This window comes from Rhyacophila brunnea, unplaced genomic scaffold, assembly GCF_057557595.1.
Source record: "Rhyacophila brunnea isolate RB1 unplaced genomic scaffold, BYU_Rbru_1.0 scaffold_6, whole genome shotgun sequence".
NCBI lineage: Eukaryota > Metazoa > Arthropoda > Insecta > Trichoptera > Rhyacophilidae > Rhyacophila > Rhyacophila brunnea.
The window spans coordinates 33,438,317-33,582,495 of NW_028233276.1; the positions used below are offsets into that span (position 1 = coordinate 33,438,317).

General features: G+C 32.9%; 1 long non-coding RNA gene across 1 annotated transcript; it reads right to left on the reverse strand.

The window, feature by feature from the left end:
* Window positions 1–8,455: 8,455 nt before the first annotated feature.
* Window positions 8,456–10,565, reverse strand: LOC147065581 (uncharacterized). Its single transcript, XR_015071776.1, has 3 exons — window positions 10,290–10,565; window positions 9,811–10,036; window positions 8,456–9,696 (listed from the first exon to the last, which is right to left on the reverse strand). It is a non-coding gene; the product is annotated as an uncharacterized LOC147065581 (long non-coding RNA).
* Window positions 10,566–144,179: the final 133,614 nt, after the last annotated feature.

A 144,179-nucleotide genomic window follows, 5' to 3' on the forward strand; every position in this document is an offset into this window, starting at 1 on the left:
GTTTCTGTCGTGTATAATGGGACCTGCTTTCAAATATGGTGAAATATCACTGACTTCTGGTGTATTTTGGTGCAAAGCAATAATTTTGTTCACCCAATTGGCAGCAGCAGTTTACTGGCTAATCCTGTGGTGTAAACTGTTTTATCTAAATTAAATCTCCACTAAATTAGTTAATGTTACACAGAAAGTGCTGCACACGGTGCCTTAAAGTCGACTGACTCACAAAACTGACAGGATCTAAAGACTTTATGTCGCGACACAGTTTGGTGTAACTGCATGATTACATGAGTAATAAAACTTTGAATAGGGGTTTGGGACATTAATGGAAAATAGTTAAAAACAGGAAAATAGCAAAAGTAGCTAGGTATATTCTTACTAAATAAAGCTTAGTTAGGTGTCAGTATAAAAACGGTTCTCTCATGTGTATTACAGAACTATCTTACTGACAATTAATTTGATTGTCCGTCTGTTCGGTAAAACCCAAATTACATTGGCAGATTATCACGCCGATCATCTGCCCCGACAGACATTTTACCACGATCGCCACCGATCGTGAAATGTCACTTTGGATAGTTACCTGAAGCCGTGGTTAAAATAGAAGAAATTGTACTCTTCTGCAACATCTTCTTGGCTACGCTTCTAAGCGCTGTTGTCTACTAAATAGGAGGAGCTTGTTAGTTTATAATGGAAGTGCGGTTAAAAATGGGCGGAGCATGTTAGTTCACAGTTTTAAGACGTAGCCAAGAAGATGTTGCTGATGAGTAGAGTCTGTATTCTATAAACTGGCGTACACGTCACACGGTAAGCATTCAGCCATCGCGTTCGGCTGTTGCAAATTTTCAATGGGAGGGAACGAGAGGGAATGCAGTGCTGAATCTGAAGCGGGGGGGAAACCGCACGCCAGCATATAGAAGACAAACTCAAATTCCTATTTTTTGCTCATGACTCTAACAAAAATAGGCAACAGTTGAGTCGACGACTATCATATGATCTCAGAATGAGGGGTGGTAAATTAAGCAGCCTGTCATCACACTGAGAGAGAAGAGGTAACGTTAGACCTGGCTCGGAAACGTGCTGCGGCTAACAGAAGATAACTCCAACCTGATTTGTCTGTTCTTCAACCAGAAGACCAAGCCGCTAAATACTCTATCTATAGAGTGTATACGCCGGAGGTACTGACTGGATTATAATCTGGAATGACGCAAGAAGACTGGCGATCGATAGGGATTCTTAGAGGAGCTCTGTGGTGTCCATTTGCTACAGCCAAGTGGCTGACATGGAGTCGAAGAAAGAAGAATTTAAATACTGCTGTAAAATATATTTTACTTAAAACAGATGTGACAATTGTGTATCAGAATTTCAGTGTCATTTATGAACATAAAATTAATATCAGTAGGGACAGTATCGGCTATCGCATCGATATAATACGTTCCTACGCAAATTAGTGGAACGCAGGTCTAACGTCGATGTTCCGTCCGCGCCCCCGATGATATAATAAATTTACCATTCGGGCAAGAAACCAAAAATAAATTAGCAATATAACCACAAAACAATCTGAAACAAGTTTCTTGCCATTTATCCATGTAGGGATATTTTGTGAGTATCGAAAAGTAAACGAGTTTTCGTCGATGCCTGGAAACACGTCCTTAGGAAAGGTGTTAAATTGTGATCGCCTTACAAAAGATTATTTCATAGTTTGCAGTATAAGAAGTGATTCGTGACTGATTTTATTGTTTTTATACTACATAATATGATTCTCGAGGATGCAATCTTAAATTGAAATAACCTTATTCGTCCAAAAAATGTTGATCATGAATATATTAGCTTCGTTGTATTGGTGAAACTTACTATGTACTATAATATCAGATATATTATGGAAAGGATAACTTTAACAGCGATGAGCAGCCTTTCTCCACGATGGCTATATTAAGACGGTACATCAGTGAAACGGCAAATAATTTTCGAATATAGGTGCGACGAAATTTTGGACTCGCTGGCAATCGGAGAGAGAACGTCGAGCTGTGAACACGTCAATTTGTTTCGTGATGGCGACGGGGTATTAATTCTTAAATCGTGTAAAGATAACTATAAAAAGTTACCCATTTACTTGAAAAAGAAAACATTATTATTGTTACTAATAGAACAATAAACAGAACATTAAATGGACGCATTTTGGATTTATATGACAAATTATATTTCGTTCGGCACGTGTCATTTGCACAATCCGCGCATCGCTTAGCCATGATCTTTTTAGACCATGCCTCAACTGAGGTATAGCCTTAAATACCTACCTACGTTACATTTTCTGGGGGTCGCATTTATCTACTTCTAAATTTTTCACTTAGAAATATTTTTCGAAACAATTAAAGTTTATTCATTATCCAACATATTATTTTATACAAAATCAAAATCGTTTAATAATTTTTGGTGTACCTACTTGCAAATTGAAAGTTCTTATAAGAAATGAAGGCGTCCCCCGAAAAGGGGTCTATATGCAAAAACAAAATTGTTCAGGAGAGGAAAAAACGTTTTTTTCGATCATGCGGATTTTTGGAGTATATCTGTGATAATAATTATGTTCATGAGAGCACTCTTTATCATTGACATTGTTTTTTTTTTTTTTAAATATTTTGGATAATAAAAAAAAATCATATATAAGTACCCCTCTTCTACGGTAAGCATTTTAGTATTGCTAATATCTCAAAAACTGTGGCAGATAAAATAATAAAACTTTTCAATAACGTGAGAAACTCTATATAGACCCGTGTCAATAAAATCACTTTTTGACATGATGTATTGTATAGACCCCTCTGATCTCATTCGTAAAGTTAATAATGTTTTAATTGCGCATCAATCGATTAATAATAATTGTCAATCCTTCGAGTCATAATGTACGCACACCGCGGTGTAGCGACGCTTTTTGTTATGATTAAAGCCTTTGCTGAGTTGCAAAAACCATTATGTAAGCTGCTTGTGGCCAGCACAGTCGTACATTGAAAATCGTTTTGACTGGGATATAGACAAACATTAAAACTGTGTGCAACATTGTAACTTTCTTCCGTGACAATGACGTCATGCGGCTAGCCAAAATGAATGACAAAGTGCAACATTTTAGAATTAAATCAATTATTTCATAATAATATAAAGTTATGAGCACTTTGAATGTGACACTTTTTTGTACGTACATCAACAACGAGCGATTTGCGAGTCACTTACCTGGCCGAATTAAAAGAATTTACGTCAAAAATCTTGAGCAGCTGATTTTTCTGCGTTTACTAGCCATCGGTCTGTTTATGTCAATCGAATCTCAATATCTTTTGGCTTGCGCGTCGTAATTTAGTTCGCAGTATTTTATTATCTTGCCAGCTTAACTGACTCCTTGCAAAGATCTGTCATTACCCAACGAGTATCACCTAGTGACATCACCAGAATCGTCCGCCCTTTTATCATCGGGCAATAATACAATGTTATCAGTGAGATTCTGAGATATTCTCTTTTATTGTATTGGTTTTTCTGAGGATTGATTGTTTTTATTTGACTTAAAACATTTTTTTAGGTCATCGTGAATGAATGCAGCACAATCGTTTTCAAGACCTCTGCTCATCCAAAAACTTTTCACATCATGAACTTTCCAATTGCTTTGGTCGAGCATTGTTTAATCTACCGTAGAACCATCCAATCATCTAGGTTTCGGCCGTCCTGGTCATCTCTTTCCCCCTCAGGAGATGAGTAGGCTTTATCCAGTGCAGTTTCTGCGTTTTCATATATTTCAGATCCCATAAAAAGCGGCTATTTCTTATTTTGTAAAACTACACGTTCCTTCGTTCAATTAATCATCTAACATCTCACAATATGTTTAAGTGCATTTTACAACTACAGCCAGTTCCTGACCGGCCATGGTGACTTCGCAGCCAAGCTGCATGGTTTTTGCTTGATAGGACATGGGCCGGAATGCACATGTAGGCACGACCACCAAGACGCTGAACACGTTCTCTGGGACTGCCCGTTGATGGGATCCGACCGAGCGGAGCTGTTTGCCAGGGTCCGTCCACACACGGGCTCGATTGCCCACGCCGACTTGATATCAACCAAGGCCAACTTTGAGGCATTCGAAAAATTTGCTGCGTCGTATGGAGGACGGAATAATTCCGATCCCTTCTTAGATTCATCACTTTCAACTCCTGACTCCTCTGTTTCGGCAGAGTTTCAGTACACTGGTACAGAGGACACTTCATGTCATTAAAGATAAATGACAACAGAGCAAGTCAAGATTATTTTTATTTTCTAAAACTCTTTCTTTAAGCACTAAGGTGCATGGTTGCCACATCAGTCCCGTGAAGCATCTAGAAGTGTGGCACTAAATTTTTTTCATTCTGACACGTTTAAAGCGTCATGGAAGGTGGCCGTGCACAAGCCGCAGCTGCATATACATGGCGGATGGAGATGGGGAAACTCAAATCATTGTTACCCTGATGTATCGCTTTGTATCGACTAGATAATCTGGAGAAACGCTTTTGGATAGCCTTTAAGGACGAAACATCAGAGAAAGAGTGTCGACATAGTTGATTAACCGAATGAAGAAAGTTACTGGGAGATAACCATCACTCTGCCTTAATTAAGATAGAGGAACTTAAGGGCTGAAGTACCTACTTAATGGACATTATTCTCAACCCTGAGAGAATGACCGAAAAGGTAGGAAGTAACAACCCAAAACGATTGTGATTTTATGACATTGAAAAATACAATATATTGCACCTTACACTTCTACTAGACTAGACCACCCACTTTTTCCATGGGTCATAATCTAAAGTCTCGTGGCTATCCATATTAAATTCCAGCTATGACCTATTCTGGGTCAGAACTTATTCATCATGCCAAGCTTATCAGGCACTATGAGCGATGGGATGCAAGACGAGTCAATGCGCTACCTAAAGACATTTTCAGTAATGTGCTGTGTATTTCGTTTTTTGATTATTTTTAAAAAAATTTTCCGCTTCATTCTTTTGATGGTAATATTTGCAATACACATTTTTATTTAACTTTGTTTAATTAGAACCAGATTTTTTTCAATTTAAATCTCATGTTGTGAACGTCCTGAATTTTAATTTGTTTTGTCCACAATGTTTTGTTTTTTTAAATAAATAAATTCACATCTTTTTCAATTAAGTACATTGTGTGTTTAAATTTTAAGTTCATCGCATATTCGCATGTATCTAATATCTTTTCTCCAAAAGTTTGATGCCAACATTAATGCATTTGCAACAATTTATTCTTCACGAGAACACCGTTGTCTCTCATTGATGTGAAAAAAGACAATTTTGTTTATTTATCTATTCTTTATTTCCGTATTTCATAGGGGTGATATCGCGGGTTATCTCTAATAATTAATAAAAATACATTAAAAACATTGATACGATAATAATTATAAATCCTACTTAATGCATGTATTTCGTCCCTAGAAACACATCCTGAAACTAAAATTAAATATTATTACAGAAATGAATAATTTTTTGTATGCAGGAAAGTATCCGTTTAAGTAAGTGGATATATTGTAATAATCCCCTTTGATGTTAGTTGCAAGGATTTTTTAAATTCTAATTATTGCTAGAAATACGCAGCTTTTTAAGATTGTGGTATAATTCAATAACTGTAATGAACTTATCCGAAGCTTCTTTTTAAATTTTCTGGCAAAACGATTGCATTATCTGCGTTAAAAAACCGCCGCTGTTAATTTGTTTACAAACCGATGTATCCTGCTCTACACTAGACATAGGCAGTATTGTTTATAATGATTTTAAGTAAGAGAATTTTATACATAGTTTTATCTTATACGCAGATACATAGGTAATATTATGTTTGTCTATTATGTTCATGATTTACATAGCGACGCAATGCAATCGTTAAAATATGCAACCAAATACGTGAACAGATATCAAACTCTACCAGACTTCAACGCTCGTAAAGTCTAAATGGTTACCTACCTGAAACGTTTAAATTTAAATTTAAGACATGATGCCAAATACTAAATTTAAACGTTATTTAAACATTAAATTGTTATCATTCACCACAGTATTTCAACACCAAATATAAGCAAGCGTTAACAAAACTATTTTTGTATTATTATTATAATGATTATATTTACTACATTGCGAACAAAGGGTATTTTTCTCACTTCGTAATGGCCAAATTATACTAACAGATTTGTATGCCGATCAAACGATCGTGGCAGAACCAAAAACGTCATGTGTTCCGACTCTTTCAGAAAAATCTAATGTCCGATCTGGCATCTCTAGTAAAAATTAATAGCTTCATACCTAATCAATATTTTTACTCTGGCTAACGTTCAGGTAAACTGGAAAAACTTAACATTTTCCTATACGATACTTTTTACCTCGTTTCAAAGTTCAGTCGGTAGTTATAAAACCCTAAGTAAATATTATAATATAGTATATTTACCCGACCATGTCCGATCCTAATAAGATCATATGGGCCTCCACAGAGTGGAGGTTTGTAAACAGATTTTATTTTTACCAGAAATGGATATCATTCACTTGTTCAACCTATCGTCAGTGACGTCCCGTGGGGGTAGGCAGATTGAGCGTCGCTTGGAGGCGGCAGTTACTTGAAGGGCGACAAATCAAGGAGAATCATTTGGAATATAATATATAAATAGCTATTATTATTTTTAAAAACTTCAGCTCCCTGGTTTTGTCGGGTTCGCGATGTCTAGCTTAGTTCCGTTGCCCTTCGACGTCCTTGGTGACCAGAAACGACACGTGGAAATTTGCGAATAATTACAGTCTGAGTTATTAACCAGTACGCACGGAAGTTGCGTTTGTCGTAGAAATTAAAGATGCACCCTCTTCTTACAGAGCGTCCCACCTACCACTCCGGGTCCACGATTTTAGTCTGATCACGCCGTCATCGATTATCGATTTAATAATGCCTAAACCTTTACGATCTCAAACTAAACATATCATTACAGATATTAGAAAATATTTCTTAGATATTGGAGTCATGAAGGGATGATAAAAAATACTGTATGAAAATGGTGCGGCATTTTGGCGCTGCCTAGAGGCGGCATTTTGTCTAGGGACGTCACTGCCTACGGTCCATACTCCAAGTCATTCACAAATTGAAAAACAATATGTCAAACCCAGGGCTCGAGCCTGGGACTCACGACGCTTAAGCCGCGCGGCCATCGTACATAATATATAATATATACAGTTAAATCGTGCGAAATCTCGTAGCAAATACACATTACCGAAAGGAATAGGATCAGTTTGTTGAGATATCTATACGTCCAATATATTGATACAGATTATAGGCTGAATATTGTATTATAATATTATATTGCGTTTCTTATAGAATAGCAGTAAAATAGTTTGACAAAAACAATCCTATAAAACATATTATTAAATTTACTCGTGCTAATTAACGGTATTATGGCCTAACCCGCTTAACAATGATGAGATGTAAAACATGGTCTACCGTAAAAGGTTAAATAAATCAGATAAGGGTTGATAATAAAGTAGGGGGTAAGGAGTAAACGTTTTAGCGTCGCTCACCCTTAATCCGCATTTAAACTTTAGGGTGACGACTACTGACGAGGTGGCGTTCATTTTATCACTCAATAAAACACAACCGAGGTAAACTTTAAGATAAGTCAAGTTAGCAGTGATACTACTGACTACTAACATGGATATCTAGTTAACCTGTATAGATCAAACCGTCAATATTGGAGAAAAAATAATATACTTACTACCCATATTAATTGAAGATCTTGGCATAAAAACAGCAAATGTCACAAAGGTCATTTTTTTCAGGAGAGGGTAAAAACATAATATCTTGGTTGTCAAACACATTTTTAATAATTTGACAATGAAGATTCATGGAGGAGCCTTATATGCACTGCATGTATGTAAATAAAATATCAAATTGATGTTTGTTAAATAGATATTTAAAAAGAAATGAATGTGACATTTGCTGTTTTTACACAATTTTTGGACCTTTGTCGTTTTTATAACAAAATTGAAAACATGGAAAAGCAAATAGTATGAATAAAATTATAATTTTATTAAATAAAACAAAAAATATATATTTCTGTTATTTTTTAATCATAATACTACATTTAAGAAGGTTTTGACACATCATAACCAATTATTAAGCTACGTACTTACATGTTTTAAAAAAATCTTCAATTAAATATTTAAAATAAATCAATCATGTGCATATTACTACTGATTAGTCTTGATCACTCACACCTTCACTGTCTTCTTCAACGTTATCATTTGTATCATTGTCACACGGCAAATTTTCATAAAATAATGCATTTATTGGATTTTGTAAATACTTAGTTAATTTTAAAATATCTTTTTTCTTTGCGCCTTTCAATGGAATTAAGCCATCATATGCTGGCTTAAACGAAATCGTGACTGGCATTTGATGTCTTTTCACTATATTGAATCTATTCCACAGTCCAGAGAAACTGAGATGTTTGCAAAGCACTTCTCCCTTACAATCCTTGTCTATTTTGTACATTCTAACTTGCCTAAGATGAAAATCTCTGCCGAAGGATGACTTAAAGTAAGGCTTTAACGTATCTTTAATATTTAAAAAATCTTTTTGCTCCGGTTTCTCCAGAATAAAGGGCCCAGGAGTTTTTCTGGCATCCAATACAACTTTATCCCAATCCTCTGGCACGTCTGCAAGGATTGTTTTCCTTGCACTGCTGAACAAATGAAAGTCAGCGTCATTTGGTAAAAATGTGTGCCCTCTGATAGGAAATATATGGATGACTCGTTCAATTTTTTTTAATACATGTACCACCATATACCAAAACCAAATCATAACAAAATTTTTGTTTTGTCCAGCACATCCGTCACTCAAAATATACAATGTTTTCGTGCCTGCTGGCAGATGGTGGTTTATGTAATGTAGTAACAAAGATGTTACATCATTTTGACCTCGTTTGGCGAATCCTTCATGATACGTGTACATATATACATCATTTCTGGCCAAGTCATGTATCCCAAAAATGTAATACCATAGCTGTCTGGAATAAAATACCGCATTTGTTACCATATTCGGTAAAGGCAAATTTTGCATAAAATCAAACGATATGACTGTGGTATCACTTGAACCACTTGCGAGTTCTTTTAATCTTCGCTTCGTTGTAGTAAACTGTTGTGCTTTAGCCAGGTGAAGTTGATAATCTATCTCAATCTTACGTTTTTCATCTTCAGAGAGATCGGGTAATTTCAGTTTGGTTGTAACTGAATCACAGTATGAACACGTATCGCTTCGAGGAGCTCCAAATGACAAATTATATCTAGTTGTAAATACTCTGTAGTATGTGTCATAGTTTAGTTGAAGCCTGTATTTACTTAAAAACATCTCGTGCATTTTCATAATAGTCAAATTTTCCGGAAGATACCTAACATTCTTATTTTTCGCGAAAGAATAATGACTTTGACGTGCCTTAAATGATTGTATATGAATGTGAATCAACTGAATCACTGATTCAGGCACTGCTCTTGGGCGATTTGGATGCTTTCCTCGTTTGTCCATAGGAGCCGAACCCGAAAATGTGATGTTGTCTTGAATACGTCGCAGCCGGGAATGCGTAATACCATGTATTGCCACAAATGCCTTCATACAGACTTCTTCGTTAATACCATCAGATGTAGATCGTATCTAAAGTAAATAAAGAGAAAAAATAATTAATTTTTCAAACACATTATCATTAGGTATAATAGGTGTAATGCCTAATTTGAATGTACATTTTTTATTAATTCAATGAATACTCACTTTATATTTATATGATGCTGAATGCTTGAATATACCATGATCATTGACATCATTTATTATTATCGGAGTATTTTTTCTGGGACGTCTTCTCTTGATCGGTACTACTTCTATACATCCAGATATATAGCCATCTTGTTGATTTTTAGAATCCATTTCATAAAAATTCTCAAATATTTCTTTCCGTAAATCTTCATTTATTTTTGTAAAACAATGAAACCTCTTGCACCTGGAAACATAATAATCAATTAAATACAATCCTACATAATATACTTTATTACAATCATACATACATTTACATAAAACAACATAGTAAATACAATGCTTTGCATTCGAAAGAAGTCATAACTTCAAAGTAATCACAGCCATTGTGAACTAAATTTAATCACACAAACTATTCAGCATAGTAAATATTTTAGTACGTATTAATAATGTATAAGTTTTTAATTGAATATATGTTATGAATACATAATTATTCCTACCTGCAATCTTCACCGATAACTTTTTTTGAGAGTCGTTTCCCAACATGATTGACATGATCACTTCCCTTTATTTTGGCGGTTTTTATTAATGTTTGCTTGGTTTTATTAACTTTTCTCTTACGAGGCGTTTCGGATGTCTGTATCCTATTACATTCCATGATAAAATATACAAACAATCGTTAAGGAACTTCATAAAATGGCAATGCCAATGACTGAACGAATGAAAGATAATTTTGACAGGTCAGGCACTAACAAGTATGGAATGTATACTAACGCCTAACGCCCCCTGGTGATAAAAGTGTGGAACTACTGGACCTTTGTTGTTTTCAAACAAAATTCCTTGGACTATTGCTGTTTTTAGAAAAGTGGCATATTTTTGAGAGCGGATTTGAGGGACTTATGATTTTTTTAAAAAATATATCTTTGCACAGTTGTATGTAACCATACATAGGGAATATAGAAATGCAATAAAATGAAAATGGAAAAAAGTGGACATTTGATGTTTTTATGCCAAGATCTTCAATTGTAAATAGATGCCTGTTTTTTTTTAAAACTATAACACCATAGATTCTTCCGATTAAAAAATACTTGGTAGAAAACATTTGTTGCAATCTATGCGAATGCATTATGGCCGAAAACATTTGTACATATTGCAGATGGCAGAAAAGTATCGAGACCAAACGACATTTTACTCGAATAACATTACGCCTGCAGTACCTAATTTGTACCTACGGATTAAAAAAAATGCGTTCGTTTATAGAAATGGATATTTCAATTAAATTGAATTACATACATCATATTTTGACATTGATTTTAAATACATATTTAATAATAATAATAGATTGGTACTTACTCATTACTTACTTACACACATTTAAATCATTCAAAATTCTTCAGGTAGTTACCTACCTACATTATGTTTATTTGATTTTTGAAGATTGAATATTGAAAAAATATAAATACTGTGGCATATTTTGTCAATTAATCACTTACGTACCCACCTACTGTTTGATTCGCCTATAAAGTCTGTATGCATGGATAGGTAAAAAAAATTAAACATAAAATTATAATATTTACTTTTAAGCTAAAATAAATTACATTTTTATTTATTAATATTTAAGTTGTGTATAATATTAATATGATCTATCACAGGGGTAGTCAACATTTTTTATACCTACCGCCCACTTTGTATCTATGTAAGTAGTAAAATTTTCTAACCGCCACCGGTTCCACAGTAATGGTAATTTATAAAGAAAATAATCATTATGAAAATCTTTTTAAAACCCATGCCGCCCACCATGAAAGCTGGAACGCCCACCAGTGGGCGGTAGGGGCCAGTTTGACTACCCCTGATCTATCATGATTTACATGGGTAAGTAATCAATATGGTTCACTTAAAAGGTGCTAACTGTCAAGTCTTGATGGAAATAAATTTTATTAATTAAATAAACGGTACGTATTAATTATAATATTAATTTTAGTATTAAATTCTGCATATTGGTTCAATCCACGGCCACTTTAAGGCATCTCGACATATAGGATGATTATAGGTGGGCATTGTTTTATATTATACGATCGGTGTACATCCTTGTACCTACTTACACGTATTTACACTTTTCTAGTGTTTAATAAATTTTATATACTTAATACTGTTTTAGTAATATTTCTTTGTTTCTAAATGTCATGTTGTGAACATCTTAAATTAATAATTTGTAGTATTTGCTAAAAAAAAGAATTTGAATTTGAATACTTAAATAAATAAATAATAATCTCCTAACTGTTTTCATTTCTCTTAGTCCTGTGTATTGCGTTGCCGTAGGAAAGCAGTCATGTGACTTTATTCGTTAGCCATTTTCAAAATGGTGCCTCTAAATCAGATTTCACTCTAGATTTTCAGATGCCTTAAACCGCCACTGTAGTCACCCCAACCCCAGTATATTTAAAAAAAATGTTAAAATTCATTTCAAATTAGTCAAAAAGTTTTATTAAATTAAATGCATCGGAACATTAGGTAACCGACGTTTTAATTAAAGGAAATGGCCCGTGTCCAGGGGTCAATAAACACCATGAACGGAAAAGCGCGCGGAGAAATGAATGGGTTCAGGACCGCAAAAGTGCACCAAAAGTGCCACGGCGGACATTAATCAGACGTCGAGCTGCGCCTGCGCGGACCGGACGCTATAAATCTAATTACCGTGTGAATCAAAAGTCCACCAAACTACATTTATCCAAAAAGTACAATAATTTTATTGTTCTTCTTGTACCTGAACGGAGAAGTATTCTATGGGTGCAAAAAATTCATAATCGTTATTAGTTTAGATATCTTACCCTTATATAATCGAATCACTCAGTTCTCAATAAAAACTTACTTCAAAGACTGTAGACCAGTGATCGCCAAACTAGTAGTAGTAGTAGTGGTAGCTCGCGTAGGATATTTCATCATATTTATAAATTCGCCTCTCAAATTTTATTGCTCAAAATGAAGGCATTGTTTTGTTCTACCTACTTATGTGAATCAAGGTTTTCCACTATTACTAACCGAGAATTTTTTTAAATGTGGAGGAAAGTTAATGTCATTCTTTTCTGGTTGGGCCATTTATATTCCCATTCCACTCCTTATCTCCTTACCCACCTCCTAATCCCCAGTGTTATTGTCACCAGACAATCAATAAGCAATTATGGGTGATGAGAGACGGTGTTACAAAGAACATTCAGTTGCATCTCGATAGCGGACGCGTGCGGCTTTCTAATAGCTTTCCGTCGCTTAAGTGATTGACTCAATAGAAACAGACTTATTCATAATCTATCATCATCATTCATACACCCTCACATATAATCCATAAAACTGTGTCACAAAGTGCGTGAGAGTACGAACCGGGTGACCCAAAACAACGATACCGCCCGAGTGACAGTTGAAATCAGACCACGGAGCCATCTCACATCATCATGAAGGTCAGTGTCTGGCGTTCTATTCCATCGCCCCCACCACTAAATCCGACCTCCTCATCTTCCCTAAAAATAATTACAGTCCACTTAAAAAGCTCAACCATAAAATGGTCCTTCGAGCCGGATTAATTATTTTTGCTTTTACTCACTTATTTTAAGATATTTTTCAATTATTATTTTGTTTATACTCGTAAATAAATAATTAAATAATGCATTTCATGTTTTATTAGAAGTCTGATGTCCTAATTAACTTTCAGTAATATAATACATAATATTATGTATGGTACGGTACGAGAAAGGACGATAATAAAAAAGGAATATATTGTATAAGTAGCTCACCAGACAAACATGAAAGATTGGTACTGGAAATGATGTATCGAAAGAGTTTTGTAATTATTTTACCACACGGTCAGAAAGAAACACGCTAAATTTGGAAAAGCTCTTCATCAGCTCGTACATTCTAGCTTCAACATAAAATACTAAATCTTAAAAATATGCATATTTTTCAAAATCTAGTAGTAAAAAATAATCAAAAGATAATAAAAACCTGATAACAACAGTATTGGTATATCCTTAAAAACTAATGGCAGTTTATCACATAGATAGACAAACAAAGTTTCATAAGCGGATCACCACATCTGTCAGCGCCTCAGGCCTCCAAGTATGTAAAACTACTACTGATTACCAACAATTATCGCTGAGTCAATTGAAAAAATAATTATAAAATAAGAAAATTCGTAAGCCCACATTTTACAGAGTCGAACAACAGTTTTCTTTGTTCCAGTTATCATTTTGTGGATGATTTTATTTAATGTTTGTAATATAGTAAATAATATTTGGGGGTAAATAACCCTGAATCCAGGGTATTTGACACTCACTTAACAATACGTGCTAACGTCAAAAAAACACAAAAGATTTACCCACCCCACACCATGTAATTTTAAAAAATATACGTAACCTAGTATTAACTTTTTGTCATCGTCATTATCAATGCATTCCATTTTAAGCCCGGGGTTGATTCATGCAAAGAGCACACACAAGTAGATTTTAATCGAACTTTTCAATATAGTATAATATTATGTAGCGACATAGGTAGACACTCATAATGCATTTATCACAGTTTTAATAATATAATATATGTAGGTACATATTATTGAACTAAAAGCACTCTTTACAAGACACTTGTAAAGCCAGTGCTCACCTACGCATCGGAAACCTGGATATTAACTCTGCGAAATGAACGAGCCCTGAACATCTTTGAAAGAAAAATTCTCCGCCATATATATGGACCGATCAGGGATGGCACCAATTGGATGAGAAGATATAATGCTGAGCTCTACGGGCTGTACGAAGATTGCAGCGCAGTTCAATCAATTAAGATTGGGAGACTGCGATGGCTAGGTCATGTGCATCGTATGAATGACAATGAACCGGCAAAGAGAGTGATGTCCAGCAATCCAATAGGACGTAGAAAAAGAGGGAGGCCAAAGATTCGCTGGTTAGATGGAGCTGCCAGTGACTGCCGTATTCTGCGGGTACCAAATTGGAAAGCGGCCACACTGGATAGGGACAGGTGGAGGGAGCTGTTGGAGGAGGCCAGGATCCACACCGGGTTGTCGCGCCCCTGATGATGATGATGATGAGGTACATATTATTATTAACATTTTTATTTTCTTTCTTCAGAAGCTGAAGAAAATGAAGAAAATTATTCATGAACTGTCCAAGATGTTTTATGGGTTCGAGCAAAAGAAATTAGTCTGATAATATTAGCGGCGAGCTTAGCGACGTAAGCCTCTGATGCACTAACTAATTTTGAAGGCCATTACGATAAAAAAAAATGACAATAAATCACATCCTTTAACTGAAACAATTGTTTTTGAGGATAACAGTGATGATTGAATGACGCACCTATATTATTATCAGTGGTTTGTTATGTAGTAAGTAATAAATATGCATCTGTTTGAGTGGTTATGTTATGTTAGTTTTAAGGATTTTGTTTATTGTATGACTAGTTGAGGCCTCTTATTAAATTTATTCACTTGCGTAAAAGAAAATCGTATCTGTTGTGATCCATGCATAAAATACCATGTGAATTTAACAATAACACCATTTCACATTAATCGGTTTGCCAGTGTATGTCCGAACATAGCGTTACTCAGTGTAGCTTTTCCTGTAAACTGATGTTTTTTATCTTGTTCTGGTATGTAAAAAAAAGTAATTCGCAAGAACATGGGCTCAATTAACGAATCCGTCTGGTGTGTAGGAAGAATATGAATGATTGTTATATTTCCTGGTTTCACATCCTGATTTTATTATTGTGTTTACAATATTAATAGTCGACAAAACGACATTAATTAGTTTCATAAAATTTTAGCCACATGAAATATCAGACTGACACGTGGAAAGTCTTGGATGCTATCAGTCGAAAATACAATGAAAGTGTACCTAGTTATTTATTTCAATGAACAGTCTGTGATGTAAATGCAATTCTTGCGAAAATAATTGGATGCCTGGGTATAATACATTGAGAAGAGTTATTGAAGAATATTAACTATAACCATAACATTAAATAATTACAAGATAAAAAGAACTTTTCATACACCACGTTTTTAAATTTTCTGTTGAATCACATAAACTTGACAATTCTATGTATTGATAAATACTTTTTTTTTTACTTGATAGAAATACTGAATAAATATAGAATACTGAAATGTCATTTTGACATTTTATATTGATTTCCATAGTAACGCGCGTATAATATTAATAATTTAGTTGCTAGGACCCCTTAGCAACTAACAATAATAACTTTCCATACAAAACAGAATTAACTGAAAATGAATATAAACTTGACAATTACATGTATTAATAAATACTTTTTTTTGTACTTGATAGAAATACTGAAATGTCATTTTGACATTTCATATTGATTTCCATAGTAACGCACGTATATATTAAAAATTTAGTTGCTAGGACCGCCTTAGTAACCAATAATAGTGTTTTACTTTTTAAGAATTTTTTCCGAACTAACTTTCCATACAAAACAGAATTAACTGAACATGAATTCAATTTTGCTTAAAGAGCTAATAAAAACGTAGTAAAAACAATAATTGTATAAGCTTTACATAAAACATACAGTGACCCGGCGATGCAAACTCACGCTGTATAAAAATACTTACACGATATTATGTGATTTCGATTTTTTTGTCGACGAAATAGATTCATATTGTGGTTGTGACAGAGAAATACTGGATGCACACCACGTCATCTGGGAATGTTTTAAAATGTAATGCGTAAACCTGGTCGCCACAAAGGCCAATTTTGTTGCATTTCGAAAAATTACGGAGTCATACTGTCAACATGAATATCTTTATGTACTTAGATTTTTCGGCAATTTTGTATTAGTTTTTGTTATTTTTTTAATTCTGACTACGTGTGTTCCTCTCTCTCACGGACACAATAAACTCAAATTCATTTAAATTCAGTCAAACCACACTTGAGTGCATGGTGACATATTAAGTCTTGGGTAACTGTTCCTGAGAGATTTCTTCTTTCAACCAAGTCCGATCCTAATAGGATCATTAGGGCCTCCACAGTGTAGAGGTTTGTATTAACAGATTTTTGTTTTTAATTAGAAATGGATTTTAGCCACTTGCTTAACCTATTAGGTCCATACTCTGACTCCAACATAAATTGGAAAACAATGTGTGTGTATTTGCTAGACTCAGGATTCGAACCTCGCATTCACGACATTGTAAGCATACACGTTACAATAATTATTGTAAATGGCACGATGGCCGAGCGGCTTACGCGTACGCTTACAATGTCATGGATCCGAGGTTCGAATCAGTTAATAATTATTATTAAAAATACTGATGCTTCACATTAAACATAGGATCGCGTAATACGCCCGATTAAGACCAGGTTTGGTACGGGGCGGCTGACGATTGGTGAGCCATTGGTGGCTCTACCATTGGTGACCAACTTTGGTGTGGTTTTTTGTTACTTTATTTGTGCTAGGATAATTTTAATGTTCACCGCGGAATCAACGTAGTGCTACTTTTAAATAATATAATATAATATAAATCTATATCTAATCTAAATCTGACGCGCGATTGGATAAACGTCTCACAGAGCAATATTTTAATTGTAAATAGTCCCAGCTTATGTAATAATTTATTTTAAGCTAACGACTTTCAAACTAAATAAAAAAATATACTTTATAAAAACTTAAATAAGTAGTAGGTATCGTGATATAGTAAGCATAACAACCAGACGATTACCGCTTTTATTTCTTCGGTATTATTTCGACACGCAATTTTAAATGTGTAATTTTTTATACCGGCACCATTTTTACGAATTATATCTGTATGCATGAATAGATAACTAATAATCTGATTCAAAAGAATATATTAAGCAAGCACATAATTATCTGAAAGAATAAAAATATTATATACATTTCTTATTAATGGAAAAGCTAAGTAAGCCAAAATCTCTAGTTCAAGTAGCTGTAGAATGGAATACATATCGTGAAAAAGGACATACTAATCCAAGTATTGGGTACAATATATTATACTAATATAGGTCCTTGCATATTTTTTTGATTCAATTTCTTATCAACAAGGTTCTTTTTATATATTAATTATTCTATTTGATATCAATTCCTTTGTGTCCTTAAGAGTAAAGTTATGTAATAACAATAACTATAAATTCCAAACAAGTGGGCACGCTGTAAATTTATTCAAATTATAATTATTTTATATAAATTTCTCTGCGGTTATTGCAAGGATGTTAATATAATTTAGAGACAATTAATGAATTCTTTTGTCGGTGATAAATTTAATTTTTGTAATCCTCCACCATTCATTTATCATTTACAAGTTTACAGTGTTGCCATTATTTGTTCTTTTTTATATTTCGTAATAGAATTTCAAATAATCTAAAAATCGTACCTGAAAGCAACACTGGGATAAGTCGTAAATATTCACGTAATGTACTCATTGATTGTTATGATATACTTCTAATAAAATTAATAGTATGATGCAATGAATCAGTCTAAGTATATTCTATTTATATTTTTAGTTTTCTATTATTGAATAGGTATACAAAACTGAAATAAATAATACAGTTATTATTTATTATCCATATATTTTTATGATTCGCTACCTGAAAGCAACAATGAGGTAAAGTGAAAAACGTCGATTTTGAAATACGTAGGTAGGTATCCCAATCGATTGCTGAAAGCTATACCTACATAATAAATTATTGAGATTTAAAAAATGCAATTCCCCGTTATAAAGGGAAAATGTCACTGACGCAATTATTAAAATTGTACTGTATCTCATCTTATAATATCATTGTATTATCATATTGTATTATAAAATTTGTAAACCGCAGAAAAAAACAAAATAAACATATCTACGGTTACTAATTCATTTGAATGACATAAATATTAAAGTTTAACGTAATATTGCCATATTGAAAAAAATAATTCTAATGATTTGCCAAAACCCAATGATCGTAATTAGATTCATATTCGAATGACAATTCACTGCGCTGCTAACTATATTATCTTCACACTGTATTATTGAGAAAAAATCCTTACCATTACAAATTACAATACAACGTTATTGTATACAGACCACTACCAACCAACGTGTGATAAAATTTTATTAATTTCCAAATAATGCAGCCACTATAAAATAAACGAGGAAATGGTTTAATTAAAATTGGTAGAATTTAGTTATTCGTATGCTGTAAATTTTTCTTTAAACACGTCATATTATGACATATTTGAATTACTATAGTTTCATATGGCAACACTCGCATGTAATTCTTGCCACTTTTATTGGTACTTAGCATACGTGATATGAGGTAGGTACCTGCCATATAAAATTATTATATTGTGTTATCTGGTTGTACTGATTTTGAAAAATTGCACTGTGTAATTTCACGGTGACTTAACAAGTCAGAAATGTTTATAAATCGCTTAAATTCTCAGGAATGAAAAATTGCATTCAATTTGTACTATACTTAAAATATTATAATATATTTTCGAGAATTTAAAACAATCATTAACGAAATATGAGTCACTTTAAAATACGTTAGTTTTGAGTAAACTTAATCACACATAAAAATGTTACATACCTATTAATACTAATTGTTTGTAAATAGAAAATCATGAAGCTTCATAGTCGAATAAGTATTATTGAATTAGCCAACCCAGAACATTTGTATTAACGACCCTACTTCAAGATATTCTACTAAACTTTATTTCAAAGGCTTATCTACTGCACTGGCTATCGATATTCCATTTTAAGAATGTTCAAAATACACATTAGGTACTCTTAATCAATCAATCAATCACCCATTATTTTTTATGGGGGTGCGAAGGGATCGTTTTACTTTCAATATTCGAGAATGTCTAAATGAAATAAATTATTATATCATAATAATATCATAATCAGTAATCATCACACTTGGCTACTAGAAGTATTAACATATTTAAATAATATATATCAGCTTCCATGTTCGTTTATTTATTAGCTGTCAGCACTTTTATCACTTATCAGATACCTAATACAGTAGTTGGAAATATAAACAAACATATTGTACCTATGCGTTAATTTATTTATTTAATAGATTTCATCTCAAATAGATTTATGAACCCAAACCCTTTCTGAAGATGACGTTTAATTTTATGGTTCTGGTACACAATTCGATATAAATTTAATTTAAAGCATTACGGTATGGTTTATATTATAATATTGATCGATTGATTAAATTTAATTCGGGTACTTAGCGTTTAAATATTTATTGTTTTAGTTCATTACACTCACTATAAAATGATATATTAGATACGGTTAATGAATCCGAGGCTAATTAAATGTTTGGGTAAATAACTATTAATTTATTGTTATTTTCCATGCTTTTGAGTGGTAACAGACATGGTGAAAACTAGAATAAATTTAATATGGAATAAACTACTTACTTAATTAAAAGCTTCCTGGTTGATGTATATAGACATGCCCAACACGTCGATCGCAGGATATATTTTGGTCGATAAGTAGGTCATGCGTTGCATAGGGGCGGCGAATGAAAGAATGAATACAAATAATATTACAACTTTTGAGAACAGTGGCGGTTTTACATGAAGCAAACGATGCGGTCGCTAATTATAACGTAATAATAGAATTATTGTTGTATTGTAATACATATTTTAATCGCGGTTTATCGCTTAAACAAAATTTTCACAGGGATGCCTCCAAACCAATTAGCGGCACAGACATCCGCGTACCTAAAAACATCACTGTTTAAGAGTAGGTTTCGTGGAAATTCTCTAATTCTTATTAGATGGTGTGTATGTAAATTTAAAGATTTTTGGTTTAGTTGTCTGTTCCATTACCCCCCCCCCACACAAGACTCTTGCCTGGGGGTCCAGCATTGTGGCTAGACCAGCTAGGTGAGATAATCACACATCACAAATTTGGTCCAATAGCAAAAAAAAGTTCAATTCACACGTAGAATCTTATTTTATATTTTATTTGTTTGTGTGTTTCCTGACTAATAAAAATTGCTATTTATCCAATATGGCGAGGGGTTGTAGGTTATTTGACTACTACAAAAAGTGCCCTACTAAGTGCCGACAACTCAATAATTCAAATAGAGTTATTTAAATAATATATAAAAAAATCACTAAAAAATACACGTAATAGGTACTACCCTTAATTTTACTACGTGAAACTATCGGGTTCCGCAGAATACGCTATGCCCTTAAGCTAAGCGAATAGCGATAGATAGGGAAAGCCCGCTTCAGGATGTGGGGGCCATAGTCTGTTCCCTAAATATTTAGTTAAAAAAAAAAGACAAAACTTCATTACCAGTCACCTCAGTTACGTCACATTGTCAATAAGATTGTACTTATAATATCGTGGGTTACTGCCAAAAGTTGGTAAGTCTCAAAATCATGTTATGGTGTAATAATTGCAGTTTTGAAGTTTGACATGGTCTCTAACATCAGGCATAATGCTAATTACTTTGTGCTTTATGTGCACGTTCTATATATCAGATAACTTTGAATTTTTCCTAGTTTATACACATAATCCGTTGCTAACTCTAAATACCTAAATTATCCACTTACCAACTTTTGACAGCAACTCCACGTCGTGGGGCTACTGCCAAAACTTGGTAAGTTTCACGTTATGGAGTAATTATTGCAATTTGATGTTTGGCATGCCCTCTAAAATCAGACATAATGCTAATATATTTGTGCTTTTTGTGCATTTTCTATTTATATATTGGATGACCTTTAAGTATATTTTTTCTAGCACACATTTATATTATTATATACAGATAATCCGTTATTAACTCTAAATACACACCTAAATAATCAACATACCAACTTTTGGCAGCAACCCACGATATATAGTACGTCCATGGCCCCCACAAGGGGGGGCTGACAGGGCTCTAGCCTGGGGGCCCGGGTTAAGGAGGGGCCCGGCGTGGCGAGTCGACCAGATAAGTGAGATAAACACACATCACAAATTTGCTTTAATAGCAAAAAAAAGTCGCCTGCGCTATTTTCCTTCGACGTACTTGCACGATATAATTTTTAATTGTCTATTGATACTCGACTACTCCATAATTCAAATGGATATATTAAAATATACAAAAAACCACAAAATACACACATTAATTTTAACGCATACACCATTTAGAAAACACTACTGTAGAGCGTAACACTGCCTTTATCTTTAGCGATAGGTAGGGGGCCCGCCAAAGATCCTAGCTTGGGGGCCCACTTCAGGATGTGGTGCCCATGAGTACGTCATATACTCAACAAATAATTCTAATTTGATTATATCACGCTCCGTATTATCTTTCTAAATGGTAATTAAAATCAGTAAATATTACCCCTTAGTGCCGATTCATATCACAAGGTGGAGCAAATTATGCAATACGTTGCCTAATAAACGGTCATACCTGAGTGCCTCCATGTCAAGCGTACAATTATGATCTAACAAGTCATCTAATATGATCCAATATGTTCATATTCTGGGCGATAAAATAAATCCAAAAACCGTAAACAACATCTGTTGCAATTTCGCTACTGGGTATAAAACTTATTACCGGGATAACACGTGAAAAAGAATGAAAATTTATTCAGATTATTCATGTTGTATCATATCAGATCACGCGATCGGGCGAGCTAAGCGGGGACGCGTTTTAAAGTTTAAACCGCGTATTTATTTTAATCCGATTATGTTGTTTATGAATATGGATTTTGAAAAAATAAGAACGCTATTTAGAGCCCCCTGTACAAATGTTAGCAATTTAACCCCAAGCAAATAATGGGATAATCCGCAAAAAAAAAACGAATTTAATCAAAATTGAAATGGTTACCAATTTTTTGGATCACTATTCGTCGAGGGCCACAAAGCCTTGGTAGAATAATAGTGCTGGTCCATATACCAGATTAACAAAGAAGAGGAAATTATCTAATGAGGTACCTAGTGAGATTATTCAAAATAAGTCACTGAATAACCTCCGTTTCATAGATTTATCGCGATTCTCATATTGGAAGTTTACGAAGAGGGTTGTTAGATATATTTTTTCTTGGTAATGAGAGACTCCAAAAATACTTTTGGAGCGTAGGTACTTATATGACAATAAAATAGCTAGGTACCTATAGGTAAGTATAAAAAATGTAATATTAAGCAAGCACAAGGTTAGGTCACCTCAAAACATATAAAATGATTCATTGATATATAAATTGATATTTAGTTTTTATATTTTGCCCCTTTTGAGCAGCCTTTAGGTGCCTCCTAGCATATTCAACCCCCCCCCCCCTTGCCATCCAGCACATCTTAAGGGGATGATAGAAGTAGGACCACTTTAGTAATCACCCATTACATTTTATGTATTGAAAATTCATTAATTTATTGAATTGATTGCTTATTCCAACCTACCTCGGTTTTCGTCTCTTCACTTCGCATATCTATTTTAATTTTTAATTTTTTCTGAACTAAACAATCATTATTTTGAAATCAGTGTAGTATAAATAATTACATTTTCAAAAATCAAAGTTCAACAACATAGGTAGGTATAGTTTTAAATATTAATAATTTTATACACATAGATAATAATATGTTCTTAGAGCAAAATAGCATTGCATCCATATTATCAGAAGGTTCCTATATAGCCATCACCTGATTGTTATGTATTGTTCTCATATTTAAGAAGAAAATTATATTTATATTTTGTTAACTAAATTAAGGCAAAACATTACAATAGATTCTCCTTTATAAACAGTCAATGACATTATCCATTTGAGGTACAATACAACAAAAAATATTATCACTTGCGTTTAAATATTTGTATAAATACAATCCCTTATCTATAATGGAAATAAATAGACCTAAGTCATTATAATATCAAGCTTAAATAAAACAAAACCTGCCACTTGACGCGTTTTTTAGACACCCTTCACGTTATTTAAAAATACTCCCTTCGTGAGGTCTCTGACACCCCAAAAACTTAGCCACAATCTGTAGAATCTTTGGAGGGGCTATAACACACAATTTTTATTCACCTTGTTCAATATGCTTACTATAATTAACAGAATATTGATTTATTTAAATCAACTACTTTACGAGTATCGCAAGTAATTAAACATTCTTTGAAATGTGTGGATGGTTAAGCTGATCTGCTGACCAGCATCTTAGCACCATTAATCTTCAACAAAATACGACAAAATTTTAGGTAAGTTAATAATTAATAGTGAATATATTTTGTGCCTGTCTTGTTGGAGACTTATATATTTATGAATGTATACCCGTTGGCCATTACCATTAATCACACTTATTAATTATACCATTTAATATAACATATAAGCTTTTCTTATTTTTCCATATATCTACACGTAAAAAAATCACACTTGTTTTCGAATTTTACCAGAATTCTCTCACTTTTTAAAACAGCACACAACCTGGCAATATTATAACGAATTAAAAAATATTTTTAAGCCGGGAGACTGCATAAAAATTGATATATTTATTAAGAGTGATTTTCCCTACAACATTGACAAAATAAATCATTTTACTAACGATATAATATATTAAATAATATTGATAACTTGATTTTTGACTTCAAACGAACGTCAAACTCTTAGTTGTCATACTGGACACATCAAACATTATTATGATGCCATCTTTGGGTGTTGGCATACATTTATGTATTTGTAATAGATTCCTATCGACGGCAGTAATTATATTCATTGCAGTAAAAAGTTATTTAACCTATATGCTCTTCCCCCGTAGACGCACTTACCCTAACTCACCTTATTATGTTGTTGATAATCCACTTAATATTTTATTAAGATAATTAATGTAATATAAAGAATACCTCGTGTCTGGATGTATAATTTATTATTATAATAACTTTTTCAGTCCCTGAATATAGAAAGTACCGAACAGTTTGATTATAATATTATATCCGAAGTGTTAGAAAGAAACATTGCCCAGAGATGAAAACAGACAACCTATTTCATAATATGACGTAATAACAATACAAAAATATGAATATTGTTTAACGAACATCGAAATTTCCTAATTTCATTATTGTATGGCTATCGTAGCAAAGATTATAGGCCCTCTACTAAGCGGTGAGTAACCGCACAGGTGTCCATTTATTGTCTCGGACTGGCCATATGGCCACGGGGTTAAAATCATACATATTCAGCAGCTACTGCGCACTCGTTTATCTTTCGGACGTCCTGGGGTTATGTCGTTATCTCGTTCGAATTTAATCAGGTTTGAATTTTTTAAAATCGAACGTGAATCATTCGAAATTTAAAACAGAGCACCTTATAACTTGTCGTATGGAAAAATCGCATGTGTTGAAGTATAGTTCTAGTCTTTGTAAAAAAGAGATACCTACATTGATAAGTGCAAACCGTAGTGCAAAAAACGCGTCTACAGCTAACTTTCATTATCACAAATATTATATTATAATAATACTAGCTGACCCGGCGAACGTTGTTCTGCCATATAAATTATTTCTAGTGAATATTTTGGTTGTTAAATAAAAAATAACGAATGTATCGTAAGTGTGTGGGGATGGGATCTATGACAGAAAGAGGAATAGAGCGCTGTAGACGATGACCGCTGATAAAAACAAAAAACATCAACCATTCATTTTCTCAATTCAAAATGAGTAATGATGTTCATAATGAATTAATTACCTGTGACAGGATCGCGTTGTTTAATGTTTATGCAATATCCGTCTTGTCCCTTCCAGAAAATTAGCGGATATTGGAGAGCGTCCTATGAACGGTGTGTGTCAGCGATGAACTCCAGATTATTGTTTCTTCTTCGAATCACGATTTCTCGCGTCGATGTGCGGTCGCCAACCATGATTCCAGCAATGTCGTCAACAACAGTCGCATTAAATCGACGTACGTGCTCTCCAGCTGGTGTTTTATCAGGATTGATGACAATAGCGTGATTGTCACTTTGCGATTCGTGCATGTGTGCTTTGAAGAATTTCAATAATTCATTGTGCTCATTCAACAGGGCGTCCAGTTCGCCGACGATGCGCCTGGAATTGAGGCTATTGTAGCCCCAACGTGCATCCACATGATTGATGTCCTCACCGCCGCGCCCATGAAGTAGATTTGTAAAAATGTATGTGGTTCGTTTGGCATTGACAGCAATGAGCCTACTTTGTGGTATACTTGGCCTTTGATTTTGAACGTAGAATGGAATTGTTTACCATTTGCCGCAGTATTGTGAACTATATCTGTTGCTCCGGACGAAGTCATTTGGAAGCATGAATTGAATGTACGAATGGACTTCAGGAACAGGTTTGAATCTGGAACCATGCCGATGAGCAAGCCGTTCAATGGTTCTGGTGGTATCTCAATTTCTGGTAGTTGCACTTTTCCTGATGCGCAACACATCCCGGCTGACTCATGTTTGAATTTGAGCGCATGACAATGGGGACATTCTTTGTCCATAGCACCAATCAGCACTTTCGGATGAGCGGAATATTCAATATCTGGCTCGTACTCGAATGCGAGATGAAGGAACGAAGCGGATATAAATGTTCGATGTACTTGTTGTTGTTGTCGGTCATTTGCTCTGCGTGTGTTAACTACGAACCGGCGCGCTTGGCTCCGTTCCAATTGTCGTTGTTGATTTTGTTCAGCTCGTGCCTCTTGTGATTGAGATGCACGCAATTGCGACATGCTTACACGCACGTTTTTGTTATCTTGTTGGATTTGTTCGTCTGTTCTTTCTGCTCTACTATTTCGCATGTTTGTTGCTTTATTCGTTATACGGCCCAAATGGCCCCCCTTGCGTCTTGCTGGCATTGTGCACTGTAATACACGCACATAAAAATAGATAAATAAAATAAATCGTACAAAATTTTGCACGCACTGCGTTGTGGTATGCCGAATGAAATGTCAAAATGGCGCGACGCTTCTCTTGAATTCTTCTCGGACGTAGCGCCATCTGTCATTCAACAACATAAATAATTTCGTTCTGTTTGAAATACGAACGACGGTTAAATTTGTTCATACAAAAATAATAAAATCGCGATTAAAAAATGGGAGGGTGGGGGTAGGAGGGTGAAAATTTGGGGTTATAGGTATTTTTTTATACCAAATAATAAAAAAAATACAAAAAAAAATTGTCAAAAAAATAAAAGAAAATTTTTCTGGATAGAGATACCCTAATCACCTAGCGGTATGAAATATACTTGTTGACCTATTCTCATACCTAACAAATATACATAAAAAAATTCATAAAAATCGGTCGAGCCATTTCGGAGGAGTTCGACCACAAACATCGTGACACGAGATTTTTATATATATAGAGATAACCACTATCCTCGGCCGGGGACTGTACCTATCATTACGGTTGTCTTCAAGAAACAGGGAAAACCTTGTTATGGATTAATTATAGGTATATGGTCACGTGATAACAAGCTCGTATAACAACACGATTGTTTTATTTTCCCTGAACATTTAAAAAAACAGGCCATTTACACCAACTTTTAGTTACACCAACCATGGCCCCCACATTCTGAAGCGGGTCCCCAGGCTCTGATCTTTGGCGGGCCCCCCTACCTATCGCTATGGATAAAGGCTGTGTAATGCTCCACAGTAGCGTTTTCCAAATGGTGTACGCGGTAGAATTAATGTGTATATATTTTAGTGTTTTTTTTTTAAATATTTTAATACATAATTTTATTAGTGAAGGAAAATAACGCCGCAGGCGACTTTTTTACTGTTAGAGAGAATTTTTGATGTGTATTTATATCACTTATTTGGTCGACTCGCCATGCCGGGCCCTTCCTGAGCCCGGGCCCCCAGGCTAGTGCCCTGTCAGCCCCCCTTTGTGGGGGGCCACGACACCAACTACAGGTATAAATTAGTTAACTACAAAGATATTATATAGAAAAAATCCGAGTGATTCCCAACTGGATTCGCAAAAGTTTCCGAAAAACTTGAAACCTTATTAGAACATAATGAGATATAAAACTGTTTAAGTGGTGAGACTTTTTAAAAATATTAAAAGTGGGCAAGCATGTTACGCTTTGTTTAGAGACGGCATATTATTATACTTAACACAATTTTTGAGAAAAAATTCTATAAACATGAAAAAAAAATCTCCATGGGCACCAACATACATAATAAAATTATTATGAATGTAAATTTAATATTAATTTATTTGCATGTAGGTACCTATCCGTTTAATAGTCATGTATAAATAATAATATGTGCTAGATCAGTGGTTCCCAAAGTTGACTGGGCCCCGACCCATCTAACAAAAATTTCTAATCTTGGGACCCACCTCTTAGCTGTCTTAGAGAAAAGAGGGTATAAATATTGGTAATGCTCAGATTCCCTAGTGGCGAGTCGTGGAACTACTTAATGCTGTCTTATTTGTTCTAATTGAAATAAAAAAAATATTTTTACATGTGTTACCAATATGAATGAAAGACTGTTGAAATAAGAAACACAACTTAAATAAAAAAAAAATATTACTTAAATATTTTTTTACAAAGTTATTTCAATGGGAATGATGTATTTGTTTCTTATTTTTCTTCATTACAGTTTTAGCATCAACTTCAACTTTAGTAACTTTTAATTGCAGTGAGTTTGATATATCCAATTTATTTCGGTATTTAGTTTTAATGTTAACCATAGCCGAAAATCCGACCTCACATAGATATGAGGTAATAAAGAGGAGGAAGATTTTCATAGCTTCATCGAACAGGCAAGAATAATAAATTATCAGCAACTGAGAGCCAGAATTTCGTTAACTGTTTATGATTGAAATTATTTTTCAGTGATGTATCTTCTGATAAATCAATGAGTTCTTCACTTGCTTTTGTTGACATATTAGTTGGTAAGTCGTCTTGAAATGGGTTACAAATCCAACGCAACGAATCAAGCCATCTGTAGTGGCATTGGCAATTCAAATTATTATTATTGTATCACAATATTTTCCGTAACTTAAGTTTATTTCAATTTTTAAGAATTATAAATAGCTGAATGAAATATCAAATTTATCACTTTCTATTTTTTTAAAAATCATGTATACAGTGGCGAGGGCCCACTCAATATTCGCTCGCGACCCATAGTTTGGGAAACCATGTGCTAGATACCAACTTAAATAAATTGGTAACAGATTTAAATAAAAATTTCCAATAAAAATAGTAAGGTACGGTATTTTGTGTCCACAGAACAGATAATAAATAGAATACCGAGAGGCTATATTCAATACGCCGCATCTTGATGCAGGGTTTTGAATGTGTGAGTGTCCTACGAAAATGAAGCACGCATTATGCACCTCCAATAGTGTGTGTAATACACCAACATTAACTGAGCGTAAATGCATTAACCGAGAGCAGTTTTCAGTATTAGACGTAAAACGTATTTTGACACCTGTGTAAGTTTAACCCGGAGTCTTGCTTACTCGAGTCGGTTACCTGCTATCGCCTTACCCGTTATGTATTTCAGTTCCCATTATTTCCGAGTTCCCTGGTTGTGTCTGTTTGTGAGCGGTACTCTTCCTATGTACATTATACAACTTTTTTTGTAATTTACCCCTCCAGATTTGTTAGCCAGGTGGGAGTTCGCCGAGTTTTCACAAAATGCCTCAAGAGTTCCGCCAATTAAAAAAGGTTAGGAATAACTCTTATATAGAGATAGAGCTTAAATGTAAAAATGAAGTAATAAAGAATCTCAGATTATTGTCATACAAATTCTGAAAAATTAATATGAGAGTACCTACGATGTTTTTGATACAACAGTTGAACTTACAGACGTTAAACTGGGATGCATGCAAGGCTCAACTTGAAAGAAGATTCAACATCATTGGTAATTGTTTCTTATTAGTCTTGATGTTATCATCGGTCATGTGAATCGTAATACAACTTTCCTTTTGCGTGTTTGAGACACAAATTTACTGCCAGAACTGATTTGACCATGCAAAGAGGAAGAAGAGCATCTTTCTGAAACAATAGACAATAAATTATATAATAAACTTTTTTATTTATTTAAGAATAAAACATTATTTTAATTGAACATACATAATTTGAAAACACCTCAGAAAATATATAACCACTAGAGAAAATCTTTTTGGAAAAATATGAATTAGTTAATAATTAGCACATCGCAATTAGATAGGACGAGGCATCTGATAGGCATCAGGATTTGAAAACGCTCGGTCAAGGCAATTGGAGATTGTCAGGAGGGAGGCCAAGACCCGCCAAGGGTTGTAGGTTGCAGTGCCATAAATAATGATATGGTAGGAGTACAAAGGCGCGAATCCCAAGATCGTATTCCGCTGGGCATCGTATTTTTTCAAAACTATTTTTTCTAGTGGTTATATAATATTTTCTGATGTGTTTTTAAATTATGTATGTTGAACAAATTCTTTGATTAGTTTGGAGTAAATACTATTATCAAACTAAGCATAATAAAATTAGTAGTAAGCAGTGCGCTATTATCTTGTTACTTTTTTTTCTTCTGATATAAAATTATCAATATTTTTCAAGTGTGAACATTAAAATATATTGTAACAAAACAGTTATCAGACCGACTACTGTACCGTACTGTAGCTTAGTCATTACATAAAAACTGGGTTGAAGATAGTGACAGAAAATAGATTTTAAGAAAAAAGTCTAATGCCCGTTTCAGACGGGACACCGGTGTCGCACTCGATATAATATAGGAGGCCTTTTTATTCGAATAAAGGGGCTTTTGTATTATGTTTATGAACCCCCCAGAGCTAATGAGTCAACGCATAATTTCGCGCTATAAATTAGAATATAAAACTGGCTGCGGTAATAAAAACAAGTGTATCGCCGGCTTGAGAATGTAGCGGCGTTGACTCATTAGCTCTGGGGCATTCGTAAACATAATACAAAGGCCTCCTTATTATATACGAGCGCGACACCGATGTCCCGTCTGAAACGGCCCTATTTTCTTTAAAATGAGATCAATTTGACCAGAGTCAAATTTTATTTTCAATATCTTTTTATTTTGGAAAAGTAGGTACAAGATATTGTAAATGTCTCTAGTCTAAGGCATATGCGTCGTTTATAATAATTAATACATAAATGGTAACTCAGGATCAAGAAAAAAATATATAATATGATAAGGTCCTCGTCTAACAGTGAGTTCTTTTATTTCGGATGACAATGATAATACTTGGTTCATGCTATAAAGTATAAAATATAAATCGTGTCCAAAACTGCATCACAACGTCACAAACTAAACAAAATTTGTGTATTATGGTTTCCGCTACACCTGCAATGATTCGTGTAATGTTTTGATTAATTATGATTCAGTCTCGTTAAAAAATGCAGCCTCTGCACCCTTAATGGTTGCATCAAGTGCACTTAATTCAGCTCATAAGTGGCAGTGCCATATGGCCACTGCGTAATATTGGCTCGAATCCAGTGGTTGTCAAAAACACAAGATTATTTTTTTGCGATATAGTGTTTTCTCTACTCGGTAGATATTGTGAAATATCCCGAATGATTCGTTAGTCTTTTTGTAAATTAAATTACATATAATCAATGACATTATTATTGGACCACTCAGTACAGTAGCTAGCAAGTAAATTCGCGCATATCGACATTCGCACATGAATAGGTAGACGTCACGTGACAAAATTTCGCAACTTCCATTATGCGATATCACGCATCGGGAATTTATAGCAATATCACCTTTGTTGTAATGGCGTTAGAACAGTGTTTCTAGTGTCAATGTTCATTTGAGCGAACGATATCATTGAAATTTAATTATCAATAATGCCATTTGGCAGACCCGACAAAAAGCATCGGAAATGTATCTAGCAATATCACCTTTATTGTAATGGCGTTAGAACAGACTATGCCATTCGGCAGACCCAACAAGAAGGTGTCATTTTTTTCCAGATGCTTCGTCCATATTAATGTCATTGCATATAATGGACGGACAGTAAAGATAATATCACCAAAATAAATAAAGATGAAATTAAATGTTATTGTAGTTCTCCTAGCCACATTTTAGTAATGGAATTATGAAACATTAAATGTAATACAATTTACTGAAAATGTATAGGTTAATACAAAATATTAATTACCTTATCAAACATTGTTATTAATTCTATAGTTAATTATAATTATTTTTTTTTGTACAAGTCTGTTTACTGGAAGCCAGGCGGGAACAGCGCTAATTTTCATAGTCGATTTCGGCAAAATTCATGAATGATAACATAACCTAACCTAACCTGACCTGACCTAACAATTAATCTAATATATCGGATATTTTCAAAATTTGTTTGCCACTGGCTTCCACCAAACAGACAAGAACCATTTTTTTTTATAAAATTTATAAAAATTTGTAGTTTAACTTAAAACCCTTTTTTAATTAAGTATATAAAAAACAGTGTCTATATTAGCTAGATACATATATTATTAAAATGGTAAGTATATTGTATCTAGGTCTGTATGTAGATATAATTCTAAATTGTTACTCGACCAATACCTAAAAATAAACTGCTCGTTGAAAAAACGTTTCAGAAACACTGTAATTGTTTTGGTTTCTGAAAATCATAGCGGCAACTGCACCCAGATCGGCAGGTGTTTCAGCAGAGGGAGTTCCCCGATTCCCCACATATCCTACTTGTCTCACCGTGCATAATCCTCCATCCACCACACCATTGTGTCAAAACGAAAACTGGAGTATGATTTTACTTATGTTATTTTTGGGGGGTTTTGTCGTATTGTTCATTCTTAGTCGAAATGTTTTTTTTTTGTATTTATTTACGGAGGTTTTTGTAAGCTCTATTCTCGATAAAAAATTAAAAAATAGTATTTTCACAAACATCAAAGGACAGCAATAAATAATCTCTCTAACGATACCTTACTAGTTTTTTGTCGTGTATCAAAGTATAACAATAATACGAATATGGGGTAATCTTGTAAAGTTATCATTATATGAACGCATGACCTTTTCAATAAAAATCCGATGAAGATATCAGCTTAAGTAAGTGAAAAAATAACACTAATTCTATACAAAAATCTTTGAAATTTACAAATGCATTCTAAAAACTTTTACTTTCTAGCAGGGGCATATAAAGGTATTTTAGCGCCTGGGCAGTAACGAAAAATGCGCCTTTTATATTGCACACTTACTACCAACTAGGAATTGCAATACCGAATGAAAATATCAATACCCGTATTCGTAAAATAATTAATAAAATAAAAAGAAGTATCTACCAAAAAATATAATATATGTAAACATCTCTTTAAAATATTAATTTTGTATAGCATTTATCACTGATGGTCACCAAGGACGATGAAGGGCTACGGAAGTAAACCAGACATCACGTAACCTGGCAAAAAAAAATTCAGTCCTGTTAAGTATTTTATGTTAATTAATACATTTTATTTAAACTGTAAATACTTAATATTACATCGGTATTGTCTGATTATTAAAACCGGTATTTCGGTATCGAAAAGTACTGGGATACCGGTATTGCAAATTGTAAGAATTTTAAGTTTTGTGAATTTGAGACCTTGGTATCTTGATAATATGGCACGGTTGCGAATGGTACAGATTACACAACATTAATGAGAGCTGACTTACAGATCAGATGCAGGATACAGATCCTGGTGTAGAAACAAATGGGAGAAGTTAATTTGTTGTAATATGCATTAAAGTTTGTCGTGTAAACATAGCGAGCATTCAATATTGTTTTGCCTCCTTCTTATAGATCCTAGAGTTATTATACAATTCTGAAAAAACATCAAAAAGATGGAACGAATGGGATTTGAGCCTCACATATTTCAGTGACATGGCGAGTTCTCATCCCTTATCCGATAAATTCACATTGAAGAATAAAAATTTTATATTAATTATCAGAACGTTTTCGCGATCTGACTTCAATAAATAATTAAGAATAAAAATATGTTACTATTTCTAAGGTACCTACCTAGTTAGTTATCCGATTACAATATTTTAATTTACATAAATAACAGAACAGGTGTGTTCATTTCATTTTCACTCTCGATGCAAATGATAACTCTACTTAAAATTCATACGTAGCATATTGCATGGTAATTGTGGTAATATAAGGTGAAATACACACAACTAATAATTGCTAACATAAACTATATACCTACATAAAATATTTGGTACCTGCTAATATAAACATTAAATAATTATTAAGAAAAAAATCAATCGAAATTAATGATCTATAAAATTCGTCAATCCCACGATAAACAGCATCGGGTCCATACTGCGTTTATCGTGTAATCGGGTATTTTGAAGACTGTAGACATAGTCCAGTCATTACGTGTAAAAAATGTGGTTTACCTTTAAAGTTTCGCGGAAAATTTTAAACTTGGCATTTTTATGTATTTCTAGGTGCTCTTTTCGAATAAAATTTTTCGGAAAATAAATACTTACTTTTAAACTGGTTTCTTATTATAACTCTGATCTACCTACATTATTAACTTTATGATAAAATTAGTAATGTAGTGAAATAAGCTAGATGAAAAATCTATAATTTATATCTTAATATGTTGTTATCTTCATGAGTGGTTTAGGTGCAAAGGCATTACAAACGTTATTATTATAACATATATATTATTATTGTCAATCTTATTATTTTATATACCTACCACTTATTCTCTTCTTCTCTCTTGTGAGGGTAATATTTTTGTTACAATGTAAATCTTATGTTGTGCACGTCTTGAATTTAGATTTGTTATGTCCACGATGATTTGTTTTTTTTAAATAAATAAATATTCGATGCAACCAGTAGTAGTAATTTAAATTTTATAAAAAAACAAATATTAATTGAATACTTCCTAATTACCAATGTCCGTCAGGATGAAATCAGTTGTTTAGTTGTTTAAAGGACCACCCACAAGATATATTGAAATTCGAAATATAAAAACTCCCGCGAAACTTTATAGGTAACTGGACCCAATTACGACTGACATTTTCTGGGAAAATGAAAATTTTTACTTGCTAGTAGATACAAGAGGGTTGAACATGAACAAATTTAAGAAAAAAATTAATAAAATGTCACCTAGAGGTAAGTCACTATGTTACCATTATCCAAAGGACTTAAATTATTATTGTAATGTTCAAAGCGTGAAGTTCATACACATATAACTATTATAAGATGATGTATAAAGCGTATTCCATGATCGATGAATTAGTGTTACTGGTTGGATAGCATAGAGGTATTAAATAAATTGGATAGCTTTTTCGAAGCTACAGTGAACAAGATAGAGATTAAAACAATGAATTGTGATTATATTAGATAGCGACACAAAAAAAAAACATTTTTTAAGCGAAATATTACAACCTTTAATAATCAAGCTTCAGAGGTTTTAATATTAAAGCATAGAGTTAGGTACATTGCAAAAATGTAAAACAATACGATTTGTAGAAATGCATTCATTGACGACATATTGCATTATTTAATTTATTCAAACTATCCATTTGAGCAACCCTAAACAAAACATATTGTAGGTGATTCACCAATTAGCATAATGATAATATTACCTTTATTTAAATAAGTGTCCACACGTGTTGTTTCGCATAATATAAAAGCGGGGAAAACGACCAATTTACGATCATGACACTAATGTCGGTTTTTTTAAAAATCGTAAATAGGCAACCATGGCTATATTTTTAGATCTATTTTAAGGCTGTTGTGTAATAGTAAAAAATCTGCATTATACTTTTAATGTTTACATGTTATTCGTATAAAATCATTTGTACGAAGAACAATTAGCCGAAATAATCAGGTCGATTCACAATAATAGGTAAAAAAATCATTTAAACCAAATAAAATTTTAATTGACAAGCACTTTTTCTAAGCGGAAATTTGTGTGTGGTTTTTTTTAAATAGTATCAATTTGAAATGATAAAAATAAAAAAAAGATTTGTTTTATAAAATGAGTTTATCAATTGGTATGTTAAGTACCACATAATATAAAGATTGCTTTTCAAGACATATATTGCTCACATGGTGCTAAATCAAGTATGAGTTGAAAGCGAAACAAAATAAGATACTATAAGAATTATTATTGATTACTTATCATTCAACTTTGTGCTTAAATATTTTAATTTCTGGTGCAATTAAAATATAGTCAATTTCAGAGTGCATAGATACATTAAATTACAAGTGTTTTGTGAATAACAACAAAATCACATCGTCATAGTCGACGTGTTGCAGTCGAGACGGGTATATATTATGTGCGACCCGGCTAACACTTAAATTAATAATTATTATGGAACGTGCTCGTCAAGAGCCAAATATATTACATTTTATTAGAAATAATTGCATCTGGGTTTTGTATGTGGAATACCCAAATATTTTAATGTATGAGTGATAGGTGCCGTGACGCGTGAAATGTTGGTAAGCACTGTACTAAAGAGTTTCTGAAACCACAGATGGCGCTTCAATATCATTATTTGTATAATAGAAAAAAACTTTTCTTTATATCAAAGATACAAACAAATCTTAGTTCATAGATATCCATGATTTTACAGAGCCGACAATATGCAGAATGAATGCATAATATTATTGAACAGCCGTGACTAGAAAAAAAATTGCGAAATTCCCACGGCACCTTACATTATTGATATTTGCATAGTGCACCTGCCAGAGATCTTCGCCCTTTCGGAGGACTTGCAAATTAAATGTAAAGTTTATTTATTTATTTATTTGCATTATTTAGTGAGTACAGTTGAACCATTATGTGCAGTCAATTAGAGCCGAATTCACACCGCATTTAGATGAGCATCGTTTTGCAATAGTTTTGAGTAATGGCTGTTCAATAAAATTTGCATGTCTATATGTGGGAATGTCACTACCATTTCACAACTATAATTTTGCATTTTTTTTTAAATGTAGGTTTGGTGTTTAATTAAATTCTTCACTATATTCTCGATCCCCACGTCATGATTCTCAGTCATAAATACGATAAATAAGTTAAATGATGCTAACTATAGCCGACTCAAGTAGAAAGCCGATACATTCACAACAACTGGTCTTACTTTTTCCGCCCCTCTCGTTGTTGTCTATGGATGACCTGTCATTGTTCTATAGAGTGTAGGCCCCCACGCCTTGCAGGCATCGCACGGCTTCTTGAAGTATGCCCCACCACCATGAATATGTGCCCTAATTTTTCAAAAATAAAACCAAAATACCAACACGCTGTAGTTTTTACTTTACGGTTCATGCTCCTTATGATATGAAGGTATAAAGGACAATGCGAAACCAATGAATATCGTAACCAAGAACGCGTAGAGTGGTGGTGTTGAGGGTACGCAGCACTTGGGTAGCAGGTTTCAGGGGGCGACAAAATCCAAACTTTGTGAGTGTCATAATAATATGTATGACATGTATTCTTTATCACGTTTTTAAGTTTATGTTATATTTCTTTACATCAAAGAATTATTGTACCTTCTTACAATCATTATTTTTTTTATTATTTTATGTTCCCTGATTGTGCCTTTCTACAAAGGAAAAAGTTGTTGACAACCCTGCATTGAAACGTCAACTGTATAATACATAAAGCAAATAGGAAGCACAAACTAAGTGCACTGTTTAAGACAATTTATGTAATTATTTTTCGCGATAATTAATACCTACATATTATGTTATTAAACAATTAGAAATTTTGCAAATGAACTCAAATTATTGCACGTAAGGATTAAATGAAATGACCTCGAAAAACAATATAATAAATGTATAATGTTATTTATTGTATGTCTCGTGAAATTCTTTAATCTAGAAAAAGTATGCTTCAAGCTTGGAAATTAAATCAAAAATTGTCATTGTTCTAATTTGATTTCCATGGTCACATGCAAATTGTACGTATTACATTTCACAATATCACAGTTAATCGTGATCTGTCGTTCCGGATAGAGATGGCTGTATAGCATTGCGATCAAAAAAATAAGAATTGTTCGTGGATCATTGCAGACAGTAACGTTCCAATTTTATTAAATTCAATAAGAATATGAACCTTATATTGAATTATTCTTAAATATATATACCTACTTACCTAAATTTAAACGATTTAATTAAATTTGTAATTTACTTACGTAGGTAGGAAACAATTTTCTTTTGTTTTCTCTGACCTATATTCTGGTGGTTTTATTTCGTATTTTGTTAAGTGTTTTATTAAGCTGAAGAGTAAAATTGATCTAAATGCTATATGCCCGTCGGTTTACAATGCAACAACTCACAGTGAACTATGCTACGACAAACTTCATATATATATACGTATGATTTTCTGGACACGGTCTTATATAGTATCTTATAAAATTTCGATTTTTTTTATTAAGTAGGCATTTAAAAATTCTCAAAGAAGGAAACCAGAAAAAATATATACCTACAAAATAAGAAGTCAATTATTACAAAATAGATATTCGGTCTTTTCGTGACAAAAAAATACTATTGTCGCTTGTAACAATTTGACCCAAAAGGTTAACTCGAAAAAATAATCACTGTAATCATATCACAGAGGTATAATAAATTTTTATCATTTTTCGATATAATAGGGGAATTTTCCCAATTCTATTCATCCCTTATTTCTAAATCACCGAACGTGCAATAGATATTGTGTTATATTATATAGGTACTATTTTATTACATTAGGTCCGTGCCTTACATAACTACGTAATACATAACTTAGGAGAACAAATACATAAATTATTTAATAAACTATTTTTTTTATTCAACGAATAAGACACAAGATTTGAGAATGTAACATTCTATAATATATATTGAATAGGTATACATAATTTGAAAACATCTCATGCATATTGGAAAAGCATACTGGCGCGAATCCAGCAGATACGGTTTCAAGTCCCGTCGGGTGTCGTATTTTTTTCTACAAAATGATTTTTTATAGTGTGTAAACCTATGCATGAGGTGTTTTCAAATTATGTATACATAAATTATTAATAAAAATTGTACGGGACTTTGCGTTCATACATGGGCAATTTTCTTTGATACAAACGACGCAATCAATTGGTCAGAAAATTTAAAAAAAGGGCCCGGAAACAGTTCAAACTAGTCATAAAATTATTAAATTATATCTACTAATTATATAATATAAATAATGCGAATTTCTCACAAATTGAGTACCTAGGTTTAAATTATTTTTTACCCAAGACATGACATCAAAGGGGCTCATAACATTACCACCCAATCAGATACGTACCTACCTGTACTCGTGTGTCATCACATCACTCTCATATTAAATAATAATTATTATTGTTAGTTACAGGGGCCTTATGTTCTAACTTGTGACATTAAGTCACCCGACGACATGACGTAATTGTGACGTAAGCCAATACACGGTCGAGGCAAGCCGCCCAACGCACACGGCTCAAACATGCTGAAACACCTATTTGTGTATGGGGACAATGGATAACGCCAGTGTTTGAGCAGCGTTAATTTCTCGAATGCTATTATCACTCCGGTAGTACGTCACAATGATTTCATATGACGTCATGTCGACCGGGCGACTGGGACTCGCAAGTTCTGATTTTAGGAAAGAGATACATTATATTTTTACAAGGTACGACCGATGGTAGATGGAATGTGTGGTTTTTATTTTGGGGAACTCAAAATCAGTCCCCATTTCGGCCCTCCAAGTTCCTAAAACCACCATTGTGTCCAATGCATATGACGATAATATCATACCTTTATGCGAACAGTATAATATTATGTACAATTACCGCTTTCCTTACTCGGACCAAATCATGGTTTCTCATCAGCTTTATTTGCTATAAAAAACGTTTTATTTGTATGATAAAAGTATTATAAAAACATAAATTTATTAAATATAATATTCGAATAAAATGTAGTAGGTATCTATCTATACATCCTGTGCTTCACGTATTTTTATCGGTGTCTTTTTTTCAATTTATTGATTTCAATAATATTCTATTTTTAAAAAGATAGGTAGGTACCTACCTACTTTGCTAAACTTAGTGCGGAAGTGACTGCTTCCTCTGTTTGAAGATTTTGTGTGGATTTTTAAATTAATTTTCAGGCTCTGGTGCCTCAAATCTGGCCCTAACAAGTAAATAGGTGCTTATATTATTATTATAGTTTGTCCGCAATAAATTTACTACGTACCTACCTACCATATTATTTTCTTTATTTAATGCTTTATCAATTTTTCTTTTTACTTTGACTGTGACTTATCATGCATAAGTAATGACGTGGTGTTTTAGACAGTAACTTTTATGCGATATTTTTTCTGATTAAGATTAAATATATTAATAATGTTATAATCCAAACAACTTAATTATTTCACAATCGTAAATTATTATCTTATTTTTTTATTTTATCAGCTACATACCTACACAGTATAATTTATAATAATATTAAAAAATATTATGCAGTAAAATCATTGTTGCTAATCATAAACAAACACAATACGTATTTCCGAATATTCCCATGATTAGCGGTCACACAATGTGCATTTTTAAATTAATTCATCCGCAGGAGGTCTCGATGAATTGATTCCAAGTCGACAGGTGCCAGTCGCTGGGTGACTTACCCCTCCTCAAAAGATTACGTGACAAATAATGACAGTAGACTGCGCTAGACGCACTTTTCATTGTCAGCGTAAATACTATCACAATGTAACACAGAGCACGATGAAGGGACGGATTATGCACCGCGAAGCGTATCACCAAAGTAAACCACAGGTATAAATTTATTCAGGGAATTATTTATTTTGAAAATAGGGAAGATACACCTATAATGTAAAATATACTACTCGCACAAAAAAACGTTACCCATTTACTTGAAAAAGAAAACATGTCAATGAATATATTATTATTGTTACTAATAGAACATACGTTAAAATTCCCACCACCACCCGTCATATATGCACAGCCGCTTTCTATGACGCTTTAAACGTGTCTGAAAGAAGTGATTTTAAGTGCTCATTCCGTCCCGAGACGGAGCCGCACGGGACTGATGCTGCAACCATGCACCGTAGTGCTTAAAGAAGAAAGTTAAGAAAGAAAATGTTTGTTTTTGGACTGGCTCTGCTGTCCGCTGACGTTAAGAATAAACAGAACATAAAATGGACGTATGTTGGATTTATATAACAAATAATATTTCGTTTGACAGGCGTCATTTTCACCCGCCACCCGCAATCCGCGCATCGCCTAGCAACGATCTTTTTAGACCGTGCCTCAACTAATGCATGGCCTTAACAATAAATTAGTCATAATTATTATTTAATTACGTGTAAATAATAACTCCCAGTACCTAAGTTCACAAAACGGTAAGTGAGCGAGTGCATGTTAATTTTGCATTGGATTTGCACTTTTTCATTGTAGTTTTTTATTCTCATGCAGGTAGTTCATAATCAGTAAGTATACTATTGTAGTTATTTTATATTGAATGAGTAATAATTCCATACACTTCAAAATGCATTATTTTCATGACGCATCTGCATCCGAGTGCATCCCATTTTTGAATTAATATGCATAAAATTACACACGGGATAGATGGGCACAGAGCTACTAGTACCTAAATGACGTCACACGTGCAACTACTGAAATGACTGTACGTCAATCATTTAATACAGTGCTCTTCAACATTTTTTATAGGACGCTATACATAAATTAATTATTAAAAGGAAGTAAATTTATTTGATCGCTCTTAAGCTTATCGTGGCGAATGTTATATTAACAAATAATGTTTTACAATAGTTACTAGCCATTTGCACAAACTACTGGGTCTTTGCACTGGTACAAATACATATTGGAAAAATAACGAGCATTCTTTCCAGTTTCGGGATCAAACCCATGACCTACGCCTTCAGTGACAGTGACAAACGCTCTACAAATCAGGCTAGATTTGCTTCTTCATAACTTCGCACTTCGGCTCTAGAATGAAAATGATGTAATACCTATATTCTAAAAATATTTTTTGACATTTATTTCCTTATTAGTATATTTATTAATACAAGTGAATATCATTTGATCTAATTTTATGCGAGGTAATTAGGCAAAGAGGCGAATCAGTGTAGTAAAAAATTCAAAAAAAGCTATAAAACTTTTACTCTATGTAGGTACCTACCATGATTGCTAAAATAATATATTTTATTGTGAAGAATTTTGTTATCAAACTTTTCGAAATGCAATATAGTCATTATTACGTCTTTCAGACATAGTATTTATTATGGGAAAGTTTAGACTTAGTATTAGGAAAGCGTCTGTTATTGTTACCAAATCCCCGTTCAGTTAACCTCTGTACTCCTTGGAGAGCTATGAATGAGACTAATAGCCCAGCGGAACCTGTGTAGCGAAGAGTAAGAGTCGCGAAGCGTTTATCGAGACAATTCCCTCAGTTTGCTGCTCGCAACCATCAAAACCCGCCACACCGCTTCCAATAGCCTTTGCGCCTTATGAACGAAAACGGTTATTTGCAGTTTAGTATAAATAGTATTATAATGATAACGATGACATTTAAAGGCTGCATTTTAATAATTCAGTAACTTCATTGCATTTTCTAATTTTTCTACTTATAAGTTTTATAGTTGCACGTAACTTTTTTCAAAAAAAAAAAAGGGATTCAGTGCTTAAATAAATTCATGATAATTTATTTTACAAAATGTATCTAACACTAATATAATATTGTTATTCACCACGTCATTATAAAGATTGTTTTCTTAGTTTATGCAAGAATCAGCGGCGATTTTCTTTGACGCAGATGGCGCAATCGATTCGTCAGAAGATTTAAAAAGGGGGTCTTGAAACTGTTCGCACCGGCTATTAAATTATGCCAAAATCTTAAAATTTCACAATTTTTAAATAAAATGTTAACTGAAGCGTAACAAAATCCCAGCAATTATTATCAAAAGGGCCTACAGTATAGCCACACAAATAGATACTAACGTACCTACTTATACACAAAGAAATACACCACCAATATTATTATGTGTCATAACTATCATCTTCAACAATTCCTAATTATTTTTACTTGGTTCGTTGGGGCTTCAAACCAGTCAGTGCCTCAGGCCACCATGTGCCAAAATCCGCCACAGGCAAGAATATTTTTTTATTGTTGCCAATCCTATGGGAAGGGGATGGGGGATTATATGTGTGGCGAATACCGAATGAAAGATAAATTCTATACGTATCAAAGGTAAATATAATATCTGTAGTATTAAAATATGTATGCAATCAATATAATACAACGGTTTTTAATTTTATTCATAGCAGCCTCACACTAACTTAACTGAAATTACGGCCGTTGTATCGAAATAAAAACTATCGCTACCTAACTACTAAGTATGGAAGTGTCTTTCAAAAGTAATAATACTTTTGTGACAGCCTTATCTGTAGAATGGCCAAAAATGGAGCTACAAACTACCATAGGACGCAATTTTGAAAATTTCATTTGAATGTCAGATTTTGTTCAGTTACGAGTCTTAATTGGGTAGTTTTCGACAGTGGCTCCCCCATCCCATTCTTCAAATAAGTTTGTAGGTCTGTAGGTATATCATTGACCGCGTTCTTTCTTTGAATTTAAAATTTTATTAGGAATAAACAACTCTATTTTTACCCTATATTATACTTCTATCTATAAACGCCTTCAATTGCATTGCATCACAAAAATCTATATTCATAATATTCGAATAATATTATTATAATAATATTACACTACCTGTCCTTCTATAATCTCAAATACATTGAAAACGGTAGGTGTCTACCGTAATATTGTATCAGATCAGGTATCCCTACAACAAGATAATAACACAACAAAAAAACAACGATAAAAATTAACATTGGATGTGCTTGCTACACAGTAGCCAAGCCAAACTAGTTTATTTTTTCAAGCATTATCATTCTAAAGATCTTTATATTTTGTATCTCTCTCATATTTCCAATACATTATGAAAGAGATGATACTATAAAAAAAATCATCACAAAATCTATAAGTACCTAAAATGGGTCTCACAACACAAATTTAAGATTGTGATTTTATTGTTTAATGGCTTTTTTATTTATTTTTACGTAGACATAAATACAGCGACAGTAAACTTTTAAGATTATAGGTTTTAAAAGAAAAAAATACACTTTACACAGGTAGGTATACTTTGCCGGATAAAACGCATAATCTTATTGATAAATAATATACTAATATCTGTGAGAAAACGTCTTGGGTTGATAGAAATAAATACGGATTCCATGTACGGCAGAAAGGCCGATTATTTCGTTTTCAAGAAATAAAGCGACTGTCAGATTATCAACAACCCTAGCCCAACCCTAGCCTCCTCCAATAACTTCTTCCATTTCCCCCTATCCTGGGCCATTGAAGTTAATGTCCCTCCACCAAACCCGCCCCGTACCACCCTCGGTCTTAATCGAGAGTATCACGGGACCCGTCAATTGGTGATATGAAGCATCTAAGAATTGGCCTGGGAGTGTCCTGGGAGAAGATGCCCAAGACTTAGATTGCTACGCTCAAAGTAAGCTCTGACTGAGTTTACTGAGTTTACTCTAATGCAAAGTGCCAGGGAGAGAAAAAGCACATGGTAATTACTAAAAAGAAAATGAAGCTACTTGTTTATTAAATTCAAGAACGAAGCTAATCATACAGGCAGCAAAATTTATGTGAAGAGATCTTCACGCCCGTAGTAAGACGCCGCAAATTTTTTGAAAGCAAGATAATCCAGTGCCCTACAGGTGTCTGCGCCGGCCGCCATAGTACTTTTGTTGACACCGTCCAACCACCGGAGTCTTACATTTTATGGCCTAACCGTTATTAAGTAATAAACCAAAGCTGTCTTAACAGTCTTGGTGAGACTGGCTTTCGCATTTTTATCTTATTAATATGTTCTGTGGCCACGATAATAGTGTTAATAAATACACTGTAGGTCAATGGCGAAGGGTGACTTTTGGAACGAGGTAGGCTGTGGAGATCAGAGAAAAAGAACACACCTGTCAGATATATTTATGGGAAATAAGAAGATAATACGATATTACTACTGGTGAATAGGTACACACTAATTCGAAGATATTTCAATAACTCAATGACGACATAAAATTGAGCGATGAGTTTAAATTATGTATTTTCCTAAACATTTATACAGATCAAAAACATTAGATTATATAATCATAACTATTTTTATTTTTAAAAACAATCTAAGTACCTAAGTATATTTATTTATATGTGTATGAAATTATTTTTTGAAATTATCTAATTATTAATTATTTTAATAATTTATTATACACAAAGATTCTAGACTTACGCATTAGGGACTATCGTTTTGTATAGATTGCTTCAGACATCCCGAGGTCACGTGTCCAGTGACGTCCCGTGGGGGTAGGCAGATTGAGCGTCGCTTGGGGGCGGCAGTTACTTGAACGGCTACAAATCGAGGAGAATTATTTGGAATATATATAAATAGCTATTATTATTTTAAAAAATCAGCTCCCTGGTTTTGTTGGGTTCACGATGTCTAGTTTACTTCCGTTGCTCTTTGGCCTCCTTGGTGACCAGAAACGACACGAGCAAATTTGCGAATAATTATAGTCTGAGTTATTAACCGGTACGTACGGAAGTTGCGTTTGTCATCGAAATTAAAGATGCACCCTCCTCTTACAGAGAGTCCCACCTACCACTCCGAGTCCACGGTTTTAGTCTGTATTGAAGCATCACGCCGTCATCGATTATCGATTTAATAATGCCTAAGCCTTTGCAATCTCAAACTAAACATATTATTACAGATATATTCTTAGATATTGGAGTCATGAAAGGATGATAAAAAATACTGTATGAAAATGGGATGGCATTTTGGCGCTGCCTGGGGGCGGAATTTTGTTTAGGGACGTCACTGCACGTGACATAAAGTTCATCCAAAAAAACATCACTATTCACTGCAAATAACTAGACAAATTAATTAAAGATAGATGTCGCGTCGCGTTGTTGCATATTTTTAAACCTATCTTTATAATACATTCCTGCTTTCCTACATATACGACAGATATCATTTGAAAATAAAATTATTTTTATAAAATAAAGTGATTTTATAGGTAGGTACGTCAATAATATGCAAATAAAAATTATTTTTCTTAAAAAGGTAGGCTTTAAAAATAATCGCCTAGTATGGAGCCTTCGTCATTGCTATAGGTAAATGCCAGATCAATTAATACATTGTTAGGTAAGATGTCGAGACATGTAGTAATTCAGCCAAAGATGCATGTTCACCAAATCATTTGTTAATCCACTGTTGGATGACAACTACCTTTTAACTACCATACAAAGTGGGTCATAGCCCTTGGCGTCTTCAAGACAACTACGGTACATAAGTAGGTAACTTGTATCGCAATCGCAAGTGGCCAAAATGGCGTAGGCGGACTTGATCCTCGGATCACGGCTTGCGAAGTTTTCGTAAACAAACCAGCTATATTATTATGCATATGTATAACTAAATTTATTATTTTTTAATGAACCAGCTATATTTATTTACCTACCTACATACATATTGTAAGGGTTGGTTCAGATTTTAAGTTAGGTATAACATCATGGCACCCACATCCTGAAGCGGGTGCCCAGGCTAGTATCTTTGGCGGGGCCCCCTACCTATCGCTAAGGATAAAGGCAGTGTGACGCTCTTCCAAATGGTGTATGCGGTAAAATTAATGTGTATATTTAGTGTTTTTTGTATATATGTACATCCATTTGAATTATGAAGTTACTATACACAAATAAAATTTGTATTTTTAATAATAATATTATTGGAAGGAAAATAGCGCGGCAGGCGACTTTTTTACTATTAAAGCAAATTGGTGATGTGTGTTTATCTCACTTATCTGGTCGACTCGCCTCGCTGGGCCCCCAAGCTAGAGCCCCTTGTGGGGGCCATGTATAACATCAATGGGATCCTATATTTCATACTGTCATAATATAACATAGGAAGAAAAAAGATAGATGTCCGTGAGCTGTGATGTAAAAATAAATAGCCATATTCGTTCCTATGCAGAGCATATGGACCTACGCAATGTGAATTTTTAATACAAGGAATGATTGTTAGCCTTTCGCCCAAATCATTAGGTCGTTGTACAGTATCATTTTGAAAAATCAACAAGATTTTTTTTCCCAGCCGAGAGATCGAAACCGCAACCTACAGAGTTCAGAGACGGCCGCTCTGCCGACCGGGCCAAAGTATGTGTAGTTATGATGCAACGGTGTTATTTATTATTAAGGATACCCGTGGATGGCGAAAATAAGTTATAATACCACAGAGCCTTCGAAAGAGTGCTAGGGTGTAGGGTACGAGTCGTTCAGTAATACTCCGTTAGATGCCTTTTGTCCCTAACGATTCTTTGTGATCGATTTCAAGATATATAATTGTAAAACATTATGTTGATCTACTTTTCGAGATATCGAAAGGCAAACGTTTCACTATTCCGGCAACATGGCCATTGCGGGAGTTTTTGATTTTTGTATAAGTACCTACTTTGAGCAATATAGCAATTATCCTTAGTAGATCTTACTAGGTATATGTACTGTATTCACAATAGGTAAATTAATTAAGTTAAGGACGATAGCAATGATTGGATCATTTAAACTATTTAAAGTTTATCTTTACTATTTATTTACAATTATTCGATTTATATTGTGCCGTTGGCACAAATATCCCATTGTAATTTTTTTTTTTTTTAAATAATTATCGGAAACCTAAAATTGAAATAATTACAAGATAAAAAGAACTTTTTATATACCACGTTTTTAAATTTTCTGTTGAATCATATAAACTTGATAATACTATATATATACTTAATAAATACTTTTTTTTGTACTTGATAGAAATACTGAATAAATATGAAATGTCATTTTGACATTTCATATTGATTTCCATAGTAACACACGTATATATTAATAATTTAGTTGCTAGGACCCCCTTAGCAATTAATAATAGTGTATTACTTTCTACGAATTTCCTCCGAAATAACTTTTCATACAAAACAGAATTAACTGAAAATGAATTCAATTCTACTTAAAGATGGCTAAAAGTAGTAAAAGAATGCATTGGCATCGTGTTCTGATATATTCTTAAATAGTATCAAATGTCTAGCTAGTCGGGAAGTTAGTTAAAAATCGATTGCAAGATTTGTACTGGTTAAACAATCACCGGACAAATAAGAATACGAGCTAATAAAAACGTTGTAAAATGGAAATAACTATTATGACTTCGTATGCGGCGTTGCCTGAATATTTCGGGACTTTTGTAGCTGTCTGTGCATGATGCATATTGCAATTTTGATGTTGTTTAATTATATTCTATTCATTTCGGGCTAAGCTTATATAAATCCATAGTTGCCACAATTATTTAATTGGATTGGTCTTCATTCTGATGTGTTATTCGTCATAAAATTAATGGAATGTCACTAAAATTGAACAAATAAATGTAGATATTATATAGGTTACATTTATATTTAGATTTTTTTAGTGGTTACTTAATAAATTATGTTACATGTCATCCAACAGCTTTTCCTATTAACAACTCTTTCATTTATAAAATAATATTATTGTCGTCAGCAGTGTTGTAAAAGAATAGTGATATAATTATTTCCCTGTTTCATAATAAACACAAAGGAAGAGAACATCGGTTACGAAACCGGTTTTGCTAAAAAGTTTATACATATTAGTAAAATATATACTTATATGATGCAAACCTCATTCAAATGTTGTTAAAAAAATAAATAAAAATAAAACAACGAAGATGCGATACGAAAAGTTGTTTTTCCTTATACGAAAAACGCCTCCGCGTAAAAGCACTAAAGCTGTTCAAATCAGTCTACAATTTTATTTTTTAAACTTACGGATATTTCTCAGTTACGATATTCGAAAAAGGCAAATCTATTGTTAAAAAATATAATATATTGACGTCTAAATTGATTGCATAATTTATACTTACACGTATGAAGCGGAAAATATTAATAAAATAATGAGAATAATATGCTTTTAAAAATAATATGATCATCACATTGTCTATTGTATCAATCATTGTTTAAAACTCTTGAGACCGCTTTCAAAAATATTATTATTTATATGACATCATTACCAGCATTGCTGTGAGCTATGGATAAGCTTTGATGACTGTGTATATAATAATATTATATACACAGTCATCAAAGCTTATCCATAACTTATATTATGTAAAATACATTTTTTGATTCATGTAGGAAGTCTAAAACCACTAATTCTATTATTAGAAATACCATATGATTTACTTTCTAGTACATATTATTATATTATTCTTGGAACTAAATAACTTATTTAGGTAAAACAAATCGTAATCTATATGTTTATTTTTTTGATGTGATTTATAATAGTTGATAATGGTTTTTATAACATTATTAACAGTGGGTTATTTCAATTATCCCACTGTTTGAAGTTACATGAAATAGTTTTAATATATTATGCAACATTGGTATGTTTCTTTTAAATGGGGTATTATAACTTTAAAATAAACTGAGTGATTCACTATGTAGGTATAGCTTTCAAAAATCGATGTGCAAACTTATCTCAAAATCGACCCTTTTCACTTTACTGCTTTCAGATAGTGATAGTTAAATTCAAATGTCATCTGACTGGACGGTATATTTTTCTTTGATTTAAGGGCATGGATTTTTACGATAGATATTGTATATAGGTACATGGTTTACTTTAAAAATACTTCCAATATATTATAATAATTGGTTACACATAAATCGTATGCCATAGACAGTTTAAATAACATTACATTTCACCGTACGACAGTCAAGTTCTCCTTGGGCTATCTATCTTACCGGAAAGAGTATAGATTTGAAAAATTCGCATAGTTTGTGGAACATGGCAGACATAATTGTTCCAATTTAATTTCATAAAAACCCAATAATATGACTCCTTCTGTGATACCAAATGTGTAATAATAGTTCTTAATATTTTTGTTTCAGGATGACGATAAACAACAAAAGAGTAGCTGGACAACAATTTTTCGAACCATCTTCCGCATGTTCTTCTACGTGGCTCCAAAGTTCTTCACTCCATCCATCACAGACATCACAGATGCACCACAAGAGAATCCTCTTCATCAGTCGTATCCTCAAATAATGGATCGTAAATACAGCTCACCAAGTAACAGCAGAACAATTTCAATTTCCAGCCTTAGCGAAATATCTGACGGAGTCGTTTCCGATGTCGAAAGAAGCGCATTTTCTGAAGGATGCGATTCACCAAGAAGACAAAGAAGGCCAGAACGACTTATGGAAGATCATAGAAGGAAATATCTCAATAAGAGACGTCATTCTTTGGGCGGAACTCAAGTATACGGAAGTTATCCTGGAAACCGTCCAAGCAGCAGAAGATTTTCGGGATCCCAAAAAGATTTGAATGGGGTATTTGAAGATCCAAGACAAAGATCGTTTTCGTTATCTATTGATTCTGATGAATCTTCATGTGACGAAGAGATCAACCTCGATGTCCACATGTCTACACCGTATAGCGAGCAATGGAATCCGAAGCATTATAAGCTTGACAAAATTCAGCTGCCCACAATCATACAAAGTCATCCTGACGATGAAATGAATATATCTCCTAGCGGATCCCGCGATCCTGATACTCCGATAAATTTTGTCACCAGCAATGGTAGTGAAATGCAGAGATTACATATTCCACAAGTAAAGCCTTCTTCGTCGTCTGACGATGATGTCACACCTGAAGTAAAATTTGCTGATACTCTCACGAATGACATCATTTTTCAAAATGTCGATGTTAATGATAACGTTTTGATAAGACCAATCAGTACTTATTTAGTTGAACGACCACGCAAACGAAGGAAGTCTTGTACAATCCCTATTAACTCATAATTTTGTTTTATAATGGCATGCTGTTTTTATACTATTTATTTAAACTTATATTTAGTATTATAATAATATCTAATTAGAAAATTTTATCGATGTGTGTTTGTTTAATTGATAAGCAACTTTCGGAGCATGTATTTTTATTTAAATTAAAGGGCATGCCAATATTATATTATAAGTTTTTTTTTAATATTTTAGTGTTTTTATGTTCATAAAATATTAGTAACGTCCATACTTACATAAAGTTTTTACTGTGTACCTACGTCCTACAGAGATATTCCAAAATAATAGCTACGTTTTGTATATTAATTAATTAATATATCACGTATTAAAGTATTCATAAAAATAAATATTACTAGAATGTACCAAAATATATGATACTGTTATCCATGAATAGATATTATTTAAATCATACAATTATATAAGAATATAATAATAATTATTTTAACAAAAAATACCAATATTTCAAATAAACACATTTTAACTGGGATGTTAATAGTTCTAAAAATCTGATGATTCAATATTTTATTAAGTATATAAAAAGTTTATTTTAAATTGTGTAATTGTAAGTATTTACTTATAATGTAATATAGCACTCTATAGCTGTAAAACTGATATTTTGTGAAATGTTTTTTTAACATTTTTTACCGAATACCAAAATTTAATTGTAGAAACCTACGATGTAACATTTGTCTCATGTTTACAAAACCGCAATAATTCCAGTGTGCGTAGTCATCAATCACATCGGAGCTATTACAAACGCTCGATAATAACGAGCTCCCATGAATTATTGGAACTTACAACAAAATTAAAGTCAACTTTAATTTTTGTGCTTATAAATAAGTTTTATGTCTCTATTTAAAGCTTAGATTTCTTTACATCGTAGGTTTAAACAACACGACAATGATGTGTATAATTTCTTAAAGAACAATGTCTTTATTAATTTATGTAAATTTGCAGAATATATAGTATGCTTTTCGTGTACTGTAGTACCTATTTAATTGATCACTAATTGATTAATATAATAATCTTAAGAACTAATTAGGTGCATAATTTATATAGTAAACCATTTTTAATACTTGCCTACTTCAGTGGCGTGCGTTGCATAGATGCTGGGAATATGGCGCATGCATCCATAAAAACAATAATTATTAATACATTTAATAGCGTACTAGTCTATCATAAAAAGAGGGTGATATTTTTAATTATTAATCGTGGTTTTAAGACCGTCGTCAACGCATAATTCAATTAGAAACTAATGACAGAAACACGACATTCATTTGTTTTGAAAATCTATCATGGAGTATTCAGTAGAAAATAAATAATGAATTGGAACATCCGGAATGTCTGAAAAATGTTAAAATTATCTGAAAATACCCGTTTATAGGAATATACTTTAAAAGCGCATGACCGATCTTAAAAGACACCACACGACATTTGTACCTACGTACGTATGCTGACAATATTTCTTACAATGGTAATAAGTATTTTGATTTTTTGCATATATATAAATTTAAAATATATTATAAATACAGCAGCTATAATACTATTTGTATTGATATAATTCGAATGTAAGTATATATATAATAAAAGAAATATATACCTAATGTTTTATCAATGTATAAAAATATTAACCTGGTGAATCATCAACCCGCATGGTTCTATGATAAATATGACAAAGAGATGTAATAGAAGTGTTATTAATTATTGTTTCCATATAAATTATTATACTTGCGAAATAGTATTATACTTCTAAAACGGCAGATGTTCCATTTTTTCAAATGAATGTAAGTAGATTTTTTAGTAGTTCTCAAACTGTGTAATAATGAATATTGATAATTTTATTTATAGTTGCTTACTGAAGCTATATCACTTAAATACAATTCCTTATTGAATTGTAGTTGGAAATAAGTGAATTGGCTGATCATTAAAAAATATTTTATATATTGTATGTGAATAATTATTTTATCGATATTACTATTAAGTACACATTAGATTACCTTAACATGAGTTAGTAGAAATCAGGGAATAGAACAAATTCTACTTTCTCTGCTAATAAATTCAAAATGTGGTCAAATATTCGAATTACCTTAATATTAATTATCCGAAGTAGATGTTAAAAAAAATCGCCTATTTTAAAATAGCGTAATAATATTCAATTTTATTTTATTAATAATGTTATCTTTAAAAGTTTTTTATTATATTATAAGATTATTATTATATAAATCCACTATTAAGCTATGATCATCTTTTCCGTTTTTCAATTAGTATAGGATAGTATAAGTAATATCATGATTCAGTATACGATACTAAGTTGGCCATAGACTTTAAGATGTTTAATTTAAATGCAAAAAAAATGTAATGCTTTGAGACACTTTATCGCATAATAAAGTCTAAAGAATACCTACAACGAAATGTGAATATTTTGAATGATAGATTTATTTCTTTATAAAAACTAAATTTATTTTTAATTTTCGTTTTTTTATCAAAGGCTTCACCGTTTGAGAATATCAACATGTTGACCCTTTTGTCTAGTTTACATCCAGGTGGACACGCGCTCATTTACACATTCGCCACAATATTATATAAGTTGGTATTATCCATAAATTTAATTTAATATTTTCAGCCATCTATGTCACCACTATTAGTAATTCTAATTATAGTACCCAATCATATTATTATTTCATTTTTACAATAATAACCCAAGAGTCGAACTACTGAAAAAGTTAAAAAAAAAATAGCACTTTCGGGAAAATGCAATTTAAGATTCACTGATAGTTGATGTTTTTATTGTTTAAAAAAATCAGATTTCTGTTATGGGTACACTTAATGTCATGTGTATAAATCACTGATTTCTCAACAAAGGGCTCCTGATTCGATGTCCAGCGACGTTACAGTACATTAATTAATTTATCTAGGAGGCCATCCATAGGCTGGAACCGTATGCGGCTTAGTACCGTGTTCCATACTAACTTATGATTCTGTTCATGGAAATATATTTTCACAAAGTATATTATAAGAATCTGATCGTATCCGTTCATACCGTATACTTACAAACTTAGTTAAATTATATTTTCATGAACAGAAATCATAAGTTTAGTGGCACGCGGTTCTAAACCGTATACGGCTTCAGTCTATGGATGGCCTCTAAAACTGGGTATTTATGTTATTATTTTACGTGTACTAATATGTACACTACTATCATTGGGCCTCGTGACCTGTTTTAAAATATTATAAGAATATGTTTTTTTAAGTGTAAAATGGGCGTGCCAAAATATGATAATTTCCGTACAAAATCTGTAAATAACTCATTTTTGACAAAATTTAACCTAAAATACGCTATTTCTCATGTACAGAATAACTGATAATATTCTTAATCGTATTATAATATATTTTTTTAACTTGTTTAGTTTCAAAGCCTTGTTCTGCATCAACGATTTAGTTTTCTATGTGGATGACAGACATCATCTATCTTAGGCTACCTTTTATTGACACGTTCAAAAATTAACCGAATAATAATTTAAAAAATTACCTAGACATACAATTTTAACTAATGAATATTTTCATTCGTTTGACACCAAATCATTACAAATTTAAAACCATCACCGACAATAGATCTTGAAACATACAAAATGCTAGGTGTTATGACAAACATTTTTAATTATCTACCCAATTATTTATTATCAACTTTAATAATACAAAAATATCACTTTACCAGAATATATTAAACTATAATTTTACAATTTTTTTTCTATCTAATATTGCGGTTACTTATATAATATTTGTGATATTTTTTATAAATCATGTTTTTAATATACCTACGTGTATATATGGTAGATTATATTGATGTAATATTATTAAGATTACAATACATTATAACATGGATAACATATAAACTGTACATATTATACTTATCGAACATTATGAATCACCGATAGAGTAATAATCCAGGTTGACAAAATCAAAACAGTATGAACTCAACACACCTTACCTGTGGATAATTAAGAGCGTACTTCAGTGAAACGGCAAATAATTTTCAATAGTAGGTGCGACGAAATTTTTCACTAGTCGCCAATCGGAGACCGACAGTCGACGTGTCTGCACGTCGATTTGTTTTGTCATGGCGTCGGATGAAAATATTATTCTTAAATCGTGTAAAGATGACTAAAAAACTTTACGTATGTACTTAAAAAAGAAAACATTCTAATGAATATACTATTATTATTAGTAATCTAACAATAAACATAACATTAAATGGGTCCATGTTGGATTATTATGACAAATTATATTTCGTTCAGCACGCGTCATTTGCACCATCCGCGCATCGCCTAGCCACGATCTTTTTAGTTAGACCATTCCTCAACTGAAGTATAGCCTTAATGCAGAGTTGTCACTGTTCTAATTACTTAGATATTACAATAATTCTACTAACCCGACATCTTCATTTTACTTTCGGCATTATTTTGACATAATATTATTAAGCTAACATTTAAATTAAATTATTCCCATTAGAGACAGAGTAGATTTTACAAGATCATTTAAAAAGGCACACTGATTACTAAAATTGATATATTATCTAACTCATGTATTATTTGTTTTAAATAAATCCTTTAAATATTTGTAGGTATTGAATTCTTCTATTATTTGTTCATATTTTAAGTCACGAAAACATGTCAAATATAGTTTTTTTTGTATTTTTTTAGCCTTTTTTTACAAAATTACAAAGGTAAAAAGTCTATGATATAACTAAATGGGTGACATGTAAATTGTACGTAAAACATTTCACCGTAGCACAGTTCGCCGTAAGCTTTCTATCGGTATTCTGACCGTATATTACACGGTCTCCAATTTTATTAGATTCAATATGAACATTAATTCAATTTTTATAGCCGATTTTGGCAAAATTCATGAAATCAAGAATGAAAACCTAACCTAACAAATAATCTGGTATATCGGCTATTTTCATTTTTTTTTGCTGCTGGCCTTTTGACTGTGAATATGACTTGTGCAGTCTCGTAAACTTAAGTGATTAAACTTCGTTGGAATATTCATCCAAACCATAAACTACATTGTATTATTTTGCAATACTACTTGTTACCGTTCCTGATTCATAATATATTATATGGGTATATTATAAAATACTCTTATCTATATACGTAAATATTATTAATATCCCACTATATTCAGGCCGTGGTATGAAACTCTGTGAAAGTCATATTAATAATATGAACGAACTATGAAAAATCTTCAATTACTACAGACAGGTTACTGCGTTCCATTCAAAGTTAATCAATAATTAACGCTACAGTGTGACTCTATATCAAGTCTTTTGCGTCACCACGGTCGTTCCTGGAACTAAACCCGGTCACCCGTAATTACTTTCCCCGCGCCAATAATTCAGTGAATATTCGATATCGCGTGAAGCGTTTTATTAACATTAAAGGCTCTCTAAACCTTTGCAGAAGCAGACTACGAGCATTATTTCGAATGTAGAAGTATTGTGAGGAGGAGAAATAAGTAAGAGAGCTTTTAATTACTCTCAATAGCGCCAGAGATAGAGTATCTGCTATGACAAGTCAACACGCAGAGCACGTGACGTAACAGTGTCAGCGCATTCAGCGTTGTGACGTAGAATACTTGATATATAAGTCGCACTGTACCAAGCTTATGATTTGTTGTTTGTTGGTTTGGATTTAGTCCGCGGCCTGCTTATAGACGGCCTTACGATGTATCTATAGTCTATGGGCCTTACTCATATCCCAAACGTTTTCATTTACAAAAGTAGGTACCTAGTAATAGGATTAGTCCATATATTTAAATTTTTATTCTAATATTTTTGGTATTTTATGAAAATGCTAGTAGAAATTATTATAAATATTTAAGTTTCATACGAAATGTATGATTTTTATTATTAATATGTACCGATGTTTTTTTAACCTTAATTTTTAATGTTATATGTTAATACAATCTAATGATATAATATGTCAAAGAATTTTAATAACAAATAAATATTAGATCAATATTAACATGTATTTTTATTTGGATGCAGAATGGATAGGACCAAACACAATGAAGATAAATGGGAAAAGCACAAAACAGATTAATAAATAGAATTCCAATAGGCTGTACCCCAATACATTACAACAACACTTTGAAGCAGGGTTTTGAATATATGAGTGTCCTACAAAAATGAAACACACATTATAGAAGAACAATAGTGTGTGTTGCAACTTTCAAAATACACCAATATTGAATGAGAGTCAGTGCGTAAACCGAGAGCAGTTGTCAGAACGTAGGAAAGCTTAGAATGGCGTATTCTTGACACGTGGATCTAGTAGTGGATTGTAGACTGCAGAAGAAAAGGCAATAATATCCAGTGTTGCCATCTTTTCAAAGTGGAATTATAATACAGAGGCTCCAAAATTATAGTAATTGGGAAAAAAGTATAGTACGCGTTGTCATCTGTTGAAAATGTAGATATAGGGTTTTTGTTTCTCAGAAAAAAATAACTGAAAATTTGAGCAACTCCGAGACCCCTTTTTATTAAGATACCTCTTCCAACCAAAAATGCTTGGCGAAGAATTCAAGAAATTACATTTTAAACCAAAGTCGAGGATTTTTTTTACGGTTTTCGAGCAATTTTCATTCCACGTTCTCCAAATCTTCTTATATTGCGTTATATTATAGTACTTTGCACCAATTTGTTGAACGGAAATATCGAAATTTTAGTACTTTTTACATATCTTTTCCGATATTCAAAATTATAGTATTTTGAGCGTACTATACCTGTTTTATATAGTACATAGTACGCGGACCAAAATTGTAGTACAAATACTATAATTATAGTACAGTTGGCAACACTGAATATCTCAACATATAGTTGGTATTATTCTGTTCTTTTAAATCAATTAACATCGTAAGTACGTAACATCCTGTTATTATTATTATTTCAGTATACAGATATTATGTGGCTACAATAAAACATTAAAATAAACACAATTATTTTACCAGATTAAAATTTATCTGACGAAACACGCGTCATATTTATTCATCAGACGACGTCACTGATTGGATTTTATATCTCATTACGGATGTCATCACATCTCTAGGTCCTAGCTAGGGAATTGAATTCGATCGTTCAAATCGTAATCTATAAAACGGTTGCTTATAATAATAATATGTAACGTTATGGGATTGAATTATGGGTGCCTAAATAATATTTAGTTACTGGACATAGTACGGGAAAACATGTCACAAACTAAGCATATAATATACTATACCTATTAATCAGTAGCGAATGGTGGAGGTAGGCTCTTAAGATCCGACATAAAAAGTGCACATTCAACTTTGTTAGTCATACGTATTTGTTTTTATTGAACTAAGACTACAATTTACAAATGGTGTTTGTTAGTTTTTAAAAATCAATTAATCCCTGCCTAAACCAAACCATAATAGTTTTGGTATTCTTTGGGCTATATGACAAGTTTATGCACACTTTTTTATTCATACTTATTGGTTTTCATTGGATTAAGAATACATATTACTTACACACAGGGCTTTTTTTTCCATTTAACGCGGTGGAACGGCGTTCCGGCACCTTTTTTCACGGTTTTATTTCAAAATCAATTAAACGAAAAAATATTTGCGCTTAAGTAATTACAATAATAATTCGTTAAAATGATAAAATAAGGTACATGTGGAAGCCATTTTGAATGTTGGCGTGTTAGTGTTAGTGAAGTAACCGTATAGTTTAAATAGCAAACATGCGTATGTAACTAGCTTCATACGTATGCTGCGTATTATGATTTTGACAGTTTGACGTTTATCGCATGGCAGCATCTGCGTATATTGTTATTTACGTTTGTTTAGTCAGTTTGTGTTACGATTACGTGTTGTGCAACTATTTTATATATTATTTAGTGCAACCCCAAGTTTAAATATGAAAAAAATTTCCTGTTACTTCTCAACCACCGGCAGCGGCGCCGATTCCGCAAATAAAAAGCTCAAAACAGAAACGATGACAGAAGATATGGAAATATCGGTACATGTAGATGTTCCTGAATCATCTCTAGCTGATCTCGGGGATCAAGGTCGAACTCAAAACGATTGGCCAGACTGCTGGTCATTAGATCAAAAAAACGATTTTTGCTCAAAAAACGAATGGTTGAACGTACACAAAATGAAACTTGGCTGCACAATTTGCAGAAACGTTGGAAATCTTGGAACTGAAACGACAATGGGAATGAAAATATCCAAAGAATGGGCCAATAATGAAATCACGTATTCTGGGAAAGAGAGGAAGCTACAATTGGGGTCACTTCGAAAAAAAATTTTCGATCACAGAGGATCTATTGCACACAAAGCAGCGTTAAAAATCATTTCTGAAGCCAAAAAAAAGCAGATTGAAAATACTTTTTTAAAATCGTTATCTCGCGAAAAAGTAATAACAGCAAACATTTTTCGAACTGCATATAAAGTAGCTAAGGAAAATCAATCATTCAATATGTTTGAAAGTGAAATTAATCTCCAAGAACTAAATGGGATCGAAATGGGTCATATTATCCATTCCACTAACGCATGTGTTAACATTGTAAATCATATATGTGATGAAATGAGAAAAAATGTTTTCAAAGAAATTGTTCAATCGAAAAATATAATTTCTTTGATAATTGATGAGTCTACCACCATAAGCCAAAAAACCACCCTCATTGTGTATGTTCGATGCTGTGTCGAAAGTGTTGGAATGAATTCACCAATTAATTTGTTTTTGGATTTGATTGAACTTAAAGACGTAACGGCAAAAGGAATATTTGAATCATTACTCCAATCTCTTGATTTATATGGGATGACAGAAGAATATTTAAAAAAATATTTAGTTTCGGTTGCATGCGACGGCGCTGCTGTGATGTTAGGTTCTAAAAATGGAGTGAAAAAATTGCTGACAGAAAAATTTCCTTCAATTATAGTTTGGCATTGTACTAATCACAGATTAGAATTATCAGTAAGTGATGTTGTAAAAAAAATTTCAGGGATCAATAGATTCAAATCATTTATTGATAAACTTTATGTTTTATACCACGCGTCGCCGAAAAATAATAGAGAGTTGCATTTATGTGCAGAATCACTAGGCGTTGAGGTACTGAAAATCGGAAGAGTTTTAAGTACCCGATGGGTGGCATCTAGTTTTCGTTCAGTTTCGGCTGTGTGGAATAATTATGAATCCCTTGTGCGTCATTTTGAAGAAGCGATGAATGACCCTACAAGAGATAAAAATGACAAGTGTACTTACAGTGGCTTAAAGAACAAAATAACATCAACAGCATTTTTATTGGATCTAGCATTGATGTGCGACGCTCTCCAAGAATTGTCGGAACTTAGTTTGGACCTACAAAATCGCAATGTGAACCTTTACATTGCAAATCGAAAAATAAATGAACTCGTTCAAGTTTTTGAAGAAAGAAAACAGAATTTTGGACCCTATTATAAATGTGCTGCAGCTGCTATAAGCAATCTGCATTTTCGTGGAGTTTTACTTCACGAAAAAGTTTCTAAAAATGATCCTCCTATTGATCCGAAAATATTTTATTCCACGTTGAAAACGTCAATTGAAAAAAGGCTGCTAGATAATAAAGAGGTTGAGTTTGCACTTTGGGCTCGCGTACTTGACCAAAAATATTGGCCTGAAGACATTGATAATCGGTTGACATTTGGAGAGATGGAAATTAGAAACATTTCGATCAGGCTACAACTAGATGAACGAGAAATGATTCGTGGATTTCGCGAATACATTCTCGAAAAGACATATTCTGAAAAACTCTTGCGTTTGGTATATGCTCTGAATTCTATTCCCATTTCTTCAAGTGAATGTGAACGGGGGTTTTCGCAAATGAATCTTATTATTACCCCAACAAGAGCTTCGTTAAACACTAAAACAGTTTCGGCACTCTTGTTCATCAAACTCGTGGGACCACCCTTGATACTTTTCGATCCTTCAAAATATGTTGATAGGTGGTTACTTAAAGGAAGACATTCGGCCTTAGACTCTAACACTAAGAAAAGGAATCGAGATGATGTATCAGACGAGAATTGGAAAAAACTTTGGAAATCACTCTAAACTTTTATTCAAGTTCATAAATAAATACATTACATATGTATTTACAATTATATTTTAAAGTTAGTCTTATTTAGTCTTATTTGTACAATATATTTCAAATATAATGTATGTATTTTATTGTTTCTGTAGCTTTGTTTTGACTAAAATAAAAAATTATCGTAAAAATCAACGTTTTTTTGTTCGCTTCGTGGCATAGCTCCTTTAAATTTCATTTAAGTGACATTTGAATATAATTTTATTTAGTAAAAAGCTTGACATGAAGTGAGTTCCGGCACCTTTTTTTTTTAAAAAAAAGCCCTGCTTACACATATTGTTCGTCATTTTTTTTAATTCAATAAGCCTAACCAAACTATGGTAGATTAAAAATATTATTCTATCTATGAAATATCCAAAGGTATGCATGATTGAATTGCATAATTTTAGATATTTTATAGATAAACGAGTATTTTTTGAGTATTATTTATTATGGCTTAGTTTTCTCAGGGTTTCATTGAATTTTAAAAACTAACCAACACCATCTGTAAATCGTTGTTTTATTTCAAAGAAAACAAATAGGTATGACTGACAAAGTTTAGTGTGCACTATTTATGGCGGATATTAACAGCCTACCTCCACCCTTCGCCACTGCTATTAATATATATAATACTATATATATATATCAAGAAGAAACATAATAATATGACCGACAAAGTATAACATTCGATTATAATGTACATGAGGAACCAAAATCAAACGTCTTTTTACCGTCGTCATGTAAAATAATATCACTAATTTATTGACGAACAGCTCACAGGGTCCATTAAAACATCCATAATTCATAATTTATTATTAAATTTTAAGGGGGCGGAGCTATTAAAAGATGCCACTATTATTTTACCGCGCCTACTACTTATCGCTTTAACCGCGGATCCCCTTACTTTTACGGATACATTCCCCCATACCCAGACACTCCTTGCCTTAAGCCTAACAATAAACACTTGGCTTGCAGGTATAACTAAGGGCACTCATCTACGAAATATTGCGAATATTGGATGTGACTACGAGAGGCTGTCGAATACGTACGTTGCTTAACGGTCATTCGTAGGTATTAGGATTGTTTTGTTAGTGTCCATTTGTGTCGCCCACGCTGGGGTCTAGGACGACTTGGCACCGGGGCAACTGGACGTTAGGTACTTATAGGTACTTTAAAAAAAATATTAAATATTATTATTGATATTTAAATGATTATATATTATGATTTAATAGTTTGTGAGAATGTAAATATGCAGGCGTAAATAATGATTTAATCGTGCATATGTTTAAGTTCCAACGAAAAAAGATTTTTTTATTTTATATAAAGCCTTAGGCGTGGTAATTCTCAATCCGCAATAAAGAATACATTATATTAAGAGTAAAATGAAACTACTAAGTAGTAGATAGAAACTGATTAAAATACCTCGTCTACGTTCTGTATACGTGTCTAAGACAGTGCGGCGTCCAATTGTCCGGAGTCCAGTTGTCCCATTCCCCCCACGCTGTTTGCAAAAAATGAATGCCCCAGATAGTTGTACCAATTATTCATGAGTGCCACGGGTCTTCCATTGGTCACAAGCCTCAGTCATGAGGTCGTGACGAAGAGGTACAAGAAGTAATAGTCGTTTGACTTAAATAATTAGTATTTTTTATATTCCTGGAGGCCCTACCGGGCCCGAAACAACAAACACCCCCCCCCCCCCCAAACTTGGGTGCATGCCTGGCTCTAGCCATTGAGTTATCGACCCAAGTACCTCGTACGATTTCTCGAAATGTCTGTCAACATACTGCCACCATCGTCGTTATTTTCAATCAAGGTTTAAACATTAAATTTAATAGACTGCGTCAGGAAAAATTTTATACATGACAAATAAAGTGGTGGAAAAACTTTTCGTGAACTTCTATAATTTACACACATAATTATTATTTAAATGTTCTTATGAAGATAGTCAAAATGAGTCAATACGGAAAATTATGATGCAAATAAAAATCACATTTGGCCCTGCAGAGGTCACTCACCATAGCCCAAAGTAACCTCCTCCTCATCTTGTGCATAAAATTTTATGATAATTTCTCTAATGAAGTTTTACAGCGAAGAGGAAGTAATTTTGTTCAATGACAGCACGTGACTTGTGGACCCTTTCAACGGAAACTTCATTCCACGTCACTGCCTTGGCCCTAGTGAGAATAATAATTATAAGTATTAATCATCATAATTTCGAGAAAAAAAATGTGTGTTATTGTTTTTATTATTTTTGTTTAAAGCTGTAATTATTATATTCAGTCCCTGTTACAAGCTATACTCCAATATTAAGGAAAAAGGAAACAGGTCTAAATCACACCATTAATGTAAGTATTATTATTAGGTATATAGATAGATCCATCACCATTTAAAAATAAATAAATAATAAGAAAAATGTTACCTACGCATTACTATGTTTATTTAGAAAAAAATAAACGGTTGTTTTCATATTATTTCAATATCGCGTTATTTTAAATTTACCTCTCTTTTTATATACTAAATTAGATCATTGATTCCCAACAGGTGTTGCAAGAGTCAGTGGCGCGTTTCTTTAGCGCAAATGACGCAATTGATTCGTTAGACAATTTAATAGGGGGACTTCGAAGAATTAAAATCAGTCAAGAAATTATTAAATTTTGTTGATTTTTTTAATAAAATGATTGTAAAATATTACACAAAACATAACAAAATTCCTGCATTCATAGTTTGATTTTACATATTATACTAAATTGGTAGGTATACTGACTGCTGTTTGTACTTATGTATTGTGATTTATATAAGCAAGATAGTTTGTTTAAATTAAACCATATTATACAAAACGTGACTTATATAAAACAATGTTAACAAATTAATTAGTATTGGTACAGATATCGTATGTCCAGTTTTTACCGAAATTAAGTAATTAATAGACATATTATTATTACATGTACATTTCGACGAATTTTTTTAACTAATGTGGCTTATCTATTATAAACCTTGAGAGTTTCTGGTTATCTTTATATGAATGGTAAAGGGTCTAACGGGAGTGTACGTTTAGAATGCTTAAGTTATGTTAGGTTACGTGTATATCAAAACTGAATTTACTATGTGGTCATAAGGCTTTAAGGTTGTTAATTTTTTATCATATTAAGTTTCAAAATCAGTCATTGCGTAGAGTCCACAGAACAGATTAATAAATAGAATTCAGATAGACTAGACACTACATTTTGAAGAAGGGTTTTGAATGTGTAACTGTCCTATAAAAATGAAACACACATTACAGACGTGCAATAGTGTATGTGTTGCAACCTTCAAATACACCAATATTGAATGAGCGTCAGTGCATAAAAAATGCATAAAGTGAGAGCAGTTGTCAGAATGAACGACAAGTTTAGAATGGAGTATTCTTGGCACTTGTTAAGTTTATCCCATATTCTTCCACACTCGATATCGGTTGCCTGTTACTCCACATCCGTTAGGTATTTCAGTTTCCATTAATTCTGTATTTACCTGGTTGGGCCTTTACGTCACTAAACGCGCCAGTGCTGAAAATGATTGTGTGGAAGTGTGCTGCCAGAATTTATTACATTTCAATATTTTGAGTCTCTGTTTATATTAAGTACCTATACAAACCTACTAGGTGTAGTATAATATGTGCATATAACAATTCTTAATCCCTATTTTAAATTTATAAGGGAAATAAAGATGAGAAAAATAAAAGATATCTTCTGTTTTGTAGTTTAAACAAATTATGTATAACAGTCGACATCTTCAAAGTAATGGGTTTATTGTTGCGGTTAGGTGCTTAAACCAATATATTTTTTTAAATATAATTTCTTAAATTACTTTTTCACCTTCAAGAATAAGTCAACCGTATCGGTGATTCATTTTTTGTACAAATAAAACAAAATAGCAATGATTCCCATAAGTAAATATTAATTTATATTATATCTGTATACCTACTAGAAAGATTATCATAACAATGGGTAGTTTAAATTTAGGCACCTATGTATGTTATTTATTTTAGGTTATGATTTGTTTCATCAAAATAGACATAAATAAGTTCTTACTAAATAAAACTACGATCAAAAACGTCGCAATATTTTTTTTTCTGCAAGTGGCAGTTTTATGTTGGATTTATGTTATATACCTACCTGCATCTTTTAATAGTAGATTCTCTGGATGTGATTTTTTTCAAATGCCGCGCCAACGTCTCATCGTGTCTCATCGACAAAAGTTTCATAAATACCTGAGCTACTGCCAAAAGTTGGTAAGTCTCGAAATCATGTTATGGGGTACCTAATAATTATATTTTGAAGTTTCACATGCCCTCCAAAATCAGGCATAATGCTAATTTCTTTGTTCATTATATGCATGCGGATAACCTTGATTTTTGTTTAGCATACGTCATAATATTTTTATAATATGGACACACAATCCGTTGTTAACTCTAAATTCCTAAATTATTGACTGAACAACTTTTGGCAGCAACCCACGGTAATATAAAAAAAATATCTGTTCAATGTACTTATTGTAATTCGCATATTTTATTAGTCCTCTAATATGAATTTATTAAAATTATTCACCTATGTACCTACTAAATTTGTAAGTGATGTATTGATAGATGACGTCTTGTAATTTCTGTGGTTTCGGGGTAAAAGTGATTAAGTCAGTTTAGTTGCAGCTGAGATTTTTTAACACGGAGGCCGCGCGGCTTAAGCGTTGGACTATCATGCCGTGGTCTAGCAAGTACAAATATTGTTTTTTTAATTTGTGTGTGAGTCAGGGTATGGACCTAGTAGGTTGAGCAAATGGCCTCTACTCTGTGGAGGCCCATATTATGATCCTATTAGGATCGGACATGGTCGGAGATAATCTGTTTTCAAATAAATCACAGTTTTCAAAATACTTTTCTTATAAGTTAATTGGTGTACCTACAATTCTTTACACACATTTCCATTAAAATCTTAATTTCGTAAAAACGCGACTTAATAAGTTTTACCCTGCAACACAGATTTGTAAAAAAGTGAGTCTATTTAAGAGCGAATAAATTGAAACGATTAAACAATATTTTGTATTATGACGTAGGTATACAAAATAAAAATAATAAATCAGTCAAATGCGTCTATTTAATCCGATTTTTCTATTGTATTGGGCTTCAAAAACAATCATATGCATCGGGCCTCTACGTTACTAAACACGCCACTTACAATATCAGTGAATACTTACGCAGGTATACGTATATGTATTTTATTTACATACGCTTTGGTTATAAATTTTATTGTGTTCAGGTTAGATATAAAAAAAATATCCTTTGTTTCCGAAAGGATATTGATAATAGGCAGGCATTAATAAAAATAATAATTGAGACCACAAACAATATAGATTTCGCAGAACTTATCTCTGACCACAATGCGCAGTGGGTACCTACCAACTTAATAATAATAATATTACAGCGCATCCACAGGAATAAAAACGAAAAATATTTGGGGCTATAACAATTATTATTTATGTCATTTTATTTTCAGTAAAATATTAATTCAGCGAAAAACAATGAGTCCTTTATAGTCATCGATTATTGAAGATAATTGGCATCTCTTTACTAATATCAAACCTATCTTTATTGGCATCATAAAATAATCATATATTAGTCTTCTTGAGTTTATAGGTAATAAGACTAATAAGTAATCAGGCGCGTACAAAGAAAAATGGTATGGGCGATCGATTTCGAAAAATATTATTAAATCTAGTAAGTGACTGCCGAATTTACCGCGCATTCTACTTATAGCTTCTCGTCGCTTTAACCATGGACTCCCTTCCCCACACATTTCCTGGTACATTCCCCATACCCAGACGTTGTTGAACAACTCGTCTGCAGCTATAATTACGAGTGCTCACATGCGAGATAGTACGACCGGTTGCATCCGGTGGTTATCGAATACACGTGGCCTGACGGTCACAATTATTAAGATCGTTAGTGTCCGTTTATATCGATCGCGCTGTCATGTCTAATTCAGCATCTAAATATTAGAACAAACATTGAATGCTTCAGATAGTTGCACCAATTCATGCATTCACAGGTATTGCGTGTCGTAAAATTCCGAAAAGAGAGCGGTCAATCCGTTGTGAAGGCTGTTGGGAAGTCAAATCATCCAGGTCACGATCCTCAATCATGAGGTCATGGCAAAGAAGTATAAGTAATATTGCATTCGCTTAAATATTCTGTAATTGTTTCGTTCCAGGGGAAGGGTTCGGACTCGAAACCCACCCCCCCCCCCTGCTTAAAATAATTAAAAATGTTATTACTATAAATGGAGAATTTAATAGGTACCTACCTACCTACTTAACTATTCATTTATTTGCTACAATAAATAGGTAGGTAGGTACTCTACAATTAATTATTTGCAGTAGGTAGGTATATAGATATTTTTAATAAAGTAAATAATAACAATTTAATAAGTAAATTTAATTTTAGCAAGTTCAAGTTGACGTTATGACTAAAATATTGGCGAGAGCCGGACGTCGGTTATTAATTAATATATTTTGATTTAATACACAAAAACCGATAGTTAATAATACGCAATTTGATAATCAATTCATGTATAACCTACTAGTTCAAATTATCGTTATTAGATAAGAGTCTCGTAGCATAATTGGATAATGCACAGATTGGCACGACACCAGTGGTTCTTCTTTCGACCATGTCCGATCCTAATATCCACAGAGTAATCCACACAATGGAGGTATGTATTGAAAGATTTTATTTTTACCAGAAATGGATGTCAGCCATCTGCTCAACCTATTAGGTCCATAATCTGACTCATACACAAAATTGAAAAACAATATGTGTACTTGTCAGACCCAGGATTCAAACCTGGGACCCACGACGCAATAGGCCAACGCTTAAGCCGCGCGGCCATCGTGGAGTCAAATCCCGTCCAATGGTTATACGAGCTCAAATCCCGTCGAGGTTCGTATTTTTTTCAAATATGATTTTTTCTAGTGTTTTCAAGTTATGTAATATGTTCAATATAGATATTTAATGTATTACATTTGAGAGTTGTTTTCCTTCTATTATATCTAGGTATTAACAAAAACTATTTTAATATAACTAGGGCCATTCACATAATATAATATGTTACCTACCTGTCCTACATTTTCCTTTGTCCCTCTTTAATTCGATTGGTACGGAACTTCTTGACAGTAAGACGTTCTAGTTAATCGTCTGCCGAGTCTCGAGTTCAATTAGGTGCCATGTTGATTTTTCTTCCAGACCATCTGGAAAATGTCGAAGTATCTTCAGATACGCTTTGTTGGAGTTTCAACAGGAAAATTCTTTACCGTAGATAGAAAAGAATGTACTATATATAGAAAACTTTTCAATGTAACTTAGTTGAGAACACTTGGAAATTTTATCATCACATAAAATAACGTTCGAATTAAAAGCCGAATTACGTCATGCTCCTACACTTAAGTATAAACTCAGATTCATAGTAGACAATCATATATAACGTTGCTAGTTTTCCTGCATTCAATTGTGAATAACGTCGGACATAGTTATGCAGAAAGTAGCCAGTCCACAAAAAATAAAAATGAGATATAATATAGATCAGATGCAAGAAGTTTTTCTCTACGTTCTGCTGAAAATAGCCAAGCCGCAAAAAAAATCTTGAAATAAAATATTATTTACAATTTTACATACATTTTTAATATCATGTTGTTGCTAAAGTGCCATTATTTCAGCTCGACATAATTGTGGACTGGCTACATTCTGCATAACTACGTTCTAATAAAGCTCAATATTACAAATGTATATTTTTTTATTGGTGACATGACAATTCTTCGAAATCAGTAACATTGTTGGGTTATAATAGGGTTTCGAACCGTTATTTTTTTTCGTTTCGATTTACGTTCCCGTTCAAATAAAACAAAACTATGTAAGTATCGGTTCGGTTACGGTTTTGGTTCCGAAAAAATAACAGTTTTCCAGTTTTCGGTTAAGCTCCGAGTGATTAACTTTTAAATGTTTTTATTCGTATTAAAAATGTATTTTCTACCATAATTATTAAGAACATTAAATTAAATGGTACTTGTATGATAGCCGAACGCCACATTCTGAAATCAATGGTTATGTTGTACTGCACGGCCGTTGCCATAAATTTAAAAAATAAAATAATATAAATCTTGCGAATTACGTCACGCAACCCTGAAAGATTTCTTTGCGCTTTGAATTTGACACACATATTTCAAATAAAAATAACAGCATATTTATTTCATATACATATGTATTATACTTGTTGAATTGGTGTTTCTGTCAATGTTGACTAGCGTCCCAATTGTAATTCGCATGTTGAATATTTACCGAACCAAAAAACCGATTTATACGGTTCCGTTTTTTGTTCAAACAAAAATAACGGTTTTCCGGTTTTTGGTTCAGTTCCTGTCCGAAGCTGTGGTTTATAATTCCGAAATATCGATTATTGACCGATGTCTTAATCGCTCAAGAATCAAAAACGATAGAATCCTAAATTTTTCTGAATAGTTTTGACATGATTATTAAGAAAAAAACATGTGTTCATCAAAGTAAAAAGACGTGTCATGTAATGAAAAACTATGGTAATTATGTATTCTAACCTATCTTGTGTGTGATGTGAGGAAAAAACCTACGAATAAATAATATAAAAGAACATAAACACATACTATATTATGTGAAATTTCTTGTAGATATCTTTTTGTGTTACTTACTTACTTATTTTATTTCACCTTGTTATGCTACAGTATCGGATCAGAATGAAAGCACAAGGCCTTGCCAATTACTTCGGTCCATCGCCACGTTTTGCATCCCCCGACACGTGAAATCTATAACGCGTATGTAAGTATAGTATATCTATTTAAAAGTTGCAGTTGATATCAGAGGATACAAAAATTCCACTTCTTTTTGTCTAATAGGAATAAGTACTGGAATTAAACAAATATTTCTAATCTACTAATACCGGTAAATAAAAATTTGACCGATTGCAATCCCGAATAATCATCACGACAGCGCGTTACACAATAAATCCAATCCACCCAAGTGTACTCGGTTTCTTCATTAAGTTTAATAATATGTATTGCAAAAAATATAACGCAAATTACCAAGTACAATAATTATTTCATTGAATTGTATGTATTAATAGTTCTTGGAAAATAATGTTGATATTATTATGTTATATGATATTCGAACAGTTCGTCCGCAATTTCACAATAATTGTTCTCGACAAACAGTTTTCCTCACATCGTGATGAAAAGGTATTAAATCCATACACATAAAATATAGTCAGTGACGTAGATTACCACCAAGGAGGGCAGCAAACTGAAATAAGATATTTTCAAATTCACGGCGTATGAATAGAGATTAAACCCACATACAAACTTGTGTTTTTAATGTGTCTGGAATTATGTGACTTCTCCATTTATTATTATTCTCTACTCCTTTACGATGAGTCCGGAATCAGATTATCACTTCTCTACTCTAGTACTTGTGTCTTTTCTTCTATGTAATGTTTGTTTCGGTGATGAAGGGATAATATGCCGGCCATTGTGTCGTCCTTTCCGTAGGGCGCTTGGTTGCAATTATCGTGGATATTAATGGATGACGTAGGTAAATACTTAACGCTATTTATTTATTTACAACTTGAAAGAGATTCCAGAACGTTTTTATTATGACTGAAATGTCAACTATTAAAAAACTGATACACTTTGGTAGCATTTGAATGCAATGTGTGTATATAAAAAAAAGAATATGAAACCTTGTCATTAACATCTTTTTTCATTAACATTAACAAGTTGCATTTTGAGTTGTCTCGAGGCTCAAGTCTCAGTTGTTACTAGTCGAGGACATTTCAGAGTCTAAGGTACTCGGTTGGTTTTATAGCCTGGCCGTTATAAAGTTATAAATCAAATCTTGCTTTAAATAGTGACGACTACATTTCTATTTATTGATCAGTTCTGTGTCAAGTACGTATTTGTGCGAAGGTCCACTTTTTAAATCAGCTGGAAATTAGAAATAGTAAACCGAGTAGTCTTTAAATATTAGTTTTTTTTAATTTCATTTCTACGTCACTGCATAAACCCCGAAAAGACAAAAGAATATCCAGTGCATTCGGGCAGTAGTAGTAAATTACGTTTTTATAGTTCCTTTATCTCATAAATATCGTTCAGGAAGCACGTAAAGTTGTATTATTATTGTGGGAGAAGGAAGAAAATTGTTTATGGAGAGATATGGCACAGGACAAGTAGTGTACTTTTGGATTCGTCTCAGATGAACGATTGACAGGAAAATTCTATAAGGCAGGGCTGAATTGTAATTCAAAAGGCATACGTGAGTATTAATTCAATTGATTTATGTTATCATAATGTAAATGTAAGTACTATAATCAAATACACGCGCGTCCAGTTTTCCATCGGAGTACCTGCCTACACTGCAAAAATATGTGTATTTTAATGTAGGTATGTATTGATATGAAAACCACATTTCATATCAAATTTAGTACGTTCCAAAAATTGTTATATTTGTCTGGTTTTGATTAGTCACTAAAGTTTATTATATATTTAGATAATAATAACCGAATTGAAACAACACACTATATACTGTCAATGGTTCTATAATCAAAAACTGTTTTCACTATTAAAAAAAGTCACCATACACTCGTCATAATAATAATACATACCTACTCGTTATTATCTTCTATAGATGACGAAAATCTATAATATTGTTAAATATAAATAATAATATGATGAATCTTTAATAATATTTAACAAGTTTACTTTTTCTACTTTTAAGTCAACCTAACCTCACAATGGATTTCTAGGATCTATTTGAATCTTTTTTTAAGTTAAAGAATCTTTAGTTTATTAATAGAATATGACGTGTACAGCGAATGGGAAAAGTGTTTTGTATTTTCTACAATCACACCGCTTACAGTTTTAGACTGTTTTAGATTAGAGGTTATAACCATCATTTATGGACGATCCTGTATTATACCTACGAATTGTTATATTCTCTAAAAAATATGACTTTATATTTGATTGGTTTTATGACGTCACATTTTCGAAACCACCCCTTCTATACCCTTCGTCATAAGTCACCACATTATAAATATATGACGCCCCTCCATATATGGACGATCCCTAAGCCCGAACAACAAGTTTATTTTTACTACAAATCTTATCCCGTCAAATAATACTTAGGTACACATAGTAAAGATTATACAAAATTATAATAATTTGAAATAGCACCATACTTCGATAAATTCAACCATTGTAAATGACAAGTAGGTTTTAACCTAAGCGGAACATAATATAGGCTTACTTACACTTAGGTGGTTATATTGACATATTTTTTACGAGGAATACCTAGTTTTTAGGCAGAACACACACTCAAATCAGATTTTTGCTAGACACAAAATTTCAACCGGTGCCCATGGACTTTAAATTGGGCATTAAAATTTATAAATTTACTTGGCAATTTTAATTATTTAATCCTATCCTGTAATATACCTATCCCCGCACAAGTGTGAGTAAGTGATCGGCAATAAACTGGCTACTTCACATACATTCATAGGGGTGTTGCGAATCCAGTACTTTCATTCGGGGCAATATAACCGTGCATTAGGCCACCGGTCGACATCTTTATATCGTGGGTTCGGTTCCGCTATTATCGCACTACTCGTAAAAATATACGACTTGATTCCCCCCTTAGAAGTACTACTATCTAAGATGGACCTTTTGTATTTGAGATGGTCTTTGGCATGTAGTGCATATATACTTATTATAACGATTTGATGAAACAAGGAGATACGGTGACACATCACACATTTATTGATTCGCCGATTGGACAGCGTCATGCATTCATAGTTCGAGTGACGACTTTTCGAGACAGAGATATGATTTTTTTTACCATGTTCGATCCTAATAAAATCATAATATGGGTCTACACAGGGTGGAACAATTTTGTTTTCCGATAAATGGATGTTAGCCACTTGCTCAACCTGTTGGGTTCATACTCTGTGTGAAAACCACAGAACAGATTAATAAATAGAATTCCGATGGGCTATATCTCAATACACTACATTTAAACGCAGGGTTTTGAATGTGTGTGTGTCCTATGAAAATGAACCACACATTATATACGTGCAATAGTGTACTACAACCTTCAAATACACCAATATTGCATGAGCGTCAGTGTATAAAACGAGAGCAGTGTCAGAACGAAATATAAGCGTATTCTTTACACGTGTATAAGTTTATCCCATATTATTCTTCCACATTCGAGATCGGTTGCCTGTTTCTCCACACCCGTTAGGTACTCCAGTTCCCATTATTTCTGAGTTCACTGGTCAAAACACATATCGTAAGAATTTTTCAAGCCCGGGATTCAAACCCGGAACATAATAAATTTGACGCGTAACCGCTCGACCATCATTAATTATAAACCCAATTTAATTATTTGTGTGTCAACATCATCATCAGCCGGGGTCGATATAGGTACTACTAGATGAAGGTTACATATATATCGTACGTATTACATTCCGTCGTGTAACAGTTCACTTAGTAAACTGTCATACCGGAAAGAGATGGCCGTATAGCAAGCTGAGATTTAAAAAAAGGGATCTTTCGTGGAGCATTGCTTACAGTAATGTTCCAATTTTATTAGATTCAGTAATAAAATTTATTTTACTTATATTAATTTGTATCAAATATCTGATAATAACGGTGTCATTATTATCAGATATTTCATTGGTGCGACTTGATACTTACGAACATACGACCACCTACTCGTACCATAATTTTATATGCATATGTATACTTATATCTATACTTATATTTTCTTCTGCCTTTCTCTTGAATTACGTTTCCTGTTTTATTTAGAGATGAATTACTTAAGAGTCTTAAGACCATCTATTTCCGATACAACAAACTTTGTCTAACGTCTAACGTGTCGGCCAAGAGTGAACTCAACGCCATTAACTATGTAGGTACCTGATTTTGTCCCAGCTAAACCACCGGTTAAATAAACAATACAGTTTCAATATTTTAAATAACTATTTCTTTATTTAATCATATTTTTTTTAAATTAAACTTTGCAGTTTTCCCTTCCCGTTCCTATGGACTGAGTTTCACTGGTAAACAGGAACAGACCTCAGAGTAATGATATATAGAGAGCGCCTATTTTTCGGCAAAATGAAGCCGTGTTTCCTGCGTACGGCTACCAAATTTAAACACAACATAATATGTAGTTAACAATATGTTCTACTAAAATAACTAAAAATAGTTATCACTTACTTTATATTTAACACAAAAACAATAAATTTCAGCAACACGTGCTCGTAGTTTTTAAATGAATGTAATCAGTCTAGTCCATTTTAACAGGCGACGTTTTGAACAAATATTTAATTTAATAAAAATTGTATCGTACTCTTACGCATAGTGGGAAGATATAAGCGCGACGAATGCTTACTTACTCGCACTTATGATTCGTTTTGTTCAGGCCTTGGAACATACCATAATTTTGGGAAAATATTGATGGCGAGTGAATAATGAGCATTCCCATTCTCCAAACCGTACTGCTGAATTGAAAATACAACTTTTGGCAAGTAAGTTCAGCTTTTCACTCATCCAACATAATATGGTTTAAATTGAATATGAAATCTGAAAACGTTCTTATTCACCCCGTTTTACCGTATACAATACTAATTATCATTAATATCAATAGCAAAGATGACTAAGAAAAAATGGTATTTCAAGGTTACTGAGTAAACAATATTGTACGAGTACATTATAATGGTTTTTAATTATAAGGAAATTCTATTTTAACTCAGGAAGTATATTTTTCAATCAATCAAAATTTAGAGAGCACATTCAATGTCACCAATGTATGAGTATGATATGACATTTTATATAAGTACGTATTTACAAGTTGCTTGAAGTAATGGATTACAATAATTATTGTTATTAAATGCTGTAGTCGCTTTTACCTAACAATACTAATTATGACTTCACCGTGAAATAATACGATTATCTTTACTGATAATGGGCTGGCAATAACTACCGACTTGGATATTGTATTGTCAATGACCTGGCAAGGTTATTTTTATTTGTTAGACGTAGGAACTTAAACGAAGTATGTATTATTATTAGTATTACAAATACATATCGATGTGTAAATCTATTCGAGTTTTTTGACCCAACACTCATACCGTATCGCAGTCATCAATTAATTTCACTCAAACCTTTTCATTTTGTCGAAATATATTAATTAATATGAGTCATGGCATCATTAACATCAGTTTTTTGACGAAATAACATCAAAATAATTTGATTACATTTAACCCACATACGTTCACATTTATATTTTTATTAGTGGATGATCCGTTCATGTATTAAGCGTCAATTTTACATTGTGCTTCTTTACGAGCTGTTTGTTGGCGAATTTAAAAGCGGGCGATTCAGCTATTGCGATTTGATGATTACACACAAAACTTTCCATTCGCTGAGAAGCCACAAGCCAGCGACTATTTTGACAGAACGTAGTTCGTTTTTTTACCGGGATGTTGCTACTGCGCTCTACTGCGCAGACGCAGTAGACCCACACGCCGGCGTGTAGCGTGTAAAGTTGACCGGCTTTCAACTTTTCTCGGTAGAGTGTTTACAACCTGCTTATTATCTTGTTCGATGATTACACTGGGCGACTTTACAGGCGGATTGTAAATTCGCCAACAAACAGCTCGTAAAGAAGCTTTACGTAGAAAATGACAACTTTAACTTGAGGTTCGGCAGCGGCACTCGTGTTGTGAAAGTATTGCCTGGATTGGACAATATTATTCCCCAATTGCTTGATAAAAAATAACAGAAATATCAAATATAATGTCATACGAAAATCGGCAGACTATACTATTATAATAATATATAAAGTATGCCTGTAATTCTGGGAATTTCTGACCACAGAAATGCATGCTTTAATTGTTATATCTTATATGTAGTAGAAGGTGTCCAAAGTCCATAAAAATATACTTATCCGTAAAACAATGTTCCCCGGCAGTTTATTACAAATAGGATTAGTATCAAAAGTCCACAAAATTATGCTTACGTAATACATTCAAATTTTAATTTCCTCTGAGACCTTATTTGAAGTAAAATTTACTACGATTATTCACTAGATAACACTGCATGCACTATTATTTATCCATTAATACTTAATTATTTATAAAATTTTTGCAAGTACGATGCTATTTTTGATGTTTGGTGCCCTTTGAGGGTGTACAAAAGCGATTACTAATGTACTATTGACATACCATCTGACTAGCGTTGACAGACGTTCCGATTTTTAAACAAAACTCGATTGTCAGCTAAATTCATGATTATTCAACAAACATAAATAGGACGTTTGTATTAATACATATTATTTAAGTTATTCCCGAAAAAAGAGAAATATTTTCGGTACTGTTCGGTTATCAGGAATACAGCGGAAAACACATTTTGAAAATACCCGATAAACTGGATTATTTGTTGGTTTGGGTTAGTTTAGTTTAGGTTAGGTTATGTTAGGTTAGGTTAACCTAACAAATAATCTACTTTATCGGCTATTTTCAAAATGTGTTTTCCTCTGTATTCCTGATAACCGAACAGTACCATATTTTCAAGCTAATTTCATTTATTTTAATCATACCAATATCTAATTGCTATACTGAACGGGTATTTTTTCAGATGAATTTAAAATGGTCAAATGCAAGATACAGAATATGTTCTATTAAATTGATAAAATCTGAATTACTTAAAAAAATAAAAAAATAAATTATTTTATTTTTGTTCTATTCAACATGATAGAGGTACTAATTTTGCTAAGGTAGTAAAATCTTCAGCCATGTACAAATAAGTGAACGTCGGGAAAATATATTATTTAATATTATTATTTTGATAGTTAAAGAGTTCTGTAGTTTGTTTTGTGCTATTTCTGATTAATATTATAGAAATAAAAATTAGAAATATTGAATTATGCATTTTTTTATGTTGTCCCGCTTTTTGCTTCTAAATCCCGATTTCTTAAATTTCATATAAGTATGTACACAGTATAAATTCCGATTTGGTAAAATAATTACTTGGCGACTATGCATCTGACTGATATAAACTCCTACTTACGACGGTCAAACGGCTCTGCATTACAACCTATTATTGCAAACATTCATTACTAATAAAATGTATTGAATTACAAATAATAAAACTCACACCTGTTGAAGATAAATAGTAATGTTTCAAAAAAGGGTATCAATATACATCACAAATGAAAAGGACTATAAAACGTGCAGTTAAACTAGCACTTTGGTGCAGTAACCTTCACCCACTAACAAGTTAAGTAGGTAATTCTGTTGGACAGGTAATAATATAAGTCATAAATTAAATAAAAAAACATCATAATACTTATTGCTTCTCAGATTAAAATGTATAATATTGTGGGCTGTAAGAGAATCAGCATAATGGTAAAAAAATGCATGCTAACATATGAAATATTCTTTGGATTATTTGGACTATTGTCACTTTCACATCAAATAATATGATCAATTAAAAATTGTATTATAGTTAGAGCCGTCAAATACCTATGTATCGATACTCTTTCTGTCTATATATCAATAATTCACAGTTAAATAGGTACATAGCTAAATCGATAATTAGATAAAAATCTAAATATTGTATTAATTTACTAGTTTTAAAGAAGGTGCCAACCTAATAACAACAAAATTACTGTTGTAACCAATGGTTGCAACAAACGTTTACATATGTGTTCGGCCGGTGAGCTCGTTTCTGTAAAGATCACACCGGCGTCTCCGCCAACGACGGCTTCATACCAGACAGAAAGCAATATAATATATATATATATGAACCAGATTGGATGGTTACATATCGTCACTCGCCGGTTACTTGAGAGTCGTAGGTAACAACACTCGTTTCCTTTAGAATACCATACTTATTATTTTGTTGGCTATGTTTTAAATACCTACTAATAACCTACTGTACTTTTTTTTAAAGAAACCCGTCCTCTACCGCAAAGTAACTGATTATCGGGCTTATCGCAACCCAGCTTTAACACTAAGAATTTATCTGCGTATATCAATAATATGTTGTTAATTTCAAAAATGGGCCATGTCGCAAAATAAAAACACTGCCTTAGCCGGCTCTCACATCAAAACTTATCCCGCCTGCAACGTGTCGATTACGTCTATGTGACATCATCATTATTCACAACACACACGTTGCCAAAAAGTTTAGAAAAAAACATCTACTGTTGCAATCGACAAGTTGTACGCTCCTCCGGCTGAGAGTCAAAGACGCCAGGAAGCATACAAACACCTACAAATTGGTCATTCCTTTCATAGGCTCGTCGATCGCCGAATCCAAAAAATATATCTAAATAGATACGTTTCGAAGGTTACGTGCGACTGTCGCTAGGTATATGTGTGCGGTCTTCATATACGACACCGGATCGACGTTCTTTGAAGATTTGATTTATGGCTGTGCGGCAGACGAGGCGAGTTTAGATGTGAGAGCCGGCTAATGGTTTACTTGAACCTGAAGTAAGTAAGGTGATTTAAATGACACCGATACAGTCAAGAAGTGAGATAATCAATATCAATAATAATAAATTCATAACATACCTATCTGCTGTTTATAGTGACTAATATTTTTCCTCGAATTTCACAATATTTCGTTGAAGTGAGTAAATTTTTTATGTACCTACCTGAATCACGTTTATTTAATATATATCAATATTATTAATATTGATTAACACGATTAATTGATTAGATACGCCGTAATTCTCAATATTATTGATATGTTTACATCAAACCTGACACAGCCATCGATGATAATGATAACAAAATGCACAGACTGCGTGGTTTTTGCAAAATAGATAAAATGAATCACTTTAATAGAATAAAATGGATGCTTCATGGGAGAAAAGCATTAATAAAGAAAAACACAATACATTTATATATGGCACACATATTATGCTGGCCAACGCGAATGTCGCCATCACAGAACAGATAATAAATAGAATACCGATAGTCTATATTCAATATGCCGCATCTTGATGCAGGGTTTTGAATGTGTGAGTGTCCTACGAAAATGAAGCACCCATTATGCACGTGCAATAGTGTGTGTAATACACCAACATTAAATGAGCGTAAATGCATAAACCGAGAGCAGTTTTTAGTATTCGACGTAAAACGTATTCTTAACACGTGTGTAAGTTTAACCCAGATTCCTCCTTACTCGAGTCGGTTACCTGCTTCGCCTTACCCGTTATGTATTTCAGTTCCCATTATTTCTGAGTTCCCTGGTCGCCATTCACAATACTAAGCACCACGTGACCACAAACATTACTGTCTGACTTAGGCCAATGTGTGGATCCTACATAACACGAAAGATTCTTAACTGAATCCAAATAGCTAGATACCTACCTACGTTTATTATTATTTTACAATATCAAAAATTAAATTTAAAGAAGGCTTTAGGTACTAAGTTGCATTTAAAAGAAAACAAAGCAAAATAAGGTGCATGAATACTATCCATACAACGTCTTGTATTAAGAGGAAAACGCTTTTTTGTTAGAATAATTTAGAGAAAAGGGAAAATTTTTAACATTTCCCGATTTCCCAATAAAAACAGAAAATAATGAAAAAAGATTGTATATTAGTAATATGTGTTGTGGTGAAAGATTGATAAGATTTTGAAAATAACAATATTTTTGTAAATAATGACGATTGACTTTTTGAAGGCCATTTGAAATTTAACAAAATATGTTTTTTTCTGTTATCAGAAAATCAATAACAATAAATTCGAATTCAATTGAAATCATGTGATTTTTTCATTGTTTTGTTTTGTTACATATGCGAGTAAATCCTGATATTTCAATCCTATGGGCGGATTTCAAAAAACATAATATTATTGTAAAACAATAATATGTAACTTGTTATTTTATGTTCATATACATATTATAAATTTGGACGCAATTAATACTACTTGATATTCATGATTCATTTGTATTTTCAGAAAAATAATTCATTTTCTATTATTGCTTGTAAGTAATGCCTTCCTTGAAATGGCCCAAGTCAGACAAATGTTGAAGCTTTTTGACGCGTTTTGAAATACCGACACTATATTCGATGGACGTGAAAATTTGACAATATTTAGCAATATTTAATATTTGTCGGCCAACGCGTCACACACCTATCACAATGATAAGTGTGTGACCCAAGGCCTGAGCAAAAACGATGCATGAGTGCGAGTGAGAAAGTATTCGGCACCCTTACAATCTCTGCGACACGCGCTAGAGTAAGATAAAAGGTCTACTAGCTACAAGCCAGTTTCCAAAAGTATCGCCATCAAATCGGGGCGAAACGCTTCACATAGCGTCGATAACTTGCGAGCTTGTGTTAGCTGTAGATATTTTTTGTGTGACATAAAGTCAGTGGTAAACATTTTTGGTTAATTAAGTAGAAAAGATGGTTCTGCGTGTTGTCTTAAAATGTGGTAGCCGTACTGATAAGCAAGAAGATGGTATTACGTTTCATAAGTAAGTTGATACATGTTCGTGTAATGTAATTTATTTGTATTTTATTATATATTTTTATATCAGTGACCTAGTGTTTCTTTAAAATAACTTAAATTATGGAAATCTTTATCTAATGGTTGCATTTTGACCGCTTAAAAATACTATATAACGTAAAAAAATAGAAAATTATATTTTAATTCTGAGCGTCTAGTGCGAGCACTAGCGAAATCGTATATGGTCTCGAACATTTGTAGACGAATGCGTTCGCTCGCTCACAAACCAAACGCAAGGCACGCGGCTTCATTTAGCAATGCAACGGGTGGCGTCTATATGTATCTATAGTCTAAGGTGTGAAAAAATTTGCCTGACTTGGGGCATATAACATATTAATATAACATACATACAAATAAGTCAACATAACGTACAAATTGTATATTTTAATAACAGAAAATCCATACTTACGGATATTTAAACCCAACTGCCAAATGACTTGAAGATTTTTATCGAGTTTTTCATTTTTCCTAGTGCTAGGGCATAATATATCAGTTCGTCGATGTTTTTAAAGACATATTATGTAAATTTTAGCTCACCGTGTTGCTCAATTTAGGGACACAGTACCGCTGTCTGAACAATGTTCTTCTGAACATGACATTCATCACAGAGCAGAGCTGTGAATCGCTTCTTCCTACGAGGGCGTCAATTTTTTTACCCATTGTTTATTGTATTATAAAATGATTTGTACTACCTACTTATTACATTGGAACAATTCAACCTTGAACTTGCACAGATTGCGATTTTTTAAAGTGACTAGTTACATAGGGCGAATTTAATTTAATATTATTACCTACTGATACTATTTCCGATTGCTCAAACACGAAGCCTATTGCTTCGTTATGTCTCACTTGGCATCAAGAAAAGTCGGAAATAGTATCGGCAACAATAATTAAATTTAGTGTAACTCGTGCGCAATAGCGAAAACTAAAATTTAAGCAAATTCAAAGTTAAATTGGTTCACTATAATATTCTAGTATGTGGCTGGGACATGTGTTCCGGATCCAGCCAAACAATGCGACACTTCGTACCCTTGTGGCACAGCTTCAAGGGTTCCGTCGTCGTGGCCGGCCCTCCCTCACCATACAGCGGTGCTACAAAAGCGATCTACGCGCTGCAGGTCTGGAATGGCGGGATTCGCAAGAGTTGGCGATGGATCGATGAAAGGGACGCGAACTCGTGCTTGCCCTTTGCCCTAACACTGGGTCGTGACAGGGTGAAAGAATAAGACGAATATTTTTAATTCATTGCTGGATCCTGGATGTAAGCTTTCTCTCACCTTGTAAGTAATCCATTCACCCATGTCCTGCAAACGCACGTTGGCTTTCTATAAAAAAAAGAAAGACTTCAATCAGTACAAAATATTATTTAATACTAATGCTACTGATAGTTTGATTATTTTATTATAGTATCATACATACAATAAAAGCAATATTTTGGCGGTTTAGACGGCGATATTATCGTAGATGCATACATATATTATGTATAAAATGAATAAAATATGGTCTAACCGCGTCGATCGAAAACCACCCGAACGTGAGATTTTTATGTAAATTCTTTAGAAATTCCGAACAATTTATTAATTCAGGGGGTTAAAGTTCAACACATGACATTCCTTACAATTTTTCCTACATAGTTTCTTGATAAATCATTAGCGAGAATTTTTAACAACCCAGATTTATTATTTAAAGGAAGATCATTACCCTTAGTTATTCAGCATTATTGAAATAGAGTTTTCGTACTTAAGTATTTAAATAAAACTATACCTTTTCGAAATCTTTAATTAATATTTTTGACTTCACTTTTATATGTTCATCCCGTTTCTAGCATATTATAATATTGTAAGTGCAAATCCTTTTCTAAAGCTAAATTACACCGGCAGATTATCACGTCTATCGTCTGCTATATTATATACCATATACATACTGAAGTATGTAACATTCTTTCAGTTATTTGTTAGGTTAACTATACATCAAGGTGACGTAATAAAATAAAGACAGTCCACCTATGCAGCAGGCATTAAGAGCTTGCAATTTAGATAAACGCGTTGTTTGCAGAAGTGATCGGAGGGTTATCGATGTTATTTCGGATCAAGAAAAATAACGGAAATATGTTATGGTGTTAAATATGTTATGGTATTAGTTGGAAAAGCCTTGCAGGTCAGAAATGACGTAATGATAATATGTAATAACATATTAAAAAGTATATTTGATGTTACTTTTTAAAAATTCATTCGAAGCTTGAAAGCAACGTTCATTTTCATGCTATTTGTCTAATAAAGAATAGTCATTTTGTTAATCAAGAACGTGACGTACCTACATACATTCAATAATATATTATTAATATTTTGAATTTAATATAAGAGTTAACGGTGAAATAAAATTATTGGGCACATACCTAAGACGTGGAATTGTATCTAAAATCAGATTAATTAATTACCAATTATGATATATTTTTCGTATCTAAAAATATATAATAAAGTAAATATGTATAGTACTGTCCGACAACAAGATCTCGTCCATAACCGGAAGTCGCTGTAGTCTAATATAAAAGACTTCTCAGTGACGTACCCGTCATGGCGGCAACGCGTGGTTAAATAATGTATCGGCTCTCTTTTTAAATGTGATTCCTTTTCTTCTTTGCAATAAATCAAAAGTTTACTAATAATAGTTTTAATATCACTCCTTATAGTTTTAGATATGTTTTTATAATAAAAAGCATCAATTTACGTAAATTGATAGATCCGTACACCACGGAAGGGTAAAATAATGAAATGATAAATTTAGGGGAGTTCCATATTTGAAAACGGAAGTGCGATTAACTGCACGGAAGAGGCTTTGGACAAAAAGTTCTTGTTCGACAATAAATAGATTTCATGTAGTTTTTGTTAAGTATATCTATGTTTAAATATTATTATGAAATCATGATTTTGGTATGTATTCAATTTAATATTCATTATGAAATTAAACTCCCTCCAGTCTAAATGAAAATTCTTTCACCGCATTTCCATATGAAAGGTTGATAACCATGTGTGAGAAAATTGTTTGAACGACCCAATACGTGTTTTCCATAACATTCCACGAGTACAGTTAGCTTAATGAAAATCTTTTTATTTATATCTCTCCTTTATTAGTATATTTGTGTTTAGAATCGTGCTTCGTAACTTGGGTAGATATATACATACTTTATAGTGTACGTATATTATAAAACATAAATCCTTGGAATTTATTGTGAAAAAGTGCATGAACCCACTAATTATAATGGCAATTAAATAAAGTTCACGTACATTACGTAGTATAGACCGGGTGCTGGGATAAAATGCGTACCTATACCTAGTATGGGTCGCCTTTTATTATTAGCTGTGTTTATTTTCCGCCTCGATCATCGTGTAATACTTATAATATGTTTTTCTCATATTTTGAAAATTTGTCTATTGGCAGCTCAATTGCAATCATCGGTGACTTCAATCTTTATTCGGCATCCGCCAATGTTGATTTGGAATTTGCGCACTTTCTGAGCTGTATGCACTTTAAACAGTTTTCTCAAATTAAAAATGTAAAATCACGCATATTGGACTTGGTCTTGGCAGATACAGATTGTAATGCACAGGTGAATGCTTGCGTTGATCCCCTTGTGCAGGAAGACGCTTACCATCCTGCTCTATTAGTTGAGTTGCCAATCAATTATCATAATTTTTCCAATAGTCGTCTTAGCGATAGCAATAATTTCAATTCTGTTAGCTCGGAAACTTTCTTTTTTAATAAATGGAATTTCTTCAAAGGCGACCTATTACAAATGTATTATGAAATGCAGAGTATTGATTGGAATGCTTTATATAGTACCGATGATATTAATAGTGCAATTGATGTTTTCTATGTAAATATTTATAGTGTATTTTCCAAGTCTTTTCCCATTAAGAAGTCTTCGGGTACTTCGCGCAGCTACCCTAAATGGTTCACTCATAGCATTATTAAATCCATTGACTTGAAAGCCATCTGTCATAAACGATGGAAGCGCTCGAAGTGCCTGAATGATTATGGCGCTTTCTCCGATATGCGCAGAAGAGTTCATCGCGCCATTGACGCTGCTCACAAAGCGTACATTGAGAAAATTTCCTTGAATTTAACCTCAGACCCGAAAACTTTTTGGACGTATGTTAGGAGCTTACGTAACTCTTCTGCACAGCTATCGTCTATGTCTTTTGGGGGTAGTGTATTGAATGGCTATAAATCCATCGCTGACGGTTTTGCTGAATATTTTAGGTCAGTTTATTCCACGATTCCACCAAAACTTCAACCTCAACCTGAATACTTTTCGTCTTCTTGGCCCATACTAAATATTGGTCCTCTGGATGAGTCAGATATGAAATATGCTTTTTCTAGACTATATCCGAAATCCTCAGTAGGTCCAGATGGCATTCCTCCATGGTTATTAAAAGGATGCAAAAAACTTTTAAGCGATCCTTTGTTGTATATTTTCAATCTATGTTTAAGTAAATCTACCTTCCCTGAATGTTGGAGCTTAACTCGTATACGACCGGTGTATAAAAATGGCTCGGTATCTGAAATAACTAACTTCCGACCAGTGGCTGTTCTCTCTGCACCGGTCAAACTATTTGAGTCCATTTTACATAAATATATATATACACATGTGGATGGTCAGCTGACTGACGCTCAACATGGTTTTCGATCTACTCGATCAACAGTTACCAACCTCATGGAGTGCACTGAATACATATCTCGTTCACTAGACAATCATTGTCAAGTTGATGCAATTTATACGGATATGTCAAAGGCTTTCGATCGAGTTGATCATGATATTCTTTTAACTAAACTGAGTGCAGTATTCGGATCTATTAATTTTGTAAATTTTTTCAAATCTTATTTTTCGCATCGTTGTCAATATGTCGAGTAAGCTGGGTGTGCATCTGAAGTCTTTCAAACTCTTTCAGGTGTTCCCCAAGGATCAAATCTTGGACCAATTATGTTCCTCATATTTGTCAATGATATAGTTAAAGCCATGGATGGAGTAGAATTTTTACTTTTTGCGGATGATTTGAAATTATATGCACCAATTCGCAATGAGTTGGACTGTTGCATGTTACAGAGAAATCTCTGTTCAATTGAAAGTTGGTCAAAAAAGAATAAATTAGAATTGAATACTGACAAATGCTTTTGTATTACTTTTTCTAGGTCAAGAACTCCGATTAAATACAATTATATTATGTCAAAAAATTCTTTAAAACGTCAATCTGAGGCGAAAGATCTTGGGATAATTTTTGATTCTTCATTATCCTTTCACTCGCATATAACTTCCACGGCTCTACGTGCGAGTAAGCTTCTAGGATTCATCATGCGACAATCCAAACCATTCAAGAATCCTAATGTATTACGTACACTCTACGTCTCATTAGTGCGTAGCATTCTTGAATATGGGTCGATTATCTGGTGCCCTTATGAGGTTTCCTATAAGCTTATTTTAGAACGCGTCCAGAAGAAATTTCTTCGATGTCTTTATTTTAAAACATTTAACTATTTTCCTTTCGATAATTCGTCAGATGATTATTTTCCGACTGCCTTTCTACAAGGCATGCTTACTTTTCACTCTCTTGAATCTCGTCGGTCTCTTCTGCTGTTGAAACACTTTTGCCTGTTATCGCGAGGGATGGTTTCCAATCCTGGTGTCCTAATGAATTTGAATTTCCATGCGCCTGTCAATTACCTACGTGGTCGCAGTCATGATTTATTCTGGATTGGAACCGTTTCCTCGTGTCAAGCTTATCAGGCACCATTAGCGAGGGGTGCAAGACTAGTAAATGCGCTCCCTAAAGCATAGACATTTTCAATGATGTACTTTGCATTTTATTTTTGAAACTGTATTTTTCTGTATAAAATTGTATATTTTCCGTTCTCAAAAAGTATATTTTTCTGTATTAAATTATACTTAAGTATGTTTTGATTATTTATTTTTTTTTGTTATTGTTATTATATATATATTTCTGTTTCTATATTCTCTTCTCTCTTGTGAGGGTAATGTTTGACTTATAATGTAAATCTCATGTTGTGTACGTCTTGAATTTAGATTTGTTATGTCCACAATGTTTTATATTCCTAAATAAATAAATAAATAAATAAATATGATAGCCGTACTTTTGTTTCGTCTACTTGAGACGATAGTGTACAGTGTACACGAAAAGTCATGGTGTCAGGCCAGGAAGTATTCCTAGTTTTGGAAGTGAGGAGTGGGAGCCACGCCCACTTTCTGGCCTGGCACCATGACTTTTCATGTATACTATCGCCTAAGGTAGACGAATCAGAAAAAAGTGCGTGTCTCATATTATGTATATTCTCATATTATGTATAGCTCTTTCACCTGGATGGACCAGTAGCCAAATATCTGAAATATCAGTAGGTGCCTAACAAAACTCGACAGTTGAGGCCCCACTTATCTTATAAAGGTGAAAAACTAAGAATAATTTGTATTATCTTTGGAAGCTAAGCTTGTACATTGATTGTACATTGAGTATTGTACAAGTACAGTGTACAATATGCATATTACACTGTAAGAAAATGTATGTCGTAGTGATGCCCTTAATTATTCTTAATTTTAGTTTCATGATCACATAAAAGATTCTAATATAATGAATTGCAAATGTTTACAATAATACTTTTGTATAACTAACTGTTTTGTATGATATTTGGATTTCCTCATAAAAATAATTTTATTCTTTTGTGAATAGATTAATGTAGTTGAAAATTGACCCATGCGTACATTGTAAATCAACGTTTATATACTAATGTATCTGCAGCACAGAACAGATAATAAATAGAATACCGAGAGGCTATATTCAATACGCCGCATCTTGATCTAGGGTTTTGAATGTGTGAGTGTCCTACGAAAATGAAACACGCATTATGCACGTGCAATAGTGTGTGTAATACACCAACATTACATGACCGTAAATGCATAAACCGAGAGCAGTTTTCAGTATTAGACGTAAAACGTATTCTTGACACATGTGTAAGTTTAACCCGGATTCATCCTTACTCGAGTCGGTTACCTGCTATCACCTTACCCGTTATGTATTTCAGTTCCCATTATTTCTGAGTTCCCTGGTCTGCAGATATCCGTATATTGTTTTATATAATGTATAGTTAAAAATTAACTCTGCATACATTCATTGCAATAAGGGTGGTCAATAAAAATCACACACATTGAATTATTCTTCTAATGTGCTTAATATTCAATAATATACAATTTTTATAAATCAATGTTTGAAGTCAATAACATTAAATTATCGCATAAACATTTCACAGTGGTTTAATGTTAAGGGTTGCAGTCGTAATAACCATTTTTACCAACTGTAGTTGGTAAGAATGACTTAATGTATGAGGCTTTCATTTAACAACCTTCGTGATAAAAACTGACTCACCTGTTTGGAATGTGGAAATTCTATAGAGCCTTACACGCGAGGTTACCATTGGTCAAAGAATTTTCTTTATTTTCCTTTAACAGTTTTCCGCTTAAAGGCATTATGCATTTGTTAGTGCATATATTTTCAATGAAATATAATTTGTTCAATAATTCATATTTTTATTAATGACACGGCACTGGGACAACTGGATGCCAAGACAAGTGGGCGCCGCACTGTCGAATGAAAAAAATAGACGTCATTATGATTTGATACAGAAAGTAGACGAGGAATTATTTTAATAAGTATCTATCTTCTAAGTAAGTACCTACTCAGTATTTTTAATTCATTTTTGCTTTTAATATAATATTTTTTCCTGCGGATCGCGAATTATTGTGCCTGACGCTTTATATAATTAAAGAACTCTCTTCACGTTGGAACTAAAACATTCACAATTAAATCATTATTTACGTGTGCATATCCATGTGTTAAAGAATAATAATATTTTAAAACTTCCTATAATTCACGAACGTCTATTTATTTTTGAATTTTATTCGAGTGCGTAGCGCCTAGTTGTCCTGGCGCCGAATCGTTCTAGATTCTAGACCCTGATGAAACAACAAAATTGAGTGGTATCAATAACTCTCTTTCATTTATGTGTGTGCTTATGGATACGTATTTGTATTCGTATCTACTTATGATTGTAAACTTATGAGAAGACTGGAAAATAGGAGAAAATGAGCGACAATTGTGAATATTTGAGAAAGTGACCAGTTCGTGCAATAATTGTATGTAGCGATTAAAAAGAAGAAGATCATACTACGATTAGGTATACCACAGACATTACCACAGACAAATGTAACATTATTTACCCTATTTCAGTCATTACTTACACTAGATTAGACCATAAATGTTAAGATAACCATGTCAACACTCATTATCCTGAAATTAATTAGGTACACAGTGCCTGGTCTAAAATAATATGCTAAAATAGGCAAGTTCAACTTCAAGTCGGCTGTGATCTACTAAACTTACTATCCAGTATCAAAACTGTCAGTAATATTAATATACCTCAATTTCCCATTGTCATTTTGGCTCGTGATACTGTTACAGAATAAGCAACACATCACTATCACTATCACTAAGAAATACTAAATTTTCCATCGGTCGTGAAAATGATTAGTTTTGGTTCTATTCTTCTGATCTGCAAAGAGCCTACTGCGCGATGGTAAGGGTAAACTAAACTTTACACTTTAAAGCGTGGTAATTCCCATATTCTCATTCTCTCGTTCCTGGAGCAAGCCGTGGTGATGTAATACGAATTAAATGATACGTCGAGATCACGCGGACTTCTGTATGGTTAATTTGAAAATTACTTTCGGTAATAAAAGTATGAATGGTTAATGTTTCACCTTAAAACATCAACGAAAATATATTAGGTACTTATATTACAAATGACTTTTACATTTTCGGGCGACGACCAACATCCATCTCCGATCTACGTGTCGGATATACCTACCTACATGTGGTAAAACCGTACGTAGTGTACAATCACAATCTATTTGACATCAGGACCAATAATTCATCCATTTTCTAATTGTTCATGTGCCGCAACGGGTAAAAAGGTTATTAAAAAATAATGATATAGGTATTATGACTAGACATACTTTTAATAATAAAGCCAAAAGTTGCTAAGTCGATAATTTAGGTATTTAAAGTTATATGTAAATAGATAAATAATATGTAGGTATGCTAGAAAGCAAATTCAAGATCATTAGATATAATATAGACTATAGAGCATGCACATAAAGTACAAAGCAATTAGCATTATTCCTGATTTTAGAGGGCATGTCAAACTCCAAAATTGCAATTACTCCATAACAAGATTTCGAGACTTACCAATTTTTGACTGTAACCCCACAAATTTAGATAAAGATGAATTTCTGTCAGTGACGATTCAGATTATATTAATTCTTTGCTACTGCATTATCTGTTCTCATATGAAAGATGGAATTTTTTACATATTTAATGAAACACTTCATGATGTAATATGGGGAAACAGTAGGCTGTTAAGATCCGACATAAATAGTGCACACTAAACTTTGTCAAACGTCTTTGTTTTCATTGAACCAGACTAGGGCAACAATGTGTAGATAGTGTTCGTTAGTTTATAAAATTCAATTAAACAATTTAAAAAAGTAGATAGTAATAAAAAAAATATTCGTTTATCTATATATCTAAAATAATGCCATTCAACCATATATTAAGTATATAGATAGAATAATATTTTTCATCGATTATAATTTGGTTCAGTTTGAAAAACTAACCAACACCATGTGAAATTATAATAATATGTACCAATTCTTAATTCAACGTAAACAAATACGTGTGACTGAAAAAGCGTGCACTATTTATGTCGAATCTTAGCAGCCTACCTCCACACTCGCCACTGATGAAGTATTTATCATTTTGGGTCACATGCGACCCGCGGGCCGTGGGTGTGCTATCACAATCACTATCAGATAAATTCTTAAAATAGGGTCTCCTTAACTCATCCGGTGTACTTCCTGGTACCTATCTAATTTATATTTTTTGTATTTATACATTTCTACTGTTTAATAACTTAATACTGATCTATCTCTTTTTTATTTTTTTATGTAATACTGTTTTATATTTCTTTGTTTCTAAATGTCATGTTGTGAACGTCTTAAACTTATAATTTGTAATGTCCACAATATGTTTTAAAAAAAAAAATTGAAATAAAAAATAAATAAATTGAAATCACTGTGCAAAAAGATAACAAACCACTCTTTATAAAATAAGCAATTTTTAGCTCGCCAGAAAATGTCGATATGGAATAACGCCGGAAGTCGAAATTACCCAAAAGAATTGAGGAAAACTTTTGTAAATATTGTAGACTGCATCTATCTACCTATCCAGATAGAGGCATTATATCGAGTTCGCTATCAAGAAACGTGTTATTCATCACAATGTAAAGGTATTAACAGTAAAAAAACACATCATGTAGTGTTTGGTTGAGCTATAACAATTTGCGTAGGTACGTAGTAAAATTATTTGAATCATAACAACAAAGTTAATACACCTTATCACAAGCTAAATAATTAATTACACAAACATTTCAATCAAGGAATTAATTAAAAATTAAATTTGGTAGTAAATCTTTTTTCTTCATTATAGGTACTTACACCATAATATTATGACCAGATTCAACGGCGATTTTCCTTTGACGTAGATGACGCAATCGATTCGTTTTTTCGATAAATTAAGGGTATTAGGTGTATTTTTAGCATTTTTTTGTATTGTTGAATAAGCAAGCCCACTTATGGCAAATTTTTGATCATATTTTGTTAACCCGTCACGACGGGGCCCCCCAGAGCCAGGGCCCCCAGGCTAGAGCCTGTCAGCCCCCCCCCCCTTGTGGGGCCATGATGTAGGTACACCGAAATGATGCGTATTTCTCACAAATTGACTTTAAAATATTTCACAAAGCACATCTATTAATATAATCACTCAAACAGGTACGTACTTGTACATAGTGATTACATTACCGGTATTTCAAATTCGGTATCCCAGTATTTTTCGATACCGAAATACCGTTTTTAAAAATCTGTCAATACCGATATATTCGGTATTGAGAGTGAAAACAAAATGTATTAATTAACATAAAAGGCATAACGGGATTGTATTTTTTTTACGCGATGGCTGGTTTACTTCCGTAGCCCTTCTGTCCTTGGTGACCAGCAATGACGCATTCTATAAAATATTATTTTTTTAAATAGATTTTTACATTTAAGTAGTATATTATATTTATTGGTATACCTACCTACTTCTGTTTTTTTTTTCAATTATTTTACGAATACCGGTTCGGTATTCAATAGGAAATACCGGTATTGGTATTTTCATTCGGTATTGCAATCCCTACTTGTACACATATAAATGTACCACTAATATTATTTATTATCTGTCATGATTGTCGTCTTCAATAATAATTATTTTTAGTTACAGCTGATGTGATTCTAAAAGATGCATTCATATTTTTACTAGTTATGTTGATAGGTAGAATTTTTGGTTTTTATTTTTTTTTATCATGAGAGGCCTCACCATCAATTTGTGCCTCAAGCATCCACGTACCTAAACCCGTCACTGACAATGGTATTAGAAAGTGAATGGATATCGTGCACGCTCTATTGGCATATCTAAGACAAAACAAATTGAATTTCATTTAACGTTCATTACGCCACGGCATACGCCACAGTCGTAGATATAGAAATGCGGAGGCTATGAGTAAGGAAGTGTGAACCTTGTAGCATCACTCGAAATAGAAAAGTTTCGGAGCGCTCGATAATTTTCCAAAAATGTTAAAGCGTGCGAACCTATACTGCAATACTACTAAAGATTTGGATAGCCAACACTTTTTAGCACCGCAGGCGAAAATGATACCTATATATTATTATTTTTCGTTCCTTTATCTGCCGCATATATCTAAGCAATGCATGGTTTTTCTACCCCTGCAGGTCGTCGCTTTTTTATACTTATAAATTTAATAATGTAATATTTACGATCGTTTAATTAAATCAATTAGTAATATCATACAATATCCACAGATATTGAAGATTTTGGAAGGCGAATTCTGGAATACTTCGCTTAAAACATTTTGTAATAGGTATAACAACACTAAATCTTATTATTGTTTGTATAAATAAGTGTGTGCGTCGACTGTACGACATGTCAAGCTTCTTATTTAACTTTAGTTTTAAACTGAAAATTAATGTACCTAATGATTTTCATAATAATTCCTGAACCGAAACACCATTTTTAATTTTTCCACGAGAAGTCTCAAGGACAAACCATTTCGAGCGCTGTCTTGTCGGTATTAATTACTACTTTACTTATGTCGTTGGCTTCACATATTTTAATGATAAAATGATATGCGTCAAAAGGGACCCTCGGCATTGTCTATGTGAGTTGATTTAATTGAAGTGAACACACTATTAAAATTATCATTATTATTCACTGATTTTTTTTTAATAGTAAGAAAAGTATTTAATTTTGAAATAAATTGTCTTTAAAAAGGAACATACGTGGATATATCTTACTTACAAAGTGCTTGATGGTTGAATCTAATACACGCTGAATTTTGCCTCCGGGGTACAATATTCTAATAATAATAATAACGTAAATAACAATAAATTGACATAGCCCATTATGCATTGTGTTGACTTCTGAATACAAGTTTAACTCCAAAAGACTCACCTAAAGAACACCTGGTATTGAACAGGTGCTTTCAACATTTTCCAAAACAAGCCTTGGTTCCCGTAATGGAGAAAACTGATAAAACATAGTTATTAGTAAAATTAATGTTCATCGATAGTGATGAAAGAATAAAAAATAGCTTCTAAACATAAAAAGTTTTGAAATTATTTTCTCTATCAATCAATGCATCAATAAAAAGAGCATTATATTTTTCGAATTCTGATGAATGAAGCAGATTGTAGAGTTCATTCTCAAAGTCGGATGAACTCTATGAGTAATGACCTAGAAAAATCGGATAAAACGAAAATAAAATACACAGGACGACAACGCATAACTTCCAGTTAAAAATGTAATTAAATTTAATGTTTGACGAAGTTTTTTGACACATGGGTAGGTTACTGGCGACAGATACTAGTATTTGAACTTTCTTGAAAAGGAACTGAACGGTAAATTATTTTTAAATCTTTGTCATTCAGAAGGACGATGCATCCTCCTATTTCATATTCTATTTCAGGTTAGGCGTTAAAAACTGTCTTATTAGAAATATGCAGTATTTGAAAAAAAAATACAATGCAAAACACTCCTAAGTATTGTTAAGTATCTATAAAAAAATAAATAACTGTTTGGATTAAGTATGTCAGTTCCTTACACTTTATTTTCATGGAGCAGTTGGATGTAATTTGGGAGATGTATTAATGATTAATACATCTCTTGTAGGATTCGAAAAGTAAACATTTATATCTTATTTTACAGCAATTTAATTTCGATAATTTTTATATTTGAAGATTTATCCAATGTATGAGACTTTCACAGTTGTTTTTTTATCGTAATAGATTTTTGGGTTTCCACCATGTGTACGTTTTCCTTCTTTCCTCGACGTTTCGTCGTAATGTCGAGGAAAGAAGGAAGAAGTACACACGGTGGACACCCAAAAATCTGTTACGATTTGTCAATTTATTGAATCAAAAATTCCAAGTATCTCTCGTTTGGTATTAGGTACATTACGTGTCTTCAGCTGATAATTTTTAATATGACTATTGTTTATGTACAATTTTTCATCTATAATATCATGACAGATATGAATGTCTTCATTACTATCATTGCTTAATTAATGCACTCTAATGCACTTATCTTACCATATGAGCAAAACACGCACCGTAAAGCAATTTTTATGTAATATCAAGTAATAAACCCATTTTATAAAAAAAATGCAATGGACCAACCGAACAACAATCAGGAGATATGTATAACAGCGTAAATAGATAGTTTTATATCTGATAATAAGATTAAAATTGACATGGTCTCTCGCCTAAGATAAGTTGTAAATGTCTGAAACTTGTAAGACCAGTAGCCGTCTAACAAACTCGCCTCGCGGAGAATCGACTTTTTTATGTTTATTTTTTAACCATAAAATTAATCTCACAAAATAATTTATATTTCTGGTAATACACAGTAGCACAGGTATAAAATTGGAATATTATTATAGCGTCCGCGGCTGACGATACACTTTTGACTTTTTTAGTCATGGACGACTTTTTTCGGTACCATCTTTCGTTCGAGGTAATTATTATTATTGGCAATCCATATCACGGTATCAACAAATCACGTGATACTTTATATCTGAGTTTTTTATTCAGAACGTTCGTTCTAAGAATTGCCATCCCGGACGTGAGTTTCAATCACGGGATTATGGGGTTAGTATTTTTTCAATCCCGGAATTAGACAATAATAAATGTATAATGTAAATGTAAACAAATAAAATAAATCTATAAAAATGTAAATAAATTTTTCCCAAAAATAATGTAGGTACCTGGTATTGCAAATTTTTGAATTTACGATAACATTTAACATAAAATTCGTGGGGTTGCAGCCAAAAGTTATTAAGTCCATAATTTAGGTATTTAGAGATAACAGCGGATTATGTGTATGTTAGAAAAAATATTCAAGTCATCTGATATATAGAACATACGCATAAATCACGAAGAAATTAGCATTTTGCCTGATTTTAAAGGACATGTCAAACTTCAAATTGCAATTATTTCATAGCATGATTTTTACCAACTGTATCAAGTCATCTACGTCACAGCGGTGCATGCACTAATACTGTTACGTCACGTGGTTTTTGCATGCTGATACTATTACGTTACGTGCTATTTGCGTGTTGATTTGTCATAGCAGATCTCTGGCACCATTGAAAGGAATAAAAAGCTTTCTTTTCTGTTTCTCCTCGTCACAATACTTCGACATTCGAAATAATACTCTTCGTCTGCATCCGCAAATGTTTATACAATTCCACGCTATATCGAACACAATCGCGGGAGCGGGGAAAATATTAGCAATGAAGTGAGTTCGTTTTAGTTCCATCAACGACCGCGGTGACGTAGAAGACTACTTGAAATAAAAGTCGCACTGGATTTTAAAATTTAATCAATTCTAATATTTTATATTTATTGTAATCAGTGGCGTTCGATTCACCATGATTGCCTATCTATTGCTACTCTAGTTTTTAATTTCTTTTTATATGTTCCAGATTCATCCTGATATTTTTAGTTTCATTGTCACATGGATGCATTGATATACTACTGGATGAATCATATGCTTCTTAAAATGACGCCCGATTTTCAGCGACTCGGCCAGTGTTAAAACTTATTGTTTTAATATCAGCGGACTTAACTCGATATAAGCTCACTTAATATTTGTTTCGAAAACGACCTGGCAATAATTATGAGTAAGCCCGATCTAGCTTGCATCTTACTCTAACTAATAGTCAGCGCATGACGACTTGCTCTGTCCGCTCAGACATTAATTTTTGGTAGCTTGCAAGCTTTGGGTTGCAGACACCCTTAGGGTCGCTATTCCAAGAACGCAAATTTAGTTTTACAGCCAGGGCAATACGGGTGAAATTCGGGAATCCATGTTAACGGTCTTAACGCGTTATACCTACAAGGAAATATTATAAGACGATATTCATAATATGTATCTTCTTTTGTGGTACATTTTTAAAATGACACTTGTATGGGAACTCCTCATCTAGTAGTATATCAATGCATGGATGTCTTCAATCACGATACACAATCCAGAAAGTAAAAAAAACATTTGCCAAGAATATGCAGTGACCTTTATATATAAAAATTAACCATATATCGCACCCTCGCAACTAAACCGCCACAAGTCCAAATTTACGTGTTTTGAGTTAATTACTACGTTTTATTGTCTATCGTTCATAGTACCTATATGTACCGAAAATTACATATCTCTAAGTCATCAAATTCAAGTCAAATTTTCATTCAATATCTAAACATATTTCAAAAACACAGTACAAAAATGCGAAAGGTAAAAACTTCAAAGCTGATTTTCTCTGTTTGACGTTTTTTGGATTATGGCAGTTTAGTTGCGAGGGTGCGATATATAATATATTACATTGTAATGATACAATATTCAGAAACAAGAATATTAAAAATCTAAATATATACGCAAGAAAGACGTATCATTACGTCTTCATTGTTTGTAGTCCATTAAAAACCTGTTTCGTGGAAAAGACGCCATGCACTGTTGATATGAACCACTTTTCAAGTAATTTGTTATTTTTTTTATGAAAATAATAATATGGTAGATATCGTATTATTACATTATTATATTATCGACTAAGATCTACCAGGGAAAACAAAAAGTTACATTGTAATATATTGCAATATTCATCTAAAAATAAGTGTAATATTAATTCCTACAATAATAATTTATTTTATATTGATTATATGTCGTTTTATTTTTATTAGCAACCTGCAATAAGGCAGTGTATACTTTGTAAATATTTATATGACTCTTCGATGGAGAACAAACGTGACCGTGAGCTATTGATGGATAGGTACCTAGTCATTTTATAAAGTAAAATAAAAAGGACTTTAATATGGTTATCAAACTAGAACAAACAAAATCACAATGTTAAAGTTTATATATTTTTACTGATTTAATAATATGATCACTCACGATGGCCTTGAGGTAACGTGTAGGCTTATAATGACGTGAGTCCAAGCTTAGAATCCTGGGTCTGGAAAATTCAAATGTTGTTTTTCAATGTGTCTTTGCGTCTACAGTATTGACATAATATATTCAACTTCAAGTGGCTAACATCTATTCCTCGTAAAAACAAAATATGTTACCTGATACATCCTCTCTCTGCACTTTGTGAAGGTCCATATTCTATTTAATACCTCTATAGACCATATGAACCTCTTATAATCGAACATGTTAAATTACTAGAATATGATCACAGAATAAATTAAATTTAAAATGTAAAACAATGATAAACAAATCGTAAATACGTCATCGTTATAGATGGGGGGCAATTTGTCTTTGCTCATTCCATAATATGCTTGCACAAATTTATGACATTTATATTTAATTCTGATTTTATTTTAATTAGTTGCAGCATAATAATATGTGGTGATACCAAATATCATAATGCCAAAATCCCCCATCAAAAATCCTCCAATCGACAGAGTTGGGAATATAATGATATTATTGTAACTGTAAATGAGTCAAGGCTAGACCAGGATGCACGCACAGCGAAACAAACAAAAAGAAAGTTACCATTATCTGTTTCTGGGCGGACGAAGGATCGAGAGTAGGTACGAGCAGTCGGTAACTTACCCTTGAGCCTTGAACGTCGCCGGTAAATACGATTTGCCACCTTTTCGCGCCAAAGCGTGCATTTGCGAATGTTGTTAATAATTAATTGTTACTTGTCAAGCGAAATATACTTACGTAATGTCCCTGAATCAGTGTTTTTAATAAGTGAAAAGTATAAAGCATCTCTTATGAAGCTACGGTAATAAAGTGAGCTTGTGGCAAACAGATGATAGTAGGAACTTTCTTTTGATCCAGCCAACACCCACTACATTTGGTGGTGTCGTTGGTGACTGATATTATTTCTCTTTTTAAAATTTCTAAATTCTATGGTTTTCAAAAAGTTATATTAAAAAATAAATTAATCATGTATTTCTGTCGTTTGTACATAATTGACTTAAGCAAAAAAAAAGCTATGGCTCCCAATCCATTGTTATCTTTTACAAAATCACAGCATCAAAACATTGCCTCGGGACATTTTATCGACTCTCTATCCTTCATACTAATATAATGGTCTTTTAATTTCCATCATTAAATTATGCCACAGACTACAGTTATCCCTAAACTTTTCCGGTCAGACGTCTGTAGTGGCTGTTGTACAAGCAGTCGTACCTAATAGCTGCCTTCTTAATGTGTGTTTAAAGAAAATAACCCAAATATATAAATAGAATAGGTACATACTATATTATACAGTGTATTTACAATAATATGTAAATACAATAAAATTATAAGTTGACTACATCTCATGTATATTCCCACTAAAAAAAACGGTTTTTAGAAAAAATACGACTTGAACCTGTAACCTTTACGTTAATACCCCAATACGTTACCATTGTTCCTAGAATTGACAATTTACACCTCTTGAGTGTAGTATTTTATCACGTTTTTTATCACGTTTTTCTTAGCTCGTATTCTTGTTTGTCCGGTGGTTGTTTATCCAGTTCAAATCTTGAAATCGATAGACATTTGAAACTTTTAGAATATATCAGAACACGATGCCAATGCATTCTTTTAATACTTTTAGCCATCTTTAAGTAGAATTCAATTCATTTTCAGTTAATTCTGTTTTGTATGAAAAGTTATTTCGGAAGAAATCCGTAATCAAATCCACTATTATTGATTACTAAGGAGGTGGTCCTAGCATCTAAATTCTTAATATATACGTGCGTTACTATGGAAATCAAAATGACATTTCAGTATTCTATATTTGTTTGTTTGTTGCAAAATAGCAAAAAAAATGATTTGTTGACAATTGCCTTATTTGTCCTAAATTATTAATACATAGAATTGTCAAGTTTATATGATTCAACAGAAAATTTAAAAACGTGGTATATAAAAAGTTCTTTTTATCTTGTAATTATTTATTGTTTAGAATGATCTATTATTAGGCTTTGACGATTTATTATAATATGCTTATCGAGTGTATTATTATTAATAAGATAGGGTTTTCACCAATTAGGTTTTTTACCAACACTTCAACTATTCATAAGTTGTTTGTTGTATTTTTTTATTGTTGACCTTTTACTTGATAGGTACCTACCTAGGTAATGGAGTTTTTACCTACTTTATTGTATTGATTTATTATATAAGCTAGAGTTAAGAGTGTTCGTTGTCAGTGTATGTTTGACTTTGGTGAGCGTACACAGCGCTTAAAGATGCCGAAAGGCGAAACCCGGAAACGATTCAAATGGAATAGTATAAAACTTAAATCCATTAGAATTTAAATTCAAATTCCATCAAGTACCTACCTTCGGTCGATAGCATTAATATTAAAAATATAAATATTGAGTTTATTCTACTATACCTACTTATTCTCACACCATTAAGGTATAGGAATTATCTGACAAGTTGAACAGTTAAACCGGTGGCCGCTAGATAAAATAGTAAATTAAAGGTGAATCTAGACACGGCGATCGCGTGGCGCGCGCGTCAGTTTAATGTTGACACACAGGAGAGCTGCATATATTTTAAAACCATGTCGGTAAACATATTTTGCGTTAACAGAAGACCTGTACGACCAAGGTTAAGATAGCTGGATTGCACCACAGGAGATTTCGAAAGTGCTCGCCTGGGAGCCACAGGGGAAAGCGATCGCTATAACATCCGGGATTGAAAAATATCTGGAGGTCAAAACATGCCAAAAATTGTATAGGAAAATGATGATTACATTACATTTTATTTAATAGCATTAACAAGCAGCAGAAAATGTTGCTTGTGCAAACACTAGTGTTCTCCATATTTGTGTACGATGTCGAATCATGGACCCTTAGGGCAAGGGAACGGAAGGCAATTGAAATACGTTTTTGTTGCCGAATGCTTCGTATTTCTTGGACAGCACAGGATAAACCAATTTACAATCCAGAAACTCCAGATAAAGAAATGGCTCTCGACAATATGTCTGCGACGTATTCTGCAGTTTTTTGAACATATTTGGCGCGGACCGGACACATTGGTGGTTCAGGAAAGTCGAAATAAAGGAAGATCGCCGACATGCTGGATCGAAAGAGCTTAATGGGACAGCCTTCATTTTGTTCTGATCTGATAGAAGCAGATGCCTGAGAGACGTAGAGAGTTATGGTCAAGATAATTTAATTTCAAGTTCAATCTTAATCATGAGAGAACGACAAAGAATAAGAGTAGAATTATATATAACTTTTATCTTATTTTTATTATGTATATTATATTATATATTATGTATGTAATCAATTACGTCCTCTAGGTAGGTATAGTTCTCAAGATACTCCGATTGCTATAGAGACCCTCCACCTATACGATTAATAAAACCGTTCACAAAATATAATTAGGCTTCATTCTCAAACCATTTTTTTTCTTATTTCAGTCAATAGGAAGGCATATCATTTATTTATATCTTTTGCTACAAACAATATTATTATATTCTTTTGTGTTACGAGCATAGATAATTTTTCATGTGGAAGATTATTAGTATTTTTATCTCTAAGATCCGTGACCCTTCAACCTGATACACTTGAATGGATAATTAGGAGCCAACCCTTAAAAACAACGCCCGAGGCGAAAATTTATAATATGGCTGACTGAGAGTGTGCATGTACCTACTAACTAACAAAAATACGTTTTGTGTTTATATACTACAATAATTTATTTTATTATGTATATACCCCATAAAACAATCGTAATTATTGATATCAGTTCTAAAATTTCTTTATATAGGTACTTGGGGGATGTATCTACCCATATTGTGAATTTATTATTGTGAGCCATTTGCAATTCTTTACGTAAACTAACTATTAAACGTCATAGTGACAGTTGGTACTTTAAAAATAAAAACAACGAGAAACCATTATATAATTTAGTCATGTAAGTTAAAGTGTATAGAAATAAACCAACGGCGTTCCAATAAGGGGTCCTTTTTCTTGAGTGTGTAATTTAACAAGATAATCTAGTTTATCACAAGCTTTGTTTTTGTTTTGTTACGCCAAAGAAGTAAAACTTCTAACGCGCGTACATAAGTACACACACCGATTTTTTTCTTAAATTTTGTTAGTATTGGCAATCACCTTTTTAAACAGGCCACGATCCCTGCTTACTTGAGAGCGTGTCAAAGAGAAGGCACATAATTTCGCACCATAATTAACAATATTTTTGGTCGAGTTACAAAATATGAATTTACTAACAAAGAACTAAGTAGATATTGTTTATTGTATGACAGTAAGAATATATAGGTACCACCATTGGCGGCCTTAGGCCCGAAAAACTGGTAGGTCAATTTTGAATATATTATTTCAATTTGCCTTTTCGTTGTATACTTAAAAGACGTATTGCAAATTGACTTTTTATACATTATATAATAAGTGCTAGAAATTGTTATAGGTGGGTACCTACTTACCCTTCAAAAAATGTCCATTTTTCATAACGCCAACCCATCGTTAACCGAAATTGCACACAACGCGTTATAATTTTTTGTAAATTAAGTCCACTTTTCTTTCTTTACTTTTTGAAAAATCATCAATCACACGATTATAAAAATTGTCTATTTTTCCCACATATTTTTTTTCAATACTGAGCATTGCAAGAGCGGTCAGTCTATCTTGGCCCATCGTATTGCGTAGAAAGGTTTTTATTCTTTTGAGAGTGGAAAAACATCTTTCACTTTCAACTGTTGTCATTGGTATGACGCAAATAAATTGCAGAACTTTGATCGACTCGGAAAATGTTTCATTGAAATTATTGCTGAGTAAAAAATGTAGAAGAGAAACTGCACTATTAGCGCCATGCAAATCATCTCGTTGATAAAACACCAATAATTCATTTTTTAACTTGGTTATGTTTATTTCTTCTAACTGTTTTATCAAATTTACTTGACTTGTGGGAAAATTATTTTTAAAATCAGCGTAATTTTCTTTATTGAACAAATCGGATATAATGAGATGATCGTTGGATGTGAATCGTGCTTCTATTTCTACTATAATTGTATCACAGACTTCAATTGCTACTGCGTTGCTATTGTCATCTATCCGTCTCTTTTTATGGTCACCCGTTGCACAGCTGGAATTCGGATTAGTGCTAGCTTCATTTCTGATTTCGGAAATATATTTTTTAAAATTATCGATGTATGTTTTTATCTTAATAGCGTCTAAGTTTCTTTTTTGCATTTGTTTAAATAAAATTTGACAATGAGGCATTATTTTGTGAAAAAAAGTCAACCAATAAATAAAAGTGTTTTTTTCCAAATTATTTATTAAGTTTTGGGCTTGACTTAGGGTATTGGTGTCATTTTCTCTGTCCAGTATTGAATTTAAGCACTGTAAAATGTTTTTTCGGTACAAAAAAACTGTCTCCACACATTTAGCATTGAAGCACCATCTAGTTGGAGCTGCTTTCGGTAGACGCACTTTGACGAATTCATCTAATATTTTCGTTCTTTTTGGTGATCTCGAAAAAAAGACAGAAAATGATTGGACGGTGGCAAAAAAAACTTTCAGACCAGTGGTTATGGTGGATGCTTTTTGCATAACTAAATTAAATTGGTGAGCATAACAGTGGATGTATTGTGCTAGTGGAAAAGTTTCGCGGACTCTCGTCTGAACTCCTCCAGTTTTTCCACTCATTATTGCCGCTCCGTCGTAGCTTTGCGCTATTAGCTGTCGAGGATGAATTTCCAAGATTCTCAGCTCTTTTAAAATTTCTTCTGTTAATCCTGTTGCCGTGCACACCTCTGGATTTACAAACTTCCAAAATCTTTCACATACTATATTGTCTTTTAAATATCTAACAAAAACCATTTGCGTTTTTGTAGAGCTGTCTGTCGTTTCGTCAACTTGAATAGCTACGTAATTAGATTTTTTTATGTCACATCTAATTTCTTCTTGAGTGACTTTTAATATTGAATCTAGCAATTCGTTTTGGATAGTCTTCGAAATTCCTTTGAATGAAGTTGACCTTTCTAAATGCTCCTTCATAAAAATATCTATTTCCTGCATGAAATTTATTAATCCACGAAATATACCAGGATTATCAGACTCTTTAGACTCATCATGGCCTCGTAAGGCCAGCTCAAACGATCCGCAAAATTGAATACACTTTAAAATTTTTGTTAAAATTAAACGATTTTTATCGACAGTTTCATTGTGATCAGCAATCGATCTGCGGTATGCACTATCTAACTGAATTCGGATGTCTGTTGTTCCTAATAAAACAAAACTCATAGAATTATTTATGTGTGCTGTTGACTTGCTATGCTTTTTTATTTTTTCTTTAAGATGTTTTAGATCACCAACACCAAATTCTGTCCATTGCTTTTCATTTTTGCAATCAAAAATTAAACAATGAAAACAAAAAAATAAATTCCTTTCATTGCAACCACATATCCATTCACAAAAATGATAGCTTTTCTTGTTGAAATATCTGTTAACATCTTTGCTTTTCTCTTTTGTTGTTTGAATTATTTTCATATCCGGCATGTACCTGCCTAATATCTTCGCTTGTAGACGTTTATCATAGTTAAATGTCCCATTCTTTATTTCGTTTAAAATATAATCCACTGAATTAGACATTTTGTGTCAGTTCAAACAAATAAACCGTCGTAAATTCCACAAAACTTCACGAAAATGTAATAAATCACTAAAAACCAAACTTTGTGTGTAAATTCGTATAATAACTACACCAAAAACTATTTAAATACGTTTAAAACAACCAAAAGTCATTCGTCGAAACTTGTCAACTGTCAGAACAAAATACAGTATACAATAATTTTCGGCGTGGCAGAAGAATGGGACTCCATAATTCAGTCGACTTTATCATTCTGTTTCGCAAAATTAGCTGAAAATATGTTTTGTTTCACACTCGGACAATGGGCGAGACGCCTGTAATGCAAGGATCTTTGGAACTCAAAGCGTCGAATATTGAATTTATCTTTCTCTGTCTAATGTATGAGAAATGAGAGAGAAAATTTTATAAAAATATTAATTTTGGGTCAAGAATTGAATTGTCCGGCAATTGGCGGGGAATTCTCGCCTATCGAGAATACAAAACAAAAACAAGCGTACGCCTTATAATTTCAAATCCACCGATTATTATTATATATGACATTGTAGATATTATTAATATTATTCTGTCGATTGTAAGGTATTTATTTTGGGAGGTCATTGACTAATTGACCTAATGATGGAGCCGCGCATGGGTACCACACAGGTAAATAAATAAGAATGACGTTTAATTATGACATACTACGAAAGCCCATCTAAAAGCGTTCGAAAACATTATATTATTCTAATAATAAAATTAGAATTTGCTGTAGGTACCAATATTGATAAACTTTGACCATTCGGCTTCCATCTTGGTATTTTATTGGCTTCCATTCGCAGATTATTAAATATAACTTCGAATTTATATTCGGTACCATCAAATACTGATATAAATAAACTGAAAATCAATCAAATGAGACGATATTTTTTTTAATTTAGCCGCCATCTTGTTTTATCTGTCACCGAATTTTAATTTAAAATTAGAACTGGGCAGAAAACCAGCGCACGTTTCTAGCTTTAATTTCTGCGTAATGTAAAATTATTATGACGTATGAAATACCTATGTTGGATAATTGGTAATATGTAATTAATAATACGAAAATTTTTATTGTGTAAGCAACATAGTAGACGTTAGATACGTTATTCTTGCTAAAATTAATAATAAGTTTGCGAAGTGTTTTTTTACGTCTCGTAAGTAATAATTTGAGGTTACCTCATATTTCGGCCCCGTACGGTAGTTCTTTGCTAAAAAAACAGATGCATTAATTTGCCATTTTTCAAGATTCTATTATCCCATTATTTTTCATATTATAATGTTACCATTATAAATTTAAAAGTAGATGTACACTTAAAAGATAGATCTTTTGGTTATTGCCACTAAGGAAGTTACAAGCGCTCGAGGGCATCACGATTTAAAGTTTTTGTTTTAATAAGTGATAGTTAAGCCAACGTTTGGACGACCACTTTTTTTTGTTGACCTAAACTTATTTTATAAGATGTTCGTTGTATTTTTGAGTCTATTTATGAAATCAGGCCTTTTTTAAGAGGTTCCTACTACACAATATTATGAGGTGGGTACGCTGAAATAATATATATAGGTATATACATAAATAGCTTTAAAACATATATGTAAGTACTGGTATCTATACTCATGTAACATAATTATACATACAAATATACCCTTGTCCCTTGTTATAACTTTATCGTCTTCATTCCGTATATTATAAAACCATTGTGTAAAATACAAAGCTTATTTTCGATATTCCTACTTGGGTATTATAAAGTTTCAAGTTTTTAAGCTTAGATAAATAATAAACTATTTCTTTTATTCAACGAATAATACACAAGATTTCAGAATGTAACATACTGAATATACATAATTTGAAATCATCACACAGGTACATATTATACACACTAGAAAAAAACATTTTTGTAGAAAAAAATACGACACCCGATGGGACTTGAACCTATATTTGCTGAATTCGCGTCAGTATGCTTTTCCAATTAAGCTATGAGACACCCAGGGGAAGAGGTGTTTTCAAACTTTGTATGTTTATTATATTTATACCATTTTTCTGCATTTATACTGATATCACACTTTGGAGACATATTTTCTTGTAGGTAGTATGAATGGCAAACATAAATATTTGTAATCGTTATAAACCACCGATATAATAAATTCCATTGATATGTACAAAATAATTAAATGATTAAAATTATGCCTATAAATGCATACAATGCGATTTATCAATACACATTATGAGTAATAGTCAATCTTATCAATAATATTATATTATATTTTTTAAGATATTACCTATTTTCAGGAATTTCATGACGAATAAACGCAATAGATTAAATTAGTGCATGATAATTGATAAGTATTACTTTTTTATACCCGCTCGACAATTTAATAGGGATCTCAAGAAATGGATTTAAGTCATTTACTCAATGTATTAATAAGTCCCATGCCCTGGATCTAAGCACACGTCAAAAAACAACACTTGAATAACAGTGGCGAACGGTGGAGGTAGGCTTTTAAGATCTGACATAAATAGTGCATGTCAGACAATCATATTTGTTTTCATTGAACTAGAATACATTGTATAAATAGTGTTTGTTAGTTTTTAAAATTCAATTAAACCCTGCCTAGCCCAAGCCATAGTAGATACTAGTCAAAAAATATTCACTTATCTATAAATTATCTCAAATTCTGTCATTAAACCATACATAATTTTGGATATTTTATAGATAGAATTTTTTAATCGATTATGGTTTGGTTGTTTATGCAGGGTTTCATGAATTTTAAAAACTAACCAACACCATCCGTAAAATGTATTTTTAATTCAACGAAATGAAATAAGTATGACTGAAAATGTGTGCACTATTTTTGTCGGATCGCCTATAACATACCTTAACTATTATGGTTCGGTTTAGGCAAGGTTTCAATGAATTTTAAAAACGAACCAGAACCATCTTCAAATTCTATTCCTAGTCCAATGAAAACAAATAAGTATGGCTGACCATGTTTAGTGTGCACTATAAATGTCGAATCTCAACAACCTACCTCCACCCTTCGCCGCTGGTGAATAATTTTCCAGGTTTGCGTAGGCTTTAGTGGAAATGATCCTCGGAAAGATGGTAATACCTCAGAGAAATAATCGATTATTGTAAACGCTATCAGAATATTATATTATATTTTTATATAACACTAATATTTAGTATTAGACTATTTGGAAACTTTAATTTCAACTTTATTCGAAGTTAGAATTTTGATCAATAATTTCTTAAATTCAAAATGTATTATATTAGGTATACATCCCATTTCAAAATAATCCATTTTGAATTTAGGAAATTATTGATCAAAATACTAACTTGTAATATTATCAATATTCATTATTGTCCGCATAATTTATTGGTATAATATATAGACAAATTAAACTGGTGCCGTGTTTTAAATAATGTTTTATTTCGAATAAAGGGTAACAATTAAATGCCGTCTTGGCTTATTTCCCACCGGTCAGCAGATAATGGTAAAGTCCTGACCTCAAGATGGACATAGCCCGGAGCCTGTACGTCCTGAGAAGAAACAACCAAAATAACACCAGTGGCGGTACGCTGCAGGACAAATGCCCGAGGCATTACAATATATTGACTGTTTTTGTTAAATAATTATTACAATATCAATAAATACATACTACAAGTGAAGCAAAAACTGACGGAATGGCGAACAAAATAAATCTCATTTGCGAAATCAACGTTGAATATTTTTTTTTCTGTGTTTAATTTAATGCAAAAAATACCTTGTAATGTAATATATTTATTTAATTGTTATTGTATACATTTTAATAATAAGATATAGTAATAACTGAATCAAATTTGTCATCGTATTCGAACATATCACTGAACTCTAAAATCAATATAAAAAGTGATAAAAACAATATGTCGTATTCTGGAAGATAATAATTATCCCGGGATATGAACTGTCATCTTTTTAACGCGGATCGAGATGACCGCGTTAACTGATTTAGAGCGAAATAAAATACGACAATTACATGATATTATTGAGAATTGAGATGCAGCGATTTTCGATGTTAATATTAAGTGGGCTCGCACATCAGAACTCGCCGCATGCGTCTTACGACGAATTCGTCGATGTGACGTCATCGTAAACCAAGAAACAAACGTTATCAAATGGAGCTTCGCAGATTGGCCGATGCAACTGCGACTCTGCGACGCTGCGACATGCGTCGAGTTGCATTGGCCAAAGCCTGCATGTCGATGTCCGGCCAATATCGACTCCGCGCATGCGCACAGCCGCACAGTCGGCCATTTCTCTCCAGACTGTCGCCGCGTTCGGAGCAGCGAATGTTGTTATCGCTAGGCAGATGTGCGAGGTTGTATCATGGAACACCGGCTGCCCGTTCTCGGAAGTTTTGATTTATGGCGGTCAGGCACACGAGGCGAGTTGTGATGTGCGAGCCGGCTAATATCCGATACTGGCGCTATGCTCGCCGTCTCAACTCAACACTATAATAATATGTACGCATGCACGAAGCTCTGCACGAGTCTAGACGAAGTTGGCCGAGCTCTACTAAAAAAAGAGATGCTGTTCATACGACATACGTACCAACTTAAATATTAGCTTATCGCTGTGTTATCAATAATTATTGTAGATAATTGTCTTGTATACGGAATTTCCCGGAGTGATATCCGTGTTATTTTGGAACAAGCAAAATGACGGAAACGTGTTAACGTCAAGACTTCTAACAGTCCTTTCTATCTTTCGCTATCCAATTTGGCCAGTTTTCAATTCAACAATAATTATTATTCGCTGACGTAACTCTCTTCGTAATTTCCCTCCGTAATATACTTACATTTTTTTCGGTTCATGAGATAACGAAGCTAGACGAAACTGTATCGTCTTTATCATGACAAATACATTTAAATAAACATAATATTAATTGATTAGCGATCATAAATCAAAGTGATAAGTATTTTTTTTTAATTAGAAACAATAATTTGTGATTATCGCTATCCACGAACCTTATGATTTCAATAATATTTATCATTTTGACATAATTATATCTTGTTTAAACTAGTATTAACCTGGAAAATATACTGTATAGCGTAATGGGATTTGTTTTTTCAAAAAAATGATTGATTCGACGATTGATCAATTCCGGATATATGTCAACATTAAAACTAGGTCATCATCAGTATATTGGTATAACTCTTAGACTCCTCACATACTAGGATGGCTAGACGCAACCACAAATCGCAGGAAGACGCAGGTTTGGTATTCAATTTAAGGACGACATTGACATGAGGCAATCAAGTTCATCCGTTCACATCAACCATTCCACGATGAAGGGACGCACGTGGTACAAGGGATATAATATGGGTATAACCAATGACATTAATTGACATTGGGTACAACCGACAAGTCAGTTTCATCAACTTAACGTTATTCTTGCTTGATCTAGCATTTTAATAGACTTCTAGACTTTAAGATTTTCATCTGGCGGATGAAGTTAAATCTAGCGTTTTTGATACCGTAAACAGATCCAAACTTAGAAAGGCTACACTATTAGATAATATTTGTTAGAAAATCAGTATCCTGGTGTTTTGTACCTTATATCTTACATCAATATTTGAGTGATAATGAAAATTTGATCCTGCATTAATTTTTAGTTATATGACTTAATTATATGTATTAGTTGTAAAACCAAACCATAAATAAATGCGAGTAAGAAATCATTTGGCATGCATAATATAATCTCTGCAATATGCGCTAGAGTGAGATAAAAAACATACTAATAATAAAAGAGTTTGGTTTTAGAATGTGAAGTTTATTGCTCTGAGTGTATAACAGTAAATTGTTATTTAAAACAATATTTAAAAAGCCATTTTCTAGATAAGTTTTAATATTTAGAAAATCTAGCATTTTTTCTGCAAGTTAGCTAAGTTTCTTACTTTGTTTGGCAACACTATCAACAGTATGTAGTATACCTCGTCGTACATATATATAAAAATCTTTGTAATCAACCTTTTTTTAGAGAAACAAGTAAAATACATACCTACATTAAAAAGGTCATTTTTTTAACTGAAACTGAAAATAAAATAAAACAATATATATCGCTAGTAACTATAGTAGTTGCTTAGCTCGCATAGTGTAATATGGGTAGAAAATGACACTGTCATTTATAGAATTATATAGAAAACGTATGAAGTACATATGTATATAATATTTTATTTAATATAATGTCTCATCCAAGTAATGAGAGTGAACACCACTACTAGTGAATCTCAAAAATCGACGGATTTATTTGTCAGTAGGTATGTATATTATCTCTTTGTATAATACTATAATATATCTACAGACAGATAATAACCTCCGGGCGTACGCTACTGAAAAGCTCCTTCAATAAAGTTTCTACAAAAAAAAGCTTCTGAAACCGAGTAAGCCAAAATTAGGGTCTCTAAAACTTTGGCTTGCGACACGTTTGCCCATAGGCGATTCCCAGGGCCTGAGCCGTAAGGTGGATGGAGCCCAGATTGTTTATATACAAAACAATACATAATAATAATTAATAGTATTTTTATTTATGTATTCCCTTTTGACTTTATAATTTTGATTATTACGTAGTGGAAAGAACCATAGATGATTTTTTTTAAATATAAATATAAAACATAATACATATTATCTCCTATTATGGTTACATTTAATTTATGCGAAAATATTTGTAGGAAGGAAATTTGGCTGGAACCTTTACGCCGAATCGTTCATCGTGATTTAACTCGTCAACATTTTATCCAGACGAGGATTGTATAGATATTATTAAATACTACTACATGGCACATTCCATGAGGTGAGTCGTCCAATGACAGTAGTGTATGTAGTGAAACAATAGACTAGAAATAGTAGTAAAAAAAAAAGAAACACTCAAACTTTGAGAAAATCTCATATTAATTATGTGTATTTAATTGTGACCTCACCGGGAACCGAGCCAAGTGAAAAACGAGTGCCTTACGTAGTACCTAGTTGTCTACAAGAGCCGCCAAACCAGGGATTCAACCCATATGTATGTATATCTATATATACCGTCTCTGACCTGGTTAGAATCTACACAAACAATAATTATTACCGTGTCTTGAACGTTGTATTTTATGAACTTTTGGTATAGTCAATTATTAATTTATGCATACAAATACAACATTGGTGCAAAAATATTTAGATAGGTACCAATATTGTTAAACTAATAAAAACTACTTGCAGGTATACGTTTTAAAATAGACATTTCTTTTAAATTACATACAGTATAATATTATCTATAATCAAAAGATCTATATTATATAGATATAAAGATCTTATTAAATATATCTTAAAAATCGTACATAGTTTGGGATTTGGGACTAGGGTATCTACTTGATGTTTTTTTTGATAAATTAGTAGAAATATATTATGTTATATAACAACTTCGTAAAAAGGTTGAGTATCGCCGATTTAACAATAAAATTCATACATAGGCAGGGAAGAATAGAATGTGTCCACTATTGGTTGCCTGCTATATACTAACCCGACTTTTTGCTTTATTTTTGACAATTCACAATACATTAGGTAACTAATATAATACATAATCTCTTTACAGAAAAGATACAGGTAACTGCCCTTGTAAATTATATAATATTACAGTATATGTATTACAATAAAATTATTACAAGGACATTCAGGTGGGCACAGGTAGTTTTCTCAGACAGTTTTGGATAGAAAGGGTGTTAACAGTAATAAAGTCATAATAGAAAAAAAATCTATGTTGTCCCATTTACAAGCTTTCATACTAGGATAGTATATTTTGAAGAAATATATCATTTATTATAGTCCGAATTATCTATCATACATTTAGAAATTAATACAGCTGCCTCATGGTATTGAGTCAATACTAATGAAATACCAAAAAAATATGTTTTAAATAAGCAATGGCGTAAGTACCTACGTTGTTTAAGATATACTAATCCATGAGTTTAAGTTTAAAATCTATGAAAATCTCTATTTCGAGATATTATACTTTCATAACAATCGTAAAGAATATAATCTTTCGAAATATATAATAATAATATTATATTTTTACCACGTCCGATCCGACGGGCCTCCACAGAGTGATGGTTTGTATTAACGGATTTTTGTTTTTACGAGAAATGGATGTTAGCCACTTGCTCAACCGGCTAGGTCCATAAACACAAATTGAAAAGCAATATGTGTATTTGCCAAACCCAGGATTTGAATCTGGGGCCCACGACATTATAAGCCGACGAGTAAGCCGCTCGACCATCGTGGGATGAAAGATATGTTATGTTATATATTTTTATTTATGCGGGCATGTGTTTATTTATCGAATGATGACGTTATTTTATAACAAAATACCGTTGATCGAAGAAATTATATCGAAAACCGTCTTATTTTTTAAACATACAACATAAATAGCGTACCTACATAATAATTATAAACAACTTATTGTCAAAAGTATCTGTTTTTTTATTCAATTTGAAGATTGTTCTTAATTCGATTATTATTGCAATATTATCGGGACTATTTTATTTACTCTTAGATATTAAATTACAAGATAAAAAGAACTTTTTATATAATATTACAACGTTTTTAAATTTTCTGTCGAATCATATAAACTTGACTTGACTAGCTTAAACGATCAAAAAAAATTGTATTTGATAGAAATAATACTGAAATGTCATTTTGACACTCATATTGATTTCCATAGTAACGCACGTATATATTAATAATTTAGTTGTTAGGACCCTAGCAACCAATAATAGTGGATTGGATTACGGATTTCTTATGAAATAACTTCTCATACAAAACAGAATTAACTGAAAATGAATTTAATTCTACTTTAAAATGGCTAAAAGTAATAAAAAATGCATTGCCATCGTGTTCTGATATATTCTAAAAGTTTCAAATGTCTAGCTAGTCGGGAAGTTAGTTAAAATCGATTGCAAGATTTGTACCGGACAAATAAGAATCCGACCTAATAAAAACGTTGTAAAAATGTATTAGCAATAGTAAAATTACAAAACCACTAGTTTACGACTCTGTGCTTGCACTCGAAAAAGAATATTTGTGCAGCACGAAATGCAGCATGAAAAAAGACAACAATCATTTTAATGAACGACATTTATGTCGCTGGTGGATTGAGAATTATTTCGCTACTTGCATTTGCACGTTAACGAAACGTGATCTTGTTAAATGTTGTTTTGATTATAGCGCGCAAATTCGTAGAACAATGTTTGTTTTTGAAGTTCAAATAAATAATTGAACATATTGTTTCTTTTTGCAGTGACAAAAGTGTACAAACCATTGTATAATAAATTATTGTATACATGTTATGTATATTGGTTGAATGAAATTAAGAAACGAAGATGGTGCCTTATTTATTTCAAAAGTTAGACAATTCTTATGATGCATTATCACTTCGTCACAATAACCACTAATGAAATAATATATTCTAGAATTATTATAAAAATACAAAAGCTTCGTTGTTTTCACACGCTTAAAGTCTAAAATCTAAAGGAATAATACTCGTAACATCAATTATTTTTAAATGACAGACATTTTTTTACAAAGTAAATTGATGAGATTATTCAAAATAAATCTGATTGACTCTTGTTTTACATAAGTATTCTATTACTTATAAATTTCATCAATTTCATCCAATCTTTAAATTTATTCAGGATTCTCGTGGGAACATTTACTACCTCAACATGCAAAGCAGGTGATTTAACTCATTTACATAGGTAAACCAAAAGACACTTTTTCAATATTTTATTATATCGATAATATTGGTAGAGGGATGACAATTGATAGTATTGACAACCTCCCTTTGAATGATAATAATAATATGTTTGTTTATTTCATATCTGACTGAATCTTAATTTGCATACTGAGTTGAAAAATATTCCATGCCCATCGAAAGGGTAAGTATACACATTATGTAGACAATATTATTCTCTCCTCTTGAGAAAATTGAGGAGAATTTCATCTTAGCAAATATCATACATTAACATACTATGTTTGAATTAATGATGAATGCAAAAAACAGATGTGTATCCAATTAAAATCACCGTGTACGTGTTAACAAAATCAGTAGATACCTATCTACCAAAATACATTGTAAAATATTACGATAACAAACGTATTAATATTATTTGGTCAATCCTTGCCATATTGCTTGTGTATTAGGTATGGGCTGATTAAATAATTCCAATGTTTTTCTGATGGCCGTCAAAAGAACATAAATTAAAAATCAAATTAATAATATTGCATTTAACTATGTACCTAATTCCTTTTAAATGAATAAGAATTAATTATTATGATGGATTAATTAATTAAGGCTGAATTTAAGCGGCTTAGAGATGAATTAAATAATACTTACATGTCTAGTGGGTCTATTCTATACACAAGGCGGCTATCGAGGGTAGTTTATCATATGTATGTATTGAAGTTTTACATTTAATTATTACATTAAGTTAGCCGTCTAAACTGTCAAAACTGGATATTTCGCTCTAAAAGTTAACACAGCTAAGAAAGGGGCTGTTAAAACATAGCACTTTTTGACAGTTTAGGTTTTGACAGTTAACTTATTGTATTAATTAACCTCCTTAATACATAAATATGATAAACTATCGTCGATAGCTGCCAATAGCCGCCTTAGAATAGATCCACAGGGGGCAGAGCGTTTGATATTATTTTAATTTCAATAACATTATTATAAAAATAAATAGTTAAATATATTCTCGAGGGATCTGTTAGAATACAAACCTGTCAATTATCTAAATTACATTCAAAAGGTGTTTTTTTATCAATCGCTGTACTGTATCTGAATACAGAGCATACTCACGTCTTGTTCTGTCTATCCCATTGCCTTAAATAATTGTTGAGCTATTGGGGTAGGTACTACCGGTCCTCGTTTCACATACATTTCACATTTTGAGGAGTTCAAATTTTTCAAATGAAAATCATAGTAGTCAATCATTGAGACAAAATAAAACCTATATTAACCTAATAAATACACACTAATAATTATTTTATTGGGCAATAATATGACAAAGGTAGTACCTATCACATTTTGCTATTAAAGTATATTAAAGTATTAGTTTTGCAATATGATTGCAATAAGGTATTCATTCACCCTTCATAATTTCACTGTTTCCCTCTTTCATAACCGATATAATATTTAAGCTCAAAGATTAAAATCAATCTCTCGAGACGTAATTAAAACAGATAATACATTTATTTTTAAATGCTATTTTTTATTTCTAACCCTTTCACATCCCTCACCCTAGAGGTTTACGAAATCATTGTATTAATAATTATTAATCCGAACGTCAAAATATTAACTTTGTATTTTCGTTTTAAAATTAGAATGAATGTTCATATATACATTAATTTATAAATAAATATTATAGTTCGGTGTGTTTCACTTCATTTCTCTGTATTTACTTACGGTCTGTCATTTTATACTCATTTCATAGAATTATAAAATAATGTATATCAATGCTACATTTGCATTATATTAGGTTAATGTTTTGGTTTCGATTGCAGATGGGAAAGCTAGTCGATTTTGAAGACTAAGTATACCTACTATCAGTATAAAAAGAATACTTAGTATAGAAACTTGTTCCAAAATACTTACTAGTATTTGGAATACTATATAGAGCGTTTGGCGTGCGCATGCGACAAAAGTTTCATTCTCAACCGAAACTAAAACCAACTCCATATTAGTTTTTGAAATACGTATCGGCTCAGTGAACTCAGACTGTGTATCGGCTTCAATAGAATCGCTAAAAATACGCTGAGCTCCGCTTGTCGAAAAGTCGCATTAATTATAAAATTTTAAACACATTTTAAATTTATGAGTTGTTTTTCTGTTCTTCAATATTCTTGTTAACAAAAATGAATAATAGTGATTTTTTTTTATTTTAAACATGTTTTGAGCGGTCATAAAATAAGCTTAAGCCTGTGCGTCATCTCACCACTGTGCTGCGACACAAAATTTATGATTTATTATTCATACACTCGAACGCAATATACTAATAAATTAAAATATACCTAAATTCAAGTTCTATCTCATTCGCGCGCATTTAATGTCAATAGTGATGAAAGTCTACCAACTGGCGAGTGCACAGAACAGCGACTCGCAATGATATCATCACAAGTTTATTGGGCCACACATACTGAGTATGGGTAGTTTCATCCGAAACCTGAGTACACAAACAAAAAGTATTTCCGACTCACCTCTAGTTTCGATATACGTCAAACATGTTTCGTTTTCATGATCATTGTATGGTATATCGGTATATGTAATAATTTATATTAATCAAAAAATAGCATCCCAATCATAACAAATACATTTTTTTTTAATTCGAGTAGTTTTGTCCGTGGGTCCCAGGTTCGAATCCTGGGTCTGGCAAGTACAAAAATTGTTTTTCAATTTGTGTGTGTCAGGGTATGGACCTAATAGGTTGAGCAAGTGGCTGACATCCATTTCTCGTAAAAAAAAAACAAAATCTGTCAATACAAACCTCCACTCTGTGGAGGCCCATATGATCCTATCAGGATCGGACATGGTCGAAAAAAAAAAAAAAAAAAAAAAAAAGTTTTGTCAATGTACGTAATTCTGTGGTTTCGTGGTAAACAAACAGCTGAATTTGAAATAAATCGCAGTTTTCAAAATACTGAGGCTTACAATTTAATTTATATTTCTTTTTTATTATTTTACATTGGTTATGTATGATTATATTTTTGATATTGCGAAATATTCAAAGGTTTGAATACGTAGGTAGTTTTCTTCAGAATCAAAAATGATTTTCTCAACTTACAATATTATTTCTTTTTGGTCACATGTGACAAAATCTGTGAAACCATACAAAAAAGAGCATCATTTTTACAGTGGCATTAAAATACCAATTTCGTCAAAACGTGACTTAGCCACATTTACCCCGCAAACCAGAATTTTTGAATGACAGAATTTAGAATATTGTGTTGAAGTTTTTATATTATACAATATGGGAACTAATAATAATACGAAGTTTGCACAATATTTTTGTGATTTTCTCAAAGCCTGGGTGTTTGTGATCGTTCAAAATTACTGACAACTTGTACGAAAAAGCAAGGACATGGTTATTCTATAAATTCTAAAAAAATACATTTGAAGTTTGCTCAGTCAAGTTTATTTTTGTAGTTGGTAAGTACCTAAAATTACTTTAAGATCATTATAACTAGATATAAATGAAGTAATAGTAAAATAAATGAAGTAGAAGTAAAGAAATACTGGTACTGTTCGGTTATACCGGAGCCAGCGGAAAACGCAATTTGAAAATAGCCGATAAACTGGATTATTTGTTAGGTTAACCTAACCAAACCTAACCTAACCTAACCTAACCTAACCTAACCCAACCTAACCGAACCTAAACTAACCCAAACTAACAAATAATCCAGTTTATCGGCTATTTTCAAAATGCGTTTTCCGCTGGCTCCGGTATAACCGAACAGTACCGAAATACTTCGTAATAAGTAATTATTAAATTTGAGGAATTTAGTTTGCAAAATCTCATCCCAGTATAATTTTAAATCCATAACATTATAAAAAACAGTGCTTCCGAATATTTAAAGTAAACCTTTAATTTATATATTTCTATCCTAAAATTTATTCACCGTCTGAATGGAAACGAGGGGAGCAGTTATTTTCAACAATGCATATCGAAAATACCAAAAGGGTAAACAGTATTTTTCGCAAATCATCGCTGTTTAGTACCTACATAGTTCGTCGGTGCCCTCTTCGTCAATTGGGCACCATTTGTGCGGTGATCTTTTGATTTTACCATTTTTCACGGTACGCTTCCGTCAAATATGATTGAATACCCTTTCATCTACTTAACAGTGTTACGTCAATGTAAAATATTGCACTTTCACTTTCAAAATACCAAAATATTAAATAATAAAATAAATCTTCAAATAACGCATTGAATTAATATAAAATAAGTAGGTACCATACCAATTACATAAAAAATAGCTACTTAGCTCCAGTGCGTAAGACGCTGGTCTTTCATCCGGGGGCTCCAAGTTCAATTCCCGGCGATTTCACAATATATTTAAGTAATTTTTTCAAAGTCTGCTTATGGTTATTACACTTCTATTACTAACTACACCACTGTAATTGCGCTGCATGGCCTGTTATAGTGTTAAAAATAATACTTATCTACAATATAATATACACTATTTGTACTCGTATATCAGCGGCGAACGGTTGGTGATAGGCTATTGACATGCGCGCAAGACCATTCATAAATTGGGTGCAAATATCTGAACCATCCAATGTTTGCTTTAATATTCCGATGCACCATGTCTAAAAGACAAGACAGCGCGGACGACACAAACGGACACTAATGATCCGAATAATTATGACGTCAAGTTACGCGCCTTCGGTAACCACTTGTGGATGAGACAGCTCGCAATAACTCTTAGGTGAACAACTTAGTTATACCTGCAGACCAGGTACTTATCGCTTGACTCAAAGTCCGGAGTGTCTGAGTGTGGGTAATGAATCTGTAAAAGTGCGGTGTTCTGAGGTAGTAAGTGGGATAAATGTGGAAATCAGTGACTCCTGTTAGATTTTGTCAACTATCCCGCCGCCTAAAAAATCAATATAAAAAATAATTAAAATAGACTCCCCAAACACTTTTCAGTGTGCGCACCTGGTTTAAAATAGGCACTTACTCGTCCTGCAAGAATTTTTTTTTATTTCTTTCAAACATGTATGTTTCTGAAGGCATTTGAAAATAATACTATGTATTTAGTTAGGAAGTGATTGTTCTGAATTACCACAGTGTATAGAGCTCATTGTGTTTATGAATAGGCAGACAGTGTAATTGTTTATCCAATTCCCTCGAGAGTGTGTTATTGCGTGAATAGAGGCACTTATAGTTAATTTGGGTCTGTTAACCCCTACCTCCCCCTCAAGTGAGGCCGATGCAAAAGCACTGTGCACCGTTCGCTACCCTTAAATGTACTGATGAGTTTTGCTAGTCATTTGCATGTTGATTTAGCAATTCAAGTCTCTGTTTTGGATTGACAGACAGAAGTGAATGGATAGATTGTATATAACTACACCTATCTACATTAAAAACAATCTGCAGAGGCGCTTCTCAAACATGACAAAACTGCCAGTGTATATTATGTTCTTTTGATCATACTTTCCTTTCTATATTAAAATTCTCTATTCGTATTCATGAAAAAAATCTGTAGACTTGAATGATTGATTTATAAACGAATTTCGTTTCCGAACGAATTAGGTTTTATGGTCGGATTAATTTGATTACATACTTTTGGACCAGGGAGGTATTGAGGGTAGCTGCCTCCCGAGCGCCAGTCCAAAGTCACCGCCCCAAATAATAATAAAAATATGACAGAAGTCAAAGAAAATGTGAAACAATTATTTTTTTTTTGTCATCAAAATATATTTTTTAAATATTACATATTTTACTTATTAAATAATATGTCATTCTGAATTATAATATAAAGCCTTTCAAATCGATCGAGATGCATCGACAGAGAACGGAAGAACAATATTTTATAAATTACTACTTACTGACATGGAGGAAAATTGCGCTTTTTTTAATCATAAAAATCATTTTATGTCATTAAATAACATACCTATACTATACATACCTACCTATCTTTTTTCTTTATATAATTTTATTCATAAATTTTCCACGTCCTGAATCTTGCCGCCCTGGTGTCTTGTACTCCTGCCCGCTTGGGGCGGCCCTGCTTTGGATACAATTAAAACATAAACGTAACAACCATACATTATCGTTATCGTTTCTAATGACTACTTAGTTACAAATGTAAATTGTACGCACTTAATACATTTCGCCGTATCACAGATCACCGTGAGCTGTTTTACAGAAAAGAGATGGCCGTATATGCTTTGTATAGGCCTCGACGCTCATTCAATATTGATGTATTTGAATGTTGCAACACACAGTATTGCACGTCTATAATGTGTGGTTCATTTTCGTATGACACTCACACATTCAAAACCCTGCGTCAAAATGTAGTGTATCGGGGTATAGCCTATTGGAATTCTATTTTTTAATCTGTTCTGTGGATTCAACGTTTTTATTTGGTAGCAATTCATGATAATAGACTTTTGATATTTGAACACTTGAACTAAAAATAATTAGGCTCACTATGTAAGCAAAACACGCACTATATTATGATACACTACACATAATGTAATCTTTATTTTATGTGGTTAATACAAAATCCTAATTTAATTTTATAAAGTTATCTCGAATCCACAATCGCATATTATTTTTAATTTGATGTCGATTTACTCAACTTGGTCGTGTGATCAACAATAGATTTATACACATACTTGCATAATATAAGTTATTTCGTATGTGTCACTCTTTTTAAATACTTATACGGTAACTGGTAGTGACTGATAATAAACTTCGTAGGTATGTAACTTATCTACCCATCGTACTGGATACTTTCACAATACTTCTGACCAAAAAAGGAGCGTGTAAAGCAAAATCAAAAAGATGACATTCTGTCTACCGTATTTTATCAGAATGTGCACCCAGTATCCGTTATCACTTATCAGTATTGATAACAGCACAAATACCTAGGCATAGAGTATGTACATACCTAAGAGTATTCTTAAGTACAGTTGCGTAACAAGAGATGGGCGTACGGGGCAACCGACCCGGGCGCAGCTCAGTTTGGGGCACAGAAATGGAGTTTTGTTGAACATGTAAAAAGTTAATGTTTTATTTTCAAAGTTTTTAAATTCTTAGTGTTTATTATCTATTAAAAATAGTTTTCCGTTAAGTATTGTTTATTGATTATTTAGCACCCTTATCTGTTTATTTATTATACTTATTTTTTTAATATAAAATTCACTGTTCTTTTATTTTATTCTATGTTTTTATTCTTACTAACAAAAAAATTGAGGATGCATGATTTTAGTGTTTGTTTAGAATTAGAGTCTATCCATATTATGTAAATCTTTTAACCCAACACAATTGAACTTAATATTTTTTATAGATAGTAGATATAGATACAACTGTCCATAAATACAAGTTTTCTGTTACGTAAGAAGCATCTTTTTTGTTACCTTCTGCACGGGCGCTAAACATCTTGATACGACCCACGTCATAATAATATGATTCATAAATATCAATATCTACTAACTAGCTTTTTTGACGAAGTTTTGTCTGGTAGAAAAAAATTAAGTAATTATAAATAATTACAAAAAAAATAATAAATACATATTATATTATTAGTATTTTCTTCTGGACATAATGTGTGAAAAATAAAATAACATTTTTATAAACAGTCTCCTCATGCAAATATCATTCTTATGTAAACTTCCTCATGTAAAATCTACTTTTATGATGTTTGTGATGATTTATGAACGGCTAATAATCAAATGCTTTTGGGCACATCACAGCACAAATTCCAGTTATTTTGTTTCGTGACGTGTTGTCATAAAATTATACAATATATTACGATTTATTAGGAATTTACCTTTATCATTTTTGGTGCTATCTATTCACTGATATTCACTGAAATATTCCAAATATTGAATTTTGCATTGATTGTCATAAAATAAATTTTAATGATATATTTTATAATGTATTGGTACTTACCGAAAAAAATACATTATATCTGACCCACAATTTGCGATAAAATATCATTGTATAAAGATAAGCACAGTCATGAATCAGACACGATGTCGACAAATCAAACAGAATATAGGACTGGACACGTCATCATACGCATTCTTCTTCATTCTGATTGTTAGATTGCTAGGTGGACCATAGTGTTGCATGTAAATTGTACGTAGGCATCACAATTCACCGTAACGATTAATGATAGAACTATAGTGAAAAGATTAGCGAGTCAAATAGTGTCTTGTAGTCTAGCATTGAGATCAAAAATATACGTATTTTTCGTGGATCATTAATGAATACGTGTATTAATTAAGGCTCTAAGTACCAAAAAGTAGTATTTATTGCCTGTAGTTACAAAATACCGAGTCATTGCAGTAAAATTTCAGGAAGCAGACCTTTTGAAAAATGTGCTTTTACAGTGTGAAGCAATCACGGCAGCTTCTATAATTTTAGGTATTAAGAACTCGCAAGTGTCAACACACCATCGTCGGCCATTTTATATTGAATGTCGTTAACCACTGCAGTACTATTTACACCATTATAAATAAAACACGCCAACGGACTTATAACGTCGACAGGTTTAAATATTTTGCTGTATTTTTTTGACTTGCTTGAGGCACTTAGACCACAGTTGAAGTTATTGGCGTTGGTATGTAGAACATTTTTCTATAAAAATGTCAGTTTTTATTATGTTGGTACTTAGCGCCTTAATTAATACACGTATTCATTTTATATTCACGAGCACTTACCTGCTAACCTACTATTAAATCATTCAGAATACTATATGAATTATACGATATGATTAAGTATATTTCTAATTTTGTTCCTAACTATTTTCTTCTGTCTTTCCCTTGTATTCCGGTGGGTTTTATTACGTATTTTGTAAGTGTTTAAAATATACATTATTATGATGTCAATGATAAACGGCCATCTGTTTCTGATACAACAGTTCACTATGATACGGCGAACTGTATACGTACAAAATTTCAGACACAGGAGCGTGAAAACGCCACACAACACATTTTACAAGACACCATTCAGCTCGCCAATTTTTCACAACATTACGATCATTTATCATAATTTGAAAACGCCTCAACCTTTATTAAATAATAAAAATATGACACGGAATATGAGTTGAACCTCTATCCATCGGATTACGGCCAATGCGCTTTATCAATTTAGCCACCTGCGTCCAATCTAATTGCGACGAAATTGACTAATATTGGCGACTACCTTTATTGGTTCAAATCAAGGTACAAATAACAAATACTTACCTTGATTAGTAGCCTATGTCAGAAGTATCTTCAAATCTATTCTTATCGTGCTTTTTTCAGTTGATAATAATTTAATAAAAATTCAATAAATAAATACAAAAACAGTTTATTAAAAATGTGATCTGATAGTTATTATAAAATGCGCCATTTCCCAGCAGTAATTTTTCCTTGAATTCTGTTCATACATAAATATTATGTGTAGGTACCTACCTAAACATCCTCTTCATACAAAAGCTATGCAAATTCTATAATTTATTCTGGGCACTTAGTCCTCTGGACAGTGGTCCATTTCGTGTTTGTTTTTAATTTAATAAACGACCCTACGTTCAAATTTCCACCCTTCCCCCCACACTTCATTGTAAGTGGGTTAGATTGTCAAGTACATAAATACGAGATATTATTTATTCTACAATATCCAAGACAGGGGACTTAACACTTCCTTTAAAAGTTTAATGGATATTAGGTTTAGATATTTAATAAATTGGTAATATTGCGAGTTAACAGAATAATGTAACTCTGTGCTGGTGATTGATATAAAACGTATTTTTAATTAGTTATCGGCACATAACAGATTTGCTGACCCGGCCTAGCCTGGAGTGTCATCCTTGTGGATAAATTATTGATACCTACGTAATTGATGATTTCACTCGGTTCAAATTTTCTTGTATTTTTCATATATGGATGAAATTTTTTATAGAAACGAATAGTCAACACAGGCATACGATACACACCAAACCAATCTGCTCCGCACCATACTCGATCTTAATCGAGTGTATCATGGGTATAGGTGTGAAGCATCAGCATTTTTTACGCTTGGAAATGTCTCATGAGCGTTTACCCAAGACTAAGGTCGCCACGCACTAAATTGTGCTTTAAGTTTAGGGGTTTTTTTTAATGAAATGTGCCTATAAGAGACACAACACAGAGAACTATCCAAAAACTAAAAATATAATAATAATATAAAAAGTGATACAAAACAAAATATGTAATTCAAAACTGACGAATCTTCAATGTGAAAAAAATTGCTGTATATTCAACTTTCTACACTTGTACGAGTTGTACCTACGTAAAAAAAATTGTTCACGGAAAGCAGTGATGTCATATTTTTATAATGCTGATTTTATTGCGGTAACCTCATGGACCCAATGTACTTAATCGCTACCTTACTATCTAAATAATATTGATTTGGAAATTGGGGAAGATGGGGTTGAAGATGCTGATTGCGATAAAAAAACAGCAATTAGGTATTATTTTATTTAGTATTATAAATAATAGCATAATATTTTTTTTTTGCTTTTCATAATTGAATCATAATATGAACGCATTCTATTCATATAATTATTATACATTGATGTTCCTAGGCATGTTTTTATTTTACGTATTTTCTCAAATATATTATAGTTAGAATAATAAAACTAATATAAGACTTAGCTCAAATTAGGCATCGGTTCTCGTTTGATGTTATGTATTTCTTATAGTAGTTCAGTCTCAAACGATTTTCCACTTGTCATATATGGCTTCCACGAGTCAGATCATATGAATAGAAAACAGGAAAAACTCTGCAAAGCCCTTCAAAGCTTCATCGCCATTGTAGGAGAAGGAACATCCATTAACCATGAGGGTACTCCCATAGACAATGGCGCACCATTAGATGGATGCAAAGGGTGAGTGGCGGGTTAGCCATGGAGGCTAATATTAAAGCATGAAATCTAGGTTGGTGAGTACATAATATAAAATATAACTGCATCTCTTTCAATATTCTTTTTACATACATACATCAAAATTGTTCACTATATACTTTATGTCATAATATAATGTATCACTTTGAAAATTGTGATTTATTCATTTGAATTTAACAGTACGTATATTATTAAATATCAAAATTTTAAAATAATGCAAAGATTAGCTTGCTGGGTATATCATCATTGATTATAAATATTTAAAATATTTCGATATGTGTAATATTATTTCATATCAGGTAAATTTGTATATCGATCATTATTAGATCACCATTGTGCAACCGCCTAGAGATTAGATATCTGGTCTGTTCTATATAATTATTAACGAGGTATTTTTTTCAAACTTCTTAAATATGCAAGCGCACACAAAGGGGGAGTTTCCGGGTCCGGACCCCCCCCCCAAAACTTAGGTTAATGAATTATTACTTCTTCTTCGCCAGGACCTCGTGACTGAGGATCGTCGAACAGCCTTCTCAAATAGTCGGCGTCATTCATCTTGGCATTCTACCCCACGCAAGTCCCGCGCCAGTGGACGACCCGTGGCACTCATGAATTGGTGTAATCATCAGGGACATCCAATGTTTGCTTTAACATTCGGCGGCATGTCTAAAAGACAAGACAGCGCGGATGACACAAACGAAAGCTAACGGTCGTAATAACTATAGCCGATAGACCAATTGAATTCAATAACCACTCGTAAATGCATGATATGCCAAGTGTTGATCGCTAGACTCATTGTGTGAAGTGTCTGGGTATGGGGTACGCACCCGGAAAATTTCCAGGATTCGCGGGGTAAATACCGGAAGTCAGTAGCACTTGTTAGATTTTGTTAATCCAGCCACCATAAAAATCGACAATAAACCAGTATAAATAGGTATTTTTTCGAAATGGACCTGTCCCCCATACCATTTTTTCTGTGTGCGCATCTGTATGTATAAATAAACTTAATGGTAAGCATAATTAATAGTTTGTTGTCATGATATGTTTTAACCCAAACACTAGCGACTAAATTCTAGAGGCGGATAAAAATAGCACCTCATGAACCCTTTTTTTGATTCCAATTCTTTAATCTCAATCTCAAAGATTTTACGTTTTATGAATTATTATGATCAAACTTTCGACGGTACAGTTCGGTTATGAGGAATACAGCGGCAAACACATTTTGAAAATAGCCGATATACTGGATTATTTCTTAGTTTGACTTAACCAAACCTAACCTAACCTAACCTAACCTAACCTACCCAACTTAGCCTAACCAAAAGTAACCCAAACTAACAAATAATCCAGTATATCGGGTATTTTCAAAATGTGTTTTCCGCTGTATTCCTCATAACATAACCGAACTGTACCCTTTCGACAAATAATAAGGTAGATGGTATTTTATGCCGTATATATAGAACGTAAAAACTAACACCCACGGAGGCCTAGTTGGTAGAGCGCCTTTCTCTGCAACCGTGGATGCAGGTTCGAAACCCGTACCTACCTGGAAAAAATGCGTTATTTTTATAATATTAATTTGTTTAATCCAGAGCAATGAATGATCTAATAGATTAGAATATTGGCTAATAACCACTTGTCGTAAAAACTGCATACTATTACAACCTCCATATTTCATAATCAATAATCATAATATGAGATTCACATTCAGTTCGATAGTTATGACAGAAAATAACATAATGTCGTTAGAGCAACGCCGAGCCAAATAAAACGATGTAAGTACCTAATCGTTTCCGGAGACTTATACGTATGCAGTTCACCGTATCACACTTCACCGTGAAATTTTATATCGGAAATATATGGCCGTATATTAAAGGCCGTCCAACCTCATTGGGTCGTATAGTCCTGACATGAAATTCATGTCTACATAAAACACGGTTCTTGTCAGTTTACACTTTATAGGAAGCCAGCAGTAAACAATATTTGATAATAGCCGATATACTGGATTTTTCGTTAGATTAGGCTAGGTTTTCATTCTTGAATTTATGAATTTTGCCAAAATCAGCCATGAAAATTGAATTAATGTTCACATTGAATCTAATAAAATTGGAGACCGTATAGCATACGGTCATCTCTTTCTGATAAGAAAGTTCACGGCGAACTGTGCCACGGTGAAATGTTTTACGTACAATTTACATGTAACCGTACCTAATAGGTTTCATATAAGTGTATAGGGAACTATGATTCGGAAATAATAAATTCGTGCGTAGTAGAAGAAATCGCAATCTGCCCAATTTCAAGGTTAAGTTGTTGTAGACTCAGTACAAATTTATAAGACGGTTTTGTGTAGCTTTTTGTGCTCAAAAGTAATAGTTTAAACTAAAAGATTATATCGTCACTGTTCTGGCAGAAGACACTAATTCGAAAAAATTACATATTGTGTTAGTTATACCAAAATGTCCTTATTTCAAACTTTACTGTCTGGAAACCTTCTTAATAAATAAAGTCTTTATTTTAAAGTTATCCTTTTTACGATTACTTAATAAACTCACATGATAGACCATTTCAAACATTTTAACAACTTCAAAGTCAAATTACTCAAAACTACTATTCTCCAGTTAGTGTGTTTTGCCAGAACAGAGACGATTTACCTACAATAAAATTTAATTAAAATAACTGATAATACTGACTACTTATATCGGCCAATGGGTAGCCATATAAAGCAAATTCTATCGGATAACAAATATTATGTTGGTGTTATTGACCGTCTTAAATATTAAATTCACCTCTACTATAATAATTATCGCAAAAAAGACGGCCAAAATTATTAGTTTTTATGTTTATTATTAGACAAGATATCAGAAATATGGTAAATTAGTAGAGTTTTGGTACAGTATATGTTTTAGAATCACTGCTACGGATAGTAGAAAAAAGAAGAAAATTTTGGTGAAAATAAAACGAATAGCCAGTCGGAGGCACCTGTGTGTGAAACAGCGGTTGTTTATAAACGTTGCTGACAGATTAGAGGTGATTCCTCGGAAACCGTGGTCAATTAGTTCGAGTCCCATCGTCCACCGCGAAACCTACAAATTGCCATTGTGCGTGCTGGCCTGATCGCGTTCGTCCATCAGCCAGGGATCGTGAAGTCATATGAAGCGCCTAGTTTCAAAAGCCCCTAAAACGGTTTTTGAAAATTTTTGAGTTAGATATGTATTTAGATGGATATTTTTGTTACCTATTTATGGCGAAATATTGAACTTTATAAAACGCCAAAAACCGTTAATACGTATGATCAAAAATTAGGGTAAATTTCAAAACCCGCTAAAATGGGTGGGTGTGCTTTTCAAATACCCCTAAAGTGCAAAACCAAAATACTCTTTAGAATGTAACGAATTAAAAATATATAAGTACATAACGTTCACAGATTTAATAGATATGATTTAATCTCATTTTTCTCAAAACCACCTAAAATAGTTTTTATCATTTTTCTCAGAACTACCTAAAACCGTTTTAGGGGCTTTTGAAACTAGGCGCTTCATATGTAGTAATAGTTTTTCATGTATTATAATATGACATCCGTGTTCGCCCAGATGTTCCAATTGACTAGTTCCAATTCCCGTGTGCATACTATAGTACTTATTTAAATAAAATGGCTTAAGACGGTACTTAATTAATTCGGAGCGACGGGGGTATTAATTCTTAAATCGTGTAAAGATGACTAAAAAACGTTACCCATTTACTTGAAAAAGAAAACATGTCAATGAATATAATATTATTGTTACTAATAGAAAAATAAACAGAACATTAAATGGACGCATGTTGGATTTATATGACAAATTATATTTCGTTCGTCACGCGTCATTTGCACAATCCGCGCATCGCATAGCCACGATCTTTTTAGACCATGCCTCAAATGAGGTATAAATAGTCTTAAGCTTAAACACTAGTTGATTTGCGAGTGACCGATGAATAGCAATTAGTGACGCTGGCAGCAAAAGACAGCTGTCAAATAATTAGATTTAATTTTCAGACCCAGACTTAACAAAAAAGGATGCATGATTTGCAAGCCGAACAAGGCATGAGTGCCTTAGTTCTATGCTAGTATTGAAACTGGTAAGCGGTAACCATAAAACAGGGTAATAAATAGAAGTAAGATGGGCTATACCCCAATTCACTACATTTTGAAGCAAGGTTATGAATGTGTATCTACGAAAATGAACCACACATTATAGATGTGCAATAGTGTGTTGCAACCTTCAAATACACCAATATTCAATGAGCGTTAGTGCATAAATCGAGACCAGTAATTTGTCAGAACAAAGGACAAGCTTAAATCTGTGTTCCCTAATTGTAACTAATTAACTATATTTATTATTAATAATTACAAGATAAAAAGAACTTTTTATATACAACGTTTTTAAATTTTCTGTTGAATCATATAAACTTGACTTGACTAGCTTAAACGATGAAAAAAATTTGTACTTGATAGAAATACTGAATAATGAAATGTCATTTCATATTGATTTCCATAGTAACGCACGTATATATTATTTAATAATTTAGTTGCTAGGACGCCCTTGCAACCAATAATGGCATCGAAATAACTTTTCATACATAACAGAATTAACTAAAAATTAATTCAATTCTACTTAAAGATGGCTAAAAGTATTAAAAAAATGCATTGGCATCGTGTTCTGATATATTCTAAAAGTTTCAAATGTCAAGCTGGTCGGGAAGTTAATTAAAAATCGATTGCAAGATTTGTACCTGACAAATAAGAATACGACCTAAGAAAAACGTTGTAAAAAGAAAGATTAACGAATAAACGATAATAATGAATGATAAATGGTAAATACCCCTGGAATTACTACCCTCACCATATTATAGCTACGATCAAAAAATTGAGCCAGAAATATAATAATAATAAACACGACAGGTAAAAAAAACGTAAATGATAGGACAATTTTCGAATCTAAAACGTTTTCGGAAACTGACATAAGCACACTGAATTTGACAAAGGAAACTAAACCTACAGTCGAATAGAGTTGGATGTATTTTTCGTGGAATAATGCAGAAAGCTAGATTAATACAGCATGATTTATTTAATTCGTTCCAGTCACAAGTGTGCAGGTTTTTCAAATTAAGGGCACCTACATGAAAAGAAGGTAGGTAATACCACAGGTTCATATTACACCTATTAAAAAACTACTGATTTAATGAAAATGAACACACAAATATGAAGGTAGTGTAAAAAGGTGTGTACGTTATATAATGAAGATTGTGTTGTGGAACATAGTTATATATTTTCAATGATTTATTTTAAATAATACAATTCGTCAATTATCGTGATCGATTTTTTAATATATTTTTCCTTGAGTCCGGACTTCCACCCTTCCCCCAAAGACGAAAAAAATACTAAATATGTATGTGAATGGAATAAGTATTACTTCTTCTTCGTCCGGACGTCATGACTGAGGATCATGATCAGGATGTTTTAGAGATAGAGCAATAGTTAGTGTCTATAGTCACATACATGAACCTTACATCCTGAAGCGGGCCTCCAAGCTAGGGTTTTGGCGGCGCCCTCTACCTATCGCTAAGGATAAAGGCAGTGTGACGCTCTACAGTAGCGTTTTCCATATGGTGTACGCGGTAAAATTAATGTGTATATTTAGTGTTTTTTGTATATTTTAATACATCCATTTAAATTATGGAGTTGTCGAGTATCGATACAAAATTAAAAATTGTATCGTACAACCACATCATTTTAAATAACATTAACGAAGGAAAATAACGACTTTTTTGCTATTAAAGCAAATTTGTGACGTGTGTTTATCTCACTTATCTGGTCGACTCGCCACGCCGGGCCCCCAAGCTATAGCCCTGTCAGCCCCCCCCTTGTGGGGGGCATGGTCACATATTATGTCGCTACAATTTACTGATCTGCGATTTCTGTAACGGCCAATCTATTAGAAGTTTATTTTATTTCCTTTCGCAACCTTGTATAGACGTATTTTCATTCGTTTATCTATTAAAATTATCTTGCTATGGGGAAATGTCGCCTGCGACGCAATTTTGCTCATAGTTGATTAGCATAAAGTATAATATAATAAATAACTATACTAGCGTAATTATCCAAATTGTATATTATATACTTACTATATTATAGGAGGTTGTGTCTAAATGTCGTTACCCTCCTCCTACCGTGCGAAAAATCATTTATAAATTATTATAGTATAACTATTTTATAAAATATCTAATTTATATAATTAACCATACACCTAAATTTAATTAAGTAGGTTTCTATTTTAAGATTTCATATTAATAAAAACTGATATGTATAAGGGAGTGGACACAGGATATGATTATGATTTTCGGAAATGGAGCTCATTGCTGGGAGTATTTAACAGGAATTTATTTAATGCATGTATCCTGTCCACAAACCGTTTGACATATTATGTAATATCATCAATAACCACAAAACTGAGTGACCAGGAGGGCAGAATATTTTTAAAACTATTTTCATTAAAAAATGATTTTGATTAAGCTATGCCAATTATTATTAATATGTGTGGGAATATAATAGGTATGTTGAGTAATAGAATGTTACTTAGTGAAATAAAAAATATAACCGCCAAAAATATCTTTTGATTCATGTAGGAAGTCAAAAACCACAAGTGTGTTGATTCTATTAATAGGTTCTATAATTAGAAATACCATATGATTTGCTTTCTACTAGTATTCTTGGAATAAAATAACATATTAAGTATGTAGGTACCTACTTATTTAAAAAAATGTTGTTGTGCATCAGTGGCGAAGGGTGATTTTTGGAGAGGTCAGAGCTGTGGAGATCAGAGAAAAAGAGCACACTTGTCAGGTATACTTATAGGAAATAAGAAGATAATACGATATTACTGATGAATACTTACACACAAATAACAACGACACACTAAATCGGTGAAATTTCAATAGCTGACGAGCTCACCGATGAGCTCACACCAAAAATCATTAGATAAAATTCATTTCTATTAAAAAAAAATCTATATTTATACAAGTATTGTGATTGAATGGCATAGAAAGTATTTTTTTTAAATCATTTATTATTAATTATTTTGGACAAAGCTGCAGTAGACAGTAATATTATGCGTAAAGGTTTTAGGCTTCGCCTTTCAAGTCTACCATATTGCATACATTTCGGCAGACGGGGCTGAGGTCACGTGACCCGACGGTCATACAAAATAAATCTTAATTTCTAACAACAAAATAATCGTATAAATACAATAATTGAAGACAGATTGTGCTGTCGCAGATTTCTTACCTTTGATACGAATTCATAATTCAATTCTTGAAGATTCTAATGACAGATGGTTGTGTGTTGTGTTAATTTTTAATTTTTTTATTATCATTAGTCTATTTTTCTTAGAAGGTAGGCTTTAATTAAACAATAACCTGGTATGGAGTCTTTGCGACTGCTGTGCATACCACTTAAGCCTTAAATATGAGTGCAGCTTCGTAAAGTAATTTTCCTGGACTGAAAGTAAGATACGAGTTTTTAACATTAAGTCATCTTACCACTCTGGTTTAGATAATATATTTTTGTATAATATTGATTACGGAGATTGAATCATGTAAAAAAATATGAAAAACACAGTGGACGATGAACATAGATGGATGAATTCAGCGGCGCGGAAAGAAAGACAAATGATCTGAATCCATTAGATATTGCTAGGGAAAACTTGGGGCGATAGGTGATGCGATGTAGGCTTAATCAAATAAAAAATATAAAGAAAATGATTTATGTTCACAATTTCAGTAGATACTACCCTTGCAGAGAATACCCAAAAGTATCTGCAAACTGACTTTAATACTTAAGCTTTTGCAATTTTTAGGTAAAACAAAAATCATAGATTAATTAAGAATAATTCAATATAATACATAATGAAAAATTTCAAAGTACGAAGGTAAATGGGGTAGTGTGATATTTGATAATAATTGTTATTTTTCTATTATATGGTTGTAGGCACGCACACAAGGGTTTCGACTCCGGACCTCCCCCCGCAGAAAAGGAAAAATAAAATATATTTAGGTGAATCAACCTAAATATTAGATACTTTTTCCACTTCGTCAAAACTCAAGATCTCATAAGTGAGGATCGAGACCCAAATAATTTGGCTGTCAAACAGCATTCCCAACGGGTTGACCTCACTCCTCTCGGCATTCTACGATATGCAATACATGTGACCACTAGATGGCCCGTGGCAGTCATGAATAATGAGTGCACCCATCTGGGGTATCGAATGTTTGCTTGAATATGATGCCGCATGTTTAAAAGACAAAACCACGTGGACGACATAAACGGCCACTGAAGATCCTTATAATTATGACCGTTGAGCCACGAGCATTCGGTATCCACGTGGCTATATGAGACGTGATGGGTGTATTAATCATATTATATTTTCCAAAGAAATCCATAATTCCCCCTTTTAAACGAATCTATTGCGGCATTTTCGTTACATAAACGTGCTACTGGATATAACAAGAGTAGGTAAAAGTTAAAAGGAATAACCACACAATAAAGAAAAATATACCTACACGTGTAGTAGGGATCACTTTAAAACGTATTGGAGTGTACTCAGATGATAATAATATTATAGATATATGATTCTTTATCAGCATATTGAATTTAACAACCAAAAATAATTATTATCTTGTTGGATGGACATTTCTATTTGCCTCAATTCTTGTTGGGTTTCAATCATTGATATACCTACTACATCAATGGTTTCAATATATTTGTGTTTACCTAACCTTAAATCCCATTTTTTGTCCAAAAAAAAAAATAACCGTCGATACATTTATTATCTGTCATCATGGATGGCTAGGGGTGGTTTCCTCCCCTAGCTCTGTTTAATATTACTTTTTTTATATCAGTATTTAGACGAGTGGTGAAAAAACGGGCAGTTATTAAATTAAGGGGCCATTTCTGATTGTATCTACCCACGGTGGTCATACTTTATTAAATTACACTAATTTTATTATAACCATTACTATTTTGATGCGGTCATTTACGTCAAATTTGTTTGGTTCATGGAATGATTTAACACGTTTTAGTAAGTTTTACTAAAATATAAAAAAAAAATAAGTATCGACATAATAATATAATATTAACTCACACGGTTACACATAGATACCTAATATTATAATCTCAAGCATTCTCATACGAAAACACTTACGTTATTATTAAAAAGTACCTATTCAAAATGGCTTAGTTCCTTGGGCCTAGGCCAGGGGTCGGAAGTTTGTCAAGTGAGAAGAGCCAAATTATCAAGGACAGCCGCATATATCCAAATACATACGTATATGGATATAGATTTTTAGGAGGCGTAAGTTCAAGATTTATTAATTTAAAAAAAAATTAGAACGGCGTCCGTGCATTGCTTTGATAGTTTTACTATATCTGGCAAATAGCTACTTATTTTTAATTGAATACGTCATGACTGTAAATTTTCATCCGTTATTCTGCTTCTAAGTTTATTTGTTATTTGGTTCATATATGAGAATGTTTGTTCGCATATATAATAATATGTAGAACCAAAGATTGTAACAGCTAGTTTTTTTAACGCGTCATATGTTTCAAATTCTATTCCATTTATCAAATAGTACCTATTGTTTCTATTTTAAGCAGTTGTTTTATAGCTGTCCAGTTGTGCTGAGAAATCAAATTGGATTTCTTTCTTTTGAGTTCTTCCATGCAGATGGTTGAAGAAATTGTTGCTCCACAGTTCCTTGCTTTTTGAATCTATTAACTGCATCTGGAGTCAACCAGCAACTGTGTTGAACGGTGTCAAGTTAAGTTCATTGACATTTCTTTTGAGAGGACGCAGGTACGATAAAAGCTAGTGTAGTTTTTTTGCTCTGAACTGGTGAAAACGTTCACCAAAACTGTTCTTCATTTATATTTGATAGCATTTTATCGACCAGATCATTGCCAAGACAGTCATTTGTACTTTTGCCTGTATTGAGTTACGATATTTATTTTGATAAAGATTATGCGTTCCACAACCAATCAGGCCGCTCAAGACTTCCTTATGGTATCTACTCTGGCACTGTATGTACGTGTTCAATCCAGTATAATGTTAGCAGTTTAATAAGTCTCATTTTGCTCACACATGTGAACACAGCTCCTCATTATATTATCCCGACTTTCATATACCATTTTCTTTAATATTCTCAGGGCTCTGCTCTCAAAAATATCTATAATACTGGCATACTTTCAGAATACCGAGCATGCTATCTTCTTCTGATACATATGATATGAATAAACATTCGAACAGTAGGTGTGTTATAAAGGATTATTTCAAAATGAGATCTCATTTACAGAATGTTGAATACAGTTGAGTAAGTAGAATTTAAAATCGTATACTTATTTAGCTTTTAAATCAATATCATATTATACAATAATTAGTTTAATCCTCAATCCTATAATTGCACTTATGAATTAAATAGATATATGAAATATCGGCTACCATCTTTGCAAGTGCGTCGCCTTGCCTACTACCATTTATTTTCAGTTGAGGTAGGTAGCACACGCTTAACTCAATTCTTGACATAACATATGGAACAATAATTAATCTATTCGATTACTTATCTACTTGTACAAAACCAGTAAGCATTCGACAGAACTATATCTACTAATAATCTTTTTTTTTACCAAACCAAGAGCCCATAATAACGTTAACACATTCTAATTTCTATGGGAACGACATCGTCAACAATATTGAGAATCATTGTTGTAATGTTGTACAAAATAAGACAATATCATTTAATACTATAATATAATATTTATGTCTAAATAATAATAATGCCAAAGTTTACATTATCTCCCAGACTGCACAAAAAATTATATGGCCGTGTAAAGGGGCCTTTTCGGATCTCGGCTGCCCATCGACATAATAGGTCATTTTAACCAACAATAAAAAAAATCAACAAAAAAGTTAAGGGAAAAAGGAGAAGCCATAAAACTTTGCACAGGCCAAAGTGAGCTTTTGTTTATAAACAATAGGGCACGGTTAGTGTCATATTCCCTTGATGAAAAAAAATCTCAGCAAGAAACTTTCACAAGTCAAAACTTGCGTTGATGTCTTTTAGTTTTTTTTTATACCCCAAGGGTTTACAGATTATAATATATTATTATTTTTGCTCTATGTATCCAATATCACACAATGGTGAAATTCAAATAGGCTAGTGTAGGCTAAACGCAGGTGTCCATCAGTCCATTATCAAAGAAAATAATATTGTTATTGTTTTCAGTTTCTGTCTCGTAAAGAGTCCGGGGCTTAAATTGTATGGTTCTCATTAATAACGTGGAGCTCTGGTTGACACAACAATGATAATTATGTACTAATTATTTTAATTGTTAAGAGATTCGTAAAATAACAGCGCGCCCGTCTCTGAAGCTTTTACGGATTTGATCACGCGTATAACAAATTTTAATGGTACGTCGGTTTACAGGTAGCCAAGCGGAAACGCGCCAATTTTCATAACCGATTTTGGAAAAAATCATGGATTCAAAAATGAAAACCTACCTAACCTAATTTAACCTAACCGAATCTAACAAATAATCCAGTGTATCGGTTATTTTCAAAATTTGTTTGCCGCTGGCTTCCCCTAAGCCGACAAGAACCATTTTAATATTATAATATTGTGTTGTTTTGTTATGTGCGGTGGGTCGACCTAATAGCTTGTCCAGATGACGTTTATCTCGCCGCGATATGTCGCGAGTGTATGTGGACAGCTGAATGAGGTCACCTGTACCTCGACCGCGTGCGAGAAGTGACACACGGCGATTACATGTGGATGGCTTAATGAGGTCACATGTACCTGGAATGCGCGCAAGTCAAATCGCGCTAACTGAACATGGTGATATTGGTAGCGCGAATTGCCAACGACTGTTTCTCGTTAAAATGTGTATAAATTTAATCTCTATACTGTGCCATTAGTCAGCTGATGACCGAAAATCGTAATTTACAATGGCTTTATAGGTTTAGTATGTTTAGGTTCACCTAGTGAGGTTTCAGCAAAAAATGAGCTTTTCGGTGTTGGGAACAAAATTATATTAATTGTCTTTATGGTTTAATTGCCGCGCGGCTTAAGCGTTGGCCTTTTGCGTCGTGGGTCCCAGGTTTGAATTCTGGGTCTGGCAAGTACACATATTGTTTTTTTTAATTTGTGTATGAGCCAGAGTATGGACCTAATAGGTTGAGCAAGTGGCTGACATCCATTTCTCGTAAAAAACCAAATCTGTTAATACAAACCTTTACTCTTTGGAGGCCCATATGACCCTATTAGGATCGGACATGTTTGGGGGAATATTAAATAATCCCCATAGAAAACCTTTAGATCATTTCCAGAGTGAGGTTTAAGTTTCTACAAGTTTTCAAGTACAGAACCACTAAAGGCAAGACCACACGGCGCTGCAAATTAACACAACTACCTTGAGGCACTGCAGTTTACTCATTGCCGTGTGGCAGTAAAAGCTCAAAGTAAAGTTTTGAAGATTGAGACTTTAAAAGGTGAAAACTAAATGAACAGAAATGTTCTAGTTTTATATCTCTAGTTCTTCGCTGCCACGTGCATCCACCAAACTTAACAAGTCCGTTGATTCATTGGGTTTTAGGACGCTCCCTTTTCATTTAGTGGCCCTCGGGTACCACTGTATGATGGCATATTTGTCCAGCGGTTATCCACTCACCGAACGATACATCCAGCCCATTGTTATTTCATCCATTCGGCAACCTCTATCACATCGCGTACTCTTATCTAACTCCTTATACATTGGTTTATTTTGTGATCTTTCCGCATCATGCCCAACATGCACCTTTCCATGCCACGTTGCGCTACTCGTAATTTTTCGATTTCTTTTACACTAAGGTCTATTTGCATACGCTAGTACGTACTGGTAGCATATGTTGGTTGAACACTTTACGCTTCAGTCATAAATGTGAACTCTGCCATTCTTGGTGGTGTTGGCTTGTGTGTCTCCGATAATTACCTTAGGAATCGAGGGCATCCGTTATTTGTTCTCCTACGGTGCAAACTAACCTGCCATTAGTAATGCCGATTGGGAGGGCAATAACCATGTTTAATGGTATCGCTTCGGATATTGATATATTCCACTTACGTGAGGGTGAATTTAGGTGGACGTTGTTTTATAAGTTTTTAAGATAGGGTCTATCAAAGTTCACTCTGTGTGCTTCCATCTATTTTTATTGTATTATTTTGTTATTTTTGTTATTTTATTTTACTTCTTATTTTATTACTTATTGTATTATTAACTCACACTTATCTGTATTCTTATTTTTTTAAATTATTAACACTTATTTTATGTCATGTCGTGAACGCTTTCAATTTATAATTTGTTATGTTCATTATAATATGTAAAATAAATAAATTTGATTTGATTTGATTTGATTTGATAAATGGAGGTCACTTTTGAAGATACTATTCAGGCGCCCAAATACGCTCCTTGCCAGTTTGCTTCTGCGAGCAATCTCGTTGTACATATTACCACCCTAAATTGACATGTGTTGTCCGAAATAGACGTAGTTATTGACCCGTTTGATTTGGGTGCCATTATTGTTAATTATTAACACAATGCTTACGGGCCCTTTTAATTAATTTTGTAATTAACGTGTTAATTTGCATTTGAAAAGTAATTAGCAAAAACATAATTTTGTGCGGCCCGTAAGCTATGGGTTAATATACCAAAATTGATGATCGCTCACGCTGGGTCGCCACAACCATAAGCAAATAAATTATTGCAGTACCTATCCCTAATTCTCACTTTGACCACGTTTCGAAAAGGCGAACAAGTGCATGGTTGGCAAAAACCGGTCGAATGCAAAAAAACGGGTCGTAAAAACAAAGATGAGTCACTACGGTGAGTCACCGTGGTCTGTCTGGCTCCGGGTTCTTGGAATCAGCACACGAGTTCCCGAAACAGAAATCTTGAAACTAAATTTATTCCTGCTGCATCCTCGGTTTATACCTGTGCGATGATTGTGGCACACACCTGTGCGTATACCTATTATGTCTGAAAAAGATATTAGTTTACCTGTTTGAAGACCGCTAAATACACTTGATAGGGGTTTTCAAAGTACCTTCGTGTTTTATGATTCAAAATATCATGTATTATTGTCGATATAAATAGGGGGTGTGATACTTATTAATACAAATGTATTATATTAAGCTTTCCTGAGCTTATCCGATGATTTGGAAATAATTTATTATCAATGATTTTATCATTTTATTCAACAACAATACATTCTTATTATAAATGTTAGAGTTAAAAATGTTAACTTCAACCATTCATCCATTATTATCTAATGTACATTTTAAAGGGGTAATATTATATGAAACACTACTAAACTTATTGCTTCCATAACATTTGTCTTTACTAATAATTGACGTATGTTACAATATGATGATAATATTCTTTGCGTAGGTACTGTTGAATCCCGATAGGAGTGGAGCCGAACCGTGGACAAAGCCATATCATTCGTGTCATGACCCTCAGTCATGACATCCCGACGATGAAAGATACTAAAAGAATAGTTCAATAGAGCTTTATATAAACTTAACGGAGAACTGTTTAGGCATAGTAAAAATAGTTGTTTAAGTAGGTAGGTACCTACAATAATTATTAGATACCTGCTTTGTGGATATCACTAAATGGCAAACAGTAACCTATGTGTATCATTTTCATTTATTGACCACATTTTTACTATCATCTAACTAAACTATCCAATGTCAGGAAATACTTAAAACAAGTGGTGTCAAATAAAGACAGTGAATAATGTACGAGTAAACAGTTAGTAGCAGTAGTCGGTGCAATATTGCTGATTATAGCAACCATAACAATAATCAAATTAACCCTGTCTAATTCTAGCGCACTAAAAAAATCATCTGCGAACGTTCAGGGCTAAAGATAGTCGCTAGTTAATCCAGGTGGAGAGAAAACTTGCGTAGGTATATATTATATTATGAGAGATGCAGTTCCTTTTGTGAATCGTCTACCTGAGACAATAGTATACACGAAAAGTCATGATGCCAACGTCGGAAGTGGTCGTGGCTCCTAATCCTCACCGCCGTAACGTGCTACTTCAAGTGCACCATGCGCATGTGTCGGTTTCGTATGGATAATAAATGAAAGACACATTTGTTTTATTTCCGTATTTTTATTTCGTATAATATTCGAACTTTGAATTAATCAGTTATGTGTTAAGTAGCTAGATATTGTTTGATGACATCATTATTCTTCTTTTTCACCACGATCTCATGACTGAGGACTATGACACGGATACTTTGGCCGTTGTGAAGTACTGGCAGCAGCCTTATCCGCGGCCCGGCTCTTCATCTCTCGACTTACAGCGGTATTCAGAGCCTGTACAAGTGAAAAACCTGCCTGACACTCTTATTCAATCCATGCATATGGCTCTTCCTCATCCTCTTCGACTTCGACCTGATCAATAATATCTCAAGTTTTCCATGTTCTTATTTTGAAGACCAGGATAAAACCTGCACATGACTGGTTAAAGATTGATAGATTCACGAAATAAGGTGATATTTTCATAATACGATCACCAAAATATTCAAATCAATAGGGTATGTTGATATTTTCACCCCCAACTCTATACAATTTTGAACCTGCCCTTCTTCATAGAGATAGTTGTTGTGAAAAATTCGTTCAATTTGTCATGGTGTCAACAACCAACCATCGGGGTTACCATTTTCACAGAGCCGAAATGGTAAATTACTCTATAAGCTACAATATTAATATTTTAATGTCCATGTTGAATGCCCATATTGATGTTAACATTATTTACAAAGACGATTCCAGTTTTCTAATCATTTCGCATTTGAAACAAGCTACATAATTATCTACAACTCACGATATCGCTGCTTCAGTTCAAGGGTAGGTACAATACCTATTTGACAAAACATCAGTTTTGACTTATGAATTACAAAATATGAAAAATGAGTTGAATGGGCAAGGCTGCACTATTTTTGTAGAAATTTATATTACCATAATATTTCAGATAAATTTGTGTGACACCAATATGAATAATATCAAAGGAGTATAATTATTGTTTTAGTGCAATACCACACTTTATCACGTAAATTGATTTAATTTAAATAAGGGAGGGAATTTAAGGTGGTTCTTTATAATTTTAGATAGAATGTTCATTTCTTTAGGATATTTACATACCTACTAATAATATATAAATACTTAATAAAAATATCTGATTACTCTCTTATTGGTATTCAAAAAGTTTTGAATACCAATAAGAGTTTAAAGCTGTTAAAAGTTTGACAGCCATTTTCATCTTTCAGGTTATTGTCAAATAGTGTATTGCTTGCTCCATCAAATTCGAAACATTAAAATATTGTAATATATGTACCTATGTTGTTTCATTTTCAGGCAAGTCAACTGAAGACGCTACAAGAAAAGTACTTGTGATCGCTGAAAATTCCGACCATAAGTATGTCCTGGGACTATTAATTCCTGGACATTGTTGGTGCATTTGACAGTGCGTCCTGGCCTCTTATTCTTCAATTTTTCTTTTTAAATAGGTTTGGTGGGGCCATTAACTTCAATGTTGTTTTATTTTCGTTGTATTTTTGAATCCAAGCTACATGAAAGTTATAATATTTTAATAAAATGGCGTAGGTAGGTACTTGGCTTTTTAGTCAGAAATGATTTTTTTTTATAAATACAACTCTGCCGCGCAGGGAAAAAATATCGTATCCAGATAGAGATAGACGAAAGAAATACTCCATGAAAAGAATAAATGCGAGACATTTAAGATAAAATGGCATAGATTATTATGCGTTATGAAAATTTCATTTCTGATCACATGCATTTCATGAAATTGCATTACTGTCAGTGTACATGGATTTCCATATAAAAATACAGAGGCATAAAATAACAAACATACTTGCAAAATACCTCCATTTTTATTTATGCTACATACATATTTTGTTTATTTTATAATTTTATAATAGAAATAATGTACCTAGTGTAATCACTAGGTACATTATTTCTATAATTTGTTAGAAGTTAGATCAATAACGAGGAGTATAGTAGGTACATAATTTAGAAACACATCAGAACAGAAAAATGGTTTGGGAGGAGTCATTGCCCACTGAAGAAGGAAGCCGACACATTACACGGCTGGTCCTACTTTTCGCCCCTCCCGTTGTCTATGGATGACCTGTCATTGTCTACAGAGTGCTCATACTGACGCGTCTGTCGTGTTCACTTGTCGGAGTATTCTTAGTTTCAGATTTCTTTCAGATTATTTTAACGTATCTTGGAGACCTTGGAGTTTATCTGATTTAGTGGTTATGTATTATTGGGGTATAGGCATGCCAACAGAGAACCTAGCGGAAAAATACGAAGCTTGCAATTTTTTTTTTTTGATAATTTACAATTTTAACTGCATTAATTAATAAATACGTAGGTCTGAAAACATTAAAAAGATTTTTTTTTAAATTTAAAGATAAGCTTACAATTGTAAAAAAATTTAATAAAATGTGAATTCGTTGCAGGGTCACATCTTATTATTACATTATATTACGTTATTACAATAACTTATTTATACTCTTCAGTCATTATAGAATACCAAACTCTGCTTGCAAGTATGTTATCAATAAATAGTATGACAGTGGACCACTCGTTGCTTGTGCAAAAAGTTATGCTCAGGCTTTATTAATCTAAAGATGGGGTCCATTTAAAAAAATATTCGTCAATTTTTTAAATTGATTTTAAATGCGGCGGGTCAACAAAATTTAAGTATTAAATTTACCCCGCCTAACAGATAATAATATCTACATGTACTAATAGATTATTGTCTCTTCAAACGCTGACCCAGACACTTCGAGTCTAAAGCCGTGTCAACATTGGCAACAAGATCTTGGCAACCTCATTAAATTTCGATTAAAATAATTTTTAGTCAAACAAATTTTGATAATTATCGTGATATTTAATGAGGTTGCCAGTGTGGACACGGCATAACGATAACACGTGGCCAACTAAGGGTGTTCACCTACATGTCATTGCGAGTTGTCGCATCTACAAGTGGCTAATGCGCATGGCTTAACAGTCATAATAATTAGGCTCGTGAGTGTCCATTTGTGTCATATGCGCTGCCTTATCTTTTAGATATACCGCATCGGAATATTAAAGCAAACATTGGATGACCCAGATAGTTGTCAAATCATCCGGGTCACGATCGTCAGTCGCTAAGTTCTGGCGAATAACAACTAATATGCATAAATACTTTGTATTTTTCATCAGGGACGTGTGCGGGGATTTGCTCAGCAGATCGCCACTAAGACGTATGCAACCATGATAATGCTATGGCTATATCCACCCACTTAAATGTGTTGCACATTTCACCCTCACTAACAAAATAAAATAATATCCCCACCTGTATACGGGGGGTGGCACTATCGGATTTTTTCATCTTAGCTAGGGTGACGTTTTTTTTAATTCAAATATGTAGCCACACTAAAAAAAGAAGTATGGATTGAACTGATATGAGATATTCTATTAAGATTTAAAAATTAAAAATGTCGAATTATTTTTAGTATCACTCTTGTGGGAAATCAGTTTCAAAATTAGGGGGACAAACACAGTGAACGACCAGTTAAGTATATTATGGCTTACTATGATAGGTCAGACCAAGCAAATTATTGAGGTTTTAGCAATGACATTAATATATAATATGTCATTGGGTTTGAACATATTGTTATATTCGTTTCGTAGGTAAAAATCGTGGATATTGTTTACTATGTATTCACATTTGATTTGACCAGGGAACACAGGATTTCTGTGGGTGTAGTAGCACGATTATTAAGGAAAATAAATGAATAAAATCGTAAAAAATACAGTGAAGAATAAGCTGTAAGATTAATAATCCTATATTAATAAGTACTATTTCTTTATTTTTTCATGTCATGTTGTGAACGTCTTGAATTTGTGATTTGTAAAGCTCGCTTTATGTTATTAAATATACCTATGTGAATTTGAATACGGAAGGATGGGACGTGATGGGTGAATAGCAACAGAGAATATTATGCAATCCCTGTCGCCGACAGCTGTCATTCACAAAATATGCCAGATAGGGTAAGAAAATAAGCTACATGACAGAAAAAAATCGGGAGAATCCGAAACGAAAAGAATTGGTGTAACCATCTGGGGCGTCCAATGCTTGATTTAATATTCTAACGCAGGGTGTGTAAAATATAAGACGTCGCAGACGACGCAAACTGACACTAACGGTCCTATTAATTCTGATTGTAAGCGCATTCGATAACCACGGTTGCGATATGTCCCAATACCCGTAGTTATAGCTCCATACCATGCGTTCGTCGCTAGGCTCAAAGTGTGGAGTGTCTTGGTATGGGGGAAGTACCCGCAAAAGTGTGGAGGGGCGTGGCTGAAGCGACGAAAAGCTATATGTAAGTAGTTGACGGGTAAATACGGACGTCAGTACTGCTAGATTTTATTAATCCCGCCCCCTCCCGGACACTTATTTTTTCTCTATGTGAACATGGCACTATACTAAGTAAATTGGTATAATATTTAGGTATAACCCGGGAATCCAAATTTAGATATGTACGCAAAATATTATAAATAAGTAAATATTGATAACAAATTTAATAAACATGATAACGG